The sequence below is a fragment of the Oncorhynchus kisutch genome, linkage group LG11 (genome assembly GCF_002021735.2).
Source record: "Oncorhynchus kisutch isolate 150728-3 linkage group LG11, Okis_V2, whole genome shotgun sequence".
Classification (NCBI taxonomy): domain Eukaryota; kingdom Metazoa; phylum Chordata; class Actinopteri; order Salmoniformes; family Salmonidae; genus Oncorhynchus; species Oncorhynchus kisutch.
In genome coordinates, this window is record NC_034184.2 from 47,803,863 (window position 1) to 47,930,799 (window position 126,937).

Here is a 126,937-nt window from a genome sequence, read left to right on the forward strand (position 1 = left end):
CTGTGCGTCATCAACAAACCTGCCAGCTTAGATCATAACACAATATCATAGCCTTTTACAACAGCCGTTGCTCAGCTTAGACCATAACACAAGAACATAGCCGTTTATAACAGCTATTGCTATTGTTAGTTAACCCGTTATAATGCATGTGGGAGAGAGCTGGAGCCTACAATAGACAGCATTCCATTGCGTTGGCGTATATTAAGTCTTAGCAGAGACAATTTGTAGCCCATGTTTTTAAAGTAAATAAAAATGTATAGAAGCATAGCCTACTATAAATAGAATATGCCCACTCTGTGTCCCCTATAATATAAGCCAGTGCGTATCAGAAGCGGTGACCATCATTATTAACCACTGAAGCGCTTGATCGAGGACCGTGCCGTAGAGAGATTATGTGTTGTGTCTGCCATGCTGTCAAGCAGACATGACATTTCACTCCAACTTTGAATATATATCACACGAGCCCTCCCACGGTACACATCATGTTACTACACATCCATGATCCTACCTTTTTGGAATCATGTCTTGGGTCATTCCAACTTGTTTTGCGATTAATGTGATCCACAAAAAAATGCCATCCTGTCTGTGGGTCAATTTTTATTTCCCATCCTGGCGGTAGAGGATCGTTATTATTGACCATATCTACCATTGGTGACTGTGTGTTCATGCTGCTCAAACTCCTTGATCCTTTATACCGTGCCATTTTATTCAGTCAATGGACCCTTTAAAGATTCCGCACGGTGACGTGTGGGAGATGGGGCTGGAAGTTTCTCGAAATAAATAGCACGGTCAATGTTGCGTAAAAGTTGCAAGTGTGTCTCGAGATTCAAGGGGTTCCAGCCTGACAGTAAGGCGACTGGCATTTCAGTCAGGAAACTCAAAGTTCTGTTTGTATGTATCCTTCACACGTGGTGGCTATAATGTATGCAGCTCAGATGGTGGCTACAGTTACAAATGTATCGTCGGTCAATGTTGATTAAAGTAACGTTATAATTGACATTATATATACACTACCTGTCAAACGTTTTAGAACACCTATTCATTCAAGGGTTTTTCTTTACTCTTACTATTTTCTACATTGTAGAATAATTAGTAAAGACATCAAAACTTTGAAATAACACATATGGAATCATCTAGTAACCAAAAAAACAAACATATTTTAGATTTGAGATTCTTCAAAGTAGCCACTGCCTTGATGACAGCTTTGCACACTTTTGGCATTCTCTCAACCAGTTCCAAGAGGTAGTCACCTTGAATATATTTCAATTAACAAGTGTGCCTTGTTAGAAGTTCACTTGCGGACCTCCCGTGTGGCGCAGTGGTCTAAGGAAAATAAATAAAAGGACATATCTCAGACTGGCCAATGAAAAGAAAAGACTAAGATGGGCAAAATAACACAGACACTGGACAGAGGAAGATTGAAAAAAAGTGTCATTGACAATTAATCTAAGTTTGAGGTGTTTGGATCACAAAGAATAGCATATTTGAGACACAGAAAAAATAAAAAGATGCTGGAGGAGTACTTGACGCCATCTGTGGAAGCAATGTGATGGTCTGGGGCTGCTTTGGTGGTGGTAAAGTGGGAGATTAGTGCAAGGTAAAAAGGATCTTGAAGAAGGAAGTCTATCACTCCATTTTGCAGCGCCATATCATACCCTGTGGACGGCGCTTAATTGGAGCCAATTTGTGGTCACTTACAAATGTCCTTGTTTTTGAAAGAAAGCACTTTTTTTTTGCCCATTAAAATAACCTAAAATTGATCAGAAATACAGTGTAGATATTGTTAGTGTTGTAAATGACTATTGTAGCTGGAAACGGCTGATTTCTGATGGAATATCTACATAGGCGTACAGAGGCCCGTTATCAGCGACCATCACTCCTGTGTTCCAATGGGACGTTGTGTTAGCTAATACAAGTTTATCATTTTAAAAGGCAAATAGATCATTAGAAAACCCTTTTGCAATTATGTTAGTACAGCTGAAAACTGTTGTTCTGATTAAAGAAGCAATTAAACTGGCCTTCTTTAGACTAGTTGAGTATCTGCAGCATCAGCATTTGTGGGTTTGAATACAGGCTCAACGTGGCCAGAAACAAAGAGCTTTCTCCTGAAACTCGCCCTGGTGCACAACTGTGCAAGAAGACAAGCACATTAGAGTGTCTAGTTTGAGAAACAGACGCCTCACAAGTCCTCAACTGCCAGCTTCATTAAATAGTACCTGCATAACACAAGTCTCAACGTCAACAATGAAGAGGTGACTCCGCGATGCTGGTCTTCGGTCTTCTAGGCAGAGTTGCAAAGAAAAAAACATATCTCAGACTGGCCAATAAAAAGAAAAGATTAATATGGGCAAAAGAACATAGACACTGGACAGAGGAAGATTGGAAAAAAAGTGTTATGAACAGACAAATCTAAGTTTGAGGTGGAAAACAAGGAAGTGACCCATACCTTTTGACTGGTATATATATATATACACACATACATACACACTACCGGTCAAACGTTTTAGAACACCTACTCATTCAAGGGTTTTCCTTAACTTGGACTATTTTTATAGAATAATAGTAAAGACATCAAAACTATGAAATAACACATATGGATCATGTAGTAACCAAAAAAGTGTTAAACATATCAAAATATGTTTTAGATTATTCCAAGTAGCCACCCTTTGAATTGATGACAGTTTTGCACACTATTGGCATTGTCTCAACCAGCTTCACCTAGAATGCTTTTCCAAACGTCTTTAAGGGGTTCTCACATATGCTGAGCACTTGTTGGCTGCTTTTCCTTCACTCTGTGGTCCAACAAATTTTTTATTTTATTCTTTATTTAACCAGGTAGGCTAGTTGAGAACATGTTCTCATTTACAACTGCGACCTGGCCAAGATAAAGCAAAGCAGTGCATCACAAACAACAACACAGAGTTACACATGGAATAAACATACATACAGTCAATAATAGAATAGAAAAAAGTCTATAAACAGTGTGTGCAAATGAGGTAGGACAATGGAGGTAAGGCAATAAATAGGCCATAGTGGCTAAATAATTACAATATAGCAATTAAACAATGGAGTGGTAGATGTGCAGAAGATGAATGTGCAAGTAGAGATACTGGGGTGCAAAGGAGCAAAATAAATAAGATAAATAACAGTATAGGGATGATGTAGTTGGATGGGCTATTTACAGATGGGCTAAGTACAGGTGCAGTGATCTTTGAGCTGCTCTGACAGCTGGTGCTTAAAGTTAGTGAGGGAGATATGAGTCTCCAGCTTCAGTGATTTTTGCAGTTCGTTCTAGTCATTGGCAGCAGAGAACTGGAAGGGAAGGCAGCCAAAGGAGTAATCGGCTTTGGGGGTGCCCAGTAAAACATACCTGCTGGAGCGCGTGCTACGGGTGGGTGCTGCTATAGTGACCAGTGAACTTGAGATAAGGCAGGGCTTTACCTAGCAAAGACTTATAGATAACCTGGAGCCAGTGGGTTTGGCGACGTATATGAAGTGAGGGCCAGCCAACGAGAGCATACAGGTCGCAGTGGTGGGTAGTATATGGGGCTTTGGTGACAAAACGGATGGCACTGTGATAGACTGCATCCAATTTGCTGAGTAGAGTGTTGCAGGCTATTTTGTAAATGACACCGCCGAAGTCAAGGATCGGTAGGATAGTCAGTTTTACGAGGGTATGTTTGGCAGCATGAGTGAAGGATGCGAAATAGGAAGCCGATTCTGGATTTAATTTTGGATTGGAGATGCTTAACATGAGTCTGGAATGAGAATTTACAGTCTAACCAGACATCTAGGTATTTGTAGTTGTCCAAATATTCTAAGTGAGAACCATCCAGAGTAGTGATGCTGGACGGGCGGGCAGGTGTGGGCAGCGATCGGTTGGAGAGCATTCATTTAGTTGTACTTGTATTTAAGAGCAGTTGGAGGCCACGAAAGAAGAGTTGTATGGCATTGAAGACCGTCTAGAGGTTAGTTAACAGTGTCCAAAGAAGGGCCAGAAATATACAGAATGGTGTCGTCTGCGTAGAGGACCATCACACCTCCTCCTCCATGCTTTACGGTGGGAACCACACATACAGAGATCATCTGTTCACCTACTCTGCGTCTCACAAAGACAGTGGTTGGAACCAAAAATCTCAAATTTGGACTCATCAGACGAAAAAACAGATTTCCACCGCAGCAAGTCTCTTCTTATTATTGGTGTCCTTTATTAGTGGTTTCTTTGCAGCAATTCGACCATGAATTCCTGATTCACACGGTCTCTTCTGAAAGGTTTTTTTTTGACTGCACTTGAAGGAACTTTCAAAGTTCTTGAAATTATCCATATTGACTGACCTTCATGTCTTAAAGTATTGATGGGCTGTCGTTTCTCTTTGCTTATTTGAGCTGTTCTTGCTTGGACTTGGTCTTTAACCAAAAAGGGCTATCTTCTGTATACCACCCCTACCTTGTCACAACACAACTGATTGGCTCAAAAGCATTAAGAAAGAAATTCCACAAATTAACTTTTAACAAGGCACACCTGTTAATTGAACTGCATTCCAGGTGACTACCTCATGGGGCTATCGAGTGGTGCAGTGGTCTAAGGCACTGCATCTCAGTGCTAGATGTGTCGCTACAGACACCCTTGCTCAAATCCAGGTTGTATCACAACTGGCTGTGATTGGGAGTCCCATAGGGTTGTGCACAATTGGCCCAGCGTCATCTGTGTTTGGCCAGTGTGGGCTGTCATTGTAAATAAGAATTTGTTCTTAACTGACTTGCCTAGATTTAATTTAAAAAACATTTTTAAAACGCTGATTGAGAAAATGCCAAAGATGTCATCAAGGCAAAAAATATATATATATTTATATTCATATATAAAATATATGTTTATTTCTTTAAGATTCCATGTGTTATTTAATAGTTTTGATGTCTTCACTATTATTCTACAATTTTGAAAATAGTTCAAATAAAGAATGAGTTGAATGAGTAGTCCAAACGTTTGACTGTCAGTGTATGTATATAGGACATCAAATACTGTAAAAGTCAGCAGGGAATGAACTCAAACTAGTTTTAATTTTTAGAAAATCTATTCCCAGGTTTTCCCATACATAGAGGTGTATGTGATCGTATCCCACTGTAAGGTATGAAACGGTTCTGTTTTTGTCAAATAGCCTAACGTACTATATCTGTTTGGGATTCTTGCTGTCAATTTGCAGTGTATGCTACTATTTTTAACTACGTTCCCGCTGCCTCATTCGGGCGCTGCATCATTTGCGAGTGTTTACTGTTGCCTTGTTTTATTCTAGTGCTGACTCAACTTTATTTTTCACTCCCAGTCCCTCTGTAGGCGACATGCGCATGTGCATCAATCAGCTTCCTGGCTCTCCGGTTTGCGCCATTTTCTTTCCCTTAGCTAGCTAGCTTAGATAACGTAGAAATAAATTGATTTAGGCCCTCTTCTTATTTAATTCAGCACACCCAGTTCGTTAGTCGACATTTATGCCAATCGATTTCTGAACATGGAAGACGAATGCCACCCCAAAACCCTGTAAGTAGTCAACACAACAGTCACGACGTTGCCAAGTTAGCTTGCTAATGTTAGTTAGCTATCGACCTCAACAGCTTCCTCATTTCAACCTCTCACTCATCAGCATACTGTTTCTCTCCAAGTGAAACAAAGGTTACAGAACTATCTAGTAGGCTGACCAAACTATATACATGAACTTATGCAATAATATATTGCATGACACATCAGCTAGTTAGAGCTACTTAGCTAGCAAGCTATTGGTATCTTCTTAACTAGCTATTTTCATGTTGAAATGTCCCAATCATGGCTGGTCTAAGCTGAGGTCGGCACGCTCAACTTCGTTCTTATATCGAGAACGGAGTTGAACGTTCCTCAGCTTGGCTGGCTTTGGATAACGTTAGCTGTCAGCGAGGTGCTTTTAAAATTTTCAAAATAAAAGTCCTGCACGTACGTCATATGTGGACAATAAGTGAATCATTTGTGGTGGACTTTTAGTTTGACATGAGGTAAACCGAGGAAGTGAGTCTCCAACAGACTCACGTTTCAATCTGTTTTAATAATACGATCCTTTAAATATTTCTCAAATTCCCCCGTTATAATGATCAACCTTCCTGCCCGCCAGCGCAGTATATTAATGGAATTGTATTTAACTTCTGGCTTCCAATGGACTGGTTTTGTCCAATCTAATACATTTGAAAGCAAAGCTAATGTATGTAAATCTCCCCGCACCAACGAATTGTTTTTTAGCAACGCAGGTGTATTTACTGTTGACTAACCCCATTCCGTACAAACTTGCTCAAATGAGGCAGCAATGAAAACAAATGGGACTGTGTTGCCGTCAAAATCTGGGGTGCGAACTATGTTTCTATTCATGCGTTGATTGACATGGTAAATGCCCGATTGTATTGGAGAAAAGTTGAAAAAACGGAATCCTCTGACGCTGTACATTAAATTGTGAAGTCTCATGACATAACATACAGCACGCATAATGCAAATCATTCTGTGTCGTACAGTCTCTCCACCTGGTGTAGCTCTTCTCTCTTCAATTACAAATAAGAAAGGGTACCAACACCTAGTCAATTGTACAACTGAATGTATTCATTTTTTGCGTCATCACTGTAAGTCAACATGACTCTCAAAAGCTGCAACAGCCACTGTTTTTACTTCTGAAGATAACTTTAGCGCCGCCCTAAAAATGATTCCTATTCGACACAAATCTTCAAATAGGTATGTAATGACATTTTATATAAACTCTTTATAGTGTTTTATTTAGGGCTTAGAGGTGATAAGTTGGACAGATAAGCCATGTGGGAAACTGCTTTTTTCACCCTATCTCCCCCTTTCACACAGTAGGTTTCGCTTCCCCTCCCGTCATTTAAAAAAAGACCATACGGAGCTCATTGTCTTCTTCAATCATGCAGAGATGTGCAGCATGAAGGTCTCGTCATTAATTTTGCTGAAAAGGGGAGAAATTGTGCTTTACAATGTATTCATATTACAGTTGACCTGGAAGTATAACTTTTTTTAGGCACTAAAATAAGGTAAATTGTACGTTACAGCACGATGTACAAAGTGCGTAAGCTAACTATGCGTACATTGGTGTTAAGTGATGCCTTCCCCTTGTCTCCATACTGAAGTGGTGAGGTGAAAGTGTGTTATTTGAAATTAATTATCTAATGTTAGGTAGTATAAACTCAAGTATATATGTTAGCTAGCTACAGCTCTAACTGTTACTTTGGTTAGTCTAGCTAGCTATAATAAATAATTAGGCTTTAATTAATTGCAAACAGAGTACCTTGGTCCTCCTTGTTTAACCAATTTAGGTCTTAAGTGTTAACAGCTGGTGCACAATCTCTAATTATGTAAGTCTCAAGGTTCTGCTTGCATGAGTTAGAATACCTCATGATAGACAGCTAAGAAAAAATTTGATGAAAACTCTTGGTAAATAGTATGGTCTATACTATTTACCAAGAGAGTTTTCATCAAAATGTTACCACCACAAACCAATGTTGGCACTAAGACCGCACTCAATGAGCTGTATAGAGTACCAGAGTATGAGTCATAATATGGGAAATGGTTCCAATAATTTTTCCACCATTAATTTTTCCCATAGGGGATTTTAGAAACATTTCAAATAAGGGCTGTGTTTCATGTAGGCTTACCCTGGCGTGATGTTTTGATAACCATGTAACTCTATCTAGGACAAGGTGACTATAATATAGTCAATATATTATTCTGTAGTTACCCCCCCACCCCCTCAAAAAAAGGAAACTCTAATGTGACTATCATAAAGAACTACAAATGCCATGATGATCTGAACGAGACTGCCAAATTGAGGCAATGGTAAGAATCTCTGGATGAACTATCTAATGTTAGCTAAATGTAGTAATTAATAAATTGGCTACATTAATTTAAATACAAAATTCTGTGAACTGTCTTAGGCAAGTTTTCAATTGACACAATACCTGTTAGCAAATGTGTCAGCTAGAGATGACGTGCAGGTTTTGCATGATGTCTACTTTGATGCATATTAGAATTTTCGAATCTGAGAGTAAATAGAGCTGAATATATTGATAAAACTCACCTTGTCAGAAAGAGATTTACATGGTTATCAACATGTCAACATGTAAGCCAACTTGAAACGCAGCCCTTATTTGAAGTGTTTCTAAAATTCCCTATGGGGAAAAATGTATGGTGGGAAAATGATTGGAACCATTTCCCTGTTTGACCACTAGGTTTAAAGGGTATTATGGCACCTCCACTCCATTGAGGGACTCTGTATGGCCATAACCATAAGAAAACAAGAAAATGTTCACTCAGAGGCGGCGCTCCTAGTGGTCGGTGGCTTTAAGGCAAGAAAACTGAAATCCATTTGACCTCATTTCTACCAGCATGTCACCTGTGCAGGTGGAAAAACTCTAGATCATCTTTATTCTACATACAAAGCTCACCCTCAGTCCCTCGCCCTGCATTTGGCAAATCTGACCATAACTTCATCCTCCTGATTCCTACTTACAAGCAAAAACTAAAACAGGAAGTACCAATGACGTGCTCAATACGGAAGTGGTCTGATGAAGTGGATGTTAAAGTAAATATCCACCCAAAACCACTAATTCCTATCATTTACAGTGTAACAACACTAATATGTAAGAACAATATTTTTTGTGAACAAATGTTTTATTTTGTCCTAAGTTTAAAAAACGTGTTAAAAATAATTGTGGAAATCTGCAGCTCAATTCGACTACAAAACCCACAATGCAATGCGTTCTCTATGGGTTAGCTAGCTAGCTAGCCAATGTACGACTGTGTGCTCACGGACGACTGTGTGAGCACGCTTTCCATAGCCGACGTGAGTAAGACCTTTTAAACAGGTTAACATTCATTCACAAGGCTTCAGGACCAGCTGATTACCAGGGCACCTACTCAGAACATGCGCTAACCAGCTGGAAATCTTCATCGCTGACATTTTTTACCTCTCCCTGACCCAGTCTGTAATATCTACATGTTTCAAGCAGACCAGCATAGTCCCTGTGCCCAAGAACGCCAAGGTAACCTGTCTAAATGACTATCACCTGTAGCCATGAAATGCTTGGAAAGGCTGGTCATGGCTCACATCAACACCATCATCCCAGACACCCTGGACCCACTCCAATTCACCTACTGCCTCAATAGATTCACCTGGACAACAGGATCACCTATGTGAGAATGCTGTTCATTGACTACAGCTCAGCATTCAATACCATAGTGCCCTCAAAGCTCATGACTAGGCTAAGGACCCTGGGATTGAACACCTCCCTCTGCAACTGGTTCCTGGACTTCTTGACGGGCCGCCACCAGGTGGTGAGGGTAAGCAACAACACCTCCGCCACGCTGACCCTGAACACGGGGGCCCCTCAGGGGTCTGTGCTTAGTCCCCTCCTGTACTCCTTGTTCACCCACGACTGAGTGACCGCCACTACTCCAACATCAGACGACACAACGGTGGTAGGCCTGATCACCGACAACAATGAGATAGCTTACAGGGATGAGGTCAGAAACCTGTCAGTGTGGTTCCAAAAACCTCAACGTCAGCAAGACAAAGGAACTGATTGAGCACTACAGAGGGCAGAGCACTCCCCCATCCACATCGACAGGGCTGTAGTGGAGCAGTTAGTTCCTCGGTGTCCACATCACTAAGGAATAATCATGGTCCACACACACCAACACAGTTCTGAAGAGGGCACGACAACGCTGTGTCCTCCTCCTCAGGAGGCTGAAAAGATTTGGCATGGGCCCTCAGATCCTCAAAGTTCTACAGCTGCACCATTGAGAGCATCTTGACTGGCTGCATCACCGCTTGGTATGACAACTGCTTTCCATCTGACCGCAAAGCTCTACAAACGGTAGTGCGTACGGCCCAGTACATCACTGAGGCCAAGCTCCCTGCCATCCAGGCCCTCTATACCAGGCGGTGTCAGAGAAAGATCCTAAAAATGTTCATAGTCCAGCCGCCCAAGTCATAGACTGTTCTCTCTGCTACTGCACTGCAAGCGGTACCGATGCACCAAGTCGGGACCTTACAGGACGCTATAAACTGCTTCTACCCCCCCAAGCCATAAGACTGCTAAGTAATTCATCTGAGTAGCTATTGGTTAACTATTTAACTACCTGCATTAACCCATCACATACACTGCTGTTACTGTTTATTATCTATTCAGTTGCCTAGTCACTTTATCACTACCTATATGTACAAATCTACCTCAACTACTTCGTACTTCTGCACGTCGACTTGGTAATGGTACCCTGTGTATATAGCCAAGTTATCGTTACTCATTGTGTATTTATTCCTCGTGTTATTATTTTTCTATTATTTCTCATTTTTGTCTCTCTACATTGTTGGGAAGGGTCCATAAGCATTTCACTTTTAGTCTACACCTGTTGTTTACATAGCATGTGACTGATAAAATTGGAAATAACTCTTTCAGTCTACATTTTGTCAGATCTAGAGGCTATACAGACCTATAGGCTAAACTTTAAAATGCATATTCAGACCTTTTGCCTTTGGGGGTGCTCTATTGCTAAAATGGGTCTCCTAGGCCTAGAGCCAAAAGTCCCCTAAATGGACAGAATTCTTTTCCAGATATGTCCTCATTGTACAGACAGGGCCACGCCTTTCCGCAAACATTAACAAAGGCAGATTTGTGTGCCTAAAACTAAAGATTCATGAGATATTATTCCATAAATAACATTCAAAGAAACATTTTAAGCAACTAAACTTCCATAGTGTAGCCTATCCTTAAATCATCAGCTTCCAACCTTCTAAGATCACTAATTTACCCCATCTTTTTCCTAGGTATGTTGGTAACCTGTCCAGAGATGTAACAGAAATTTTGATTCTTCAGCTGTTCACCCAAATTGGACCTTGCAAAAGTTGTAAAATGATAACTGAGGTAAGATGTATTCTGCTCTATTAACTTTGATTTATGGAGACAATTATTTTAATGGATTATGTACTAGGTCTAGGAATTCAAGTCAGTATACAGGGTACCTACTATGGTTAACCTTTGACTGTAACAACTGTCATTAGCTAGGTTTCCATCCAATTGGTGACAGATTTTCATGCAAATATGCAAAAATCTGCATAAAGAAAATATATGCATTTCCCACCAGTGGTGTGTTTCCACCAAATTCTTCTTTGGAAGAAGCCTGGCAACCAACTTTAAGGTGCATTACCACTGCCAACTGGACTGGGGTGTGGACCTCAGTTCATCTTTCAATCACCCATGTGGGTATATGCTTCTAAAAACCAATGAGGATATGGGAGAGGCGGGACTTGCAGCGCATCAAGCGTGGCTACGCAGACGCTTGTTTGCGTAAGCGAGCAGTGAGGGTGCAATGATTGAATAAAATGTATGTGTACATTTATTTTGCAACCCTTGCGCACGGTGTGGTCAGCATGTAAGAGTGAGAATAATTTTTATTTGTCAAATGGCAGTCAACCATCAATCATGATGTCACCAGAATAAGACCCTTGGAAAGGAGCATCAAGCTCATCAGCGTTTACGTCAATTTCAATGGTATGACTTTGCTCTCATAAATACAGTGGATGGAAACGTGGTTATGGCACATACCAGTTTTTCACATAATTGTGTCCCATTTTCCATAAAATTTTAATGTTGCCTTTGTTCTTATTTTTCACTTAAAACTGATTACATTTCCATCATGTTGATAAACACACCATAATCTAGAGGCAAAGAAACGCACACCTTTTTAGGCGAGGTGCTGGCTAGCGGAGTGGAACACTTTAAAAAAATGAAGGAGAGCCACACACTCTAGGAGCTCAGATGCAAAAATATTTATGTCCAATGTTTCGACAGACAAGCTGTCTTCATCAGGGTATAATGACAAACATTGCGGGATGACTCATTTATATAGTGTCAAAAGACACACACAGGTGTCTGTAATCATGGCCGGGTGTGGCCTGATATCATTGGTTAATTCTCATATATTAGAATAGCATACAAAAAACATAAATGGATAACGTACGATCATAGATACAATTTGGCTACATAAGCCTACAAAACATTTACAATAGCAAAATCACAATCACATGAATGGCTTCAGATCAAATTGTATCTATGATCATACTCTATCCATTTGTTTTTTTGTATGCTATTTTAATGTGGTCTACCATGGGATGCTGATGTAATGGCCTCTAGTGGACCTGTCCGAGTTTCTCAACTTCTCCAGCATAGCTGGGTGAGACGGTATAGGCTACCATCCATATGAACTAGACCATTCTTTGGTTTGATCTCTTTTTTGTTGTTGTCCTGAATGTCTTGTTTAGTCAGATATATCAGGGGATATTTACTAGTCTAAATGGGGTGTTTTCTGTTTCTGATACTTTTCTCTCCCCTTTAGTAAATGTATGATTAGGCCTTTTTCAAGGCCTCTACTATTATAGTGGGTTATATCTAGATATGTGCAATGAACGCAATCAGATCAAATTGTTTATTTTTTTTAAATGTACTGAACAGCCTTTAGGTTAGCCTTTGGCATATCTGTCCCAAAGAGGAAAGCTAGGGTTATTGAATCCCAGCCTTTTAAACAATGTTACATATTGCAAGACAATGTTGATGATCCATAGTAATCCCCCTAGTAGAGTAACATGGTTACTCAGTTCTTGTAGTTGTATTCCAAATAATGTTATATGTTTGGCAATAATATACTCTCCCAACTTTTTTTCCCTCAGCAACCCGATAGCAGGAGGATGAACTCTTCTGTCGGATTTTCTGTTTTGCAGCAATCAAGCAATGACCCGTATTGCTTTGTGGAGTTCTTTGAACATAGAGATGCTGCTGCTGCCCTAGCAGCCATGAACGGGAGGAAGATATTGGGAAAGGTAATTTTTCCATTCAAATGTAGTACTCTGTGTGGAGGCAGTTTTCTTGCTAAGAAGCGCTGGTTATAACTAGGGTTGAATGGCAGGAACCCAATTACTGAGATTTACCGGGATTTACCGCACAACACCACTCCCATTTCCCCGGGATAAATAACTGCAAGAAACCGGTAGATTATTTATAAAGGATGGCGTGAAATGGAACTGTTAAATTACGTGCCATGTCTAAATCGAGATTGCATGTAGACGTATCAGCTCATCATGGTAACTTTTGTTCTTGTGACAGGTAGGCCTACATTTTCTACAACATAGCCTATGCTACAGTAATATAAAGACAGTGTGTGTCTAATTTACCCATCTCTATCTGGCTTTTGTGGGTCACCTTGTTTTTTTAATTGTGAAGATAAAAAAACATTTTATTTCAGCTGCAGAGTTTTTAAACAGCCTGTCACTCGAATGTCATTGCCATAAATTAGTGCACGTGCAAGCACTCTTCTCAGTCTTTCTCTCCCTCTATCAACTCCATTCAAATTGCATCCAAATAGATCATCCTGTTCTAGATTGCTATATAGCCCTATATATAGATGTCCTAGCCTTTCAGGTAATACATTCAATGCAGTATCAGCCTTATATTTAGCTAGTTAATGATGGGTTGTGCATAATACGCTTTTAACTTATAACATCTGTGTGTGCATATTGCGCAAAAGACCTGTGCTCCGCTGGCCTCTCCTTAAAAACGCTCCTTGGCTCTTGTAGTCCCATGCAGGAAAAGCTAGACTAGAATTGCTTGCTGGACATACTTCTTTTGAGCATTTTTTTTTTATACCAATAGACTATTTGAAGAGGGACGCAAGCTCTTTTTTGCTGAATGTTAAATACAGCAGCCAATAGAACTCACGGGTAGTTTGAAAGAAGAGCGAATGCGCAATGGCGGTAGGCTATAGCAGTTATTTATTCATACCCATGACCATTCTTGAAGAGAAGTGAAAGCCTTCTGCATCTAATTCTAGACCTATATTATTCAAGGATGTCATTAGAATGATGAAATGAAGACAAGGACAACCAAACTGATTTCATTTAACTTTTGAAAGCGAGGAAGGAATGAAGCAACAATAGAGTTTAAGGAGGTAGGCTAATAACAGGGAAAATATTATGAAAGGTATATAGAGTGCATTCGGAAAGTATTCAGACTCCTTGACATTTTCCACATTTTGTTACGTTCCAGCCTTATTCTAAAATGAATTAAATAAAACAATTTCCTCAGCAATCTACACACAATACCCCATGATGACGAAGCCAAAGCAGATTTTTAGACATTTTTGCTAGAGTTTAAAATAAAAACTGAAATACCTTATTTACATAAGTATTCAGACCCTTTGCTATGAGACTCGAAGTTGAGCTCTGGTGCATCCTGTTTCCATTAATCATCCTTGAGATGTTTCTACTACTTGATTGGAGTCCACCTGTGGTAAATACAATTTATTGGACAAGATTTGGAAATGCAAACGCCTGTCTATGTAAGGTCCCACAGTTGACAGTGCATGTCAGAGCAAAAACCAAGCCACGAGGTTGAAGGAATTGTCCGTAGAGCTCCAAGACAGGTTTGTGTCGAGGCACAGATCTGGGGAAGGGTACCAAAACATTTTTGCAGCATTGAAGGTCTACCAAGAACACAGTGGCCTCCATCATTCTTAAATGGAAGAAGTATGTAACCACCAAGACTCTTCCTAGATCTGGCAGCCCGGGCAGACTGAGCAATCGGGGGAGAAGGGCCTTGGTCAAGGGGGTGACCAAGAACCCGATGGTCACTCTGACAGAGATCCAGAGTTCCTCTGTGGAGATGGGAGCACCTTCCAGAAGGACAACCATCTCTGCAGCAATCCACCAATCAGGCCATTATAGTAGAGTGAAGCCACTCCTCAGTAAAAAGGCACCTGACAGCCTACTTGGAGTTTGCCAAAAGGCACCTAAAGACTCAGACCATGAGAAACAAGATTCTCTGGTCTGATGAAACCAAGATTGAACTCTTTGGCCTGAATGCCAAGCGTCACGTTTGGAGGAAACCTGGCACCATCCCTACAGTGAAGCATGGTGTTGGCTGCATCATGCTGTGGGCATGTTTTTCAGCGGCAGGGACTAGTCAGGATCCAGGCAAAGATGAATGGAGAAAAGTACAGAGGGATCCTTGATGAAAACCTGCTCCAGTGTGCTCTCAGGCCCTCAGACTGTGGCGAAGGATCACCTTCCAACAGTACAATGACACTAAGCACACAGTTAAGACAACGCAGAAGTAGCTTTGGGACAAGTCTCTGAATGTCCTTGAGTGGCCCCGCTAGGACTTGTACCTGATCGAACATCTCTGGAGAGACTTGAAAATAGCTGTGCAGCAACTCTCCCCATCCAACTTGACAGAGCTTGAGAGGAACTGCAGAGAAGAATGGGAGAAACTCTCCAAATACAGGTGTGCCAAGCTTGTAGCATCATACTCATGAAGACTCAAGACCGTAATTGCCGCCAAAGGGTGCTTTAACAAAGTACTAAGTAAAGTCTAAATACTTATGTTAATGTGATATCAGTTTTTTCATATATATATATATACAGTGGGGTAAAAAAGTATTTAGTCAGCCACCAATTGTGCATGTTCTCCCACTTAAAAATATGAGAGAGGCCTGTAATTTTATAATTTTGCAAATTATGGTGGAAAATAAGTATTGGGTCACCTACAAACAAGCAAGATTTCTGGCTCTCACAGACCTGTAACTTCTTCTTTAAGAGGTTCCTCTGTCCTCCACTCGTTACCTGTATTAATGGCACCTGTTTGAACTTGTTATCAGTATAAAAGACACTTGTCCACAACCTCAAACAGTCACACTCCAAACTCCACTATGGCCAAGACCAAAGACCTGTCAAAGGACACCAGAAACAAAATTGTAGACCTGCACCAGGCTGGGAAGACTGACTCTGCAATAGGTAAGCAGCTTGGTTTGAAGAAATCAACTGTGGGAGCAATTATTAGGAAATGGAAGACATACAAGACCACTGATAATCTCCCTCGATCTGGGGCTCCACGCAAGATCTCACCCCGTGGGGTCAAAATGATCACAAGAACGGTGAGCAAAAATCCCAGAACCACACGGGGGGACCTAGTGAATGACCTGCAGAGAGCTGGGACCAAAGTAACAAAGCCTACCATCAGTAACACACTACGCCGCCAGGGACTCAAATCCTGCAGTGCCTGACGTGTCCCCCTGCTTAAGCCAGTACATGTCCAGGTCCGTCTGAAGTTTGCTAGAGAGCATTTGGATGATCCAGAAGAAGATTGGGAGAATGTCAGATGAAACCAAAACATAACTTTTTGGTAAAAACTCAACTCGCCGTGTTTGGAGGACAAAGAATGCTGAGTTGCATCCAAAGAACACCATACCTACTGTGAAGCATGGGGGTGGAAACATCATGCTTTGGGGCTGTTTTTCTGCAAAGGGACCAGGACGACTGATCCGTGTAAAAGAAATGCTTCGTAAGAAGCATTTCAAAGTCCTGGAGTTGCCTAGCCAGTCCCTAGATCTCAACCCCATAGAAAATCTTTGGAGGGAGTTGAAAGTCCGTGTTGCCCAGCAACAGCCCCAAAACATCACTGCTGTAGAGAAGATCTGCATGGAGGAATGGGCCAAAATACCAGCAAACAGTGTGTGAAAACCTTGTGAAGACTTACAGAAAACGTTTGATCTCTGTCATTGCCAACAAAGGGTATAGAACAAAGTATTGAGAAACCAAATACATATATTGACCAAATACTTATTTTCCACCATAATTTGCAAATAAATCAATTAAAAATCCTACAATGTGATTTTCTTATTTTTTTTTCTTATTTTGTTTGTCATAGTTGAAGTGTACCTATGATGGAAATTACAGGCCTCATCTTTTTAAGTGGTAGAACTTGCACAATTGGTGGCTGACTAAATACTTTTTTGCCCCACTGTATATACACATTTGCAAACATTTCTAAATACCTGTTTTTGCTTTGTCATTATGGGGTAATGTGTGTAGATTGAGGCAAAACAACAATTTAATAAATGTTATAAGGCTGTAACATAACAAAATGTGGAAAAAGTCTAGGGGTCGGAAAACTTTCCGAATGCACTGTATATGCGTCAGCCTAATAACTATGCAAATGGTCCCTAATATAAAAAATATAAAAATATGGAGGCCTATACCTATGCTGCACCAGAATTATATGTTTTCTTCTGCTTTATCATGGTTTGAACGAGGTGAGTAATTTCAGTCCATATAATACAATAAGTTCACACTCAAAAAGATTAGCCTACTGGAGCTAGTTTAATTTATTTACACGAGAGCATATAGCTAATGACGTCTATGGGCTTTTATGTTTTTCTGTCGTGCGTAATGTGTAGTAGCCTGTATCATGTATAGTTGAAGTCGGAAGTTTACATACACTTAGGTTGGAGTGATTAACTCGCTTCTCAACCACTCCACAAATTTCTTGTTAACAAACTATAGTTTTGGAAAGTTGGTTAGGACATCTACTTTGCGCATGACACAAGTAATTTTTCCAACAATTGTTTACAGACAGATTATTTCACTTATAATTCACTTTATCACAATTCCAGTGGGTCAGAAGTTTACATACACTAAGTTGACTGTGCCTTTTAAACAGCTTGAACATTTCCAGAAAATTGTCATGGCTTTAGATCGGCTAATTGACATCATTTGAATCAATTGGTGTACTTGTAGATGTATTTCAAGGCCAAACTCAGTGCCTCTTTGCTTGACATCATGGGAAAATCAAAATAAATCAGCCAAGACCTCAGAAAAAGATTGTAGACCTCCACACGTCTGGTTCATCCTTGGGAGCAATTTCCAAATGCCTGAAGGTACCACGTTCATCTGTACAAACAATAGTATGCAAGTGTCAATACCATGGGACCTCGCAGCCATCACATCGCTCAGGAAGGAGACGTGTTCTGTATCCTAGAGATGAACGTACTTTGGTGCGAAAAGTGCAAATCAATCCCAGAAGAACAACAAAGGACCTTGTGAAGATGCTGGAGGAAACGGGTACAAAAGTATCTAAATCCACAGTAAAATTAGTCTTATTCCGACATAACCCGAATGGCCGCTCAGCAAGGAAGAAGCCACTGCTCCAAAACCGCCATTAAAAAATCCAGTCTACGGTTTGCAACTGCACATGGGGACAAAGATTGTACTTTTTGGAGAAATGTCCCCTGGTCTGATGAAACAAAAATATAACTGTTTGGCCATAATGACCATTGTTATGTTTGGAGGAAAAGGGGGGAGGCTTGCAAGCCAAAGAACACCATCCCAACCATGAAGCACGGGGGTGGCAGCATCATGTTGTGGGGGTGCTTTGCTGCAGGAGGGACTGGTGCGCTTCATAAAATAGATAGAATCATGAAGGAAAATGATGTGGATATATTGAAGCAACATCCCAAGACATCAGTCAGGAAATTAAAGCTTGGTTGCAAATGGTTCTTCCAAATGGACAATGACAAAATGGCTTAAGGACAACAAAGTCCAGGTATTGAAGTGGCCATCACTAAGCCCGGACCTCAATCTGATAGAAAACTTGTGGGCAGAACTGAAAAGGCGTGTGTGAGCAAGGAGGCCTACAAACCTGACTCAGTTACACCAGCCCTGTCAGGAGGAATGGGCCAAAATTCACCCAACTTATTGTGGGAAGCTTGTGGAAGGCTACCCGACACATTTTGACCCAAGTTAAACAATTTAAAAGACAATGCTACCAAATACTAATTGAGTGTATGTAAACTTCTGACCCACTGGGAATGTGATGAAAGAAATAAAAGCTTAAATAAATTACTCTCTACTATTACTCTGTTTTCGCATTCTTAAAATAAAGTGGTGATCCTAACTGACCTAAGATAGGGAATTTTTACTAGGATTAAATGTCAGGAATTGTGAAAAACTGTGTGTAAATGTATTTGGCCAAGTTGTATGTAAACTTCCAACTTCAACTGTATATATTGGAAAACTGCACAATTATTTGGCCATTTTTGGGCTTGGGCTCATTCAATATCATTAATGTAGGGATCATCAGGCTCAGGTAGCATCAGATTAGAATGTTCTTGCTGATCAAAGCTCTAATCAAATCCAGACATATTTATATGCCTAATAATGTTTTGAATGACACTTCCGGTTTTGGCTGGAAACACGGTCACCTGGGAGAAAAGTGTTTTATTCTCAGGATGGAACATCTGGGAAATACCGGAATAATATTCAACCCTAGTTGTAAAACCTTTCACAGTTGCTTTAAGGGACATGGAATGAATGTCTTTGCTCCACTTACATTTCATTGTTCTGTGAACTGTTTTTTTTTCTTCAGGAGGTCAAAGTAAATTGGGCAACCACTCCAAGTAGCCAGAAGAAAGACACATCTAGTAAGTGTTTACATTTGAACCTTTTCATCTTTTACTACAAAGGCAGTAAAAAATAATAAAAACAATTCTAAATGCACTCGCACATCTGAGCTATCTTTGTTTATTTTTTCTAAGTAAAAAAATCTATATGATTTATTGTCACATACACCGGATAAGTGCAGTGAAGTTTAGTGGGTGTAGGGAAATGCTTGTGCTTCTAGCTCCGACAGTGCAGTAATATCTAACAAGTAATATCTAACAAATACATAACATATACCCAATACATTCATCTAAGTAAAGGAATGGAATTGAGAATATAAGGACAAGCAACGCTTTAAATGCCTTGTTCAAGGATACATTGACAGATTTACGACGTTGTCGGCTCGGGTATTCGAACCAGCGACCTTTCGGTTACTGGCCCACCGCTCTAACTGCTAGGCTACCTGCCACCCAGTAGCTACATTAGAGAATAATAGTTATTCTGTCTTGATAATTTCAGATCACTTCCATGTATTTGTTGGAGACCTGAGCCCTGAGATCACCACTGAGGATATCAAAGCTGCATTTGCACCTTTTGGGAAAATCTCGTAAGTTGCTTTGAGTTTTAAGCTTGTCAGATTTAGTATGTTGACATCTCCTGGAAATTGTTTTTCTCTATTATTTTTTCGAATCATTCGAGTAACTTTAGAGATCTTCTCATAATAAATGTGTTTGTAAGAGGTCCATGAACAGAATAGATGTGTAACCACATACAGTATATACGGTGCATTCGGAAAGTATTCAGACCCCTTGACCTTTTCTACGTTTTGTTACATTACAGCCTTATTTTAAAATGTATTAAATAGTTTCTCCCCCCCTTATCAATCTACACACAATTCCCCACAATGACAAAGCAAAAACAGTTATTTTATTTAATAAATTTGCTATTTTTTTTAAATAACTGATATATAACATTTACTTAAGTATTCCTTTACCTAGTACTCTGTTGAAGTACTTTTGGCAGCGATTACAGCCTCGAGTCTTCTTGGGTATGACGCTACAAGCTTGGCACAACTGTATTTGGAGTTTCTCCCATTCTTCTCTGCAGATCCTCTCAAGCTCTGGGAGGTTGGATGGGGAGAGTTGCTGCACAGCTATTTTCAGGTCTCTAGAGTTCAAGTCCTCTGGCTGGGCCAATCAAGGACATTCAGAGACTTTGTCCCTAAGCCACTGCTGCGTTGTCTTGGCTGTGTGCTTAGCATCGTTATCCTGTTGGAAGGTGAACCTTTGCCCCAGTCTGAGGTCCCGAATGCTCTGGAGCAGGTTTTCATCAAGGATCTCTCTGTACTCTCGATCCTGACTAGTCTCCCAGTCCCTGCTGCTGAAAAACATCCCCATATCATACTGCCATCACCATGCTTCACTGTAGGGATTGTGCCAGGTTTCCTCCAGACATGACACTTGGCATTCAGGGCAAAAAGTTCAATCTTGGTTTCATGAGACCAGAGAATCTTGTTTCTCATGGTCTGAGAGTCCTTTAGGTGCCTTTAGGCAAACTCCAAGTGGGCTATCATGTGCCTTTTACCGAGGAGTGGCGGCCAGCTCTAGGAAGAGTCTTGGTGGTTTCAAACTTCTTCCATTTAAGAATGATGTAGGCCACAGGGTTCTTGGGGACTTTCAATGTTGCAGAAATTATTTGGTACCCTTCCCCAGATCTGTGCCACAACACAATCCTGTCTCGGAGCTATATGGACAATTCCATCGACCCCTTGGGGTGAATTTTTTGCTCTGACATGCACTGTCAGCTGTTGGACCTTATTATAGACAGGTGTGTGCCATTCAAAGTCATATCCAATCAATATAATTTACCACAGGTGGACTCCAAGTTGAAGAAACATCTTAAGGATGATCAATTGAAACAGGATGTACCTGAGCTCAATTTAGAGTCTTAACAGCAAAGGGTCTGAATACTTATGTAAATAAGATATTTCTGTGTTTTATTTGTAATACATTTGCAAAAGTTTCTAATCTTGTTTTTGCTTTGTCATTATGGGGTATTGTGTATAGGTTGAGGACATTTGTTTTCTTTAGTCCATTATAGAATAAGGCTGTAACATAACAACATTTGGAAAAAGTCAAGGGGTCTGAATACTTTCCGAATGTGTTGTATACTGTAGATGTAATTTCTTTGATTATTGGTTGAAATAACATTTTAAAGCACATCACACCCAGTCTTGATACATACATCTCTATCCCTGTTTTGATCATTTGTGAAAGCAGGATGACAGAACAAGTGACAAATTATTTTCAATTGTAATTCGTTGACTAAAACCCCACTAATTTCACAACTCAACTATTTTCACTGACAACATTGAATGTCAGCTTTCTGTTTTCCCCTCGTGTTTTTTTGATAAATGTAGGAAATGGTAAGTAGTTTGGTATGTCAAATATAAGATTGCAGTTCAAGCTTTGTATGTGTAACCCTGAAAAGCATTCAGCCTTTCAGTAGTTGTGAGTCTCAGTTAAGTAATAGCGTTCTGGTTATTTTTACAGAAATGCTCATAGGATTGGACAGGAGCTTGAAGTCTAACAGCAAGGAACTGTGCACACTGGAAACTCAGATGTAGACTTTTTCTCTATCTATTTATTCTATTCCTCTCTTTGTGTTTTTGTATTAACATGACCTAGTTTACTATAACAAACTCCAATATTCAATACATATACTTAAAGATTTGTGTAAAACTGATTCTGGTTTGTTAATGTTGATAGTTTTTATGCTCCTTTCCTAAAAATCTGAAAATGTTTTCAAATTTGCAGCTCACCAAACTCCATAATGGTGGTAAAGAATTTACCAGGAAAAATAAAGAAATCTGTTAACAGGCCATGTATGCCATTTTAATTCCTTTTTTCTCTTTGATATTTATATATATTTATATTGGTAGGATGAGCACCATCAGCAGATATTAGGAATGCATGGTAGTCCATAAGAAGTGTTGTGGATTATAATGGGTGCACTGTTTGACAGGGAACCCTTAACTGAAAATGAATCTGGAGAAAGAAGCAGTTAAACTATCAGTGTAGGTTGCATTTGTTTGTACTTGTTTTTGTTTTCAAATGCTGCCTTTTTATCAGTAATCAGTTGAGGGTTTTTAAGGTAGTTAAAGGTGCTTGAATAGTGTTTTACAGTATTACTTACTGTACCTGCCAGTGTTGTGATTGGTTGTGATATCATTCTGTTGATTTCTCCCACCGGAACAGCATCTGCCATCAAAATGGGAAAGCTGTTCTGACTATGTGGCATTGTTATCTAGTGGAAATCGCTCTGTCCTTTCCTGGTTGCAAAAATTCTACACTGTTCGCCAAATTACAGTTTAAGTGAGAAAACTAGCACTGAATAGTGTAGGGCATCATTGTACCATCTAAATTGCTGTGTATTTATCTTTTCAATAACAAAATGTTATTTTTTTATTCTGCTGTTTGAAGCTGGTGGACCAAAACTGAAACGGTTACAGCTTCAAACAGCTGTAAAAACGGTATTTATTGTTTTTGAAAAACACAGCGATTTAGATTGTAAAATGATTCCCTACACTATTCAGTGCTTGTTTTCTCACATAACTTCAGTTTAAGTGAACAGTGTAGAATTTTTGCAGCCAGGAAAGGACAGAGCGATTTCCACTAGACAACAATGCCACAATAGTCAGAACAGCTTTCCCATTTTGACGACAGATGCTGTTCCAGCGGGAGAAATCAATAGACTATCACAGCCAATCACAACACTGGCAGGTACAGTAAGTAAAACACTATCATTACACTGTTAATGCAGATATATTATGGACCTTTTCTGAAATTACAAAGCAAAGATTTAAACAAATCCTATGTGTAGCACCTTTAAGATATTTATTGGGATTTTAGGGGACAATGTAGTCGATTCGAAGTTCAGTGTGTGTGGTTCCTTTTAATTTATGCATGTTATACAGTGGTGCAATGGTCTGATGCTATTGTCTTGTGTCCTTCCAGGGATGCTCGTGTTGTGAAGGACATGACTACAGCGAAATCTAAGGGGTATGGATTTGTGTCCTTCTATAACAAACTGGTAAGGCTCCGGTGCAGGAACACAAGATGAAGGTTATTTCTATTTCTGTTCACTATTTTCTATTTTCAGTAGATTTGATCTTAAGATAATTTTTAAGTTTTATAAATAAGTACACTGTAAATGCACATTTTGTGTGCTCTGTTGGTTGTTTTGTAACTTAAGTACAAGTTGTAGTTTATTTGATAATTATTCCTGTTGAATATATATTCTTCTCCATCGTTTAGTATGCAAAACATGTTTTAAATGACATAATAATAATAATAATAATAATAATAGCATATAGTTTATAGAATATGTATAGAACAATGTAGAATCTAGAGAGGAAACGTTGTCTTTTGTTTTAAACAACAGGATGCAGAGAATGCCATTGTGCACATGGGGGGACAGTGGTTAGGGGGACGCCAGATAAGGACCAACTGGGCAACTCGCAAGCCACCCGCCCCAAAGAATGTTCAAGACAGTAAGTATGAGTGAGATAAGACTGTGTTGATTTAATAAGGTTGAAAAGGGAGTTATGAGGCTGAGTGTTCATATTTATATCCTTTGTATATTTATACCAGATGGCTCGAAGCAGCTGAGGTTTGAAGATGTAGTGAACCAATCCAGTCCCCAGAACTGCACCGTGTACTGTGGAGGAATCCAGTCCGGACTATCAGGCAAGTTAATTTAAACATGAAAAGTTACACTCAGACTGTTTAGAATCAATCGTTAAATGTTCCCAACAAATAGAGTTTGGGGAAACAAAGACTGGGTTGGCAGACAAAGGTGGATGATTGTTTCACTGAAATCTTTTTCCTTGCAGAGCATCTCATGCGACAGACATTTTCACCCTTTGGACAAATTATGGAAATAAGAGTTTTCCCAGAGAAAGGTTACTCTTTCATCAGGTACTGTTTTATTCTGAGCAAAGATTCCCTATTTTATTTATGTACAACACTATGTATTGCCTCATTCTGCCTGTAGATGGCAGTACCGGTATATGACTCAATAATAAATCTTCTAATACTACACCAAAAGCCCCCAATAATAATGTCTACTGTATAATCCAATCAGATTTATTTGTGGAAGTAGTTAAATGGTTTTATTACATCGTTTTTTGGTTATGCTTTATAATAACTTGGATATTATTATTATATATCCTTATAAATTATTTTAAGCAGGTTTTAAATGGTATAAATGCTCATGAATGAAATATTAATTTATGAATAGTATGTACACTCTTTATAAATAGTTTGTTTATTCACAAGTTATTAGTGTGTTTTCCTATGATTGGTATTCTTGAAACGGTACTTATTCCTTAACACTGTCAACCATAAAATAAACAAATTCCTCTCATGTTGCACATTTTTTATTTTACACTGTGATTGCAGTGCTGAATTACTTTTCTTGACCACCATTTCTTGTCGACATTTGTGTTCTTCTGACAGGTTTTCCTCCCATGAAAGTGCTGCCCATGCAATTGTTTCTGTAAATGGAACATCCATCGAATGCCACATAGTGAAGTGCTACTGGGGCAAAGAATCCCCCGATATTGCCAAAAGCGTACCACAGGTAGGACACAAGTATCTTTAATTGAGACACTGCTCAATTAAAATATTGACATTTCCAAGTGCACATTTTTTTTTTTTTTTACTCACCCATAAAAGTATTGGATTATGATCAATTGTGTCTTTAAACAGATGGAGTATGGTCAGGGTCAGTGGGGACAATGGAGCCAAATGTATGGGAGCCCCCAGGCCCAGCAGTATGGACAACAGTACATGGCAAATGGTTGGCAGGTGCCCTCTTATGGAGTGTCTTATGGACAGTCTTGGAATCAGCAAGGATTTGGTGTAGAGTAAGTATAAACTAATTACTCAGATCATGCACATTGTGAAATGCTCTTGAAAGGAGAATTATTTCCTTAGTATCCAAACTCGTTCAGTTGTTTGCAGCACTTGTTCATTAGGGAGCTCTGTTCTTTTTTCAGACTATACTGTAGGCTTCCTGGTGTGATTGCACAAAAGAGGCTCACATTGCTGGTTACATTCAGAACATTTTTATCAAGACTGTTTGCTTTCCTCAACAGTATCTATTTAACATTTCAACACCATTACTACTTTTCTGTCAACAATATTCTCCTTTACCACAGTTTCTTGTTGACATTTGCAAGCATAGGCCTATATCCAGTGTCATTGGCGAACCTGGTGAAATTGTTTGACTCCAGAGCTACACTAAACTATGAGATCTTGTTCACAGGGACTCCATTCTGGCTGCAGCAGCACAGAACCTTTCAAGGTGACAAATGCAATCAGTGTTTTATATCCCAAAGCTTTCACTTACCAGCCTCTGTGTCATTCCTTGACCCATATTGTGGTTGTCTTCTCTCTTGCAGACAGTCCCAGTCCCCAGCCTGGGTTGGAGGGTTTGGATCCCCGGCACCATCCCAGCCCCAGACCGGTCCTGTGATGCCCAACCAGGGAAACTTCAACATGGCAGGCTACCAGACACAGTGAGCAGGCTCTCACTCATATCAATAACACAGGCATGTCACCAATTCAGAATTAGTGGACTTTCAATTAGGAGAAGATAAAGAAATTAGCATTGTAATCTAATCATCTGGAGAGATTGTGTTAAAGCAGAGAAGATCAGGAACAATAGCTTAACTCAGATATATGAGGAAGCAAATGTTATTTATAAAGACAAGTAGTGAGGGGGGGGGGTGTTTTTATTGGCTGAAGTTATGTACAAATGAAATGTCAACAGGTGGTTGAAACAAAACTTGGACTGAATTTTCATGCTTTTATATATAGGGGATATCTTAAAAAATAAAAAATAAATAAAAAAATGAGTTTTTGTTTACTACTTAATGTAGCCTAAAATGGACTTAAAAGGTCATTTGAATACCCTAGTTTGTCACAGGACATTGCATAGGAACATAAAGCTCTTTAAATGGTTAGTTTCTCCCCATCAACTCTGATTGTGCGTTTGCTGATTTTAAATCACTTTCTGAACTTTTGACAGATGTGAGTAAACACATTTTCAGTCTCCTGTTTTAAGAAGCACTTTTAGGGTTCACATGTTAGCTGTAAATCTTTGAATGAGTATGGATTTGCGTGCCATTATGTATATTTACATTTTATTTGCTTCACTCTCTATCTCTTGACATTGTACTAGCCGAATTTCTTGAAAATGCGTGTAAATCTATGTTATTATTTGATTATACCTGTAAATGTCACTTATAAAGGAAAAGGGTCAGGAAGGCCAAACATTTATATAACCCTCAACCTGATTTTAAAATAAGGATTTCCAAGCATGTACTCTTTAGTAACACAGGACCTCCACAAACCTAATTCTGTATATACTGTAGATGGGTGTGCAATGCAGGGCTGACATATTGAATATATTCAATATAATTTACAAAGAAGCCTTAATTTAAATGTCAGTTACGTCACCATTCATTATTTTACTCCCTGAAGCCCTGTTAGAAACCTGAACTCTAGATTTTAGAACTGATGTTGTGTGCCATTTTCAGCTAATAGCAGGCGACGAGGAGTTAACATTTCCTGGAAACATTGAGGGTGTATTGCACGTTTTTGAAAATGTATTATCTTGGTTGCTCAAAGTATTGAATGTAAATGGCAGAATTGTTTTAATGATGAATAAAGCTCAGCGATTGACAAAATTCCTTTTTCAATGTAAAAGGGTCTCAATAAAAATGATTATTGGAAGAAAATAAGCTGATCCCTGCCCCCCCCGTCTTGTTTGTGTTTGGTGCATTTACTGTAACTACTACAAGTCTTGAGCTGTTTGCCTAAATGGGGATTAAATATTGTAAAGCTAATGTTTTATAACAATTTATGAATTACACTACTCAAAATACTACATATTACTTGATGCTAAAAACTGTACAATTAATATATGAATAATTAAAATGACCTGTGATCCTTAAAATAGCCAAATGCTCCTTTTCTAGTGAAAAGAAAGGGTTGGACACCTTTTAAAATAAAACCTAATTATTAGTCACTAGTCCTATGGTTTTGAAGACAAGGCAGTTTACCAAACTCGCGTTCCCCACTCTGGTCCTTGAGTAACCCCAAGGCCCCAACAACACATTTGTTGTAGCCCCAGACAAAAATCACCTGATTCAACTTGTCAAGAGCTTGATGATTAGTTGACAAGTAGAATCAGTTGCACTTGTCTGGTGCCACAACAAAAATATAACGTTGGGTGTACTTGAGTACCGAAGTTGGGAAACAGACGTTGAATCCCAAACCACCCCCTCTCCCCTACCAACTCTCTTGGGAGGGCCCTCTGTTGTCACGTGTTGCTGAAGAAACTGAGGGTGACTTTCAGAGCGTGACAATGGGATTGATAAACTCATCAACATCGGGACACACTCCTGACTTGAATGATGCAATTCATGTTCATTTTTCAATAATAAAATGAGCTTCAAATTCAAATGAACAAATCCCCCTTGTCGTTTTACAGACACAAACCTCAGTTTCATTTCATTTGGGAGGTGTTTGATCTGTTACATGTGCCAAGTCTCGAAATTAGACATAAACAGATGCATATTGCATATAATTAGGAACGTCTCCCAATTCTTTTATATGGAATTATGCAAACTCCAAACATATTGCAGTGCGTCTTGGTATAGCACTTTGCTCTGCTCTGAAGCCTGCAGCCTTGCTGGCTTGGTCAAAGTGGCTATCTGAGGGTCTAATTAGCCCTTCACTCTCGATAATTTTCACTCCCTCAGCTTTGGGACATTTGTGCAAATGGGAGGAAAGAGGGGTGATTTGGGATTCAGACACTGACATAGGTGACTGAGCGAGCTATGCACATCTCATTGTACAAAGTACTTCATTCAATAGACACGACCAATACTGACCACCAGCACTGCCAGGATGACCATGATGATTCTGAATTCCCTCATCTTTGATTGGTCCCTCCTCTCCCTGTCCCGCCCCCAACCCTGGACGAATCAGAGCTGTCAGAACAGTCACGCTGCAGAAGCACATGATCATAATAGCCAGTAGGAACAGACCAAAAAAAAGTTTTGTTTGGAAAGGATAAAAAGTACAATCCCATCACCCCCACCCAGACCTGATTAACCAGACGACACTTGTACCAGGGAACTCTGAGCGACAGCGTGGACTATGGCCAGGTAGCGCTCCAGATAGGTACAACAGTCTACCAGACATGATAAGGCTGTTAGCTAACAAGGTGATGACCATCAGTACAACCACATTCAGGTAGTAGCTAGGTCCTCCATGGGTGTCTGGACGAGAGGAGGTGGAAGAGAACATGTCTGCCTGCATGCCAACTACTGATGCAATCAATATTACGAGTAACTAAAATCATAACCATAAAATTGGTTTGTTAAACATTAGAAATAATAATACCAATAGTTTGAATTTAATACATTTGAATAAACCTTACTGTGTATCCCTCAAGTGTGAGTGACATATTGTTCTCTTTATGTGAGTGGAGAGAGTAACCTACCCAAACAGATATACTGATATCATAGCTAACAACGCATGATCTGTGAAATTACATGTTTGGGTACACCTAAAAAAATAAAAACTGACTATACCAAACATTAGGAACCCCTTCCTAATATTAAGTTGCCCCCCCCCCCCCCCCCCCCTTTGACTTCAGAACAGACTCAATTCGAGGCATGAACTCTACAAGGGGTTGGAAGTGTTTCACAGGGATGCCCATGTTGACTGCAATCCTTCCCACAGTTGTTAAGTTGGCTAGATGTCCTTTGGGGGTTGGCCCATTCTTGATACACACAGGAAACTGTTGAGTGCGAAAAACCCAGCAGCGTTACAGTTCTTGACACAAACTGGTGCGCATGGCACCTACTACCATACCCTGTTCAAAGGCACTTGAACAGGGTATGGTAGTAGGTGTCAGGCGCACCAGATTGTGTATGTGTGCCTCTGAATGGCACACATACACAATCCATGTCTCAAGGCTTAAAAATCATTCTTTGACTTGTCTCCTCCCCTTCATCTACACTGATTGAAGTGGATTTAATAAGGAATCATAGCTTTCACCTGGTCAGTCTATGTCATGGAAAGAGCAGGTTTTCTTAATGTTTTGTATACTCAGTGTATATTAACTCCCAGGCCATGTCCATAAACCATGACTACCAATGATCAATGACTATACATGTTTTATACAGCTTCTGTTTGGCGTGTCTTTTCTGTTGCACTTGAAACTACCCTCCCCAATTTGGTTCCATGCTGGCTGAAGACCTAGCTAGCCAGTAACTAACTAGCTAACACCAAAGACAGTAGCTTCAATGCTCCCTCCACTCAAGATACTACCTTTTCGAACTGCATATCATCTGAAGATGACCATCTCCCAAGAACTGCCAGATCACAAAATGTGTTTTTGTTTTGTTTTTAAAGTGACAAATTATTCTCCTAATGAAAAGTGCTATATAAAATAAATCCATTATTAATAATTCAGATGAAAGGGGTATAAGTATCTTTGCCTTAAATGAATAGGTGAAACTTGTATTTCGAAATTGACAAAGAAATAAACATATTTATATATTTTTTAAAGACTTTGTTGGGACACAGTGATACATTGAGTTGAAAAAATGAAAAGGAAGTTATAAAGTAAAGTTTCATGAATGAATTTAAAGCTTTTTTAAGCATTTATAATAGCTTACACTATACATTATTATAATAGTGCAACCTAAAAAGGGGTCAATTTACAGTGATTGTAAAGTGTTATGATTAGCCCTCATGGGGTTAGAGCTCAAGAAGGAAAAGTAATCTTAGGGCTCTATAATTCAATCTGTAGTGCTGAAGAGCTGCGGTACAGTGTGATATACACTACAGGTCTAAAGTTTTAGAACACCTACTCAATCAGGGGTTTTTCTTTATTTTTACTATTCTACATTGTAGAATAATAGTGAAGACATTAAAACTGAAATAACACATATGGAATCATGTAGTAACCCCCAAAAAAGTGTTATATTTTATATTTTAGTTTTTTCAAATAACCACCCTTTGCCTTGATGACAGCTTTGCACACTCTAGGCATTATTATTATTTTCATGAGGCAGGGAGAAAACTGCTGTTTTAAAGCTTAAATTACAGTGAATATGTAAATAAATAACAGTTCTGTATGCACACAAAAAAAGCTTATTTCTCTCAAATGTTGTGCACAAATTTGCATTTCTCCTTTGCCAAGATAATCCATATACCTGACAGGTGTGGAATATCAAGAAGCTGATTATATAGCATGGTCATTACACAGGTGCACCTTGTGCTGGGCACAATAAAATGCCACTCTAAAATGTGCAGTTTTGTCACACAACACAATGTCATAGATGTCTCAAGTTTTGAGGGAGCATGCAATTGGCATGCCAGAGAATTTATGTTAATTTCTCAACCATAAACTGCCCCAACGCCATTTTAGAGAACCAGCTTCACAACCATAGACCACGTGTAAGCACGCCAGCCCAGGATCTCCACATCCGGCTTCTTCACCTGCGGGATCGTCCGAGACCAGCCACCTGGATAGCTGGTGAAACTGTGGGTTTGCACAAATGAAGAATGAATAAGAAAAACACAAACGGTTAGAAACCTCAGTGAAGCTCATCTGCATGATGACTGCAGTTCGGTGTCGTAACTGACTTCACTAGGCAAATGCTCACCTTCAATGGCCACTGGCACGCTGGAGAAGTGTGGTCTTTATGGATGAATCCCGGTTTCAACTACTTATGGCGTTGAGTGTGCAAGCGGTTTTCTGATGTCAATGTTGTGAAAAGACTGCCCCATGGTGGCTGTGAGGTTATGGTATGGGCATGCATAAGCTACGGACAACAAACACAATTGCATTTTATCTGTGACAATTTGAATGCACAGAGATACCGTGACAAGATCCTGAGGCCCATTGTCATGCCATTCATCTGCCAACATCACCTCATGTTTCAGCATGATAATGCACGGCCCCATATCGCAAGGATCTGTACACAATTTCTGGAAGCTGAAAATGTTCCAGTTAATCCATGGCCTGCATACTCACCAGACATGTCACCCAATGAGTATGTTTGGGATGCTCTGGATTGACGTGTACGACAGCCTGTTCCAATTCCAGCCAATATCGAGCAACTTCGCACAGCCATTGAAGCGGAGTGGGACAACATTCCACATGCCACAACCAACAGCCGGATCAACTCTATGCGAAAGAAATCTGTCGCACTGCATGAGGCAAATGGTGGTCACAGCAGATACTGACTGGTTTTCTGATCTATGCCCCTACTTTAAAAAAAAGGTTTCTGTGACCAACAGATGCATATCTGTATTTCCAGTCATGTGAAATCCATAGATTAGGGCCTAATGAATTTATTTCAATTGACTGATTTCCCTATATGAACTGTAACTCAGTAAAATCTTTGAAATTGTTGCATGTTGCGTTTATATTTTTGTTCAGTGTATATTGACAAATGTCAACAACAAAAAAGGTCCATCAAAGTTAAAACCTGATAAAAATGAATTTATAGGAATGCTGTAAGTACAGAACTTACACTCTGACAGAGCTCCAGAGTTCCTCTGTGAATATTGGAGAAACTTCCAGAAGGACAACCATCTCTGCAGCACTCCACCAATCATGCCTTTATGGTAGAGCGGCCAGATGGAGGCCACTCCTCAGAAAAAGGCATATGACAGCCCGCTTGTAGTTTGCCAAAAGGCACCTAAAGACTCTCAGACCATGATGTTTACATTCCTCTTTACCCATCTCATATGTATATACTGTAATATAAACTGGGTGGTACGAGCCCTGAATGCTGATTGGCTGACAGCCGTGGTATATCAGACCGTATATACCACGGGTATGACAAAACATGTATTTTTACTGCTACATTGGTAATCAGTTTATAATAGGAATAAGGCACCTTGGGGGTTTGTGATATATGGCCAATATACCACAGCTAAGGGCTGTGTCCAGGCATTCCGCATTGTGTCATGCTCAAGAACAGGCCTTAGTCATGGTATATTGGCCACATACCACATCCCCTCGAGCATTATTGCTTAATACTATTCTACTGTATTTTAGTCAATTCTACTCCTACATTGCTCATCCTAATATTTCTATATTCCTTAATTTTATTATTTTACTTTTAGATTTGTGAATTTTTAGATAGGAGGTAAGAACACAAGCATTTCACTACACCCACAATAACATCTGCTAAATATGTGTATGTGACCAATCAAATTTGATTTGACTTGATTTGAGTAACAAGATTCTCTAGTCTGATGAAACCAAGATGTATCTCTTTGGCCTGAATGCCAAGCTTCACATCTGGAGGAAACCTAGCACCATCCCTACGGTGAAGCATTGTGGTGTCAGCATCATGCTGTGGGGATGTTTTTCAGCAGCAGGGACTGGGAGACTAGTCAGAATTGAGGTAAAGATGAACAGAGAAATGTACAGGGATCCTTGATGAAAACCTGCTCCAGAGTGCTCAGGCCCTCAGACTGGGGCGAAGGTTCACCTTCCAACAGGACAATGACACTAAGCACTCAGTTAAGACAACGCAGGAGTAGCTTTGGGACAAGTCTCTGAATGTCCTTGAGTGTCCAGGCCAGAGTCCGGACTTGTACCCGATCGAACATCTCTGGAGAGACCTGAAATAGCTGTGCAGCGACACTCCCCATCCAACCTTATAGAGCTTGAGAGGATCTGCAGAGAAGAATGAGAGAAACTCCCCAAATACAGGTGTGCCAAGCTTGTAGCGTCATACCCAAGAAGACGAGGCTGTAAATCTCTTCCAAAGCTGCTTCAACAAAGTGCTGAGTAAAGGGTCTCAATACTGATGTAAATATATTTCATAAAAAATTTAAAAAATATACATTTGCTAGAATAAATAAAAAGGTTTTTGCTTCGCCAATAAGGGGTATTGTGTCTAGATTGATGAGGGGGAAAAAATGATTTAATCCATTTTAGAATAAGGCTGTAAAGTAACAAAATTTGGAAAAAGTCGAGCGGTCTGTATACTTCCCGAATGCATTGTATATATATATATTTAATCTACATTACAAAATAATAGACTTATCTGAGAATCATTTTGTTAGTGACAACATTTTTAGATGAGACAGAATTGTTTTTTTTTGGACAAGAGTAGTGGCAGCCAGAGAAAGTATTGGAAAATCATTGGTGACATAAAGAGGTTTCTGTGAGAATACCCCACATTACCCTATTTTCAGACACTGTTGAATAATTGGTTCATTCCTCGAAATGAGTGCCTTTTGCATCCCTTTGATATTTTAGTTAGAAATTGTGCGAGAATATAGAATTTTTAAATCCTGTTACATAAAAAGAAAGTGCCCTTCAATATAGACCATGTGGAAAATTCTCAAATCTGACTTCTAGGAAAATTTTACCCCACTTAACCCCAACATTTCTCAATGTTTTCACCATTATTGTAAAGCCCTAGTTATTTTGTTGCTTTGACAAAGTCATTTCTGAATACTATTATTATTTATTTAATGCGATACATTTTAAGGTAACCCAGTTACATGAACTAAATTATTGTTTTAATATGGTGAAACTATTCCCCCCAAAAATTATTTGAAAGAAACATTGAACATCTAATAGTCAAACAGAAGGTGAGCTGGTTCTACTCTTTTTGGCCATTTTCTGGTGTTTGAGTGGGGCAAGCATAACGCGTCAACCCTGTTACTGATAAGTAGATGTGTGAAGCTTGCATTCAGTCGCCCTTCCCTGTTGCACCCAGTGGCGGTCGGTGCCGTTTAAGATGGCTTTTTAAAAAATTTTATGAACATGCCTTATTTCTATTACAGCATATTGGATGACTGTCATTCATATTCCATTCATGCAGCTCAATGTAACATCGATAGGTTAACTACTACATGACACTCAAATTTTCCGTATACCCCCATGAGGTTGCTACAACATAACCTATGAATGTAAGTTTACAACGTAGGTGCACATGTTGAGAGACATTTGAGTAATCAAGGTGACAGATGGTAATACATTCGATACCATCTTCGTTCCGTTTGCTTCCGTTTAAGAATGTTTTTCAACAGAATCGGCAGAATGAATACACCCCTGATCACACTAAAACACAGTTCACTTTCACCACAGCTACATACAAACAGCATGATGACTTTGATCATTGTAGCTATAATTCCTTCTCGACATGCTCTCCTCCTGTCACCTTTTCCCTTCGCTTGTGGAATTCAGTGCACAAAACATCAGCTGTCTGTGACCAGGAGAAAAACCTTTCCAAGCCATAACCTTCATATCATAACCACTATACACAGCCTACAATCGCTGTCACCATTATTAGCTGGTGTCATAGACAACATAGCTACTAGAACTAAAGTGTTAGTAAACCCCCTACAATCATGCAATACAGTGTACAGTCAGCAAGCAGTTTAGCAGTTACACCGGTGTGCCCCAGTGGAAAAAATGAATAAAACCAAAAGCTTACCTTGACTTGGAAGATTTCCAGTGTTGGATAGCCACAGCCAGCTAGCTAACATAGCATCCCTCTCTGTTTGAGCCAGGTGTTTGAGTAGGCTAAACTAGCTGAAAGTGGGAAAAGAATATAACAAAATATAGCTAGCTCTCTCCCTTGCTTCTCCTTCATTTTTGAAGAAATTAATTTGTTCAAAATGGTTGTCTTTCTCTCTCTTTGAGTCAACTACTCACCACATTTTATGCACTTTGGTAGCTAGCTGTAACTTATACATTATCTGATCCTTTGATTGGGTGGACAGCATGTCAGTTCATGCTGCAAGAGCTCTGATGAGGACATCCTCTGGAAATTGACATAATTACTGTGTATGTATATGGAAGGGGGTGAGAACCATGAGCCTCCTAGGTTTTGTATTGAAATCAATGTACCCAGAGGAGGACAGAAACTAGCTGTCCTCCAGCTACATCATGGTGCTACCCTACAACAGTTTTAAAAAGTGTGTTTTAATCTAATTATTTGGTGATGTGAATGTATTTAGTATAGTTTTATCTGAAAATAATAACTTATTTAATATTTCACCATTTTTATGAAATTTATGGAGGATGGTCCTCCCCTTCCTCCTCTGAGGATCCTCCACCGGTTGCACACAACAAGCTTCCATTCCCCCTGTCACAAGGGAAATTATAGCTGATTTGAGATGAAATCATCAACCCAGTTACAGTCAACCATGTTACTTTAGTTGACACTTTATAGGCACTTGCTATTCATAGGTTGCACCTCCATCACTGGGTTGCGTCATGCCATTGTTATGAACGTTCTCATGCCGCCCTTTATCGGCGGTGCCATAGTGGGGCCGTGAAGTGGTGATAAGCCCAGTCATTCTGGAAGGAGGCTAACTACTGTGTTATGGGTGTAAGATGGCACAGTGATGCCATCTGTTGGTAAATGTTCATTACTGCAACTCTTGTGTTTTACCGGGGTGCTTGAGATACTCGGATGTGTTGTGATGTACTGAACAAGACTGGTTACTCGCATCAATGCCTCTGTCTCGTCATTTAACATTCAAACATACTGTTTTGTCAAATTTCACTATAGTGCATGGAAATACAATGACATTGCTAAAGTACTCAGATATTTAGTAGGATTACACTTTGCCAGCATTAGCATGTTGTCAAATTTACTTTGGATAGATGGCAATGTTGACATTAGCTAGCAAATTGAGTGAAAAATAGCTAGCAATGCTAACGTTAGCTAGCTAAAATCCGGTGGCCTCCCCTCAATCTTAGCTAGCCAAAGTTATAGTTGGCTATTAATCTGGGGACATCAACATAATGACAAAAGGCTTTCCTATTAGTTATTTGCCTGGTATTTCCAAGCCACTGTAATGCACTTTTGATGAAAATCATCAGCGCTCATTGACGATGCATTGAGTAGAATGCTCGGTATGGCATCAGTCCAAAACGAATGTTAAAAACCATATTGTGAAGAAACATGCAACCCATTTATATTTTTTAAATTTAATCTCATGAGACGTGAAAACATGTTTTTTATTAAGTTGAACATGTGCTCTTCATGACAAAATGTAAAAATTATGTGAAGAAAATCTCACCAAGTTACACTACCAAAGGGGACTCACTTCGTGGAACGACCCAATTAACTCGCTGTAAATACACTATCAGCCAGAACAACTTTTTCAGTTGCGCTCCTTTGCAAGACAAACAAAATATGAAGAACATATTGGCTGTCTGTGTCAGTGGACTCGTCCATTATTATGCATATGCTTTTTCATTGTTTGATTCCAGAGTGGTCTATTGCGCATTTTTGTTTGTAGTAAATAGTGGCGACCCGTCATTCAAGGCAGAGCCACACCTGTTTTGAGCCCCACATTTTTAGCACAAAAAAAGTAACAATTATTATATATGTATTTTTGGAGGCTTTGCCTGTTTTGAATGTTATTTTGGCATTAATACCAGTCACATATCAGTTTGCAAACAATGTAAAAAAAAAAATATATCATTGAGTTAATAAAGTAGCATACAAACATGGTCTCTTTTTTTGTTTTCTTAGGTAAGGTAGCTCCAAAATGCAGGTGTTTCAGCCTAGCTCAGTGCGTTCTGTGGTGGTGGGACAAGCCAGCAGAAAATACGCTCATTGTCTTAGTCTTAATTATGGATTGCCTCTTATGCGCTTGTCATCCACTTACGCCATAGTTTGTACATATCAATTGTCAGTAGAAACCACATTTGTTTAATTAAGCAAGACAGCCATATCAGCTACAGTGCCTTGCGAAAGTATTCGGCCCCCTTGAACTTTGCGACCTTTTGCCACATTTCAGGCTTCAAACATAAAGATATAAAACTGTATTTTTTTGTGAAGAATCAACAACAAGTGGGACACAATCATGAAGTGGAATCATCATTAGTCATTTAGGTCAACATTGGATCATTCAGAGATCCTCACTGAACTTCTGGAGAGAGTTTGCTGCACTGAAAGTAAAGGGGCTGAATAATTTTGCACGCCCAATAATTCAGTTTTTGATTTGTTAAAAAAGTTTGAAATATCCAATAAATGTCGTTCCGCTTCATGATTGTGTCCCACTTGTTGTTGATTCTTCACAAAAAATACATTTTTATATCTTTATGTTTGAAGCCTGAAATGTGGCAAAAGGTCGCAAAGTTCAAGGGGGCCGAATACTTTCGCAAGGCACTGTATGTTTTTATAAATGTCAGTAAATGAGGCTGAATGAACTGTTTCATCGTCAGACAAGGCTCCGCTGATAGCCAGGTGTAGCAGTGGTATAGTGCAATTAATGTATTGTTTAGTGTTGTGTAGTGGCTTTGCTGGCAAGCATCCCATTTTATATTTATTATTTCCAGAGATGTAAACCAGAGACTTGTTTCCATCAGATTGACTTGCTGCAGATATGTGATTATGTGTCATGATAAAGTGCACATAAAAATAGATTTTGCAGTAAATTTCCATGTACCAAATAAAAAATACATGTTAAATGAGTTCCATAGCATTTTCAACTCAATTGATTTTCTCACAAAAAAAATTATTGAGCAAGTGAGCCCGCTCTGGTATTGGCATGTGTGCTCTAGCTCTAGCCAACAGCGCTATTGGCTAGAGGTAGAGCACACCTACACAGAGTACAAAACATTAGAAACACCATCCTAAAATGTAGTTGCACCCAATTTTGACCTCAGAACAGCCTCAATTAGTCAGGGCATGGACTTTAGAAGGCGTTGAAAGCTTTCCACTGGGATCCTGACCCTTGTTGACTCCAATGCTTCCCACATTTGTGTCAGGTTGACTTGATGTCCTTTGAGTGGTGGACCATTCTTGATACACAGGGGAATCTGTTTAGCATGAAAAACCCAGAAGCGTTGCCGTTCTTGACACACTGACGCGCCTGGCACCTACTACCACACCCTTTTCAGAGGCACTTAAACCTTTTGTCTTGCCCATTCACCCTCTGAATGGCACACATACACAGGCCATAGCGGTGTTCAAATACCCATACTAGCATACTGTATACTTAATGAGTATATACTATTAGTACATTTTAGTATACTGTAAATTAAACGTATTGTTTCAGTTGAGCTTACTAAAGCTTCGCCTGTCTACCGGAAGTTGATGCTGTTGCTATGCAACCTCTTGCTAGCTTGTTAGCATAACAAATGACTAGCTAAACATTTTACGATTTCAGTTGTGTTCATAAATTCAATCTTGAGTGCCAGAGTGCGCTCTGGACGTTCGTAAATCCAGAGCATTGTCAGCAGTGGTGGAAAAAGTACCCAATTGTCATACTTGTGTTAAAGTAAAGATACCTTAATAGAAAATTACTCAAGTAAAAGTGAAAGTCACCCAGTAAAATACTACTTGAGTAAAAGTCTAAAAGTTGGTTTTACATTTTAAGTATCAAAAGTAAAAGTATAAATAATTTAATATTCCTTATATTGTTTTTTAATTTACTCATAGCCAGGGGCACTCTCCAACACTCAGACATAATTTACAAGTAAAGTGTTTGTGTTTAGTTAGTCCGCCAGATCAGAGGCAATAGGAATGTTCTCTTTAATAAGTGCGTGAATGTGACAATTTTCCATTCCTGCTAAGCATTCAAAATGTAAGAGTACTTTTAGGTGTCAGAGAAAATGTTTGTAGTAAAAAGTACATTATTTCATTGAGGAATGTAGTGAAGTTAAAGTGAAAAATATAAATATTAAAAATATTACTTAAGTATTTTTACTGAAGTACTTTACACCACTGTACTTTACACCACTGATTGTCAGATTGTCCGTTCATAAATTCTGAGCGTTTCAGAGCGCAGAGCAGGGTTGATCCGAGCCTTCAACGCAGTCAAGCACCCAAGCTAACTGGCTAACGTTGGCTAGCTACTTCCAGGCAGAAATGAGACTGAGAGAACACCTCACTCTGACCATTTTACACACCCTAGCAGAGCTGGTTAGGCTGTTTTCATGTTATCTAGAGCATTGGTGACTGTAACTGTGCTGCTGGCAACAACATAATAACTTTTTTTTTTGCTGACATTTATTGACACCGGTCATATTCAACCGGTGTTGAGCATTCCTAAATTCATCATTCTCAGGGATGCAAACTGGTGAGGGCCCAAAAATGTGACATTTTTTTACACTGAACATGCAAAAAAAATCCCTGCTAGGGGGAAATGCAGGTTAACTAACTAATTAAACAAAGAATATGATCTACATGATCAGTCTCTGTGTGTAAAATAAAAAAGTGGTTAAGTAGCCCTATTTTGAGATGTGAGATATTACAATCTCTTTCAATAATGACAGGAATGGAGGAGGTCTTTTCTCCAGTGAGATTGCTAAGCGAACACCGCCATGTTTAGGCTGGCTAACAGACTGCTGCCTGGCCTGCACCCTCTCTCATTTAGTTTCCAGTTGTCCAATCTATTCTAAGTCAGTGTAGTGACCCGTAGTCCTACATAATTGAAGATCATCCCGTAATTTCAGATAATTCTTAAATGATATACTAATTTAAGACATTACACATGTCCTTAAATGAGATAACAAGGAAGGGATTTCCAACACAGTATTAGTCTGTACATCACTTCAACTTGATATCCTTACAAGGTAATATAGTAAAAATTAAGCAAACGCAAATGCAACAACAAACTGTGTTGAACCAAATCATACCTTTGAAAAACGAGCAGCATCCACCACGTTTTGTTTCTGAACCTGTCTCCAGCCGCTTGATCTCGGTTGGGAAAAGGCTCATAGGGGTTGGGTTAAATGCAGAAGACACATTGAATGCATTCAGTTGTACAACTGACTAGGTATCCCCCTTTCCCTTCCTTCATTTGTGGTAAGTTTACAGATGCTGTCGAAAGAGCCTTGGTGGAAGAGGGACTGGGGGTTGTAGACGGTGCGGATGGCCCGAGTAATGTATGGAGGAGAGCCACAGAACCCCTGGTTCACCCAGGAACGTTTCCCCAGGCTGTGCAACTCACCTGTCCACTGAAATGGTTCTTCGACTGGTTGTTGAAGTGCTGCATTGGTGCCTGGTTGGGATCACCTTGCTCTCTATACTCCGGACATTATTACTGTAGGTTCTCAAGCAACATGATAGTGAGGCAAGACCAGTCTAGCAAGGTTGTTAACCATCACCTGTTGGTGGGATCATTTTTAAAAAGGGCCGATGACATAGGCATGGAAGAGAGAGGAGCTGGTGCCTTCTTGTGTGCCATAAACTGCTCAGTTTAACATTAAATATATGAGACACACTGCACATCATATTACACAGAGTTATTAGAATTGGGCACTTCACTCATATTCATTTTCTTCAGCCATGGGGGTGCTGAGAAAATGTTTTTGATCATTTGTTTGGCCGTGCCTGATGTTGCTACAAACCTACAGGAAAAATAAGTAAAATAAAAAAGTACATGTGAAAACCTTGTGAAGACTTACAAAAAACGTTTGACCTCTGTTAAAACCTTGTGAAGACTTACAGAAAACGTTTGACCTCTGTTATTGCCAACAAAGGGTATATAAAAAAGTATTGAGATAAACTTTTGTTATTGACCAAATACTTATTTTCCACCATAATTTGCAAATAAATTCATTAAAAATCCTACAATGTGATTTTCTGGATTTCTTTTTCTCATTTTGTCTGTCATAGTTGAAGTGTACCTATGATGAAAATGACAGGCCTCTCTCATCTTTTTAAGTGGGAGAACTTGCACAATTGGTGGCTGACTAAATACTTTTTTGCCCCACCGTATGTGCATACTGCACCATCAAAGAATGGGCCACCAACAAAAATGTTAACAATGGAGCACGTGCATCCTATGACATTTTCACATGCACATCTATTGATTTATATGATATATATGTAGGAGTCAATGAATGCCATTCCATGAGAATGCAACATTACTTTTCTAAACATAATGGTAAGCTATATGGGGCGGCAGCGTAGCCTAGTGGTTAGATCTGACAAGGTACAAATCTGTCGTTCTGCCCCTGAACAGGCAGTTAACCCACTGTTCCCAGGCCGTCATTGAAAATAAGAATGTGTTCTTAACTGACTTGCCTGGTTAAATAAAGGTAAAATATTTTTTTTTAAATACAAGTCTCATAACAACAGAAACATAAACAGTAGAGTCATAGGTCCCATGTTTTGGTGTATGGTAAGAATTGTTTTTGTATTTATCTCAATCTCTAAGGTTAGGCTATATATCATTAGTTGAAATTACTGGAAGTCTTACAGACTGTGGCTTTTAAAGGGGCAATCTGCAAATCAAACAAAGGGCTATATTCAATCCGGACCGAGGAAGATCCGCGTTATAGGGTGATTTAAATGTAGTGGTAATGTCCGATTGAGCCGACATATGCAACGTTTACCGTGAATGCAATCTCTGCGAACATGGGAACATTGCCTTCAAATTTCAAACGCGATATAGCGTGGATCTTCCATGGTCCGGACTGAATCTACACCAAAGTGGTCACCCCCCGGCTGCTGTTGTCAGATTTCCCAGTTAAGAGTTTCCAGATGTTTTGAGTGTGGCAGAAATCATGCTGGATTGACAGCATGGCCAATGTTGAATGTTTATCCTTTTAAGGGATAAAAAGAGACACTTAAGCAGGCTAGTTATTGCTTTGCAATGGTTGCAGTTAGCCACTGACTCCTTCCAAACCACTCATTGTTAAATTTGCGATTTCCAACTTGTGAAATGTTTATGTCCAATGAGCACCAATACGTTTTATCTACAATTTCTCTTCAGATGACTAGGATTGAAAAGGATTTGCCAGCAGATTGTTGACGTGATTCATGATGATGACTGCTACAGTAGCTTGCGAGCTAAGATCTTGAAAGTATGATGTTGACATGTCAGTCCAATCAAAGCAACTGTAGATATAACGTGATTTGATGTTATTTTATCTGTGGCCAATGACCTTAAGTAACTCTATGGCAGTACCTAAGGGGCTTGAATTTTTTAGCTCAACCTTAGATTTTGCAGTGACGTAGTGTAACCATGAGTGACAGAAGACTGAGCCAATCACGGCGCAACTAGAGAACAGGGCCATCTGTTAATTAAAAGGCATTCCAGGTGACTATCTCATGAAGCTGGTTGAGAGAATGCCAAGAGTGTGCAAAGATGTCATCAAGGCAAAGGGTGGCTATTTTGAAGAATTTGTTTAACTCTTTTTTTGGTGACTACATGATTCCATGTGTTATTTCATAGTTTGGATGCCTTCACTATTATTCTAGAAAATAGTAAAAATAAAGAAAAACCCTTGAATGAGTAGGTGTCCAGAGTTTTAACTGGTACTATATATATATATACACACACAGTTGAAGTCGGAAGTTTACATACACTTAGGTTGTGCATTAAAACTCGTTTTTCAACCACTCCACAAATTTCTTGTTAACAAACTATAGTTTTGGCAAGTCAGTTAGGACATCTAGTTTGTGCATGACAAGTAATTTTTCCAACAATTGTTTACAGACAGATTATTTTAATTATAATGCACTGTATCACAATTCCAGTGGGTCAGAAGTTATATTATATTTATCCTATTTAACACATGTACAAGTGTGTACTAATACGCATGTGTGAATTGGAAATGTTTTTTGTACATCCCAACTCTCCCTGAGACACCCTCAGAGGGTCTGCCATTATCACCTTGTTGCTGGAGCAATTAGGGTTAAGTGCCTTGCTCAAGGGCACATTGCAGATATCTCACCTTGTTGGCTTGAGGATTCGAACTAGCAACATTTTAGCTACTGGCTCAACGCTCTAACCGTTAGTCTATCCGCCGCCATATCAATCTAACTAATAAAAAATAAAAAAATCTGATCTATTGGAAGATTATAGTTGACTTGGTGGCACGTGAACTAAGACTTGGCGAGTGTGTCTGTTTTTTGTGAATCAGATGCTTCAAATGATACATTTCAATAGGAATGGCGGACAAGCAAACACAACAGCATTAGGTTGACAGTTTAAAATCAAACCGTTTTTGTCATTCTAACTTTAATGTATCACTTCAAATGTATCACATAAACCAGATGAAACAAACTGCTCAGATTATAGTCCTGCTCTACCATCTCTTAATCCTACTAGCCACCACAGATTAGATTGACTAGTAGATTAGACCATTTCAATGGAGAGTCTCTATTTGGGCATGCTTTTTAGTTCAGTACTTGGCTGAATCTGTGTCTGGGAAACCGGCCCTACGAGACTCCAGAGAAGAGTAGTTTGTAGGTTCAAAGGGCCAGTGGTGATTAGGTTGCTGGTGAAGTAGGTTGGCAAAATTCCATACATTTTCCAAAACTTTCAACTAGAATTTCTGAAAAACCTGTGCATTATGGGGAAGTTTACATACTTTTACAACCCTGTGGCAGAGTGTCTGCTTCTTACACAGCTAGCTCCTCACAGCTCATCGCTCTCCAACTGTGCCTCCGTAGATGAGCTGGAGAACAGGATGGGGCTGTTGTCCGTCGTGGGAAAGGCAGACTTGATGTCTAGGCCTTGGCCAGTCAGTGTTGCATAGCGACTGCCTTACCACGGAGCCTTCTTCATAGGCAGAGGAACATGTTGATGCCACTGGGCTGCAAAGAACAGAGATGGCTCTGGGCATTGTAGTCCATGCATTTGATATCTTGATACACTTAAAACACAATCATTAGCAACTATTGAGTCATTCAAAACTATCCCAATAAACACTGTGACAGGTAAGAGAAAGCTGTTAAAAGTTGTATTGAATTTAATTTACCATAGATGTCTAGTCTCGCTGTGCATGAAACAATTCCAGCCTCATTCTTTGCTGATACGGTGTACCAGCCAGCATCCTCTTTCCTGGTTGGCTGAATCAGGAGGAAAACATATCCAGTGGCATCCTGGTGTAAGCTAGAATCAAAAAAACATATCTTCAATTAAATGATCACAAAAAACTAAATGTATTTATCAACTGTGTTCTAATGAAATGTTTTTGGTGAATAACAAGCATGAATTTTCTAATCTAATCTGGCTGAATTGGAATGTACTCTATGCATGGGTTTTGTGTGTTACCTCTTGTCTACATGAGTTTGAATATAAGTGGGCAGTCAACTTTCTGGTTGGAGGGTGAGAGGTTAGTTTGGGAATATTAACCTGACTCTGGCCTTGGTGTGAGGAATGGTGTCATTGTCTTTCTTCCAGTAGATGACAGGTGGAGGCATGCCCAGCACCCTGCACTCCAGTCGGACGGGGGTGCCCTCTGCGATGCCTGTGTTCTGGAGCTTCTCCACAAACTGGGGGACCTGCTTCATCTCTTTTTCTGAATGGGAAAATAAGTTATTCTCTGTCATGTACAATTACTATAATACTTATTAATTGTCATGGCATACGTCAATATATAAACAAATGTATGTTTTTGTCATCAATTATTCAAAACCTATCATTGATTACCTACATTATATAATTGTTACATTTATATAATATATATATTATATAATTGTTACATTGTTACACTTTCAATAATAAGTCATCATAAATGCTTCTAAATATTTATTAATAATGTAATACTAATTTGTTACCAAGATGTACACTATTTGGGTTTCATGAAAATACTTGTTTTGAGAACTCTTACCCACAACTCTTAACTCTAGACCGAAGGAGCTCTGTCCTGCTTTGTTGCTGGCAATGCAAGTGTATGTCCCAGCGTCGTCCTGTTTTAGAGGGTCTATGACAAGGGAATGGATTCCATTCTCCCTCACCAGCATCCGGTGGTAGAAGTTTGGGTAGATGGGCCTCCCGTTGATCAGCCACATCAGCTCTGGGTTTGGAAGGCCACTAACCTGGAAAACAGAGAAACACAATAGCACTTCTTGTGAGATGTATACAGTACTATCTATCTTCAAAGGCTATCCTGACTGATATTTAGCACAATGTTTTTTTATAGTAAATCTAAAATGTATTAAATGACCATTGCTTAAATCACTCTATTCAGTTATTTTACAGTCCATGGTTATGTCACATACCTTGCAGTCTAATCTACAGACTCTGCCCTCATGAGCCACCATGTCCCCTGGAGCCTGGAGGAAGTGAGGTTGGAAGAAGCGTTCCTGGGTTGGTTCACCCTCTTCCACTTCCTGTATGCGGGCCCGCACCCTGTAGGCATGTAGGGATGTGCAGAACATGTTACAGTACATGTATATTGGCCCGGGTATTGCTGAGATATCTTGTCATCTGCAATCGTTAAGACAATGATGTATGAGATTAGTGTTGCTATCATAGGGATAAAACTCTGATTGGTTTATCTCTATATGGGTTTATGGTTGCTATGAGGGTTTGTGTCTGTTCAACAGTAGTCTGGGCAATATGAAAAATGACATTTTCGTCTTTTGAGCTTCTAGTCATGAAATCTATGCAGCCTACTCAATCACTTTTTATAGCTACTGTTTACAGGCCTCCTGGGCCATATACAGCGTTTCTCACTGAGTTCCCTGAATTCCTATCGGACCTTGTAGTCATAGCAGATAATATTCTAATCTTTGGTGACTTTAATATTCACATGGAAAAGTCCACAGACCCACTCCAAAAGGCTTTCGGAGCCATCATCGACTCAGTGGGTTTTGTCCAACATGTCTCTGGACCCACTCACTGTCACAGTCATACGCTGGACCTAGTTTTGTCCCATGGAATAAATGTGGTGGATCTTAATGTTTTTCCTCATAATCCTGGTCTATCGGACCACCTTTTTATTACGTTTGCAATTGCAACAAATAATCTGCTTAGACCCCAACCAAGGAACATCAAAAGTCGTGCTATAAATTCACAGACAACACAAAGATTCCTTGATGCCCTTCCAGACTCCCTCTGCCTACCCAAGGACGCCAGAGGACAAAAATCAGTTAACCACCTAACTGAGGATCTCAATCTAACCTTGCGCAATACCCTAGATGCAGTTGCACCCCTAAAAACAAAAAAAATGTCTCATAAGAAACTAGCTCCCTGGTACACAGAAAATACCCGAGCTCTGAAGCAAGCTTCCAGAAAATTGGAACGGAAATGGCGCCACACCAAACTGGAAGTCTTCCGACTAGCTTGGAAGGACGGTACCGTGCAGTACCGTAGAGCCCTTACTGCTGCTCGATCATCCTATTTTTCTAACTTAATTGAGGAAAATAAGAACAATCCGAAATTCCTTTTTAATACTGTCGCAAAGCTAACTAAAAAGCAGCATTCCCCAAGAGAGGATGACTTTCACTTTAGCAGTGATAAATTCATGAACTTCTTTGAGGAAAAGATTATGATTATTAGAAAGCAAATTACGGACTCCTCTTTAAACCTGCGTATTCCTCCAAACCTCAGTTGTCCTGAGTCTGCACAACTCTGCCAGGACCTAGGATCAAGAGAGACGCTCAAGTGTTTTAGTACTATATCTCTTGACACAATGATGAAAATAATCATGGCCTCTAAACCTTCAAGCTGCATACTGGACCCTATTCCAACTAAACTACTGAAAGAGCTGCTTCCTGTGCTTGGCCCTCCTATGTTGAACATAATAAACGGCTCTCTATCCACTGGATGTGTACCAAACTCACTAAAAGTGGCAGTAATAAAGCCTCTCTTGAAAAAGCCAAACCTTGACCCAGAAAATATAAAAAACTATCGGCCTATATCGAATCTTCCATTCCTCTCAAAAATTTTAGAGAAGGCTGTTGCGCAGCAACTCACTGCCTTCCTGAAGACAAACAATGTATACGAAATGCTTCAGTCTGGTTTTAGACCCCATCATAGCACTGAGACGGGACTTGTGAAGGTGGTAAATGACATTTTAATGGCATCGGACCGAGGCTCTGCATCTGTCCTCGTGCTCCTAGACCTTAGTGCTGCTTTTGATACCATCGATCACCACATTCTTTTGGAGAGATTGGAAACCCAAATTGGTCTACACGGACATGTTCTGGCCTGGTTTAGATCTTATCTGTCGGAAAGATATCAGTTTGTCTCTGTGAATGGTTTGTCCTCTGACAAATCAACTGTAAATTTCGGTGTTCCTCAAGGTTCCGTTTTAGGACCACTATTGTTTTCACTATATATTTTACCTCTTGGGGATGTTATTCGAAAACATAATGTAAACTTTCACTGCTATGCGGATGACACAGCTGTACATTTCAATGAAACATGGTGAAGCCCCAAAATTGCCCTCGCTAGAAGCATGTGTTTCAGACATAAGGAAGTGGATGGCTGCAAACTTTGTACTATTAAACTCGGACAAAACAGAGATGCTTGTTCTAGGTCCCAAGAAACAAAGAGATCTTCTGTTGAATCTGACAATTAATCTTAATGGTTGTACAGTCGTCTCAAATAAAACTGTGAAGGACCTCGGCGTTACTCTGGACCCTGATCTCTCTTTTGAAGAACATATCAAGACCATTTCGAGGACAGCTTTTTTCCATCTACGTAACATTGCAAAAATCTTAAACTTTCTGTCCAAAAATGATGCAGAAAAATTTATCCATGCTTTTGTCACTTCTAGGTTAGACTACTGCAATGCTCTATTTTCCGGCTACCCGGATAAAGCACGAAATAAACTTCAGTTAGTGCTAAATACGGCTGCTAGAATCCTGACTAGAACCAAAAAATTTGATCATATTACTCCAGTGCTAGCCTCTCTACACTGGCTTCCTGTCAAAGCAAGGGCTGATTTCAAGGTTTTACTGCTAACCTACAAAGCATTACATGGGCTTGCTCCTACCTATCTCTCTGATTTGGTCCTGCCGTACATACCTACACGTACGCTACGGTCACAAGACGCAGGCCTCCTAATTGTCCCTAGAATTTCTAAGCAAACAGCTGGAGGCAGGGCTTTCTCCTATAGAGCTCCATTTTTATGGAACGGTCTGCCTACCCATGTCAGAGACGCAAACTCGGTCTCAACCTTTAAGTCTTTACTGAAGACTCATCTCTTCAGTGGGTCATATGATTGAGTGTAGTCTGGCCCAGGAGTGGGAAGGTGAACGGAAAGGCTCTGGAGCAACGAACCGCCCTTGCTGTCTCTGGCTGGCCGGTTCCCCTCTTTCCACTGGGATTCTCTGCCTCTAACCCTATTATAGGGGCTGAGTCACTGGCTTGCTGGGGCTCTCTCATGCCGTCCCTGGAGGGGGTGCGTCACCTGAGTGGGTTGATTCACTGTTGTGGTCATCCTGTCTGGGTTGGCGCCCCCCCCCTTGGGTTGTGCCGTGGCGGAGATCTTTGTGGGCTATACTCAGCCTTGTCTCAGGATGGTAAGTTGGTGGTTGAAGATATCCCTCTAGTGGTGTGGGGGCTGTGCTTTGGCAAAGTGGGTGGGGTTATATCCTTCCTGTTTGGCCCTGTCCGGGGGTGTCCTCGGATGGGGCCACAGTGTCTCCTGACCCCTCCTGTCTCAGCCTCCAGTATTTATGCTGCAGTAGTTTATGTGTCGGGGGGCTGGGGTCAGTTTGTTATATCTGGAGTACTTCTCCTGTCCTATTCGGTGTCCTGTGTGAATCTAAGTGTGCATTCTCTAATTCTCTCCTTCTCTCTTTCTTTCTCTCTCTCGGAGGACCTGAGCCCTAGGACCATGCCCCAGGACTACCTGACATGATGACTCCTTGCTGTCCCCAGTCCACCTGGCCATGCTGCTGCTCCAGTTTCAACTTCCACCTGACTGTGCTGCTGCTCTAGTTTCAACTGTTCTGCCTTATTATTATTCGACCATGCTGGTCATTTATGAACATTTGAACATCTTGGCCATGTTCTGTTATAATCTCCACCCGGCACAGCCAGAAGAGGACTGGCCACCCCACATAGCCTGGTTCCTCTCTAGGTTTCTTCCTAGGTATTGGCCTTTCTAGGGAGTTTTTCCTAGCCACCGTGCTTCTACACCTGCATTGCTTGCTGTTTGGGGTTTTAGGCTGGGTTTCTGTACAGCACTTTGAGATATCAGCTGATGTACGAAGGGCTATATAAATAAATTTGATTTGATTTGAATATCTACATCTGCGATCTTACTGTTCATAACCTCTACAAACAACGGTAGGAGCTGAAATCATGCTGGCTCTCCATGCTGAGGGTTCTTCTTGCCTCTGCACATCACAATGCACACTCAGTCAGTCCTTCTCACCTCTGAGAGTGAATCATAGGTGTCATTCGGTTTCGGAGAGGACCTGTTTGGATGATCAAATGACCGGAGCAGCTGATTCGTCCCTGGTGATCATCAATTAATTCATTAGCAAATCAGATTTGGCAAAGGGGTAAGAAAGTTGTATAAGAGTGAAACAATTACAGGAGGTTATGCTACCTGGGGGTTAGCTGCCAGGACAGTGTAGTTGCCATCATCGTCGTTATTGGTGACCTCTATGTGTAGTGCACAGGTTCCGTCCCCCTCTCGTATCTTCTTATAATGATAATTTTTTCTCAAGATCTGCTTGCCATCCTTGAACCAGTAAACCTGAAATGGGTTGAAGACCGAGGAAGATTTCTAACAAATGTTGAGTACATGTCCACTCACTGTATGGTGAACATACAGATGAACTGCCATACCGAAGTCCAGATCCTTGACGACCCCCCGAATATAATACAACAGAGAGACCCAATCAAGCAGAGCACTCGGTCCTTCCTCCCTGGCATTGGCAGATAAAATCCTGACAGGATCACATACACATACTAAAAATCTTTGTCATCACTTATACTACAAGGTCATTTAGATGAAAACCTCTGCTAAAAACACATTCTGGGTGACATAACATATTTTTAAAAAACATAAATGTACTGTCTCACCTTAGGTACAGGGATCCCCACCACTTTACAGGAGAACGTTATAGGCACACCCTCCATGGCCCTGAAGTTCTTCAGTTTTTTGCCAAACATGGGAGCGATGCACTTCCCTGTTGGGATCTCATCGTGTTGTACCTCGTCATCTGACTCCTCGACTGGCGTGCGCTCCAGACGGAACTCTATCTCACTCATCAGCCTCTGCTCAAAGTTGGACACTTTGTACTCCTAAAATAAAGAAAGGCCGCTCTATAAAAATAATTGCAGTAGTCATGCCAATAGTGTAAGTCATTAAAGTGCTTTCCTTGCATAGGTTAAATTTAAGCAAAACTAAAAAGAGCATCACTGTTATAATAAATATCTAGGTATCATATCAATATATAATATAAATAATTATAATAAACAGATTAAGATCAAGATGCTGCAAATAATAATACTATGACAGAAATAAAAATAGTATGACACCTGATATAATGGCAGAGACTCCTGCATGTAATGAAGGAAACATATTTACCACTTGAAATATCGTATCAAATACTTCACCAAGATGGAATGGGGATACATTTCAGAAACAGTTTTGGAGAGTGTTTACAGTACTTGAGTAGATTTACAGAGGAGTCAGACCCAGGGCACCATTTCACCATTTAGCAATGGTGATATTGTTTTAAAGGCATGATGGGAGTCAATCCAATTCCAATTTTCCTAATTGAGATGCAATGAAGAACATTGGAATCAAATCAAAGTTTATTGGTCACATACACAGATTTGCAGACGTTATCGCAAATGCTTGTGTTTCTAGCTCCAACAGTGCAGTAATAACACCTAGCAATACACAACAATATGCACTAAACAAGTTTAAATAAATAAATTAAGAAATATCAGAACGAGCAATGTCAGTCCGGAATATAAATATACAGTGCAGTCGGAAAGAATTCAGACCCCTTCCCCAAAATGTTTTTGTTTAGTTACAGCCTTATTCTAAAATTGACGCAATATGTTTTTCCTCATCCATCTACACACAATATCAAATCAAATTAATTTATATAGCCCTTCGTACATCAGCTGATATCTCAAAGTGCTGTACAGAAACCCAGCCTAAAACCCCAAACAGCAAGCAATGCAGGTGTAGAAGCACGGTGGCTAGGAAAAACTCCCTAGAAAGGCCAAAACCTAGGAAGAAACCTAAAGAGGAACCAGGCTATGTGAGGTGGCCAGTCCTCTTCTGGCTGTGCCAGGTGGAGATTATAACAGAACATGGCCAAGATGTTCAAATGTTCATAAATGACCAGCATGTTCGAATAATAATGGTCCTAGGGCTCAGGTCCTCCGAGAGAGAGAAAGAAAGTGAGAAGGAGAGATTTAGAGAACGCACACTTAGATTCACACAGGACACCGAATAGGACAGGAGAAGTACTCCAGATATAACAAACTGACCCTAGCCCCCTGACACATAAACTACTGCTGCATAAATACTGGAGGCTGAGACAGGAGGGGTCAGGAGACACTGTGGCCCCATCAGAGGACACCCCCGGACAGGGCCAAACAGGAAGGATATAACCCCACCCACTTTGCCAAAGCACAGCCCCCACACCACTAGAGGGATATCTTCAACCACCAACTTACCATCCTGAGACAAGGCTGAGTATAGCCCACAAAGATCTCCGCCATGGCACAACCCAAGGGGGGGCGCCAACCCAGACAGGATGACCACATCAGTGAATCAACCCACTCAGGTGACGCACCCCTTCCAGGGACGGCATGAGAGAGCCCCAGTAAGCCAGTGACTCAGCCCCTGTAATAGGGTTAGAGGCAGAGAATCCCAGTGGAAAGAGGGGAACCGGGGTTGAGTCACTGGCTTACTGGGGCTCTTTCATACCGTCCCTAGGAGGGGTGCGTCACTTGAGTGGGTTGAGTCACTGATGTGATCTCCCTGTCTGGGTTGGCGCCCCGTGCCGGGTTGTGCCGTGGCGGAGATCTTTGTGGGCTATACTCAGCCTTGTCTCAGGATGGTAAGTTGGTGGTTGAAGATATCCCTCTAGTGGATTAGGCGTCACTCTAAAGCGGGAAGGTGGAATAAACGAGTCAGGAGTGGGTTTTCTTGGTTGAACACAGTTCTCTATTGAGGGCATTTGGTCAACACAAATAGTCCAACATAATCAATGAAAATCTTCCAAGGAAAAACATACATCTTCTCCTCCGGATGAAACCGGAACACAATAGGCTTATCTTTAAACTACAACAAAAAGTCACGGGATTGTCACCGTCTTAGTGGTTCTTCCTGGATAGCTCCTCTCTCTCTGTGGCCATCTTCCAGAGATAGTTTTCCCCCCCTCTCTGCTGGTTCCATTCTCTCTCTTATAGGGGAAGGAGAGTATGTCATTAGTACCGTCAGCTGTGCTTAATTGCCTCTGGTTACCTTGTCTCCCATGCCTTGTTGGGCTACTATCCATGAGCCCAGCCTGCCCTCTGGTGGTCCTTCCACATACCTTCCCCCCCAGGACCGAACCGGAGGGTCGGGCGCCAGACGCACCGTCTTGGTCGCGTCGGGACAGCGCGTCTGCATTCCCGTTCCTCGATCCGGCCCTGTGGATGACATGGAAAGAGAACGGTTGTAAAGACAAAAACCATCTGGCTATTCTGTTGTTATTGTTTCTCTTACCAGCCATCCACGTGAGGGGCGCATGGTCAGTAACTAATGCGAACCTCCGGGGGGGGCTTGGACGTTTCGGTGGCGAGCTCGCTGGGGTGAGTCGTGGTATGGGATTGGAAGACTCCTTCCGTTCCTCCTTGTCACTTTTTAACAACTCCCCTGTAGACCGATATGTTTCCACCGCCTGGGCTATGTCGTCGGCTGACAACGGGTTGGCTTGCCCCACAACCCTTTTTAAGTCACTGGGTAATTCTCTCAATATCTTGTCCACTACGAGAGTCTCTATCACATGTCCTACTCCCTTTCCAGGTTCTAGCCACTGTTTCGTCAGTCGTATTAAGGCGAAGATCTGGGCACGGACGGGTTGATCAGCTGTATAGGTCCATTGATGGAACTTTACAGCCCTATCTCTGGCAGTCAGCTGGTACCGGGACAGGATCTCGGTTTTTAGTCGCCCATAGTCCGCAGCTTCGCAGGAATCCAGGTCAAAATAGGCTTCCTGAGCCACCCCGGTCAAAAGAGGGGCTAATGCGCTCGCCCATTCTGTGGGCGGCCACTCTTCCAAGGTGGCCGTCCTTTCGAATGTCATGAGGAAGGCCTCAATATCATCCTCCTTGGAGAGACGAGGTAAGATGGCGTGAGCAGCCGCTCTTGGCTTAACTCTAGGTTCTTCTAGTCGGCTCAGCTGTTGTTGCAGGAGCTCTATGGTTGTCTGCTGTGCTGTGACCAATTGTTGTAGTAGGGCGTTATCCATCGTTCTTGAATGGTTCCTCCGGGTCTACTGGAAGAATCTTGATTTACTCACTTATCCTTGTGTCACTCGTCCACCTAATGCCCGCATTCTCCACCAATGTGAGCGGACCAAGTAATTGGGCGTCACTCTAAAGCGGGAAGGTGGAATAAACGAGTCAGGAGTGGGTTTTCTTGGTTGAACACAGTTCTCTATTGAGGGCATTTGGTCAACACAAATAGTCCAACATAATCAATGAAAATCTTCCAAGGAAAAACATACATCTTCTCCTCCGGATGAAACCGGAACACAATAGGCTTATCTTTAAACTACAACAAAAAGTCACGGGATTGTCACCGTCTTAGTGGTTCTTCCTGGATAGCTCCTCTCTCTCTGTGGCCATCTTCCAGAGATAGTTTTCCCCCCCTCTCTGCTGGTTCCATTCTCTCTCTTATAGGGGAAGGAGAGTATGTCATTAGTACCGTCAGCTGTGCTTAATTGCCTCTGGTTACCTTGTCTCCCATGCCTTGTTGGGCTACTATCCATGAGCCCAGCCTGCCCTCTGGTGGTCCTTCCACATACCTTCCCCCCCAGGACCGAACCGGAGGGTCGGGCGCCAGACGCACCGTCTTGGTCGCGTCGGGACAGCGCGTCTGCATTCCCGTTCCTCGATCCGGCCCTGTGGATGACATGGAAAGAGAACGGTTGTAAAGACAAAAACCATCTGGCTATTCTGTTGTTATTGTTTCTCTTACCAGCCATCCACGTGAGGGGCGCATGGTCAGTAACTAATGCGAACCTCCGGGGGGGGCTTGGACGTTTCGGTGGCGAGCTCGCTGGGGTGAGTCGTGGTATGGGATTGGAAGACTCCTTCCGTTCCTCCTTGTCACTTTTTAACAACTCCCCTGTAGACCGATATGTTTCCACCGCCTGGGCTATGTCGTCGGCTGACAACGGGTTGGCTTGCCCCACAACCCTTTTTAAGTCACTGGGTAATTCTCTCAATATCTTGTCCACTACGAGAGTCTCTATCACATGTCCTACTCCCTTTCCAGGTTCTAGCCACTGTTTCGTCAGTCGTATTAAGGCGAAGATCTGGGCACGGACGGGTTGATCAGCTGTATAGGTCCATTGATGGAACTTTACAGCCCTATCTCTGGCAGTCAGCTGGTACCGGGACAGGATCTCGGTTTTTAGTCGCCCATAGTCCGCAGCTTCGCAGGAATCCAGGTCAAAATAGGCTTCCTGAGCCACCCCGGTCAAAAGAGGGGCTAATGCGCTCGCCCATTCTGTGGGCGGCCACTCTTCCAAGGTGGCCGTCCTTTCGAATGTCATGAGGAAGGCCTCAATATCATCCTCCTTGGAGAGACGAGGTAAGATGGCGTGAGCAGCCGCTCTTGGCTTAACTCTAGGTTCTTCTAGTCGGCTCAGCTGTTGTTGCAGGAGCTCTATGGTTGTCTGCTGTGCTGTGACCAATTGTTGTAGTAGGGCGTTATCCATCGTTCTTGAATGGTTCCTCCGGGTCTACTGGAAGAATCTTGATTTACTCACTTATCCTTGTGTCACTCGTCCACCTAATGCCCGCATTCTCCACCAATGTGAGCGGACCAAGTAATTGGGCGTCACTCTAAAGCGGGAAGGTGGAATAAACTATTCAGGAGTGGGTTTTCTTGGTTGAACACAGTTCTCTATTGAGGGCATTTGGTCAACACAAATAGTCCAACATAATCAATGAAAATCTTCCAAGGAAAAACATACATCTTCTCCTCCGGATGAAACCGGAACACAATAGGCTTATCTTTAAACTACAACAAAAAGTCACGGGATTGTCACCGTCTTAGTGGTTCTTCCTGGATAGCTCCTCTCTCTCTGTGGCCATCTTCCAGAGATAGTTTTCCCCCCCTCTCTGCTGGTTCCATTCTCTCTCTTATAGGGGAAGGAGAGTATGTCATTAGTACCGTCAGCTGTGCTTAATTGCCTCTGGTTACCTTGTCTCCCATGCCTTGTTGGGCTACTATCCATGAGCCCAGCCTGCCCTCTGGTGGTCCTTCCACATACAGCAGTAGTTTATGTGTCGGGGGGCTAGGGTCAGTTTGTTATATCTGGAGTACTTCCTACTGTCCTATTCGGTGTCCTGTGTGAATTTAAGTGTGCTCTCTCTAATTCTCTCTTTCTTTCTCTCTCTCGGAGGACCTGAGCCCTAGGACCATGCCTCAGGACTACCTGACATGATGACTCCTTGCTGTCCCCAGTCCACCTGGCCATGCTGCTGCTCCAGTTTCAACTGTTCTGCCTTATTATTATTGGACCATGCTGGTCATTTATGAACATTTGAACATCTTGGCCATGTTCTGTTATAATCTCCACCCGGCACAGCCAGAAGAGGACTGGCCACCCCACATAGCCTGGTTCCTCTCTAGGTTTCTTCCTAGGTTTTGGCCTTTCTAGGGAGTTTTTCCTAGCCACTGTGCTTCTACACCTGCATTGCATGCTGTTTGGGGTTTTAGGCTGGGTTTCTGTACAGCACTTTGAGATATCAGCTGATGTACTAGGGCTATATAAATACATTTGATTTGATGATCTACTTGGCCTTCCTGTGACACCGGTGCTGTAGATGTCCTGGAGGTCAGGCAGTATGCCCCTGCTGTTGGGCTGCCCGCACCAGCCTCTGGAGAGGCCTGCAGTTGTAGGCAGTGCAATTGCTATACCAGACAGTGATACAGCCCGACAGGATGCTCTTAATGGTGTAGAAGTTTGTGAGGGTCTTAGGGGCCAAACTGAATTTCTTCAGCCACCTTCACCACAGTGTATTTATTTCAGGTCATCAGGGATGTGCACGCAGTCATGGGTGAACAGAGAGTACAGGAGGGGGCTGAGCACACACTCCTGCGGGGCCCCCGAGTTGAGGATCAGCGTGGCGGAGGTGTTGTTGCCTACCTTCACCACTTGGGGTCTGCCCGTCCAGGAACCAGTTGCACAGAGAGGGGTTCAGACCCAGGGCACTGAGTTCAGTGATGAGCTTGGAGGGCATTATGGTGTTGAAGGCTGAGCTGTAGTCGATGAATAGCATTCTTACTTAGGTACAGTATTTATCTTGTCCAGATGGGATAGGGCTGTGTGCAGTGAAGTGGAGATTCCGTTGTCTGTTGATCTGTTGGGGCAGTATGCGATTTGTAGTGGGTTTAGGTTGTCGGGTAAGGTGGAGGTGATATAATCCTTAACTAGCCTCTCAAAGTACTTCATGATGACAGAAGTGAGTGATAGTCATTTAGTTCAGTTACCTTCGCTTTATTGGGTACAGGAACAATGTTGGATATAAGCAAGTGGGGACAACAGACTGGGATATGGAGAGATTGAATATGCCAATGAATACTCCAGCCAGCTCGTCTGCACATGCTCTGACGACGCGGCTTGGGATGCCGTCTGGGCCGACAGTTTTGCGAGGGTTAACGAGCTTAAATTACTTACTCACATCAGCCACGAACAACGAGAGCACACAGTCCTCGTGAGCAGAGGGGGCCCACGTCGTGTCTCAATGTTGTTTTCCTCGAAGCGGGTGAAGAAGGTGTTGCTGCCATCTATCCACGTGTTTTTTTGGTTTGGATCAATTCTAATCGCCAGAGTGGGAACAACATCATCTATGCACTTCCTGATGAACCCATTCACTGAGTCAGTGTATAGTGTGGAATTTCAGTGTATACGTACACTACCATTCAAAAGTTTGGGGTCACCTTGTTTTTGAAAGAAAAGCTATTTTTTGTCCACTAAAATAATATCAAATTGATCAGAAATACAGTTCTGACATTGTTAATGTTGTAAATGACTATTTTAGCTGGAAATGGCAGATTTTCTATGGAATAACCAGAATAGAAAGAGGAGTGGGAGGCCCCGGTGCACAACTGAGCAGGAGGACAAGTACATTAGAGTGTCTAGTTTGAGAAACAGACGCCTCACAAGTCCTCAACTGGCAGCTTCATTAAATAGTACCTGCAAAACACCAGGTTCAACATCAACAATCTTCTAGGCAGATCTTCCGTTGATACTTAGATATATATATTTTTAAATAATTGCAAACAAAAAAATTTTGGTAATGGAACTGAACAGGTAATGTTAGTGGTAATGGTAGTGCTGTCTGAGATGTATAGAAATTATGACAACATTACAACATAATGACTTTCAGAGGGATAACAGATGGGATCCATGGCTTCAGTTGAAATCTTGTATTTTAAATAAATGTTTTTTTATACATAAGAAAGGTAGAAGGTTGCTCACATCTTAGAATGTCATATACAGTACCTCAGCCTATTTAGGACATAACATGAGTTTGGTCGATATTTCAGTTTAGAAATCGTTTAAAATCAGTGGTCACCAACCTTTGCTGAGTCAAGATCACTCAGTCAAAATGCAAGCCAAGATCTACCGCTCAGATAATTTTTAAACAAGCTTATGCAACATTAACCAGGCTATAGGGCGCCCCAATACATTATCGCTGCACATTGGCTACGCTTGAATAGCCCTGCTAATGTTGTTCTTCTCAGACCATTTAGAAATTATATTTCAAAATTGTTGGTCTATGATCTCACTGGTAAGAGATAATTTGTTCTATTACTTGTGAGGCACAGCTCAGTGAGCATAATAATGAGTTTTTTTTTTACTGGACTGATGACCTGCATCTGATGGTCAGTCTGTGGGGAGGGAGCAGTGGTGAGACTGCCTCTCACCCGACTCAACGTCCCTCCTCTCTCCCTCCCTCCGCTGAGAAAAGGGGACACAGTCTTCCAACTGACGCGAAACATACACTATATATACAAAAGTATGTGGACACCCCTTCAAATTAGTGGATTCGGCTACTTCAGCCACACCCGGTGTATAGAATCGAGCACACAGCCATGCAATCTCCATAGACAAACATTGGCAGTAGAATGGCCTTACTGAACAGCTTTCAACCTGGCACCTTCATGGAATGCCACCTTTCTAACAAGTCAGTTCCTCAAATGTCTTCCCTGCTAGAGCTGCCCTGGTCAAATGTAAGTGCTGTTATTGTGAAGTGGAAACATCTAGGAGCAACAACGGCTCAGCCAAGAAGTGGTAAGCTACAAAAGCTCACAGAAAGGGATTGGCGAGTGCTGAAGCACATAAAAATCGCCTGTCCTTGGTTGCATAACGCTTCACCATCTGGCATTCCTAAATCGCCCAACATCAGTGCCCGACCTCAGTAATGCTCGTGGCTGAATGGAAGAAAGTCACCGCAGCAATGTTCTAACTTATATTGGAAAGCCTTCCAGAAGAGTGGAGGCTGTTATAGCGGCAGAGGGTGGACCAACTCCATTTTAATACCGATGATTTTGGAATGAGATGTTTGACGAGCCGTCCACATACTTTTGGTCATGTAGTGTATGTCGCACTGCATCATGCACCAATTCATGTTGTTACTCCTATGACTAAAGAAAGTGAAACGTTCCTCGATATAAAATAAGACACAAGCCGCAAATAATAGCAATGCAAGCTTATCGAAACACTTCGCTATACTCATTAATTGTAGCTGCAGTGGTGGTTGTAGTGTGAGTGGAAGTAGGAAGAAGGCACATTTGATGGCTTTTAAAGTTTTGAACAAAGTATTAACAGTGCTGAATAACAACTTAAACATGAACTTACTCATTAAAAACAGCAGCTGTTTGCTGTATTCATTGAGTCTTTCTCATCATGGTTGTAAAAGTCTCACATTATCAACTTTCTGTGCATTCCAGGCATCCTTTTACATTATATGGCACAAGGAAACTGCAGACTCTTGATCTGAGCTATCTGCTTGGCCAGCGTTAGAGTCCTATAGGTGCACTTGATTTGCTCTCTGGAACTGCCGGATAGGCGTCGGACTACCTTCAGAAACATGAAATGGTTCCAAATGGGAACACCTTGCCAACCTGGTGCTCGGGCTGCTGAATGAAGTGCACCTACTGCCAACAGTGTGAAACAGATAAAATAAATAGGAATGCAAGGCTTTATCATCGTTTTTTTCATGTTTGGTGATCAACTAGGAATGGTTTGGAGATTGACCAGTCTATCACAACGGGTTGTGGCCCACTGCTTTAGATTATTCATGAAATGGATATTAGTTTACAAATACTTTAAAAGTGCATGACTTATGATTAATTGGCGACAGATTCCGCATAAAAACAATATGCATATTTCCCCACCAGATATGTTTATGTCAAATTGACTTGTTGCCGATAAAATTGTGCGTAATGACGTAGCGAGATTATTTTTATTTGTTAAACGGCAGTCAAGCATCAATGATCATGTCACCAGAATAAGACGCTCAATATTTATTGAAAGCTCATCACCTTGCACTTTCACCACCCTGTGAAGTTCATCATAATTTATTTAATCTGTAGCCTAATAAACTGCATGCTTTCTTGACAAATCGTAGTGGCAGGACCACAAAACATGTCATTACGTAACTCCAAGTTTACTTTGATATGACGGTTAATATATCAATATTTGCTCATAAAGGCGTTTCTACCGACATTTCTCGCTTAATTCATTTTACCAATACAAAAAGATTCCACTTTGTCTAGCGTATTTTGTTTTGTCTACATTTAGACCGTTTACAGAAACATTTTCTGTTTCCATCAGGCCTGTCAGGACATTTTTTATCCGACGTACTTTACTTGCATAAAAAGTTTGGACGGAAACATGGTTACTGTTTGGATATAGGAGTATGCATCCATACTATTTAAAACCTGTTTTCAACATACTGTAACGCTTTACATTAAGTTGCCCTTATACCAGTGTAGAAATGCTGTAATTACTACACTCACAATATGTAATATTTTTAATAATGATGTACTGTAGTTATTGAGCGGCTTCACTGCAAGTATATTGTTTGTTTTAAATATTCAGTAATTTGACAAATTTGAAAAAGAAACAATTATGGGGGGGGGGGGGGGGTGGAATTATTGTATTTTTTATTTTTTCTGTGCGGGGGTCTTGGGGAACTGTGGGGGGAATCTTGGAGGGCTGGTGGGAGATCTGTCGACGTGTGCTTGAGCACTGGTTGCTTCTGTGTGTCGCTCTGAATGGGAGGCTGTTAGATCACTAATGTGATGTACTGTAGTTGTTGAGCGGCTTCACTGCAAGTATATTGTTTGTTTTAAATATTCAGTAATTTGAAAAATAAACAATTATGATGGGCTTGAATGGTTTTAGTTATTATGCAAATAGAATAAGGAACTATTCCTCTCTAACGAAAAATGATTGCAGTCAGAGTGCAGTATAACTGCAGTTAGAGTGAAATATAACTGCAGTATGCTGCAATTACTGTGCCCAAAATAACAGTTTTTTTTACTACAGTAATATTGCAGTGTAACTGCAGTTAGTGTGCAGTTATTCTGGAATTATTGCATCCAAAATACCAGTCAATTGCAGTTAAGGCAGTTTCAAAACTGCAATCTTTTTTTGTAAGGGTTACAAACATGTTTATCCAATGTCGTTACTGGCGTAAATACAGTGTTTCTGCATAGGTATAAGAGCAACTTAATGTAAAGTGTTACCAAATGTTCTGAGCAAAGCATTGCTTGGGAGAGAGATGTTCGCTGTACCTCGTCATAGTTAAAGACAGTGGCGGGAATGTTTGGTCCGAGGTGTCTGCTCGCTGTTTTCCCCTCATAAGTAGTCGGCTTCTATGAGAGGATAGGGATGAATGATGAACACCAACACAAATGCACACACACTAATGAACAAACACACACACCCATGGACACACACAAAGACACACAGGCATCACTACCGCTAATGTGTGAGTAATGTGTGATTAATATGATATGCATGGTGTTATATGGGACACATATAGTACATGATGAATGAATATGGAAAATGAATGATTGGAAAAGGATTGCTCGCTGATGCTCTGCTGATCGCTCAGTTTAGATGAATGCGTGTTCTCACTGCTTCCAGATTGTTTCACATTGTCACTTTACCCCAGTTCCAATGTTAAAGGAAAACAAAATGAATTTGTAATAAGAATTCCAGAATAGCAAATTGGAAGCAAGTGAGAATGCACCATGCAGTCTCCACTTTGTATTCTTTTCAAATGTTTGAAGAACGTGGTATTCAAACAGGTGTTGGGTTGAAAAGAATTTGTAGAAGAAGAATGCTTTATTTATTTGAGATCCCTCTGTCCATTTGTTGGTTCCACTCCAAGCCATATTATTACTGCATAACTCATTCATTTAGTTACATATTCAGTCATTCACCCAATCTGTAATGGAAGGTACAGTATGTGCCTCACGGCATAACAGTACAATTGAAGGGATATATCCTATACCTGTTGTACATGACCACGCATTAAATCTTCATTGAACCTAAGCTTTTTCTCAATATCGTGGAGGAGAGTTTGTTGGCTGCTACGAATATCATCATCTAAAATAGGACGAGTGCTTGTAGGCAACTTCTTCAGTATGCCTTGAGGTGGCCTGGGGATCAAAACAAATTAATTAGCAAAAATGTATTTTTACAATATATAAAACTGAAACACAATGAATTGAATAGTGAAGTAAGAGGATTCCGCCCCTGCTTATTCCTTTCCCTCTAGTAATCTTCCAATCAGGATGTTTTTTAAACTGGGAACTTTCTGGAATTCAGGAATCATAGGGTCTTACCTATGAGCACTCCTGGGCAGACCCATAGAGTTGGTGGCTTGTGTGGTGTGTAGAGAGGGCAGGACAGAGCTGAGGAAGGCCACATGGTTCTGGATGGGGCTGGAGGTACTGGAGGTCGGGGACGCTGCCTGCGGGGGCGACTGCTGTGGCAGGGCGAACACAGCGTTTAGGTAGGCAGCAGGCAACATGGTCAGGGAGGTGGGGGAGGACATGAAGGAAGGGGGGCTGGTGGGTGACTTGAGGACTCTGGTGGGTAAGACTCTGGGTTGCGGAGAGAACTGGTTGGGGTTGGAGGAGTTGAGCTCGGCAGCCAGCTTGTGGAGCAACGGAACGGGGGACTCTGTAGGAGAGGGACTCGTAAATGGAGAGAGGGGAGTCTGGGCAGTGATGAACTCCTTTGGCCTAGAGTAGTTGAAGCTCTGTGACGTAGGAGCCAGGTTGAGGAGGGAGGCGTGGGTTGTTCTGAGCAGGGGAGTGGGGGAGGTGTTCTGCATGGTTGTGGGTGCCTTGTTGAAAGCTACAGGGATGGAGCTGAGAGACGCTGTGGGGGCTGTATTCAGATGAGGTGTGGGAGGTGTGCTAAACTTGGGTACGTGAATGGCTTTAGGCAGGGATGAGTGGGTTAAATTCAGCTGGGAAGAATGGGTGGTGTTTTGCTGGGTCATATAGGGTGGGGATGCAGGGCTGGTGTACAGGTGTGGTGCAGGAACAGTTCTCAGCAGAGAGGCAGATGGAGGGGAGCTCTTACAAGAAGGAGCTGTCTTCAATTGAGGAAGGGACGGCAGGGTACCCATAACTGGTGCAGGAGGGGCTGTGTTCAGTAGCGTTGCAGAGGTAGTGTTCTTTGGTGGTACAGGGCTTGTGTTTAGCAGGGGTGAAGAAGTAGAATAGGAATGGGTGGTGTATGGGTTCAGTAGTGGTGCAGATGCAATGTTTAGCAGGTGGGCAGGGGGACTAGTGTTTAGCTGGGGTGTAGGGGTAGTGTTCAAGCTGGTCACAGGGGCGGAGTTGAGAAAGGGTGTTGGGGCTGTGGTCAGTATGGGTGCGGCGTGGGTGGTCTGCAGGAGCATGGGGGTAGATGAACGGGGCAGGTTTGACTGAGGCTGGGCTTGGGTCTGTGCCTGGGACTCGTGGTGTGTCTGGGCTGGCCAGGCAGATGCCTCCGGTTGGCTCTTGGTGGCTCCGTTTGGCTCAGTCTCAGTCTGCTGCTGCTCCATAAGCACCTGGTTGTGCAGAAGCTGCAGCTGGACAGGGTCTCTGAGAAAACAGAATATGTTGAAAACTTTATATAATAAAACTAGCCTGGTCCCAGATCTGTTTATGTGGTCTTACCAATTCATAAATCCTTGTCAAGCCAAACCATAGGAGTTGGCAAGACAGTATAAACAGATCTGAGACCAGGCTATAATTAAACCATATGTTTGTCTTAATGTGTTCCTCACCCGAATAACTACAAATACTCGAGACACAGTTCCGTAAAAAGTAATGAGCACAATATGTCTTTCAGGGGCAGGTTTGAGAAATAGTCTGCCCTTTTAACGTATAGGAGAATCCAGGGAGCATCCAGACTCTAAACACACTCAGATCTGCAATTGGAAATGTCAATAATGTTCTGTATCAAGCTTGGTATAAGACCATTCATTGCATTATTCTAGCATTTTTAAAATGAGTTTTAATGCCCTTACTGAGATGCATGTTCTGTAGCTTCTTATTCAATATCAGTCACTTTGATAATGTAGAGTGAAAACAAGACAATAACTTATTGTTCCTCAATCAATTATTATTATTAACACTATGCAGAACACATACCATCTTAGTGCCTTGTTCGAACAGAAATATGAAAAACACAATAGCAGAGTGCAACAATTCATAGCATGTGCATGCAAAAAGCATAGCATTGCACTTAAGTATGTTAAGAAATCACCAACCTCGGTTTTTTGTAGTTTTAAACTCCACATAGTTAAGCACAGATATGTATTCAGTAGACAAATGACAACTGGAATGCAGCAGATCTGATAGGGAGCTCAAGAGGAGACATTCCCACCTTCAATGTTTACTGTTTTAAATACAGCCCAAACAACTCAAGCTGCTTTCTTCATTTCAAAACAAGGACCACAATTGAAAAAATACATCACAAGACTGAGACCAAACTATTATAGAATTACTTTTATAATTAAGCATATTTTCTCATAACAAAATCAACTGCAGGTGCAAAATTTGGGAAACACAATGGTGATAAAACAAATAGTTTGTGGTCTGATTGGTTGTTCATTTGGCCCTAAATCATGTTAGGATTTGTCTTAAGTTAAGTGATACTAGATAAGTTGAAAAATACTTGAGAATTAGAATACTTACAGTTTGGGCTTGGCCAGTACTGGAGGTGGTTCCTTATTGGCCAACTGCGACACATCTTCATATGAATGGCTATTGGATGCTTCACTCTGGTTTTCCGTTTCATCCTCAGGCAGTTTAAAGTGCACACGGAGGCCTGCCCTGGAGCTGGACCTGGGCCCGTTGTGGTTAACCAGAACCCCAGGTTTAAGGCAGGAGGAGTTGGGGGGATCAGGGAGGTTTACATGGGGAGGGGGCTCAGGTTTATGGATAGGAGTCCCTTCCACCTTAGGCCGAAGACCAACGGGAGGGTCAGGTAACACTGAAAAGGCTCTGGAGTCTCCCTGGTCAGTCTTGGGCATCTCACCACTGCTCTGGGGCTCCTGGCATAGCCCACTGGAGCTAGTAGGCAGGTCTGGGTGAGGGGTGCTCAGGTAGAGTGGGTCCAGATGATATGTGTTGGAGCTACGGGTGCCTATACGGAGGCTGCTGCCCAGGCTTAGTGGATCCAGGCTGGGCATGCTGGGGCTGATAGGCACCTGGCGCAGCATGCTGGAGTTCAGAGGGTCTAGACGGAGGGTACTGGTGCTCAGAGGTTCCAGTCGTAAATTGCTGGAGCTGAAGGGATCCAGGCGGATGGTGCTGGAGTGAGGCTTGATGCTGTTGGTGACAAGAGCCTCAGCTTGAGGCTTTAGTCTGGGCAGAGTGAGATCTGTTGAAGAAGGCTCTGGAACTTGTGTGGACTCCATTGTTAAAGTGCCTACGAGAGTTTTCACGTGGTTGTTGTTGGTGTTTTCATTTCCTAATGAGGTACAGGGAGAAGGATAGGTACAAAGCCAAGTGAAAGTCTAAACATCCCTCTCACAGTTTTCACATTTTGCTGCATGGAATTTTCCCCTTCTAATCTACACAACCTACTCCACATTTTCAAAGTGAAAGAACAATTATAGAAAATGTTCTAAATTTATACAAAAATGTAAAACAAACATGGCATGATTGCGTACGTCTTTACACCCCTGAGTTAATACTTGGTGGAAGCACCTTTGGCAGCAATTACAGCGTGAATGATTTTGAATAAGATTCTACCAACTTTGCACAACTAATAGGGCAACATTTATCCATTGTCTTTTTTTATTGTATTTTATTGCTCAAGTTCAGAAAAATTGATTGACAGCAATATTCAAACCTGCTTTTAAAATCATATTTAAGTCAGGGCTGAGGCTGGACCACTCAGAAGCACTTAACACCTCTTGGAAAGCCCTTATGTTGTGTCTTTGGCATTACAATTTGTAAAATTGACCCGCTGAAAAATAAAACTAATTTCCAGGGTTAGGTATTTAGAAGACTGAAGTAGATTTTCCTCTTACTTTTTTACCTGGGCTTTGAACCTATCATATTTATTTTGTTCCTGACAAACTCCTCAGTCCCTGCCGGTGACAAGGATACCCATAACATGATGCTTCCACCACAATACTTGAAAATGCCGAGAGTTCCACTCTGATGGGTTGTAATTTGACTCAAACATTTTTGTTTTTAATTTAGGCCAAAAAGTACATTTATTTGCAATGTTGTCTTGCAGTATTACTTAACGTAAATAATTGATGATTTGGAGTGGATTTTTTAAGACAGGCTTCTTTTTTAAAAACGTTTTCATAAAAGCCAGTAATGTGGAGTGAATGCAATGTTGTTAATCAATGCACAGTTTTCTCTCAGCTCAGCCAATGAATCCTAAGATTCAAAGTGATGTTGTTGAGGAGTTTCCAATTGCCATACTTGACCATACTCAAAGGGATATTCTGTGTCTTGGAATTATTTCTTAGAGACCCCTGATCTATGCCTGTGGGGGGAAAAAAAAACAGACATGCTTTTAAAGCTCATTGGTGGCTCTGAGGTTGAATCATTGTTTGACATTCACTATCAATTTGAGGGACCTTCCAGAGACAGGTAAAGTTGTTCTTAAATCATGATAACCACAACTTTGACAAACAGATTGTTGTGTGATTTTGTATGAAAATATTTACTTACTTATTTAGATGTGCCACAGAAAAGAGTTTGAAGACCATTGCAATCAGGACTGTTTTATATTTTTATTAATTTCAGAAAAATTATAATTTTTCTTTCACTGTGGATAAAAAAAAAAAGTGAAAACTATGCAAGTGTGTGTAGACTTTCACGAGGTACTGTAAACAGTCTTCAAATATTATCTTACGAATAGAACTTCCAAGTCTAAACTTTGTAAGCCAGTGACGTTACCTTTCACCCGTAGTGCAGCGATACTGGATACAGTTCCATATTTGTTGCTTGCAGTGCAAGTGAATTTTCCAGAATCTTCAGGAAAGACTTCAGCAATGACCAAAGTGCATATTTCCTCTAAAGGGAATACAAAATTAAGGAGATGAGCACCAGCTGAATGTCATTGTTGAAGTTCAGGCAACATGACTGATAGGTTAAAGTGCAGAAAAATGACTATACTGTACTAAAATATAAAATGCAACATGTAAAGTGTTGGTCCCATTTCTCATGAGCTGAAATTAAAGATCCCAGAAAAAGCAGAAAAAGCTTATTTTTCTCAAATGTTGTGCACAAATGTGTTTACATCCCTGTTGGTAAGCAGTTATCCTTTGCCAAGATAATCCATCTACCTAACAGGTGTGGCATATCAAGAAGCTGATTAAACAGCATGATCATTACACAGGTGCACCTTGAGTTGGGGACAATAAAAGGCCAATATAAAACGTGCAGTTTTGTTATGCAATGCCACATATGTCTCAAGTTAAGGGAGCATGCAATTTGCATTCTGACTGCAGGAATATCCACCAGAGCTGTTACCAGAGAATTGAATGTAAATATTTCTCCCATAAGCCGCCCCCAACGTTATTTTAGAGTATTTGGCTATACGTCCACATGGCCTCACAACCACAGAACACGTGTAACCACCCCAGCCCAGGACCTCCACATCCAGCTTCTTCACCTGCGGGATGGTCTGAGGCAAGTCACCCGGACAGCTGATGAAACTGTGAGTTTGCACAACTGAAGAATTTCAGCAAAAACTGTCAGAAACCATCTCAGGGAAAATCCTCTGTGTGCTCGTCGTCTTCACCAGGGTTTTGACTTGACTGCAGTTTGGTGTTGTAACCAACTTTATTGGGCAAATGTTCACCTTCGATGTCCAGTGGCAAGCAGGAGAAGTGTGCTCTTCACGGATGAATCCCGGTGTCAACTGCACCGGACAGATGGCAGACATCGTGTATGGCGTTGTGTGTGCGAGCGGTTTGCTGATGTTGTGAACAGAGTGCCCAAGGTAGCGGTGGGGTTATGTATGGGCAGGCATAAGTCACAGACAACAAACATAATTGCATTTTATCGATAGCAGTTTGAATGCACAGAGATACAGTAACAAGATCCTGAGGCCCATTGTCGTGCCATTCATCCAGCACCATCACATCGTATTTCAGCACGGTCCCATGTTGCAAGGATCTGTACACAATTCATGGAAGTATTCAATGGCCTGCATACTCACCAGACATGTCACCCATTGAGTATGTTTGGGATGCTCTGGATCAACGTGTACGATAGAGTGTTCCAATTCCCGCCAATATCCAGCAACTTCGCACAGCCATTGAAGAGGAGTGGGACAACATTCCACAGGCCACAATCAACAGCATGATTAACTCTATGCTAAGGAAGTATGTCGCGCTGCATGAGGCAAATGGTGGTCACACCAGATACTGACTGGTTTTCTGATCCATGCCCATACTTTTTTTTTAAAGGTATCTGTGATCAACATATGCACTGTTGACATCGGAAGTGTACATACACCTGAGGCAAATACATTTAAACTCAGTTTTTCACAATTCATGACATTTAATCCTAGTTAAAATTCCCTGTTTTAGGTCAGAATAATATAGTAGAGAGAATTTATTTATTTCAGCTTTTATTTCTTTCATCACATTCCCAGTGGGTCAGAAGTTTACATACACTCAATTTGTATTTGGTAGCATTGCCTTGAAATTGTTTAACTGAAACGTTGTGGGTAGCCTTCCACAAGCTTCCCACAATAAGTTGGGTGAATTTTGTCCCATTCCTCCTGACAGAGCTGGTGTAACTGAGTCAGGTTTGTAGGCCGCCTTGCTCGCACGCGCTTTTTCAGTTCTGCCCACATATTTTCTATAAGATTGAGGTCAGGGCTTTGTGATGGCCACTCCAATACCTTGACTTTGTTGTCCTTAAGCCATTTGCCACAACATTGGAAGTTTGCTTGGGGTCCATGTCCATTTGGAAGATCCATTTGTGACCAAGCTTTAACTTCCTGACTGATGTCTTGAGATGTTGCTTCAACATATCCACATAATTGTCCTCCTCATGATGCCATCTATTTTGTGAAGTGCACCAGTCCCTTCTGCAGTTAAAACACCCCCACAACATGTTACTGTCAACCCCATGCTTCACGGTTGGGAGGTTGTTTTCCCGCTTGCAACCCTCCCCCCTACAAACATAACGATGGTCATTACGGGCAAACAGTTTTATTTCTTTTTCATCAGACCAGAGGACATTTCTCCAAAAAGTAAGATCTTTGTCCCCATCTGCAGTTGCAAACTGTAGTCTGACTTTTTTATGGCGGTTCTGGAGCAGTGGCTTCTTCCTTTCTGAGCAGCCTTTCAGGTTATATCAATATTGGACTCGTTTAACTGTGGATATAGATACTTTTGTACCTCCAGCACCTTCACAAGGTACTTTGCTGTTGTTCTGGGATTGATTTGCACTTTTCGCACCGAAGTATGTTAATCTCTAGGAGACATAACGAGACTCATTCCTGAGCGGTATGACGGCTCTCGTTTGGAAATTGCTCCCAAGGATGAACCAGACTTGTGGAGTTCTACAAATTTTTGTCTGGGGTCTTGGCTGATTTCTTTTGATTTTCCCATGATGTCAAGTAAAGAGGCACTGAGTTTGAAGGTAGGCCTTGAAATACATCCACATGTACACCTCCAATTGACTCAAATGATGTCAATTAATCTATCAGAAGCTTCTAAAGCCATGACATAATTTTCTGGAATTTTCCAAGCTGTTTAAAGGCACAGTCAACTTAGTGTATGTAAACTTCTGACCAACTGGAATTGTGATACAGTGAATTATAAGTGAAATAATCTGTTTCTATCCTGTTAGGTAGATGGATTATCTTGGCAAAGAATAATTGTTGGAAAAATGACTCGTGTCATGCACAAAGTAGATGTCCTAACCGACTTGCCAAAACTATAGTTTGTAAACAAGAAATTTGTGGAGTGGTTGAAAAATGAGTTTTAATGACTCCAACCTAAGTGTATGTAAACGTCCGACTTCAACTGTATGTATGCGGATGACTCAACACTATACACATCAGCTACTACAGCGACTGAAATGACTGTAATACTCAACAAAGAGCTGCAGTTAAGTTTCAGAGTGGGTGGCAAGGAATAAGTTAGCCGTAAATATTTAGAAAACTAAAAGCATTGTATTTGGAACAAAACACTCACTAAACCCTAAACCTCAACTAAATCTTGTAATAAATCATGTGTAAATTGAGCAAGTTGAGATGACTAAACTGCTTGGAGTAACACTAGATTGTAAACTGTCATGGTCAAAACATATTGATGCAGTAGTAGCTAAGATGGGGAGAAGTCTGTCTCCAATAAAGCGATGCTCTGCCTTCTTAACAACACTATCAACAAGGCAGGTCCTACAGGCCCTAGTTTTGTCGCACCTTGACTAATGTTCAGTCGTATGGTCAGGGGCCACAAAAAAGGACATAGGAAAATTGCAATTGGCTCAGAACAGGTTAGCACGGCTGGCCCTTGGATGTACACAGAGAACTAATATTAATCTCTCCTGGCTGAAAGTGGAGGTATTGACATGTTGAAGGAACCGAGCTGTCTGTCAAAACTACTGGCACACAGCTCGGACACCCATGTATACCCCACAAAACATGCCACAAGAGGTCTCTTCACAGTCCCCAAGCCCAGAACATACTATGGGAGGCACACAGTACTACATAGAGCCATGACTACATGGAACGCTTTTCCACATCAAGTAACTGACACAAGCAGTACAATTAAATTTAAAAAACAGATGAACACTTTATAGAACAGCGGGGACTGTGAAGCAACACAAACATTGGCACAGACACATGCATACACACACGATAACATACGTACTATACATACACATGGATTTAGTACTGTAGATATGTGGTAGTGGTGGAGTAGGGGCCTGAGGGCACACAGTGTGTTGTGGAATCTGTGAATGTATCGTAATGTTTTATATTTGTATAAACTGCTTTAATTTTGCTGGACCCCAGGAAGAGGAGTTGCTGCTTTGGCAGCAGCTAATGGGGTTCCATAATAAATACATATACAAAACTCAGTAAAATCTTTGAAATTGTTGCCTGTTACTTTTTGTTCACTGTATAGCAGCATGGTAGCTGTACTATGTAGCTAACCTACTGTATGTACGGTATATGTATAGTGAAAAATAAATACAGTAAGCCTCTGCATTGTAAAATATGTCTGCATTTCTATATACTGTATAATTATTGCTCAATAGATTGTATTTTCTAAGATACAGAGAACTAATACGCATTCATAAAATGCATATGCTGTAAGTGAGCTGTTTTCCCCAATGGCACAGCAGCTACATTTGCTTCCATTCACGAGTGCTTCCCTGCGTTTCAGGCACTCTGAAAGGCTTTGTAACCATGATAGTTCAACAGACACAGGTTGTTGAGGTTCCTTATAAGGTTGAGTTTTAGGAGGAGAAGTAAACTGGTTTTTATGCAGAGGAGTTACAGAAGCTTCAGCCCCAGCCAGATACTGTAAACATCTGGAAAGAGGAATAGTGTACACTGGTTCATAGAAAACATCACCTAAGCTACAGTAGGACTTTGACTTTCTGAGGCCATTGTATCTAATGCTTGTATATTGTGAATAAAATGCACATATCAGTAACACAAACTAAAACACATAACACAAACTATTTTGATACATGCAGAAATATGCTGCATCTTAAGATTTTACAATTGTATTAATTGTACCATGACAGTCTCTCCTTTGCATAATACGTACCTGATTCATCCATGGATCGAGGCTCTAAAAATGAAGAAAATGCTAATATATTTGTAATCGTATGAAATCAGAGCTTTCTGTTCTTCATGCAGCCTTCTAAAAAACTTCCTCTCAGTTTTTTACATTTTTATACTCTTTAACAGTTTTCAAAATGCTTCCATTTATTAACTTCAAGTGAAAATGTACTAATAAACTAATACAAGAGAATTGAGGTAAAACACAGAACGTACCATAAGATGAATGTACATTATTCCGACACACAGTAAAGGAGGGAAGGTCTTGGTCTTACTCTTCTGCAGGATCCTGAAGTCAGGGGAGTCCTCTATGACAGTTCCTTCTCTGTACCAGTCCACCTTGGGGGAGGGGACTCCTTTAACACGGCACTCTAGCACCACCAGCTCGCTCTCCGATGCCAACAGGTCCTGCAGACTCTGAGGGGCCAAGTAGAGTGCACAGCCATCATAAGTTTATCATCACACACAAAACATGCAGTTTCTTAATGAAGTACATGAGCTTTAAAAATGTACAATATAAGACAATGTCATATTTTGTTCGAAGTTTGATGATGAAGTTGACATTGTACAGGCCTTCTAATTATTCATTGTGTGGATATAATATTAGTGGGGTACCTTTGTGAAAACGGGGGCAGCAATGATAGGCCTCCCGTCTAGACCTTGAGGATAGATGTCTGGACTTAGAGTATAGCTGTCTCCATTTAGGTTCTGAAAACAAAAGGATTTCATCAATTCAAGTAGAACTGACACCGTTTTAACTACTTTGCAGAAATGACATTAAACAAACACATAATCATACAAACACAATCATAATATCGGTCTAAAATATCAAATTCACATTTTATGCTTCAAAACCAACTTTATAAGATTTGACAATTTTTTTAAATTGTAGCTAGCTAGCTATCTAGCAGCTGGACGGATGTCATGTTATCACTAGGGGCCTCATAAGCATTCCGTACGCACAAAATATGTCCTAAAACACGCATGCGCCGGTTGGCATTTATAAAAACTGAATTTGACTTGAGAATGTTCTTATCCTTCCGCAAACTTTAGACCACGCATATGCAGTTTCCATTGCCTCTATTAGATGGCTATTTTAATTTCATTGTTTTGATCTGAAAGTGAGTGCGGTTTATAACATACAGTAGAATTAAACAGGTGAACAGAAAGTTGATCTTTTGCATTGAAGTGTGTAGGCTACCACTGTAGTTAAAAAATAAATCTAAGTAGACAATGTTTCAGAATTTGGGTGCAGTGCAGCATATGGGTTTGGAAAAAGTCGGCTAAATGCCAAACATTATTGAATTCAAACGATCTGTTACAGGTTGATAACATTTTGCAATTGTTTTAGTCTATCAGAAACAGTCAAATACAGCAAATGTCACTGCAAAAGGAAACGTTCTGCCTGAACCTCCAAAGACATTTGATCTCAAATTCGCAATTGCTATTTCATTTAGATACCGTCTTGGTCTAATTCCATTACTTCTAAAGTATACACAGTTTTACAACTGGCTTGATTTATAATGGGAAACGTATGGCGAGTGCCAAGTTTATAAATCTCCATATTTTTGTGCATGTGCCGTGTTTTCAGGGGGCTCATTTATAACAGTTACGTATTTCACACTTAATATTTGAGTGCGTCATATCTGAAAATACTGCTGTCTTTGGAGGTGATGGCAGAATGTTAAACTTTTGCAGGGACATTTGCTGTAGTCCTAGGCCATTTGACAGACAAATATCTGTGGGATCCATTTCTGAAATGTCTGCGCATGTGCACAAATAGAGATAAATAAACTTGCCGCACGCCATACACACTTATGTTCTCCTTATAAATCAGACCTGCCATAAAACTATGAGCACGTGAACGAGCATTAAAACTCTGCATGGAAAACGCCCTCCATTCACCTTTTTAGAGAGTTGGGCCAATAACCGGAAGGTTGCTGGATCGAATCCCCGAGCTGACAAGGTAAATATCTGTCGTTCTGTCCCTGAGCAAGGCAGTTAACCCACTGTTCCCCGGGCGCCGAAGACGTGGATGTCGATTAAGGCAGCCCTCCACACCTCTCTGATTCAGAGAGGTTGGGTTAAATGCGGAAGACACATTTCAGTTGAATACATTCAGTTGGACAACTGACTAGGTGTCCCCCTGTCCTTATTCCTTTCATGTAAGAAATAACCTTTCAACCTGCAAACATTTCTCTCTGCCAACAAGAGGGGTGTGATCAGTTTGTGTCATGAACAGTGCTTGTGCCGATAAAAATCGACCTGCATGGGATGATCCGAATGCTGTAAGGGAGGCCTGAGTGAAAAGGTTTGGGAATCCCTGCTGTAGAGGTGTGCACAGAATGAAAATGTCACTGCAAAATATCAAAACAAGAGGCCTCCCGGGTGGCGCAGTGGTTAAGGGCGCTGTACTGCAGTGCCAGCTGTGCCATCAGAGTCCCTGGGTTCACGCCCAGGCTCTGTCGTAACCGGCCGCGACCGTGTGGTGATGCACAATTGGCCTAGCTTCGTCCGAGTTAGGGAGGGCTTGGTTGGTAGGGATGTCCTTGTCTCATCGCGCACCAGCGACTCCTGTGACGGGCCGGGTGCAGTGAGCGCTAACCAAGGTTGCCAGGTGCACGGTGTACCCTCCGACACATTGGTGCGGCTGGCTTCCGGGTTGGATGCGCGCTGTGTTAAGAAGCAGTACGGCTGGTTGGGTTGTGTATCGGAGGACGCATGACTTTCAACCTTCGTCTCTCCCGAGCCCGTATGGGAGTTGTAGCGATGAGACTTGATAGTAGCTACTACAACAATTGGATACCACGAAATTGGGGAGAAAAAAGGGGTAAAAATAAAAAAAATATCAAAACAAACTAAATGCACACTGCCTCTAGAGTGAATGCCTGTGCATTCTGCAAGTAATTGTATATTCCAAAACAATTTAGGCTAGTAGACTAAAGTAGGCTAAATGCTACAGCCCACACTTCTATGCGAAAGACTAATTGTTGTTCAATATTTAGTTTATCAACATTGGGTTTCTATGTCCTGCCTTGGTATAGGCTCTGATATTAAATAGGTAATGATGTCGCACAGCAATACTGTAGCCTACCCGTATTGTCAACAATTTTACATAAGCTAGCTTTACTGTGTTGGCAATTTAAAAAATATATTCTGCAGTAATTTATGCTGTGCTGGCAAGGATTGTGTCTATTTCTATAGGAGAAAACAATAGCCAATTGTTGTCGACCTGTCAGCAGAACATTTGATTTCAACAATGTTTTGCATCAACCTTTCCTCCAACCTAAATATGGACTGTCCGTGAATTGTGAAACAATTGCAGTATTTACAGTAGCATACATATCGGCCTATTTCAATGTAGAAACGTCAACTGTTCACCTGTTAAATACGACTGTACATTATAGCATAAACCGCGCTACCTATGGGATTGCAAAACTTGAACTATACAGTAGCCTATCTATTCTAGGCCAATTAAATGAGAGATGTGCATGGTAATTTGTTGTATGGCTACTTCAGGAATATGAACCCATCACGGCCACAAAATATGAGGAATTTACTCTGCAATGTTTGTGAAAATAAAATAAATAGATACAAACGCACGGTTTACAAATGAGCCCTTTGGACTGGACAAGACTGACAAGTTTTTATTTGTTTCATTTGTTTACTGCACTGTCTCTTGTTTGTCCAAACTTACAGCCACTTTCCCATTCATATTACTGTAGAATTTTCACAAATACCGGACTCTTGTCATTTCCAAACATTTTATGAATGTATGAAAACATGAAGATTAGCATATCTACGTGTGCTAGCTTGTCACACACACAAAAAATGCATCATATTCTTCCTGAGGGTGTATATGAGCAGATCTTAATACCATTTAATGTTACTAAATTGGTGTCAGTTCCACTTTAAGTGGAACCAAACACAAATATACATTATTGTCAAGTACTGTGTGGGTCTTGAATACTGATTACTGAGCAGAAAGGATGTTTTTGACACATGCAGTATTTCAGATATCATTCATTTACATTTAAATGTTTGCAGTATATTCAGGAGCCAGAGATTGAGAAGATTATTACCTCGGCTAGAGTCGTCTGTACCGCAGCAACCTGGGCAGGCAGTGTAGAGGAGACCACCTGGGTCAGCGGTAGTGCCGTGGTAGAGACTGTCTGTGTCGGTAATGGTGTGGACGTCACTGGGACACGTGACGGTGTTGGCAGTGACAGAACTGACACCGTGTCCACGGGCGGTAGATCTAGAGTAGAAACTTCCTGGACAGGTAACTGTGCTGACATCTCCTGGGCAGGGACCAATGTAAACGCCACCTTGGTAGATGGTGCTGTTGTCACCTCCGTAACAGGAAGGACATTAGTAGCTACCTGGACAGGTACAGATGCAGTGACTACCTGGCTAGAAGGCAGTGAGGTGGCCTCCTGTGGCTGTTCTTCAGTGCAGATGGTTGCGTCATCCACACACAGAGACACAACACTGACCACTGGAGGTAAAGATTGGGCACCCGGCTGAGCTCGGGTCCTCTGTAGTCTTTAGGTTTACAAGAGAAACAGGATACATTGTTACTAACCAGGTCCCACTGGGCTAAAATGATTTTTAAAGTGTTGAAGTTACATACAGTTCCTTCAGGAAGAATTCATATACCCCTGGACTTATTCCACATTTTGTTGTGTTACAGCCTGAATTCAAAATGGATACAATTGTTGTTTATTTCTTCATCCATCTACATACAATACCCCATAATGACTAAATTAAAACAATTTATGGAAATGTATTGAAAATTAAATAGAGAGATATCTCATTTACATAAGTATTCACATCCCTGAGTCAATACTTTTGGCAGCAATTACAGCTGTGAGTCTTTCTGGGTAAGTCTCTAAGATCTGTCCACATCTGGATTGTTGTTGATCATTGCTAGAGAACCATTTTCAGGTCTTGCCATAGATTTTCAAGTAGATTTAAGTCAAAACTGTAACTTGTCCACTCAGGAACAATCACTGTATCCTTGGTAAGAAACTTCAGTGTGGATTTGGCCTTGTGTTTTTTGTAATTGTCCTGCTGAAAGGTTATTTAATCTCCCAGTGTCTGCTGTAAAGCAGAATGAACCAGGTTTCCCTCTAGGATTTTGCCTGTGCTTAGCTCCATTTCTTTTTTATCCTGAAAAACTCCCCAGTCCTTAACAATTACAAGCATACCCATAACGTGATTCAGTCACCACTATGCTTGACAATATGGAGAGTGGTCCTCTATAATGTGTTGTATTGGATTTGCCCCAAACACAGCACTTTGTTTTCAGGCCAAAAAGTGAATGGGGTACTGTGTGTAGGCCAGTGACAAAAAATATCAATTGAATCCATTTTAAATGCAGGCTGTAACACAAAATTATTTGGAAAAAGTCAAGGGGCGTGAATACTTTCTAAAGGCACTGTATGAGCTACACTGAGAGGCCTGTTACATTGCAGAATGTAAACCTTTGAGCTTGCTTTTACTACCCAATTAAATGTTTTCCAATTATATTTTGAGTAGAGGAAGAGTAGAGTACTCACTGTGCAAGTTCAGAATGTTGTTCCCCCTCCGAATCTGTAGAGGAGGCACCTGTATAAAATATAAAAGAGGGTGATATGCAGCACACTAGTAGGGATGATCTTAGTATGATTGTCTATATTAATGTTTTAACTTAAAATTAAACATTTGTACCAGAGGAGATACTAATTAAATAGCAGTAATACTTTTTAGGTTGAATAGTAAGTATTTATGTGACGATGCGCTCTAGATCGGTCACTTGACTTGAAGGTCGAAACTCAATGGTCACCTTCGACGTAGATTTCGGCCGACGTAGAGCCTGTGCCGTAGAAGTTGGATGCAAAGCAAGAGTACCGCCCTGTGTCATCCTCGAATGCCTCGGCAATGGTCAGAGAGTGCAACTCGCCGTTGTTGATGATCTGAATGTCAGGGCAGTTCTCCAGCTCCTTCCCCTCACAAAACCACCTGGAAAGCCACACATTACATATGCTCCTTTTAGTGTCATTACATTAGCTATTCAGCCCATTGTGCGTAATCGCTGTATAACATCTTACTGCTTCCAACTTCAAAATATACACAGAGTGTACAAAACAGTAGGAACACAGAGCCGCACCCCCTTTCGACTTCAATGCTTCCCAGAGTTGTGTCAAGTTGGCTGGATGTCCTAGGGTGGTGGATCATTCCCAATACACACGGGAAACTGTTGAGCGTGAAAAACCCAGCAGCGTTGCAGTTCTTGACACACTCAAACTGGTGCGCCTGGCACCTAATACCATACCCAATTCAAAGGCTCTTGAAACTTTGGTCTTGCCCGTTCACCCTCTGAATGGCACAAGTACAAAATCCATGTCTCAAGGCTTAAAAAATCCTTCTTTAACCTGTCTCCTAAAAAATATCTACAGTGATTCAAGTGGATTTAACAGGTGACATCAATAAGGGATCATAGCTGGATTCACCTGGTCAGTCTGTCAGGGAAAAAGAGCAGGTGTTCCTTATGTTTTGTACACTCAGTGTACGTTAAATGAAGATCAAGTTGAGTTGACAAATATATATATATTTTCTGTATTGGCAACTCTCTTCCAGGCATAACTCATTAGTGTATGTGGTGAGTGTCTTGACCCAGCTCCCTCCCATTACGTATGTTTGGTCAACGACAAGTAAGTGTAGCTACAATCAGGTCAGGGGAAGAAGTTCTGGTGAGCACTCTTACACTGTAAAACAAGCCGCAACCACCACACCACCTTACCATGCCAAATGAGCCCTTAGTTACCACTTGCTATATGCCAATAGTGATCGATGTCAAATCTAAATGAATAATGTTCTGAAGATGAAAAATATACACTACTGTTATATACCTGACTGTGACTAGTTTAAAACCACCTCAACTAACTTAACGATTTTCTATAAATACCCCCAAAAGTTTAAAGATTTGATAGAGCAAAAGTATTTATAGTTTTGTATTCTCTACTACAATATTCAGTTAAAGATGTTCAAGTATGAATTTACATGAAGTTGTCTTTCAGGCTTTGTGTAAAAAAATGGCTAGTATTTCCAGTATGACATCAATGGAGTCCTTGATCTGCTAGAATGGCAACTCCATAAAGACACTTGTTAAATCAGAGATGATTTAACGGCCAAATACTAAACCTATATTATTGTACTAACTGGTGTCCTCTCATACCCTGTGTACTAAAAAGCCGACCAGCCACCATGTCTCTGTACTGTAGATCTATTTTTGGAGGATGAGGCAATGATGCAGTGTAAAATATATCAGATAGACATGTAGACAAGAGTGTCTATGCGATCTCTTAGCAGAGTTCACCAGACATATGTATAAGTCAGCTACAAAGCCTTCAGACAGCTATGGGCCTAAAAGATCCAGCATGAATGAATGTTCTGCATACACAGAAAAATAAAACATTAAGTTGAGACGATGCAGTCAAATATAAATACTCAGTGTTACAGAGTCCCCCTGCCGAGAGCGCTGTGGGACTAATTTCTAGCGTGTGTGTTATTGTTTATGTCTGACTGGAGCTGTGCGGTCTGACTCTCACCCATCCTTACCCTTTCTCCCCCTCCGGTGAGAGATCGACATCTCCTCCAGCTCATGCCTTCAGCCAAATCAGACAATAGCCATGTGTCTCAACACTGTGCACGCTCTAGCTATGCAGTCTCGCCAGGCCCTGATTGGCTAGCCAGCCTGACCCACACTCTCCAAGGGAGTAAATATGACCTGAACGGTGTTATTCCAGTCTGAGTGTGGGAAGACATAAACTCAGCAAAAAAAAGAAATGTCATCTCACTGTCAACTGCTTTTATTTTCAGCAAACTTAACCTGTGTAAATATTTGTATGAACATAACAAGATTCAACAACTGAGACATAAACTGAACAAGTACCACAGACATGTGGTAACAGTAAGAGTAAGTCAGAATCTGGTGTGGCCACCAGCTGCATTAAGTACTGCAGTGCGTCTCCTCCTCATGGACTGCACCAGATTTGCCAGTTCTTGCTGTGAGAGGTTACCCCACTCTTCCACCAAGGCACCTGCAAGTTCCCAGACATTTCTGGGGGGGAATGGCACCTGCCCTCACCCTCTGATCCAACAGGTCCCAGACGTGCTCAATGGGATTGAGATCCGGGCTGTTCGCCTGCCATGGCTGACATTCCTGTCTTGCAGGAAATCACGCACAGAACGAGCAGTATTGCTGATGGCATTGTTATGCTGGGGGGTCATGTCAGGATGAGCCTGCAGGAAGGGTACCACATGAGGGAGGGGGATGTCTTCCCTGTAAGGCACAGCATGGAGATTGCCTGCAATGACAACAAGCTCAGTCCGATGATGCTGTGACACACTGCCCGAGACCATGACAGACCCTCCACCTCCAAATCAATCCCGCTTCAGAGTACAGGCCTCGGTGTAATGCTCATTCCTTCGACGATAAACGTGAATCCGTCCATCACCCCTGGTGAGACAAAACCGCAACTCGTCAGTGACGAGCACTTTTTGCCAGTCCTGTCTGGTCCAGCGACGGTGGGGTTGTGCCCCCATTGTTACCGGTGATGTCTGGTGAGGACCTGCCTTACTGCGAGGACGATCAGCTGTCCGTCCTGTTTCCCTGTAGCGATGTCTTAGGCGTCTCAGAGTACGGACATTGCAATTTATTGCCCTGGCCACATCTGCAGTCCTCATGCCTCCTTGCAGCATGCCTAAAGCACATTCACACAAATGAGGGCATCTTTCGTTTGGTGTTTTTCAGAGTCAGTAGAAAGGCCTCTTTAGTGACCTAAGTTTTCATAACTGTGACCTTAATTGCCTACCGTCTGTAAGCTGTTTGTGTCTTAACGACCGTTCCACAGGTGCATGTTCATTAATTGTTTATGGTTCATTGAACAAGCATGGTAAACAGTGTTTACATTTTTTACAATGAAGATATAAGTTATTTGGATTTTTACTAATTATATTTGAACGACAGGGTCCTGAAAAAGGGACTTTTATTTTCTTGCTGAGTTTATGTGCATGGGATGCGTGACTACAAAAACCATCCCCATGTACATGTCCATGTTTATCTTCTCCTGTGTGTGTTAACTCTTGGGCTGCTTTATTCCCCTCTAACCAGGGCCGGAGTCAGTGAGTCACAAACTTAGAGACGGGTTGCTCTCTCTCACTCACTATTGGACAAAGTTTAAAATCAAACAAATCAGAATGCAATACACAGTATAAGCGGAGGATGTTCTGAATCCTTTTCTAGGATTGCAAGTCTGCCACCCAATCTCTAACAAACCAGCAAGCCTATCAAAAGGATTTGCTGGATAGTTCAGCAAAGGTTTGAGTTTATTCCAAGGGGAGGTGGTCCTCTTTGGTGTGCCCCCTAGAGAAGATGGAAAATCCCAATTGAGATTCTTATCAAGAAAGAGGATCCAGTGTCCAAAATATCCCTGATGCAATCACCCACTTTACTCCTGATGTGTGGCTGATACTTGGTCGCAATGTACATATAGGAGACATCACTGCAATGTACTGCCTAAGGTCCATCTGGCAAAGCATGTCAGTTCTAATGAGTAAGGGTCTAATTTGAAAGTATGAGTAGTAGAGTATCTGGCTAATCTCTACGTAGACTGCCTGGCTGCTGCACCTGTCAAGGCTATTTTCCCTCCAGACTCCCGCCCTAGAGAGGAAAGCCCCCCCCCCCCCCCAACAGAACGCCCCAAAGCCTAGGAAGGCTATGACTGGGTGTCCCAATTACATACACACAATATTAAACAGACTGAGAATACACACAATACCATTCCCTGACACACCAGAGCTACTAAATCCTAGGAGGTGATACAGAGCACACTTCAAGCTTCATTGAAACAATAACAAAGCAACCACCCTGCCTGTGTTTTGGTCAAAAAGTGGAGGCAGGGGCCTGGAGAAATGTAACCACTTTCAAATGAATAGACATATATGGATGCAAGGACTGACCATCCATGATATCAAAATGATAGTTGTAACTTGTAACCATGTTTTGAGGCAATAAAGTGTTTGTTGACATTTACATTGTTCAAAAACATTGTAATAGAAAAAGCTTGTATTTTGGGTTCTGATGGGGTACGACAGTTGAACTGAGCTCATGAGGCATTTATAAGATATATCAGTGGGTATATATATAATTCATTTATAAGTCAAAAATGGATATAGCAACTAAGGATTCTAGTTTTAATACTGAGAGAACATAACCACGACATCAAGAACAAACCCAAGTTAACACACCAACTGACAGATAGCAACTGTGTACAGTGCCAAGCTCTAACAAAATTACATGACACATCGTATGAATTACTAAGCGAAGAGGCAAAAGCTCCTTAATATATTGATAATGATAAAACATCTAGCGTGGAGAGTGAGCAAAACATGAACTCATACACAAGCACAATACACTGACAATCTATAGAGCCTTAATACATTGACACAATACAAATAAATCAGACAACATAACAGCACTAAAGAACTGACATAAAACACAATATAACATTTCAAATACACACCTATCATATCAACTGTTTTACCAAATCCTACTTTAACGTTTCTAACAACTCAGCCAATTCCATTCCACCACAAGACACTAATGTGCCCAGTGCCACTGCCAGTCCCAAAATGGTGGAGAGAAACATCAGTGACCGGAGCGTGTCAGTAGGTTAGCATCGTCTAGTGAGACCTTCAGCTGGCGCCTGCTTATTCTGACCTCTCAAGTGACCTCTCTCTCTCTATCAATTCAAGCAGGAATATTTGAACAACGGTTCAAACTAGTACACCACATTCTGTTACTGTTATTTCTTGGCAAATAGGCCACACTCTGTGTTCAGATATTTAAGAACATTATTATGAGCTGATAAAAACCCACTGGCATTTAGAGTGCTGCACACAAACACTGCAAAGATCTAATGTTACAGACATAAAACAGAACACACAGCACTTTGTCAGCTGTTTGCTAAAATCACCCGTCAAACATGCAGATCTCCCTTGACGTCTTAGAAAACGGAAAACTTTGTCTTGACTATCCCACACAGAGCATTGTCACAATCGACATATCTTATGACAAACACAGTGACAGTTGTATTGTCTAACTAATAGCTGATCTATACTTGGGAATTGTGACACTTCTGAGTTTACTGTACCCTCTCACTAAAAGTACTGGAGTCCATGGGTATCAGTATGTAAATACCAGCTCAGTATCATGAATACCCCAAGACATATTTGAATATTTGCAAATTCAAGCCCAAACAAGCAAATATTACCCTGAGATCATTTACAAAATACCTGTAAAAACAGATTTTCTTACTGGCCTTCTTTTCTTTGAAACAAAAGAAAGCTATACATTTCTAAATGTGTTTAACTGGTGTTCATATTCGACAATGTCAACAACATTCTGAATATCTTAATTGTCTCACTTTGCATCTTATTGCTCACTCACCCTTGATTCCTGCACTTCTTTCATATGTCCATTTAGATTGGGCTCCCGAGTGGCGCAGTGGTCCAAGACACTGCATCCCAAGACACTGCATCCCAGTACAAGAGGCGTCACTGCAGTACCTGGTTCGCATCCAGGCTGCATCACATCCGGCCGTGATTGGGAGTCCCATAGGGCGGCACACAATTGGCGCAGCGTCGTCCGGGTTTGGCCGTCATTGTAAATAAGAATTTGTTCTTAACCTGACTTGCCGAGTTAAATTATTATTATTATTATTATTTAAATAATGTCTTCAACAGTAAAATAATCTAATTGTACTCAGATCATGCTATGTGATAGGTAATCTCCTGTTTTCAGGCTCATACATTGCCTTCGGAAAGTATTCAGACCCCTTACAGTCTTAAAAAAACTCTGCAATTTACTCACAGTACCCCATAATGACAAAGTGAAAACAGGTTTTTAGAATTTTTGCAAAGAAAAAAAAAAAGAAATGCCTTATTTACGTAAGTATTCAGCCCCTTTGCTATGAGACTTGAAATTGAGCTTAGGTGCATCCTGTTTCCATTGATCATCCCTGAGATGTTTCTACAACTTGATTGGAGTCCACCTGTGGTTAATTCAATTGATTGGACATGATTTGGAAAGGCACACACCTGTCTATATTAGGTCCCACAGTTGACAGTGCATGTCAGAGCAAAAAAACATGCCATGAGGTTGAAGGAATTGTCTGTAGAGCTCGTAGACAGGATTGTGTCGAGGCACAGATCTGGGGAAGGGTACCAAAACATGTCTGCAGCATTGAAGGTTCCCAAGAACACAGTGGCCTCCATCATTCTTAAATGGAAGAAGTATGGAACCACCAAGACTCTTCCTAGATCTGGCAGCCCAGGCAAACTAAGCAATCGGGGGAGAAGGGCCTTGGTCAAGGAGGTGACCAAGAAACCAATGGTCACTCTGAAAAAGCTCCAGGGTTCCTCTGTGGAGTTGGGAGAACCTTCCAGAAGGATAACCATCTCTGTAGCACTCTACCAATCTGGCCTTTATGGTAGAGTGGCCAGATGGAAGCCACTCTTCAGTAAAAGGCACATGACCGCCTGCTTGGAGTTTGCCAAAAGGCACCTAAAGGACTCTCTTGATGAAACCAAGTTTGAACTCCTTGGCCTGAATGCCAAGCGTCACATCTGGAGGAAACCTGGCACCATCCCTACGGTGAAGCATGGTGGTGTCAGCATCATGCTGTGGGGATGTTTTTTAGCGGCAGGGACTGGGAGACTAGTCAGAATCGAGGGAAGGATGAACGGAGCAAAGTTCACAGAGATCCTTGATGAAAACCTGCTCCAGAACACTCAGGACCTCAGACTGGGGCCGAAAGTTCACCTTCCAACAGGACAATGACACTAAGCACACAGCCAAGACAATGCAGGAGGGGCTTCGGGACAAGTCTCTGAATGTCCTTGAGTGGCCCAGCCACAGCCCAGACTTGAACCCGATCGAACATCTCTGGAGAGACCTGAAAATAGCTGTGCAGCAACACTCCTTATCCAACCTGGCAGAGCTTGAGAGGATCTGCAGAGAAGAATGGGAGAAACTCCCCAAATAAAGGTGTGCCAAGCTTGAAGCATCATACCCAAGACTGTAATTGCTTCCAAAAGGTGTTTCAACAAAGTACTGCCTAAAGGGTCTGAATTCTTATGTAAATGGGATATTTCCATTCATTTTAAAACCTGTTTTTGCCTAGTCATTGATGAGGGGAAAAAACGTTTTTATCAATTTCAGAATAAGGCTGTAACGTAACAAAATGTGGAAAAAGTAAAGGGGTCTGAATACTTTCCGAATGCACTGTATACTCCACTGCTTTGATTGGTGTAACGTTAACTAGAAACCACAAGTGTCTATCCAGATACTAAAAAGGCACCCGTGAACGAAAATACAAGGAACTTATAGTTGCATGTAATTTGCACCTGCATGAGCAAAGTCATTGTAGCCAATCATTTCACTTCCCCTGTGAGAACCATGAGTATGGGCTGATTTGGCTTTGCTGTACCACAACCAAAACCTGCCAGCAAGCCTACCTACCAAAAAAAAAAGTAAAGATACTAGAATAGAACATCTCATTAGTAAAAGTTAGTCACCCAGTAAAATACTACTTGAGTAAAAGTAAAAAGTATTTGGGTTTAAATATACTTAAGTATCAATAGTAAATGTAATTGCTAAAATATACTTAAGTATAAAAAGTAAAAGTATGAATAATTTAAAATGTCTAATACTAAGCAAACGAGAAGGCACCATGTTTTCGTGTCAACAGGAAGTATTATTAAAGAGATGCTTTACATTGAAATACAGACAGAGATGTAATAGTCCCAGAGTTAATGATCCAAGGTCAGTTTTGCTAAATCAAGCTCTCTCTCCATCCATCTTTCTCATCTGCAGGTATGTTTTGATGTGAGAGAGGAAGCCAGTCCCATCAGCGACACCTCACCCACACTTAAGATAGCCTTGAGCCCCCAGTTGGCCCCAAGGTTGGTTAGGAGACACCGCAATTGTGATGAACTGAGAGAATATTAGGGTAGCACTGTAATTCATTAATCACATGCTGTCTGCCTCTGTTCTTACCTCTTTCCCTTTCTGTCTTCTACACCTATCTCCCCACCTTGTCTTTCTTCCTCATTTTATAATGCACACCATATTTTCATTGAAGTACAGATTGAATGTGTATTTATAATATAATATTACAATTATCATAATTATAATGCATGTATTATGTATTTATAACACCTGGATAATGAACTTCTTTCAATAAAGCGTTTCAGATTCTCCACTGGTTGAAATTAAGCATCTCATTGAAATACTACACCTATCCAGTGTCCTCAGATTAATGCAGATGACGGGAGTTAGATATGCATAGGTTTTCTTTTCTGTATATATGAATTACAAATCAGCCTTTACTTAAATCTTGTTTCTAGTCTATTGCATAGTTACAATGTGTAATCATTGATGTCCCAGGAGCAGGAGTGGTAAACACTGTTGAAGTGTATAATTGTAATATATACATGCAGACACAGCATCATTCAAATAATGATAATAACTACAGTACATGTATATAGGACTTGCATCCTAGGCACAATAAAGTTATTATTTCTACTCTATCCATAGGCTTCATTAATGCCATTCAGACTTGAAGTTGATACAACAACTATGATAGCTGAGGTTCATAGATCGGCTACATACTGTAGCTAGCTACACATCCATAGTCATACAGTTATTTTATCCTCCACTACACAATAAGCAAGTAAATAGTTAGCTAGCTATGTTACTTCAGCTGCATTGCAAGGCAAGCTTACACAATTGTACATTCAATTTTCAGTAAATGCTTTAGCTTGCTAGATTCTATTCATCCACTGTTTCACAATACGACAGCCTGGTTTGCTGGTTTTCTCAGGAGTCCCTAAAACATTAAACAACACGAATGATGAATTCATTCTCCTGTCATAACACTAGCTAGCTAGCTGGTTAAAGTTAGCTAGTCAGCTAACTTGCTAAATAGCGATTTTCGTAAATGAACTTTATGACAAAAAAATATGCACAAACGTTTGTCTCTATATTAACGAACATACTCCTCTCAAATGTAAATGTTTTGCTTGACTCGTTATAACTACTTACATTTGATTCCACCGTAATGTTTTGTCAGCCATCTTCACCCAGGTACGGTCGTCAAATTCGTCATTGGAACCACTCAATATGATTGGTCATATAAAAACCTTTGGACCCAAATGCATAATGAGTGCTCTATCTCCCCCTGTGGTGGTCTGGAGCAATGAAGCCATAACACTGGGTACCTCTAAGTCCAGCGGTGTAAGCTTGCAACTTTTAAAGGAGGAACCACTGTGTGTGTGTGTGTGTGTGTGTGTGTGTGTGTGTGTGTGTGTGTGTGTGTGTGTGTGTGTGTGTGTGTGTGTGTGTGTGTGTGTGTGTGTGTATATATATATATCCTCCTTTAAAAGTTGCAAGCTTACACCGCGGGACTTAGTACCTTAGGTACCCAGTGTCAAACTAAGCACACACATGCTTAGTTTGTAAATTATGTCTGGGTGTTGGAGCGTGCCCCTTGTTATTCGTGTATATTTTATCTGTGTATATTTTCCTATCCTGCTAAGCATTCAAAATGTAACGAGTACTTTTGGGTGTCAGGGAAAATGTATGGAGTAAAAAGTACATAATTTTCTTTAGGAATGAAGTGAAAGTTGTCAAAAATATAAATCATAAAATTAAAGTACATATACCTCCAAAAACTACTAAGTAGTATTTTCAAATATTTTTACTTAAGTATTTACACCACTGGTAGCTAGTAGTGACGGGGTAAAAAAAAAAAGATAGTTACATATCAGGATATTATTTTTTACGATATATCGTATCGTCTTGACAATATCTCAATATTATTTTTGCGCTAGTTCGCTGTACCTGCACCAAAGCTCCAGTATATTTCCTTCATAGCTTGTCCTCCAACTTCTTTTTAAATAGGGAGTCAATTTGTTTTCAGCACTTTTATTTCCATGACTGATCGAAACTCGTTTTCTCATGGCTCCCTCTTGTCCCTCTGCAGCAGACATATGGGGTGAGCAATAAGTTTGGAACATTGAATCGCAATAAAATCACAGTATCGAATCGCAATACATATAGAAATCGGGAGAATCGCAATACAGTGCCTTGAGAAAGTACTCACACCTCTTGATTTTTTCCACATTTTGTTGCGTTACAAAGTGCGATTTAATTGCCATTTTTTCTCAACGATCTACACCAAGCACTCTGTAATGTCAAAGTGGAAGAAAAATTATACTTTTTTATATATTTTATGAATGGAAAATAAAACAAATACATTTCATTAAAAGTACTCAACTCTCTGAGTCAACACATGTTTGGCAGTAATTACAGATGTGAGTCTTTCTGGTTAGGTTTCTAAGAGCTTTGCAAACCTGGATTGTAAAATATTTGCCCATTATTATTTTTAAACTTCTTCCAGCTCTGTCAAGTTGGCTGTTGATCATTGCCAATGGTTTAAAGTATTAAAATAAAAAATACTTTAAAGTACCATTTAAGTCATTTTTGGGGGGGTATCTGTACTTTACTATTCATATGTTTGACTACTTTTACTTTGCTACATTCCTAAAGAAAAACTGTACTTTTTACTCATTACATTTTCCATGACGTCCAAAAGTACTCGTTACATTTTGAACACTTAGCAGGAGAGGAAAATGGTCCAATTCACTCACGTATCAAGATAACATCCCTGGTCATCCCTATTGCCTCTGATCTGGTGGACTCACTAAACACAAATGTTTTGTTGTAAATTATGTCTGAGTATTGGAGTGTGCCCCTGGCTATGTTAACCTTTCGATTAAGGTATCTTTACTTTTACTCAAGTATGACAATGGTACTTTTTTCCACCAGAGATCTTTGCTTGACAGCCATTTTCAAGTCTTGACATAGATTTTCAAGCCAAATTAAATTAAAACTGTAACTAGCCCACTCAGGAACATTTAATGTCATCTTGGTAAGTAACTCCAGTGTATATTTGGCCTTGAGTTTTAGGTTATGGCGCTGCTGAAATGTGGATTTGTATCCCAGTGTCTGTTGGAAAGCAGACTGAACCAGGTTTTCCTCTACGACTTTGCCTGTGCTTAGCTCTGTTCCTTTTCTTTTTATCCCAAAAAACTCCCTAGTCCTTGCCGATGACAAGCATACCCATAACATGATGCAGCCACCACCATGCTTGAAAATAGAAGACTGGTACTCAATGATGCGTTGTGTTGGAATTACCCCAAACATGATGCTTTGTATTCATTTCTTTGCCACATTTGTTGCAGTATTACTTTAGTGCTTTATTTAAAACAGGATGTATGTTTTGGAATATTTGTATTATGTACAGGCTTCCTTCTTTTCACTGTGTCATTTATGTTACCATTGTAGAGTAACTACAATGTTTTTGATCCATCCTCAGGTTTCTCCCATCACAGCCATTCAACTCTAACTGGTTTAAAATCACCATTGGCCTAATGTTGAAATCGCTGAGCGGTTTACTTCCTCTCTGTCAACTGAGTTATGAAGGACGCCTGTATCTTTGTAGTGACTGTGTGTATACTTCACCATGCTCAAAAGGATATTACAATGTTCACTCATCTACCAATAGGTACCCTACTTTGCGAGGCAATTAATAACCTCCCTGTTCTTTGTCGTTGAATCTGTGCTTGAAATTCACTGCTTGACTGAGGGACCTTACAGATAAATGTGTGGAGTACAGAGATGGGGTAGTCATTCAAAAAGCATGTTAAACACCATTATTGCACACAGAGTTAGTCCATGCAACTTATTATCTGACTTGTTAAGCACATTTTTACTCCTGAAGTTATTTAGGTGTGCCATAACAAAGGGGTTGAATACTTAGTGACTCAAGACATTTCTCCTTTTCATTTTTTATTCATTAGTAAACATTTCTAAAAACATAATTTCACTTTGACATTATGGGGAATTGTGTGTAGATCTGTGACACAAAAACAACATTTTATAAATTTTTAATGCAGGCTATAGCACAACAAAATCTGCACCTAAGTATCGTGATAATATCGTATTGTGAAGTCCCTGGCGATTCCCAGCCCTACTACTAGCTACAGTAGCTACACTCACAGCTTACAGTCCCTATTTAAAAAAATATTTATCAACTCCAAGTGGAAATTCCCATAACCAATTCGTGAGTATGTACAAGTAACCTTCGTCATTCTTCGTAGGTGAAACCTAAACGTGTTTCCACTATAGGACAGGAAATTACATCAAAATAGTGGCGGCAACTTCCTCTGTGGGGGCCCTTTAAAAGCCCAATGCAGCCATTGTTATATCAATATAATTTCTGGGTTATTAAGTACCTTACTGTAATAGACTTCCATTAAAATGGGCAAAAGTAACTTTTTAGCAAAAACATTTTTTGCTGGGACTGTCCGAGTGGTCTGAGTGGGGAGGTGAAAACTGAAAACTGGCTGTTATTGGCAGACAGGTTTGGAACTCTCTTTGTTATTGGTCTATTAACCAATTGACTGCATGGTGATGTCACTATGGAAAGCCGAAACCCTTGCCTATGCACACCTGCTGATTATAAGGTCCTGTGTAGATTGAATTTTCAACAAGCAACTATCAGGAATTAACACTGATCAAATGTTGTCACACTTTTACAGTGTTAGTTTCATCAGCTGTTGTATAATATGATACAAAACTTTGAAATTTGACTGCACTGGGCCTTTAAGCTGACTTTAGCCACTGTAACTCACATAGTTTTTTTTTTAGATAGGATTAGCTAAAGTTAGCAGTGGCTATTTAAATACATTTTAACTACGGATGACAGTTTCTCTTTGCCCCATAAACTTCTTTCAGACGAAGTGTAAAAGTCGAGGTATGTGTTTAAAAAAAAAAAAAAAAAAAGGGAAGATATCCTTTCAATTAATTAAGAAGATATGAAACTTTGGCTACCTAAACATTAACATTCAGTGAGATTGAACGATTGGTTAAGCCTTACCGGACTTCAGGCATGGGGAGTCCTCGAACAATGCAGTCCAGCTGTACCTTGCTGCCCTCCAGCACCTCCCTGCTTTTCAGTTTTTGGATGAAGTGAGGGGGCTCACAGATGGGGTCGGCTGTGTACACCCCGGGGGTGATCTCCACCAGGGCAGGGCTTTCAGCCTCATCATACTGCTCCTCAGTAGTCCTCCAGTCCTGCATGGGGAAGTAAGCATGCCCAAACCCTGGATCCATGCCCAAACCCTGGACTTCTGATGGCTGAATGCTGAAAGGATTAGTAGGCCTCTCCATCTCCATTTCCGTTTCGAAGTCTTGGAGAAGAATGGTTCGTTCCCTGTTGTCTGCATTCAGGGAGTAAACGCTCCCATCCACTTGACCCTTGTTGGCTCTGCTCCTATGAGTTTTGCATGATCTGGGCCGTATCCTTTTGGAGCTGTTAGCCTTGAACAGAGAGGAGAGCTCCTCGATGAAGTCTGCTGCCTTGTTGAGGAACTCCTTCTTGGACTGGGTCCCCAGGCCGTACTCTGGAGTGTTTATCCCCCTAGCCCCTGACCTCTTAAAGTCCTCCCTGGCCACCCAGTTGTTCATTGTAATGTCCTGGATGATGGACGGTGGGAACGTCTGTCTGTCTGTCCTCATTCCATTGTCCTGGATGGACGGTGGGTACAACTCTCTGTCTGTCCTCGTGTCGTTGTCCTGGATGGACGGTGGGTACAACTCTCTGTCTGTCCTCGTGTTGTTGTCCTGGATGGATGGTTGGGACAGTGGATATTTCTGTCTGTCGGTCCTTATTGCGTTGTCCTGAATGGACAGTTGGGATGGCTGATATATCTGTTTGTCTATCCTTATCACATTGTCTGGTATGGACAGAGGTGAGAATGACCGTCTCTCTGGGAAGAATGTCACATGTGTTGGTAGGGGTTCTTTTAATTCCAGGTCAGGCTGGGTGTCGGGAGTGTTGGATGCAGTGGAGGTGACAGAAGGGGTGACCGGGGCCTTGAACTCTGTCCTCTCCTCGCAGGCCTCGTGTCCGATAGCCTGACAGGCCAGGTTGACACTCTTATCCAGTTCTTCCTGGCTCAGGAAGGCTGAGAGGTCTGGGAACTGGGGTTGGGGCTTGTCCTGCCCCGCGGAGTCCTCCGCCTTGCCTTTGAGGGGCGCGTAGACCAGGTGCCGCGAGGAGTCGGAACGGCTCATGCCGCTGTGTCTCGCCCTCGCTTCGGCCAAGTAGTTCTCTCTCAAGAGCTGAGACAATGATGTAGGCTGGTTCACATTGTCCTCTTGCATGCTGTTGGGAAATAAGAGGGTTTCAAACTTTAACTTGATTGTGACTCATTTTAGTGTGTCAGTGCATAGTGTATTCCCCCCTGTGAAAATTCATGATTACACTTCCATTTAAATTTGTTCAGACATGAATCATTTAGAAACTTATAATAAATCAATGTTTCTACATTCATTGAATATTTGACAGAAATAATGCAATCTGTGTTCCACTTGTGGCTCACAATAAATTCCTATTTTAGCATTCATTATTACCTTGCTTTTCTCAATCTTCTGTCTTTCAATTGCAATGAAAATGCACAGTATACCATGCACAAATACCACTCCCCCAAAAACTGTCTTTCTTTGGAATCGGTTTGTTGGGCTCAACATTCGTTGGATCATAATTCTCCCACAAAATCAGCAAGCAGCCACATGGCTTGGAATAAGGGCACAGTAACAAACCTGACTAGTGAGTGCAACTGCTCAATATGACTAATTGTTTCAATGACATACAAAATATCTTGTTTCCATATTCATTGCCCCCCCGAAAAAAAGACAAAAAAAGACTAGAGCATCATTGCCATTTGAATAATAATAAAAGCCTGCCAATGCATAAAAATGTGTTAACCCAGTTCAAAACCACAATGCATTCAATACGACTTAAAAATAGTACTCCATTTTAATTTCAAAACATCTTAAACTCTGTGGCCCCAGACAGAGATTAGTTTCATGCATGAACATTGGATCGTGCCCAACTTTTCAGTGCATTTAAGATATGTTTCTTTCATCATATCCAGCCTTTAAAACAGCGTTTTGCATCTGAGTAGTTATTGATTCCAGAAATGGAATATGGTACACAGATGCTACTGACACTCAAATCTGTGCAATTAAGACAGGCAGCAATGCCCTTCTAATAGACCTGCAGCTGCTGTATACACGAATCCTTTGCAAACAGCATCCAAGCCCCCCAAGTCATATCTAATTATAGTAAGGGCTCAGTTTACAAGAATAAAAAAAAGTCCTCCTGGTCTTCTGTGCACTCAACAAGGATTTGATCACCTACCAAAACTCAAATGACACATACAAATCATTTTGTGCGAATTTATGAGGGTGATACTGAACACTTAGAAAAACACTACGTCACCCCCCTCACAGACTGGAAATACAGACCCTGGCTTAAATCAGCAGCACTACCTGCCCAGGTTCATGGTAGAATTAATAAGACACATAAGTCACTTCAAATTCAATGATATAAGCCCATGCTTGACCAATGAAGTAGGTTTATGTCAGACTTGCTGAGTTTACTGTACACACCTATTAATATGTGGGGCAGCATGTAGCCCCGTGGTTAGAGAATTGGGCCAGTAACCGAAAGGCTGCTGGATCAAATCGCTGAGCTGACAAGATAATAATTCTGCCCCTGAACAAGGCAGTAAACCCACTGTCCCCTGCTAGGCTGTCATTGTAAATAAGAATTTGTTTTTAACTGACTTTCCTAGTTAAATAAAGGTTTAAAAATATATATATAAATATGCAGTTGATGTATGAACCCAAATGAGGGTCAATGAACAAGAGGTAATTGGGGTTGGGTGTTTTACCTTCAAATAAACCCCAGCGGGCCCCGGCTGGAGCTGGCGGTAATCCTTGGAGCGCACCTGTGCTCAAAGAGAGGGGATTCCAGTCTTCCAGTGGTGGCCACCTGGGAAAATGTGGACACGGTGCAACTGGCCCAGATGGATTCCCAATTTATTGCACAGAGTTAGCCTTGGAGTTTACTGGAAAATATGGAGGCAAGTAGCTAGGGCAACCTGCCACCAGTAAAAGTAGCGACATTTGTCAGCACACTAGTCGCAAGTTATTTTGGGGTGACCAGGACCATGTGCCTGAGTGGCATCCCAGTTCATTGGCCAGTGGGGGCGTTCTGGAAAGGGATTCCTCCTCCGGAAGAGAAGCACCGGTCAAAGCACGACCACTCCACTGAATTAGAAGCCCCACTCCACTGAATTAGAAGCCCCTTGTTGAGCCTCTGACACACTAGGGTTAACACAGCAGATTACTGGTGTTGATTAAGTGCTCTCTGTGAACTAGCTGAAGGGGAATTATCATAGAGCCCTGTCAAATATATTGACTAATGATTATATACACATACTGCGTCATTCAACTAAGACATGCAAGCACAAATTTATCAGCATTAATAAACAAAACAAAGATCAAGTATTGTTCAAGGGAGCACTGAAATAAAGGCATGCTGCTGGACCTCTTCTTTGATACTAACACAGTAAATACTACTTAATGAATGCAACAATTACCTGCACCTGAGTGTCTTGTGTTGTAGGTGTTGATTTTCTCCTTTTCAATGCATTGTTTAAGCTTGTCAGTGAAAAGCCTTTATTCACAGTACTAATTAACATTCGAAGAGAAACTCTACTCTGCCCACAAGATCCTACTGCTGCCATCAACCCCCAGTGATTCCACAGGTGATAATATACATCCTTTTCAAGATTTGTTTATTGAAAGTAAAACTGTACATAAGACAATGAGTGTGTGCCATCTCCAACATCTTCAAAGACGAGCATCACATTACACTTAAAACAGTGCAAAGAGCTGTATCAAATACTTCCATTTTAAGATAAACCACATGTAACAAAGGTAAATCTGTGACAGTAACTACCATACATTGATCATTACCACAATGAGACTGGATCGGTTTACATCATCAGAAACTGGAGAGAACACAGGGATGATTTTAATTAACTCCACCTACATCATTTGACATAATTATTGTAACCAAATTCACAACAGTTTCAAAAATGTATCCTAATCAATTGGCTCAGTGACTTGGTACAATGGGTAAGCTAATGCAGATACAGCAGCAACATGGGGAGACTGACACCATCATTTCTGGAGTCACAATGCAATTATTATTTTTATTTTTTTAGAACAGAGAATAAGAACATTGTGAATCATCTTTGGCATGCTTGGTAAATACGATCTGGTTCAAAAACAAAGGCAATAAAATATAAATGTTGTAGAAAATAGACCTTTAAACAATTACCGACATAACCTATTCAGTTATAACCAAAACGTTAGGCCGTCATTGTAAATAAGAATGTGTTAACTGACTTGCCTAGTTCAATTAAATAAAAAATACTCCTATTTTGTATGCTAACAAGCTTGGTTGCCGTTTCATTCCCATTGAGAAAGAAATTGTTATACAGGACATATTTTATCCTGTAAGTTCCAGATAAACCATTGCTTAAAGTTGCCTAAACATCAAAAATAGAATGAAATGCATACCTAATTGGGCATGTGCCACTGTAGAACTTTCTTAAATTCAAGAGGAAATGTTCCCACTTCCCAGACCCTAGTCTTTCATTACAGACGTTAACATATCTGACTGATACAAAGTGACACAATTTGTTCCTATCCAAACAACTGTCAATATTAATTACACAGACCAGACAGACAAAAATCAAGTGTTCTACACAACAACATATGAGGAATAGCAGCAGACTGTCATAGTTACTGAATCAGATCAATCAGACCAATAACAGATCAGGGAGGTCCAGGTTAGAGTTATGTTCATTAGGCACAAAGTGGAAGAAAACGGACAAACAGAGGAACCACCTGTATTTGTCCAATCAGAAACACTCCTTTTGTTTTCCATTGTAATTCATGTTTTCCGCGGCATATCCTAATGAACATGACCCATAATTGACACAGTATGTGGTCAAACTAGGAATCATGCCCCATCCACCTGGTTAATGGCAACTTGAATATCCCAACAAAGCAGAGCAGAAGGCACACTTTAATGGAGAAAATGAGAACAAATACATTAAACTACATAATACCTTAACAATAAAGAAGATGGATTCATCACCAAAAGCGGACAGAATCATTATGCACCATTATGAATTCACTGTGCTTTTCAAAAAAGAGGCAAAGAAAGCAGTGTCCACTACGACTCTTGTGGGTCAAAAACGAGCCCATGCTTATGCTCACCCACTGCACTCGGCATCAGAGAATCTTAATCGTTCAGTGTTTTGTGAATTTGGGTTGAGCCAGGTCGATGACTGTCTGAGCACCTGCAAAAAACAACAAAACAGGTATTCATATTTTTTTACATATTTTTCAATAGGCCAATTATAAGTCATATGCAAATGAAGTGACATTTTTCCTATTCAAAAGCAAGCAATGTATGTATGAATCATCCTTACTCTATGCAGACTCCTCGCTGGCTCTCTTGCGAGACTGGTCACCTCTGCAAAATAAAACGAAGCATCGTCAAAAACCAGGGTTGTGTTCATTAGGCACAAAACACAAGAAAACGGTCCAAAACGGGGATGTACAATCTGAACTTGTCGAATAAGAAACGCTCACTAACGTTTTCCTAAAGGACACTACCCTGGGAGAAGTATTATTATTATTTTTGCTAAACTCTGCCTTATAACACTAACCTGGGAAAGCCATTCAGAGAGAGCTCCATTTGTAGTTTCTGGTCATGAGCAGCATAGTCAGAGAGCTGGGATTCCACTGTCGGCGGGTTGATTTGAGGAATGAATCCAGAGAAGAGAGCTGGGGCTAAATGTGCCCAATCTGAAACAGGTAGCCAATAGTCATTATAATGGATGTCATAACACTTACAGGGCAGGTGTTTTATAGTGAATGTTTACCTCTCCAACTTCAAGTCGAAGTAGTGCAAATCAGAGTAATCTATATTTCTCACAGTTTTGATTAGTGCTACACTCGTGTTTGACAGTTACATTAGTTAAACATTTCACTAGTGGATGTAACTATTTAGGTAGCAGCATGCCTTGTGGAATTTTTAAAAAAGACAGAAAGGAAAGGGCACCTGGCCGAAGAGTATACAGGCCTTTCACGACACTGGCCATTGTTGAAGGTCTGACTTGAAAAGGCATGGAATGGGCTTCGAGGAGAAGAGCTAAAGGAAAACAGAAGAAAATAAAATAATAATTAAGCATCAACACAATTTTACAAGATGAGTAATAAGCTAGATATTTTGGGTTTGGCCTGCAGTTGACCAGTCCACTGTACTCACGTATCAGCGTGTTCACATGTTTTTCTGCAACATGATCAGTAAAAAGCTTCATGAGATCTTCTCGCAGGTGTCGGTTTAGCTTCGTTTCAATGTAGAACTTATTCTTAGAAATGAAGAAGAAAAAATGCTCATATGTAGGGTTGCACATTTTGGGGAAATGGAGGTAGAAACTTTCCGTGGGAATTAACTGAAATAAATGGGAATTAACGGGAAAATATGGGAATGAAAATGAATGCCGTTTAAATGTAGATGTTTTTTGCATTGGATATATTTACCATATCATATGAGAGACAAACATAAACCTTTTACCTTTATCATAAGTAGACAATGGCAAATGATTCAATCCTTCCAATAGAAATAAAAAAAACAATTTAGTTACGAATTGAACTTTAATTAAATGAGTTGACTCTTCACATGGGATGATTTCACTGAACAACAAAAGAAAGAGAATACTGAATTATCCACTGCATCTCCCAAAAACATTCTCAGACCCACTGGCTCCAGGTCATCTACAAGTCCATGCTAGGTAAAGCTCCGCCTTATCTCAGTTCACTGGTCACGATGGCAACACCCACCCGTAGCACGCGCTCCAGCAGGTGTATCTCACTGATCATCCCTAAAGCCAACACCTCATTTGGCTGCCTTTCGTTCCAGTTCTCTGCTGCCTGTGACTGGAACGAATTGCAAAAATCGCTGAAGTTGGAGACTTTTATCTCCCTCACCAATTTCAAACATCTGCTATCTGAGCAGCTAACCGATCGCTGCAGCTGTACATAGTCTATTGGTAAATAGCCTACCCTTTTTCACCTACCTCATCCCCATACTGTTTTTATTTATTTACTTTTCTGCTCTTTTGCACACCAATATCTCTACCTGTACATGACCATCTGATCATTTATCACTCCAGTGTTAATTTGCAAAATTGTAATTAATCGCCTACCTCCTCATGCCTTTTGCACACAATGTATTTAGACTCTCTTTTTTTTCTACTGTGTAATTGACTTGTTAATTGTTTACTCCATGTGTAACTCTGTGTTGTCTGTTCACACTGCTATGCTTTATCTGCAAATGAGAACTTGTTCTCAACTAGCCTACCTGGTTAAATAAAGGTGAAATTAAAAAAATAAAAACATACATCTGTAAAATGATAGTCCAGAAACTAAAGCATTGGTTGTCTTCCTCTCAGGCTTCCATGTCTTCTCCCTGGACCTCCTCAATGTCCACCTCTTGAAAATCAGACTGAGGGCTCATCTACTCTGTCACGTTCAAAAAGCCTCATATTTGCCCAGATGGCCACCAATGTTTCAACCCTTTTATTGGTCAGCCTGTTGCATGCTTTGGTGTGTGTGTTCCCTAACAGGGACCAATTGCGCTCTGATGCGGCTGATGTTGGTAGAATTTGGAGGTTGATTTCGGCAACAGGGGAAAGAGCCTCAGATCCACAAAGTCCCTTCCACCAGGTGGCTGATGAGATATGTTGGCATGACTGCCATATTGCATCTCCATCCCAATGCCCTTGCTTGGAAGTGTACTGTACTTCACCAGACTGCCAAGAACCATGCCCTTATCCAGGCCAAGGTGGCGAGACACAGTAGTGAGGACACCATAGGCCTGGTTGATCTCAGCACCAGACAGGATGTTCTTGCAAGCATACTTGGGGTCCAACATGTACTCTGCGGCGTGTATGGGCTTCAGGTAGAATTCTTCACACATTTTTAAATGTATTTCAGAATTGCAGTTTCCTCTGCTTGGAGCAACAGTGAAGTGGGCAGGGCAGTACGGATTTCTTCTCTTACATCTGCAAGCAGAGTCTGAACATCAGACAGGATGGCATTGTCTCCCTCAATCCGTGCAATGGCTAGTGCTATAGGTTTCAAGCTACTTACCACTCCCTCCCAAAATACATAATCCAGGAGGATCCTCGGCAGACTGATATGGCCATTTCTTGGAGAGACTCCTTCTCCTCCAGGGGACTTTCAAACATGATGACAACACCACCCCAATGGGTGATGCTGGGCAGCTTCAATGTGGTGCTCTTATTCATCTCACTTTGCTTGGTGAGGTAGATTGCTGCTATAACTTGATGACCCTTCATATACCTAACCCTTTCCTTGGCTCTCTCGTAGAGTGTATCCATTGTTTTCAGTGCCATGGTATCCTGGAGGAGCAGATTCAATGCATGAGCAGCACAGCCAATGGGTGTGATGTGAGGGTAGGACTCCTCCATTTTAGACCAAGCAGCCTTCATGTTCGCAGCATTGTCTGTCACTAGTGCAAATACCTTCTGTAGTCCAAGGTCATTGATGACTGCCTTCAGCTCATCTGCAATGTAGGGGCCGGTGTGTCTGTTGTCCCTTGTGTCTGTGCTCTACTGGTTGAGGGGACGAGATGATGTAGTTAATTATTCCTTGCCCACAAACAATCGACCACCCTTCAGAGATGATTGCAATAGTCTGCTTTCTCTATGATTTGCTTGACCTTCACTTGAACTCTGTTGAACTCTGCATCCAGCAAATGCGTAGATAAAGCATGTCTGGTTGGAGGGGTGTATGCTGGGCAAAGAACATTCATAAATCTTTTCCAATAGACATTGCCTGTGAGCATCATAGGTGAACCAGTTGCATACACAGCTCTCTTTCTCTGACTACGTTCCTCCATTGAGGAAAACTTCTGATTCCAGGAGGACATAAGCTGTTGCTATCGATAAGGTGTCCGATTCATCATTTTCACCTTGAATAGAAGTAGAGGGACTTTTGTCAGAGGTTGCTTGTTGTGAGCCATGAGGGAACTTTATGCACTTGGCCAGATGATTCTGCACCTTTGTTGCATTCATCACATATGATTTGGCACAGTATTCGCAAATGTACATAGCTTTCCTTCTACATTAGCTGCAGTGAAATGTCTCTACACATCAGATAGTGCCCGTGGCCTTTTCCTGTAAAGATTAGAAAAAATTAAGTAAAAATACATTTAAATTCCATGTACAGGTAAATAGTTAAGCAGTTAGACTAAACAACTCCTTTGTAAGATACCCGTTTTAAAATGAAACATATGGAAACAGGTGAATTAACACTCCCCAGTTAGCAGGCTGAAGCAAGCTAAAACCCACATGGTAGCAAAACTAACTAGCAGAAATTGGTAAGTTAGAAATGATTTATACACACTTTGCAGTAGGCTACTATTTACAAGTTAACAAAGAAATCATATCATATAAAATATAATCACCCCACCCAGTATTGTAATCAAAACTTACCAGAAAGCATGCAGTCCTTGGCTCAGACAGTGTAGTAGTGTGGGCTCAATAGCATTTAATTAGTGTGCAAGTTCTTGAGAATCAAGATCCATGTGATGTGATGGAAGAATGCAATGTGCATGCAGAGGGTTGCAATTCAATTGAATTGGGGATAGTTTAACCAAAATATGCCACAAGACCTAGAATTGCCTTGTGTATCCCACAAAAATGTTTCACTGTTATAAGCTAACTTTTTTGATGACTTTAAGCTAAATTCCCAGGCTTAACTTCATGGAAAATGTCCAGAAAAATTCAGCAAATTTACCTGGAAAGATTCTGACCCTTTGCAACCCTACTTGTATGAAAGGAGTATATGATTAAGGTCTGCCCTGCGTATTGACGGAGTAGGCTTTATCTGTATCTGGGAAACAGGCCCAAAAATATTTAATGGAAGGAATATTCAAAGGATGAGCACTTCATCAGGATACATACCATGTAGATGAATACAGGAACTATGCATTGAAGAGCATCTGTGTACTGAGTCAGAGCAATGTTAAAATGCTCAATGAAATTCCCTGGTGGAACAATCTTGAAAAAATAGAATAAATGATCAGTGTTAATTTACTTTTCAGGTATTTACACAACAACAACAAAAATGCAGTGAAAGGGGCATACTATCTGTACAATAAGAAACACTCGTTTTTGTTTTCCATTGTAAATCTTTGAACAAGAACCAGGTTCTGTTTTCACTTACTTGTAAATCAGATGAGACTTGTTGAAGATGGGTAGTAATCTTCAGCATCAAGTCTTTGTACAGTAGCTCTGAGTGCTGTTGACAAACACACTTGTACACATAACTGAAAAAGGGAAAGGAAAATTACCATTAAAACTTTAACAAATGTGACCGGCCGGCTCGATCTTATGAGCAAAATTTGAAATGCTGTTTTTTACATTGGATAAAAGTAGCAACTCAGAGCTAGAAATTGGTATATCATACAATACAGTTGAGGAACAATGGGAAAGTCATTCTGCTTTCAAAGTTGATAAACCTTTGAGAAAATTGTCTTGAATGTTTTGGTACACCTACTGGAGAGCTCTTTTTTGTCTACACCCATTCAGCATCGTTTACACCCTCTATAGCCTTAGCTCCACCCATCTCTTTAAGGATTCACATATGAGGCCATGTGCTAAACAAACAAATATTTCAAGACACTCGTAAACGCAGAGCGTTGTCAGATTGTCAGTTCGTAAATGCAGAATGTTCAGAGAGCACACTGGATGTTCTGGCCGAGGAGTAGGGTTGATCTGAGCGTTCTGACCTAACAGCAGCATTCAAGCACCAAACATAATTGGCTAACGTTGGCTAGCTACTTCCAAACCCAAATGAGAGAACAGCTACTCTGACCATTTTACTCACCCTAGCAGAGCTGGTTAGCCTGTTTTTATGTTATCCAGAGCATTGATAACTGCAACTGTACTGCTAACAATTTAAAATCAGGCTTTTTTTTGCCAATGTTTACTGACACCAGACATATTCAAGGGGTGTTGAGTGTACGTAAATCTGTCAGTTATTCTGCGCTCTGGCATACTCAGACGAGAGTGCTCTGAAATCAGAGTAGATAGCCAGAGCGAATTTACCAGCTGTGTCTATCGACAGTTGACTCAGTGACATCATTAACATTCTATTGAAATGGTTACTTGCACATTGGAGTCTTTTGTTTAGACATTTAGCTTGCTAGCTAAACAATGAACCATAATCCCACCTCCTAATGTCACTACCCTGTATGAATCTGCATGTAGCTAACCAACCAGGTTCAATGTTAGCTAGCTAACATTAGGCTATAACTAGCAATGTAAATGGCTCTGCAATACAAATAATAACAATAACTACACAGAACATACACAATGTTAGGTAGTGAGCCAGCCAGCTAACATTAGTTAGCTAGCTAACAGTACACTAACTTGAAATTAAAAGACTTTGACAAAATTAGAAATGTGTCATATCTGAAAATGTAGCTAGCAAGACTATTTTACCGGCATACGTGGATGGACGCTTCTCCCATTTTATACATCTGCATATTTGAAATCAAATGCCAGAATTTTATCCATCTCCTTAGCTATCACTCCAATTCCAAAACATGGTCCTCCAGAAAGTAGAAAGCAACACTTATGCAGTTCTTCTACGTGATATTTTATTTTATTTTAAAGCTGCGTTAGAAAGAATTACCTACATATACTGACCAGCTCATGTTATTGACAGAAGCATGCTACATGGCAGAACAGTCCAAAACTCATCTCTCGGCATGTCCAGCCCACTCATTATCTCAGCCAGTCATGGCTAGTGGGAAGGTTTCCGACTTTTTCTGTGGCTAATCTAACTAGGCCTGTAATTTAACAATTGTATTTGTATTTACAGATGGTATCCATGTTTGTTATTAAGGCACATGAAAGGTCACAAGTTCTACAAGGCATTTCTGGCCAAAAATATATTTAGATTTTTTTTTTAAACTACATTTACGTTCAAATGGCTTTCCTGTGAAGTAGTGATGCGCGACATATGCTTAGTTTCCTGAAACGAGTCACAAATGGCAATATCTCCCCTCAGAATTCTCACACATAAGTAGTACAGCAGTTCCATGTCTTAATTTCTTTCAAAGCTACATAAGATATCAATACAGTCAGACAGTTTGTGTCTCACCTGTATATCTGCTCATATGAAATGGAGATGTGGTCCATGGGGTTTTGTATCAGCAGGTGGTCAATGGCTTTCTCCAGGTTCGGCCAGTATGTGGTTCTATAGTCCTCTTCGGTCATTGCATTCATTACTGAACCACAAAATGATAAAGATTAGGTTATTTTCATAACAACACGAGCCCTAGCTCTGCCCTGACATGACAATAAAATGAATTCCAAACAAGGACTGTCCGACTGAACAGTACAAGGGTCATTAGCTAAGGAATGCTCAACTCTGTTCTCCATATATCGAGGCGGAGTTGAGCTTTAATAACTGGTTGTGGGATTTGATAGCAACAACATTTAGTCAAATTCAGCCAATTCCTCTAAAAATGTCAAATCTGAAAACGCTTCAGCAGGGTGCTGAAATTCATACTTCTAATAAAAACATATTTAATACAACCACCAAATATTTCCTCATTTGTGTTGCTCAGCGCATGTGCCAATTTAGCTGAGGAACCCTTAACTCCTTTGTCTTATATTTAGGCGGAGATTAGTTTTAATTACTGGTCACAGGATTTTGCTAGCAACAACTTTGAGTCATCAGTTGATTCTTGTAAAAATGTCAATTCTAAACACACTTCGCTATCTATCGTTGTCCTGTACAACTGCAGTGCATCCACAGTGTGGTGAAATTCAAACTTCGAATAAAACTTTTATCGAATACAACCACCGAATGTTTCCTCGTTGCTCGTACTACGTAAGCCGAGATTCAATTGGGTCCGTGCAATCCGGTATCCTTGGGACGTCTCTACCCTAAACCTAACCCGTACCTTAACATTAACCATAACCCTTACCGTAACCACTTAAACATTTAAACTTCAATGGGGTAGGGACATCAAGGATCCCGGATAGCACGGACCCAATTGAATCTCAACAAGGAAAAAGTTGGTGGTTGTATTCGCTAAAAGTTTATATTAAAACTTGGGATTTCTGCACCATGAGGAAGGACCACAGTTGTACAGGTCAAATATAGGTAAAGGTAAGAATTTACTGATGGTGACTCAATGTTGTTGCTAGCAAATCCTACGACCAGTTATTGAAACTCAACTAAGCCTCTATATAAGAGAACGGAGTTAAAGGTTCCTATTTTTTTAAGTAAATACCACAAACTCATGTCGGGAAAAGAAAAAGGCGAAACTAATCTTTGCCCGTTCTGATAAAAACCTTAGGGCATCTAGCCTCGGGGGATGCCTTGCTTGACTACACCCTCCTTCCTTGCTCCTGGCCTGCCCCTTCCACCAATCCAATTGTTTCTTATGGACAGAAAAGAGCAGAAGCTCTGAGTTGTCCGATCATGTCCATTGTCCACTGAGCGGTTCCTCAGCTAGTGCCAATTGAATCTCATCGTACGTAGTACGAGCAACACAAATTAGGAAAAAGTCAGTGGTTGTATTCAACAAAACTTTATTAAAGTATGAATTTCAGCTCCCAGTACAGACCACAGTTCTTCAGGTCAATCATAGGTAAGGCATTATCAGAATTTACAAGTACTGACTGAAGGTTTCTATTGCCCCAGGTTTATTCGACAAAAGCAATGTGGCAATTTTTTTTTTTGCAACATGGGTAATTGAAACGGCAGATATAGGAGCCATTTTCTACAGACAAACAACATTTTATCCATGGGACAGGGGTGTTTTTTCTTTTGTCTAACTTACTTTATTGTGAAAAATGATGGAAACTGTTTTTCTAATAAATGATGATTGCCGAATACTTTTCAAGGTACACGGGGCACATGACGTAACTATAAGCTCTACTCCACATTTAAAGATGCACTATGAAGAGGTGCCAAGATGGAGGCTTGAACAGACGCTTTTTTACCGAGCTCCATACCAAACTTCAGAAAGATTGTGAAAAAAAACAAGTTTACAGTCATTACTATTACTGTTTTTATTTGTTCAAGATATAAGACCTTTCCTGTGACTGCAAAAATTATTTGATCATTTATTTCGGCATGTCCAAGCAAAGTTGTGACAAAAAAAGAAAGGAAGAAGTTAGCCGTTCTATTGCTAATCAACAAGAGAGAAACGTGCTTATAGACAACTGCCATAACTACGCTTGGCCTATGGATAATATCATGCTTTCGAATGCTGTTGAAGATTACGAATTCCCCTCTTTACCGGTTACTCCGTGCAAACCTCCACCCTCCAAAAAACCCAACATGCACTCTGACATCGTGGCTACCCTCTCCTTACTCATCAACTCCAGGTCTGACGCCATTGAGAAAAATGTTAGGCGAGAACAGCATGGTTATCGAAGGCTTGAAAAAGACTTGAGTTCGCATGTGGTGAAATCAAGGATGTGAAAATGAAAGTGGCAAAAGTTGAAAAAAGTGTGGAAAAGGTGGAAAATAATTACAATGTCTACCATAGACGTCTCAATGATCTGGAACAATACACAAGAAGATGGAACCTGAGACTCTACGGCTTGCAAGAGGTGGAGAACGAAGATGTGCATGGAGAGGCTATCCGCCTCTGCCAAGAAGTTATGCCTGCAGAGAATAACAAAGTTGGTGATACCATCGACGTCGTGCATCGCCTCAGCAAGAAGCAACAGCAAAATGATTCAAGACCAAGGGGTATCATCATCCTCTTCACAGACAGATTATACAGGGATGCTGTCTGGAAAGCATCTAGGAAGAACTCCTTCCTTCAGAGCCATGGTATGCGTTTCACCGAGCATCTCAGCCCGGAGGACATAGAAAGAAGGAACAGGTTGTGGCCAACGATCAACATAGCACAAAGTGAGGGAAAGGCTGCTCACTTCGTCAGATAACGAGGCTTCCTCAATGGTTCAGAAATCCATATTCCTCTCTAAAATCTCACCAGATGGTACAGATTGATGGTTTCAGCCATGGTATTCTCATTTTCTTTATATTGCTTACCTAACAAGCATCAGGTGACTATTTTTCGGAATACTCAGGTACTTCAATTTATTAGTTTGTTCTTGTATGACCACAAGACCTATTTTGTTTACAAACTTTACAAAGAAGACTGAAAGCTGTATTTATTTTTTAACTAAGATACTGTTTTAAAGGGCATACAGGTCTACTCTGACTTTACACGGTTATTGTTCTATTGAGTTATTAATACTTAATTCCAAGTGAAAAAGGTCTTAGGAACATGTATATGTAAAACATTTTTTATTCAAATGTTTTATGATCCGTTTTTATATGCACCCTTTTATTTAAATTATTATTTTGTATTTTATTTCTCAGAATAGTTCCTGATTACACTAAAGAGGGTTTTTAGTATCTCTTACTACAAGAACCCTTGGTTTGGTCTTGAACATAATTTTCAGTTGAGTTGAATTTCAAAGCCGGACAACATCTAGCTCAAAGTTTATGGTTTAAGCTATTTTCACTTTAAGTTGACTTAAATGGTGCAGATCTCGGTTCCTTATCGTTTACTGCTCCTATGTCTTTGACTCATCCTACTACAGTTTATACTTTTATATAATATTTGTTGTTTTGTCTTGGTCTATAGTTTCTCTTAATGCTAGGGGTTACGAAACAAGGTGAAGCGCAAGGCCTTATTTTTATTTGCGAAACAATTTCGAACACATTTTTGCTTTTTTCAAGATTCTCACTCAATTTCGGCTGATGCCAACTTCTGGAGGTCGCAGTGGGGCAACAATATTTGGCTTTCCCATGGATCTGAACATTCCACTGGTGTTACTACAATGAAAATTACCTTTGGTGGTAATATTATACACTCGGAATGTGACCCCTTTGGTCACTTTGTCTTGTGATCTGTTACAATGACATTACGCTCATTACTGTACACTTCTACGGGTACAACACCAAACATGAGAATGATGAATTGCTTGAATCTATAGATATACTTCATTGGGTATCTACATTTCCCAATTCGTTATTATTGATAGGAGGGGACTTTAACATTACTATAGATAATTCAACTGATAGATGGTCCCCAGGTAGGCCAACCAATCAGAATATGGGTTTAATACTTTTTATGGAAAAGTTTGATCTTACTGATATATGGAGAGAGAGGTTTCCGGCCGACAGATAATTCACTTGGAGTAACAAAACAGGTTCCAGAAAATCCAGAATATATTTTTGGCTTATATCCAAATGTATTGATAGTGAGTGTGTTACTACAAATATTTGTACTACTCCCCTCACAGACCATAGGGCCATTTACATTGATAAAATATTTACCCCTGATTACTAACCTTGGTAGAGCATCCTACTGGAAGCTAAATAGCTCATCATTAAATAATGATATGGTTCAATTTGAGGTTAAAGATCTGCTCTCACAATTTTGGGAAAGGGCTTGTGAAGAAAAATCTTATTGCAAGAACTGGGAGCTCTTTAAATTTGAGGTGTCCAAATACCTTAGAAAATATAGTAGTAATCTTGCTAAGACCAGAAGAGCTGAGGAGGAAAAGGTGATCATTAAGATAACCCCTTTCTCAGAGGTCCCCAGCCGGCCTCTCGGGGGAGGAGAAGATGGAACTAATTGAGTTACAAAATAAACTGGATAATATATATAGATTAAAAGCAGAATGAGCCTTTATTAGAACTAGGAAAAAATGGATTGAGGGACAAAATAATTAATCCTATTTCTTTAGACGTGAGAAATTTCACTCTAAAAATAACACTATCCATAAGTTAAACATTGATGGTGTTATTACAGATGACCAAAAATGAATCGCTAAATACTGTAGCAATTTTTACAGAAAATTGTATAGCTCTACATACTGTCAGGAATCCACAGATGTGTTTTTTAACTCACTGAATAATGTTCACTCTATCAGTGATATAGAATCTAAACAGTGTGATGAACCCATCAAAGTTGAAGAGATTATAGAGTCTATCAAACATCTAAACAATTAATCACCAGGTGTTGATGGAATTACATCAGAATTTTACTAATTATTTTCTGAACAAGTAGCTCCCTTCCTATTTGAAGTGTTTTTAGAGAGTATTAAAAACAATGTTCTCCCTCCTACAATGAGTCAGGGGTTAATAACACTGATACCTACCTAAAAAAAGAAGTGCTGCTCATCGATAACTGGCGTCCAATTTGTCTTCTTAATAATGACTATAAGATATTAGCCTTATTACTTGCAAAAATAATTAAAGAAGTCTTGGATGCAATCATTCATGAAACACAGTCTGGCTTCATTAGGAACAGACCTATTTCTAACAATGTCAGACTAGTATTAGACATACTTGACTACTCAGACCTAATAACCGAGGATAGCTTCATTATTTTTAGATTTTTATATAAAGCATTTGACACAGTAGAGCATCAGTTCCTCTTCCACTCCCTTGAGAGACTTGGCTTTGGGGATTTCTTTTCTGTAACACTATTTAGACTCTTTATGCAAATATTAACAGCTCTATCAAATTGAAATATGGCACCTCGCCTAGATTTGAGTTAAAGAGAGGAATTAGGCAAGGTTGTCCTCTCTCTCCGTACCTATTTTTATTAATCATTTTTATTCTTACAAATTCTTTAAATAACAGTCCTGTAGAAGGTATTTCCATAGCTGGTAAATAAATTATTATAAGCCAGCTGGCTGACAATACTACACTTTTTCTGAAAGACGCTAACCCCCAAAAAAGTAAGACGCTAATCGATCAATGTGATACAATCCTTTTCCAAAGCGTCTGGTCTATATCTTAACATTAATAAATGTGAACTCATGGCTGTCAAAGATTATGTGACACCTTCATATTATGGTATTCCAGTAAAAGAAGAACTTACATATTTAGGAATAACCATTACAAAGGATCAGAAGTCTAGAGGCTTACTAAATTTTAACCCTCTTATTTAAAAAAATAAGCTATCTATAAAATTAAGCTATCTATCTTATTCTAAAAAATAAACTTATCTATAAAAGGTAGAGTCCTAATAACCAAGGCTGAAGGTATCTTTATATCTTGACAGTAAAATAAGCAAGGAGATAGACCAGATGCTTTTCAACCTTCTGTGGAGAAACCGTACCCATTACATTAGGAAAACTGTTGTAATGAACACTTATGAGAATGGTGGGCTGAAGTTTCTGGACTTTACTACCTTAAATAATACTTTTAAGGTCAATTGGATAAAACCATTTCTAAGAAGACCCACTTCTATCTGGAATTTTATTCCTCATCATATCTTCTCTACTTTTGGTGGCCTGAACTTGTTTTGTTGTTTTGCAATTATAATATTGGCAGAGTTCCAGTGGAAATTTCTACTTTTCATCGGCAGGTTTTCTTGTCATGGTCATTAATTTATAAACACAATTATTTCTCCACACAGATATTATATATGGAATAATCAGGATATATTGTATACAAATACTTCTTTATTTTAAGAATATTGGTTCCCGAAATAATATCCTATTGGTGAGCCAACTGGTAAATGCAGAGGGTCTTTTACTCAGTTTTAAGGAATTCTTATCACTTTACAAGGTCCCTGTAACACCTAAAGATTTTGCAATTGTTTTAGATGCCATTCCCTCAGGTGTTGCTCTATTATTCAGAAACGTGTCAAGACCTGACTCTCAGAGCCTACCTTCTATTGACTCTGCTGACTCATCAGTAGGAAAGATTTGTTTCTCTTTTGGTCCATTCAACAACAGAGCGATACGAACCTTGGTTCAGCAGGATGTTGTATCTATACCTTATGTCATGCCTTATTGGAATGGATTTATTGACATCTGTTGGAAAAAAGTTTCAATGTTGCCACACACATACCTATTTGTTAACAAAATTAAGGAAGTTTCCTTTAAAATTATTCATAAATGTTATCCTGCCAACCATTATATGAAGAAGTTTAAGGGAAAACAACTCAAATGGCTTCTTTTGTAATGACCACCCAGAAACAGTGTTGCATATTTTTTGGCATTGTATTCTTGTAAGAAAACCGTGGCAAGACATCTGTAGATTAATAAATGAACACTTTTATGAAGGTCTTACACTATTGTGGAGAGATGTACTGCTTGGATTCTTTACCTACGATAGGAATAAGCTGAAACATTATGTACTTAATGTCATTATTCTTTTGGCCAAATTTCATATTCACAAATGTCAATTTACAAACAAAAAAACATTTTCTTACCCTACAAAAAGAAATGTAACTGTATTTTAAAAGACAATTAAATACACTCCTAACAAAAAAGCTGTTACACTTATAATTCTATGTATGTCCCTTAAGGTCCTTGTGATATTGTACCCTCTAGCTCAATTGTCCATTGTTTATAATCTATATATACTTGTGTTCCCTCATGTACTCTCTGTATTGATTTGTTGTTAATAAAAAATGTAAAAAATTAAAAAGATTCACTATGAAGAAATCGCTCCGCCATTTCCTGGTTGCTAAAAGTTCCCCTATTTTCAGTTTGTGACAAAACAAGCAAGCACAGTGTAGATAATCATTGCACCATCTAAACCACTGAAATATTTTCCCTTAATTAACCAATAATATTGTACTTTCAGCTGGTGTACAAAGCTGAAAGTAAAAGAACAAAAACTAAACTTAAGGGGAAGCATATTAATATCCAACATAGAATATATCTACTGCTTCTTAGACATGCTTTCAATGAGAATGACAGATCGATAACACATTTCTGAGAATTTTGGTCAAATCCCCAAAACATTACATATTGCAAGTTGAATTCTAAATGCCTACTACATGCAAAATCTACTTTTTCAACTATACAAATAATGTGTCTGTTGTACAACGATTATCCTGACGCCTAAATTGCTTTTATGGTTGGTTGGCAAGTTTCAACATCCAAATATTTCAAATCTACAGGAGTGCAAGTTTCACCATGGCACGAACCGTGCCGATATGTTAGCGTATGAGAATTTAGAACATGGGAAATATTAGTCAATTAATGCATTCTATCCATGCTCGCTTTCGCTGGATACCCGAGACGTGAAACAGATAGGACATACAGGCGATCGCCAATTTATTATTGCACAATTTACCTAAACGGATAATGGAAACACTTCAAACACTACATTTTTATTTGATACCTGATTTTTTCGGGGGGGGTTTTGTTGTTGGTGTGACGTCATTACGTCTAGCTGTTTTTATCGACAATGTAGTTCAATAGAAACGCACCGTGGCAAGCAATTGGCGCATCTGTTTTCAAAATGTCGCCAAATAAATAAATAATAATCACTCCATAAGTTAATGGAAACATACCTAGTGTTGTTGCTAACAAATCTCTTCACCTAATATCAAAACTTCGCCTCGATATAAGAGAACGTAGTTGAGCGTTCCTCAGCTAAAAGGTCATATAGTAAGTAGCCAACTTACTCCACTGACGTTTAGGCCAAAGGCAATGCCATGGAATATTTGCATGACCAACTACATTCCCATCCCATATCAGTAAGTCAAAAACATGATAAACATTAAACACGATGCGTCCAACTTACGAAACTTTGAGGCGCAGTTCAGGGTCAGTTTCCCTGCGATGGAAGCTGGCGATGCACTGTCAGTCTCGCTGGTGTCACTGTTCACGCTGTTAGAGTCTGAATCCACGAACTTTGAACCACTGCTGGAACTGGAACAAATCTTTGCGTGGTTCTCCTGCGCCGCTACATCTCGCGTGCCCAGAACCGGAAAAATTGGTAGTGTCTGGGGTTCATTTGACAGTTCGGTCCTGAGATAGTGAACTTGTCCACTGGTACGGTTTTCACAGTAGTTATGGTTGTGGTCGTCATTTAGACCAGAACTTTCTTCTTCCATGTCCTCCATGCTTTAGCCTTTCAAGTTGTCTAATGAAAATCTTCATGAATTTGAAGTTTGGTTATGAAGAACAATTATGTTTTTAGAGCACCATCGCTTTTGCACCTTGTATATGCTAGCTGCTGTATGGGGAAGTAAATTAAATGTTTTACGACACTTTGCAGCATTTGCTTTTAGGCAGAGCCTTAACTGGCGATCGTCACTAGTTACCACAGCCACAAAGTCAGAAGGCTCACCTACATAAACCAATCAGATGAGCGAGTGTGGTGACGCGTATGCCGGTTTCCGGTTCCTTGGAAAAGACCAAATGACACAGTTTTATAATTGTTAATATTCTTGATGACTTTTGTTTTTTTATGGGAGAATGTGCTGCTCGGATTCCTTAACCATAATAAGGATAAAGAACAAATATTTTACCTCATAAATCTAACTGTACTAATGGAAACTTTCATATTCATAAATGTAAATTCACTAAGAAAAAAACACTCTTACGTGTTTTCTATAAGGAATTCGAGACCATTAAGACCATCCACCATTCTTCTAATAAGAAAGCTGTGAAAACAATCAATATGTGTGTTTCTTTTAAAGGTCTTTGTATAATATATAATTTGTTGCACCCCCTAGCATATGTTATCATTGTCTATCTGTATACTTATTGTATGTATACTGGTTTTTCTAAATAAAAAAGAAAGAAAATAGAAGAAAAAAAAGAAAAGAGAAAAAAAGAAACAAACAATAATGTGTATGAATGCACAACTCCTATGCCGACTGGCTTGCAAGGGCCTTGTCACAGAGTTTAGAAACTGTACTGTCTTTGGGTGGATGAGAAACATGCTTTTATTTTATTTATTGATCCATCAATTACTTGGTTATTTATTAGATAAGGTTAAACCAACCGTTATAAATGCAAAGTGTTAATCAGATGTCTTATTCAAACAGCTGGCCATGATGTTGGGCTCCAAAGTGACGCAGCGGTCTAAGGTACTGCATCTCAGTGCTAGAGGTGTCACTACAGACCCTGGTCTCTTGGCTGTATCACAACCGACCGTGATTGGGAGTCCCATAAGGCAGCGCACAATTGGTCCAGCGTCATTAGGGTTTGGTCGGGGTAGGCCGTCATTGTAAATAAGAATTTGTTCTTAACTGAGTTGTCTAGTTAAATAAAGGTTCAATTAAAAATATATATATATATATTTGCCCTTAGTCAAAGTTACCCAAAATAGGTTTACTCCAATATCTGTGAAGAGAGGCCATCAATGGGTGCCTGGCATCACTGCCTAGATTGGAGAGCTAAGTATGAGAGAGTGGAAGTATTGATGTGTTTGTATTTATCCTTTGATATACTGGCCAGTATCATAATCCATATTTCATCAACTTACATGATCGTTATTCTTAAGTAGTTGTGTGAATGACAGTATGTGATGTAATTTTATTGTATTATCATTTAGTTCTCTTTTTGTGCCTGAGTTGCACCTGTGCCAGAGGGGAAGTGTATTTATTTGGGTGCTATGGGGTGGGCCTTGAAGTCTCCTGGGTTCTGGGCCTGGGAAAATATGTGTGAGGTTGTCTCCGTGAGGAGCACTTCTGTATTGCCATCAGTACCATAGTTTGTTTATTATTTTCAGCCTGAGGGCCACGTAAGAAGCTTAAATCTCCCTTTACTTTTTGCATGATACCACGTGGTCCTGAGTTTCATTCAATACAGTCCAGGCAACGGCCTGTCTGTGACATTTGGTGGCAGTGGTGGGATGAGTTTTCTTACAGTGATAGTGAGTGAGACGGGTGAGTGAGACGGGGAAGGGACCCAAGTGAGGGCTCACAAGTCAAAGTGACAGTGCAGAGAGGCTAAGCAGCAGGTCGGTTTGCAGAAGCTAGATGGGAAGCTACCGTCTCCGTGGCTGGTGCCGAGGGATATTGTGAACCACAGAAAGCACTGAGCTAGGGTGAAACATCTGCATTTTGGAGCTGCCTTACTCAAGAAATCAAAAAAGAGACCAAGTTTGTATGTGGCTTTATTAACTCAATGATTTGTATTCTTTATTTTACATTGTTTGCAAACTAATATGTGACACGTAATAATGCCAAAATAACATGCAAGTGGGGCTCACCTTCCCTGAATGACGGGTCACCACTGCTCCTATCACACTGTAGGCCTACAAAGTTTGGTTCCAAATCACCATTCAAAGTTAGTGGTACTACATATCACCATATGATTGGTTTATATTTATTTATTTGTATGTTTTGCTTCCAGACAAGTCTCCACTGAGCCAGGTGTAGCAGTGGTAAGGTGTTGGGACTCTGCTGTTGGGATAGCTTTATGTAGGCCCGAACAGTTTGCGGGCACTGTTTGTGTAACGGATGTGAAACGGCTAGCTTAGTTAGCGGCGCGCGCTAAATAGCGTTTCAATCGGTGACGTCACTTGCTCTGGGACCTTGAAGTAGTAGTTCCCCTTGCTCTGCAAGGGCCGTGGCTTTTGTGGAGCGATGGGTAACGATGCTTCGTGGGTGACTGTTGTTGATGTGTGCAGAGGGTCCCTGGTTCGCGCCCGGGTATGGGCGAGGGGACGGTCTAAAGTTATACTGTTACATTTGTCACCATTATAGTGCAATGAATGTATTGTTTAGTGTTGTGTTTTATAGTGGCTTTGCTGGCATGCATCTAAAAAAAATATGTTTCAGTTTTCACCACCAAGATTTACATGCTAATGTCACCACTGTAACAGAGGGATGTATTTTCTGAAGGTGAAAGCCAAATCATGGCACATCTGCTCTATTTGGATAGGTGGTGAGAATTCATTGCCTAATTGTCTTTCTTGTCAGGAATATGCTGTGCCGAAGACCATGGCAATAGAGGGGCGGTTATGGCCATTATGGCCATAATGGGTACAGGAGTGGAATGGACATATAAAGGGTGTAGAATGTTTAAATAGTATATTTTCGAGGTTCCCAAGGCTCCAATATTGATACAACACTGTTTGTATAAGCGTTAGGGACTGCTGTACATACGTCACAATTTACAAGCATTTACATACAAACAAACACTCAACCACCGCTATTCCCCCTTCCAGGATGCCTACAAGGCCCTCACTCGCCCTCCCTTCAGAAAATCAGATCATAACTCCATTTTTCTCCTCCCTTCCTATAGGCAGAAACTCAAACAGGAAGTACCCGTGCTAAGGTCTATTCAACGCTGGTCTGACCAATCGGAATCCATGCTTCAAGATTGTTTTGATCACGTGGACTGGGATATGTTCCACGTAGCCTCTGAGAATAACATTGATTTAAACACAGACACAGTGACTGAGTTCATCAGAAAGTGTATAGGGGATGTTGTTCCCACTGTGACTATTAAAACCGTGAATAGATGGCAGCATTCGCACAAAACTGAAAGGGCGAACCATGGCATTTCACCATTGGAAGTTGACTGGGAATATGATCGAATACAAACAGTGTAGATATTCCCACCGTAAGGCAATCAAACAGGCATAACAGAGACAAAGTGGAATCGCAATTCAACGGCTCAGACACGAGACGTATGTGGCAGGGTCAACAGACAATCACAGATCACAAAGAGAAAACCAATCACGTTGCGGACACCAATGTCTTATTCCCGGACAAGCTAAACACCTTCTTCCTCAGCTTTGAGGATAATACAGTTCCACTTACACGGCCCGCTCCCAAGAACCGTGGGCTCTCGTTCTCCGTGGCCAACGTAAGACGTTTAAGCATGTTAACCCTCTTAAGGCTGCCGGCCCAGACAGCATCCCTAGCTGCATTTTCAGAGCATGTGCAGACTAGCCGCCTGGAGTGTTTACGGACATAATCAATCTCTACTCATCCCAGTCTGCTGTCCCCAATTGCTTCAAGATGTCCACGATTGGTTCTGTACCCAAGAAAGCAAAGGTAACTGAACTAAATGACTATCTCCCCATAGCACTCTCTTCTGTCATCATGTGCTTTGAGAGGCTAGTTTAAAAATATATATATTTTACCTTTCTTTAACTAGGCAAGTCAGTTAAGAACAAATTCTTATTTTCAGCCTAGGCACAAAATTCTTATTTTCAGCCTATGGCACAAACCCATAGCTCGGGGGTTTGAACTTGCAACCTTCCGGTTACTAGTCCAATGCTCTAACCACTAGGCTATCCTGCCGTTAAGGAGCACATCACCTCTCCCTTACCAAACACCCTAGACCCACTTCAATTTGCTTGCCACCCCAATAGAGGCACAAACGATGCAATCGTCATCACACTGCACACTGCCCTATCCCATCTGGACAAGAGGAATACCTATGTAAGAATGCTGTTCATTGACTATAGTTCAGCTTTCAACACTATAGTCACTCCAAGCTCATCATTAAGTTCGGGGCACTTGGTCTGAACCCCTTCCTCTGCAACTGGGTCCTGGACTTCCTGACAGGCTTACAGTAGTAGGCCTGATTACCAACAATGATGAGACAGCCTCCAGGGAGGAGGTGAGGGCGCTGGCGGAGTGGTACCAGGAAAATAACCTCTCCCTCAAGTCAACAAAACAAAGGAGCTGATCATGGACTTCAGGACACAGGAGTGGGAGCATGCCCCTGTCCACATCGACGGGACTGCAGTGGAGAAGGTGAAACGCTTCAAGTTCCTCTGCATACACATCACTGACAATCTGAAAAGATCCACCCACACTGGCAGTGTGGTGAAGAAGGCGCAACAGCGCCTCTTCAACCTCAGGAGGATGAATAAATTTGGCTTGGCCCCTAAGATCCTCACAAACGTTTACAGATGCACAATTGAGAGCATCCTGTCTGGCTGTATCATCGCCTGGTACGTCAACTGCACCGCCCCCAAAACCGCAGGGTTCTTCTGTCCAACGCATCACCGGGGTCACACTACCTGCTCTCCAGGACAACTACATCACCCGAGCCACGGCCTGTTCGCCCGTCATCATCCAGAAGGCGAGGTCAGTACAGGTGCATCAAATCTGGGACTGGGAGACTGAAAATCTAATCTACTGTATTTTACTCAATGCCACTCTGACATTGCTCGTCCTAATATTTATAGATTTCTTAATTCCATTCTTTTATTTTTAGATGTGTGTATTGTTGTGAAATTGTTAGGTACTACTGCACTGTTGGAACTAGGAACACAAGCAAGTTGCTACACCCGCAATAACATCTGCTATATATGTGTATGTGACCAATACAATGTGTTCTGCCATGAAACTCTATACACCCCTAGGAAACCATATATTTTAACAAGCCATGTCTGGTCATTGAATCCAAATAAATTATATTTAGTTTTTTTTAAAGCTCAGATTTGTGGATTGGCACAAAATAGATCTTGGATGAATCAGACATATTTGTTCAACCCTATACTCTTGCTAGCCATGGGGTGCTCAATAGCGCCCCCCAAAGGTACAATTTCTCCAAACTTGAATGATTTGTAAAGTCAAGAACATACGTAGGCGAACATTATTTAACATGAAGATTTACTAAGGGACCTTAATTAAATAATGATGCTCCCACATTTCAAGCTTACATATTAAAGACTAAATAAACATTAAGTTAACTTCGTGCTGCATCAGCACATGCCATGTCGGTTTTAATGGAGTGTGGTAAACCGCGTGGTGTGCTGAGATTGACACAAGGACATGGAGGCTTTAGTCGGAAAAAACAACTTTACTAAGACAGAAAATAAATATAACAAAGAAAATCACTTAGGTTTGGCTCGGTCCTTCTCTACTTTTGCTTGGTGTCGGTCTCTCCCCGTTCTCTCTCGCGGTGTGCCACCGTGCTCCTTTTATTTGGCCTCCACGGCTGTTTGGCACTTTCCTCTAATTACCTCCACTTAGAGCTGTCCGTGTCGGGGTGCCCAGCTCCCGTATTCCCAGCAGAGGGAGCCAACGTCGCCTCACGTACATACCCTCTATTACCATCACCCGGGGTAGACCTCCTGGGATACCACAGGAGGTACATTTGAATTTACATGCATATTAGAATGATATTGGTGATAAGAATCTGATTAGGGTTAGAAAAATGAACTACAAAATATAATATACCATTGTGTCCTCCTGGCTCTGCCGACTGCCGTATCTGCTGCTTTCCTGATTCATTGTACAAATTGTAGATCTATCCTACTGCATGTAGATGTGTATGTTAATGTCATTAACAATAATATAAGATTATATTATATAAGATTATATTAGATCCTAATAATTCTTCACAATGTCTTCATAAAGCACAAACCATACATTTGAAAATTAAGAGGATTTATTATATGGAGATAAGTGGGGGGGGGGGGGGGGGTAAAGGGAGAGAGAGAGAATGAGAGAGCTCCTTCACAGGTGTAGGGAGAGCAGTGGGTTTTAAGTGATGGTGGGTTGGTGCTCCGCCATTTTCTGCCACTGCAATGAAACCAACAACAAAATGAACAAACCACATCAGCATAGGTCAAATGGAAGAATTCAAGAAATTATGTTAGAATGTTTTCCTGACATACATAATGTATGTAACATGCATGCGTGAATGCACAAATGGTGGGGTGAGGGAAGAGACTAATTTGGTCTTGGACATACAAACACACAGCATACACACTATACATATGTATACCTGGATTGTGCTGTAGTATAGTGGCCAGAGGGCACACACTTATGTCTCAGCCTCCAGTATTTATGCTGCAGTAGTTTATGTGTCGGGGGGCTGGGGTCAGTTTGTTATATCTGGAGTACTTCTCCTGTCCTATTCGGTGTCCTGTGTGAATCTAAGTGTGCGTTCTCTAATTCTCTAGTTCTCTCTTTCTTTCTCTCTCTCGGAGGACCTGAGCCCTAGGACCATGCCCCAGGACTACCTGACATGATGACTCCTTGCTGTCCCCAGTCCACCTGGCCATGCTGCTGTTCCAGTTTCAACTGACCTGAGCCCTAGGACCATGCCCCAGGACTACCTGACATGATGACTCCTTGCTGTCCCCAGTCCACCTGGCCATGCTGCTGCTCCAGTTTCAACTTCCACCTGACTGTGCTGCTGCTCCAGTTTCAACTGTTCTGCCTTATTATTATTCGACCATGCTGGTCATTTATGAACATTTGAACATCTTGGCCATGTTCTGTTATAATCTCCACCCGGCACAGCCAGAAGAGGACTGGCCACCCCACATAGCCTGGTTCCTCTCTAGGTTTCTTCCTAGGTATTGGCCTTTCTAGGGAGTTTTTCCTAGCCACCGTGCTTCTACACCTGCATTGCTTGCTGTTTGGGGTTTTAGGCTGGGTTTCTGTACAGCACTTTGAGATATCAGCTGATGTACGAAGGGCTATATAAATACATTTGATTTGATTTGATTTAATGTATTGTGAAATCTGTTGTAAAATGTATTTTAATGATAAAAATGTTTATTAAAATGTATATTACTGCCTTAATTTTTGCTGGACCCCCGAAGAGTAGCTGCTGCCTTGGTAGGAACTAATGGGGATCCATAACAAATACTGTAACTCCTGCTCACCCTCTCTGGTGCTCGAGGTCACCAGGCTGCTCATCATTACGCACACCTGTCACCATCGTTACGAGCACCAGCGCTTCATCGGACTAACCTGGACTCCATCACGTCACTTCCTCAGTTTCATTCCCGTGTCTGCATTGATGTTGTTTTGTTTCTTTTGTCCAGATGCTGTTTAGTTTCATGTCTATTAATTATTAAATCCTTACCCAGTACTTGCTTCCTGTCTCCCAGCGTCTGTGGTTATGGAACCGTTACAGAATGCAGACACCACAATTGAAAACATCAGGGAGTGTTTTTTTGTTCTTGTTGGTGACGTCGGCCGCTGCCGACGCAACCGGGGATGCCTCAGCTAGCTCGTCAGTCTCCCATGCCTCAGCTGGCTCACAAGCCTCGGTTGGCTCGGAGGCTCCCACGCCATGTCTCAGCTGGCCCGTCGAGTTCCCGCGCCTCGGCCGGGCACGTCGGCCTCCCTTGGCCGGCTTGTCAGGCTCCCGCACCTCAACCGCCTCAGCTGGCTCACAAGCCTCGGTTGGCTCCCACACCATGCCTCCGCCGGCTTGTCGGGCTCCCGCACCTCGTCAGACTTGCCCAGGTAGGCCGCCAGGTGGCGCCCCTAGAGCGGGGGGTATTGTCACGTCTGCTCCCGCTCCCCCTTCTGAGGTTGCCAGGCTGCTCATTATTACACGCACCTGTCACCATCGTTATGCACTTCATCGGACTTACCTGGAATTCATCACGTCATTGATTGCCTCTCCTATATCTATCACTTCCTCAGTTTCATTCCTGTCTCTACATTCATGTTTTGTTTCTCTTGTCCAGACGCTGTTCTTGTCCAGTTACATCTCTATTTATTATTAAATCCTCACCAGGTACTTGCTTCCCGTCTCCCTGGGGTCTGCAGTTACGGAACCGTTGCAAATACATCAATAAGGGATCATAGCATTCACCTGATCAGTCTATGTCATGGAAAGAGCAGGTGTTTATAATGTTTTGTACACTCAAGTGTATATCAATCAAGTATACTTAAAAGTAGTGTAACTTCTCAAACACAAATAAAAGGGCAGTGTGAGCCCCCGTCTCCTCCTCTGACAGGTTCCTAGGGGTAGTGAGGACCTGGGCTTTAAATCCACCCCTCCTTTTTCCCAAGAAGCAGGATGGGGACCCTGCTGCCTTTTAGACTAAGAAGCTGAAACCACTAAATATTATTGTCATATTTCTGTACAATTTCCAAGGAAAGTCACTCAAGTCTCCTTGCTCATGGATATAAAAGTGTTTTCCAGACTGCCTCAACAAACAAAATATCAACAGATATGCTTGTGACTATGATATTTTCACTCAGATAGAGGTATGCATTATTTTTACATTTATTTATTTAACTAGGAAAGTCAGTTAAGATCAATTTCTTGTTTTCAATGACAGCCTAGGAACAGTAGGTAAACTGCCTTGTTCAGATGCAGAACGTCAGATTTTTTTGTCAGCTCAGGGATTTGATCTTGAAACCTTTTGGTTACTAGTCAAACACTCTAACCACTAGGCTACCTACTGCTCCGTAACATTATCCAGTCTGACTAATTCAGCATCAGTCCTGAAACCCCTTGTTTGATTTTTTTCAAGCCTCCATTTTTTTTCATTCTTTGTAAGGCTGTGGGGCCCCTCTCAAGGGTTTGGGTACAGCTTGGACACTTTTTTGTTGTTGATCCCAGGTTGATCCCAGTATTTCTGAAATGTGCATCTATATAATCTGTCAATATGAATACAAACCTAGGTTAATTGTTTAATATCATACTCATACCATTATGAGTATTATATTATGTGAATGATAATTCCAGAATGAAGTAGTGGGTTACTTTGGATATTAAATTGTCCACATCAGGAACAAGATCATTAAACTGATTAAGAAAGCAGATTCAATTATTGGAGTTAGTTTATGGCCTGACTCCAGACTCTCTAGTGGTCATGACAGAGCAGAGAACCAGACAGAAACGGGATATCTGTATAGTACTTCCAATGACCCTAGGAGTACTTTTAGCAACTGGCTTGTAATGCTAAAGTACTCAACTGATGCAATAGTTTAAAAAATAATTTAAAAAATTAAATGTATGACCATGCTTGAGGGGTAGCTTACTGGGTACCTCCATGATTGTAAAATGTTGTAGACCTATATTTTATTGTATAGTTGCTATATATTGACAGTAAGATTATTATTAGGCTCACTTCTGCGCTACAATGGCAAAATGCAGGAACTATGCCTTTTTTTACTGCAAAATCTGACTTCATGTTATTTTTCTGTCTAGACAGACAGCAATTTCTGATAATCCATGATATATTCTGATCAACTGGCTTGGTCTTGTGTCAGGAAACCATTACAACAGATCAAATATGTTTTACCAAATTCATAGTTAATGATTTTGCTTTTATAGGGCAGTCTTGCCAAAGTCATATAGTGTTATTGGTTGCACTATTGCCGGGTCACATCCCTGTTGCCTTGGACACGAAGCCTTCCCAGTCTAGTACCCTGATGCTGTCCCAGCGCACATCAATAAAGACAGTGAGCTGTGGTACAATGAATAATCTACATTCTCAGAAAGGAAGAGTTTTATCTGATTTAAAATGGTTCGATGTAGAACCTTTTTTTAAGAGGATTCCCCTACAGGCACAAATGGTGCCCCAAAGCACTTTTTTTCCTGAGTGCACTGTGAATATCATCTCAATATACTGTCAACAATGTTTCACTGAGCAACTACTACTAATTTTTTCTCTCTGATAATTTGAAAATGTTTTGCAGACAGTAATTTTTCTATTGGACACACACAGGCCAATAAATAAACTAGCTACACTATTACAGATCTAATTAAAATGCAAAATACAATTGTTTCTTACATTATTATACATTATATGCAGAGTGGTAGTAATTGTTTTTCTTAAGGTTGGTGCAGAATTCAACATACAGTGCCTTGCGAAAGTATTCGGCCCCCTTGAACTTTGCGACCTTTTGCCACATTTCAGGCTTCAAACAAAGATATAAAACTGTATTTTTTTGTGAAGAATCAACAACAAGTGGGACACAATCATGAAGTGGAACGACATTTATTGGATATTTCAAACTTTTTTAACAAATCAAAAACTGAAAAATTGGGCGTGCAAAATGATTCAGCCCCCTTAAGTTATCTGATGCCCCAGATACTCAACTAGTCTAAAGAAGGCCAGTCGTATTGCTTCTTTAAATCAGAACAACAGTATTTAGCTGTGCTAACATAATTGCAAAAGGGTGTTCTAATGATCAATTAGCCCTTTAAAATGGTAAACTTGGATTAGCTAACACAACGTGCCATTGGAACACAGGAGTGATGGTTGCTGATAATGGGCCTCTGTATGCCTATGTAGATATTCCATAAAAAATCTGCCGTTTCCAACTACAATAGTCATTTACAACATCAACAATGTCTACACTGTATTTTTGATCAATTTGATGTTATTGTAATAGACAATGATTTTTTGCTTTACTTTCAGAAACAACATTTCTAAGTGATCCCAAACTTTGGAACAATAGTGTATATGTACAGTATATATATTCTTAATCCATTCCTTACTTAGATGTACATGTATTTGGGGTATATGTTGTGAAACTGTTAGATATTACTGCATTGTCAGAGCTAGAAGCACAAGCATTATGTCACCGAAGGTGGCGCTCGGTGGTCGTCGTCACCATTCTACTAGCTGCCACAGATCCCTTTTTCCCTTTTTGTTTGGTTTCGTCTAATTGCTTTCACCTGTTCCTTGTTGGGGTTATTTAAGTTCGATTAGCCCGCTTGTGTTTGTGCGGGCTTGTTGCTGTTTATGTAAGAGGTGCATTTGATTATTGTTGGGTTTTCGCTGTCCGGTATATTCCAGTGGTACTCGGGGTGTGTTTTACACCTATGTTCGGCGTCACCCATTGTACGTGTTCCTGGTTTTGGACATTAAAGCGTTTTTCCCTCAAATCTTCTGCTCTCTGCGCCTGACTCCACACCCATCACTCTTCGAGCGTTATAGAAGCCCGCAGCCCAAAAATATGGAGTCAGCAGGAGCAGCGACCACCCCTCTCCCAACGATGGAGGAGCGTGTCCTTCATCGCACGTCCATCCTCCATCGCAATTGGATTAGCAATGGATTCGATGGAGAGGATGAACCGCTGGGAGAGGAGTGGTCTCCCTACTTCCCCTCCAACCTGCAACGCTACCATCTCCTCCAGCGGTATCCGGTACCAGCGCCCTGCGTATTGCACCTCCGAGGGAGTACGATGGAGCGGCGGCGGGGTGCCAGGGATTCCTGCTCCAACTCGAGCTTTACCTGGCCACCGTTCAGCCGGCTCCCTTGGACGAGGAGAGCGTGAGTGTCCTGAATGACCATTGATAGACCATTACAGGTGTAGTCTGAGAAAGGACGTCCGCAGAGAGCTGGCTTGTCGGGACACCACGCTCACCCTGGACAAACTCATAGACCTGACAATCAGGCTCGACAATCTGCTGGCTGCTCGCGGACGTTCTGAAAGGGTCCTGTCTGTTCCACCCGCTCCCATACCTATGGAGCAGGGGGGGCTGCATCTAGGGAGACCGGAGGAGGAGGCTCCTCCTGCACCAGCTGTGGCCGGAGAGGGCACACTTCTGGTCGGTGCAGGAGTCCATCCGGGAGTCGAGAGGGCAGGCAGAACACTTCTCGGTCAACTCAGGTAAGTCAGCACCACACTCACCCAGAGCTTCCTGTTGGTCACATGTTTTTATTAATTTGTTTCCTTAAGTTCTCCTTCTCTCCAGCATAAGGCGCTAGTCGATTCAGGCGCAGCTGGGAACTTTATAGATCGCGGACTTGCACAGAGGTTGAGGATTCCGTTAGGTCAGCTAGACCCCCCCTTCCCCGTGCACTCCTTAGATAGTCGACCGTTAGGGTCAGGGCTGGTCAGGGAGGCCACGGTTCCTCTGGAGATGATTAGGCGGGGGGAATCATAAGGAGCGGATTAGTATGTTTCTTATCGATTCACCTGCGTTTCCAGTGGTGCTGGGGATCCCCTGGCTGGCTATTCAACATCCTAGGATTTCGTGGAGACAGGGAGCTCTCCACAGGTGGTCTGATGAGTGTTCAGGTAGGTGTGTAGGAGTTTCCATCGGTGCGACGACGGTGGAGAGTCTAGAAACAGGTTTCCACCGTGCGTATTCCCGCTGAGTATGCCGATTTGGCTATCGCCTTCAGTAAAAAGAAGGCAACCCAATTACCACCCCATCGAAAGGGGGATTGCGTGATAAACCTCCAGGTAAACGCTGCACTGCCCAGGAGTCACGTGTATCCTTTGTCCCAGGAGGAGACGTTGGCTATGGAGACATACAGTGGGGCAAAAAAGTATTTAGTCAGCCACCAATTGTGCAAGTTCTCCCACTTAAAAAGATGAGGCCTGAAATTTTCCTCATAGGTAAGCTTCAACTATGATAGACAAAATTAGACAAAAATTCCAGAAAATCACATTGTAGGATTTTTTATGAATTTATTTGCAAATTATGGTGGAAAATAAGTATTCAATAACAAAAGTTTATCTCAATACTTGTAGTAGTGGTCGGCAGAGGCGGACGGAGCTTTCCGTCGTTTGAAGGCGCTGTTCACCGACGCGCCAGTGTTGGCGCATCCGTACCCTTCTTTGGCAGTCATAGTGGAGGTGGACGCATCCGAGGCTGGGGCCATTCAAAATCCTGAAGAGAATAAACGAGGTGTGTTATCGATTATTACTTCCTTCGTATTATCCCCTCATTTCATGTGTCTCTCAGGCCGGTGGTAGCTGGTCCCCTGCAAGAAGGTGAGGTTCCGGAGGTCCCTCCGCCCCCTCTGGACATCGAGGGGTCCCCGGCGTACACGATAGGGGCCATTCTGGACTCGAGACGCCGGGTGAGGGGCCTGCAGTACCTCGTGGACTGGGAGGGGTACGGGCCGGAGGAGAGGTGCTGGGTCCCGGTGGGGGACATATTGGATCCATCTATGCTGAGGGAGTTCCATCGTCATCCCCGAGGCCGGTCGTCGTCGCCGGTCTACTAGCTGCCACCGATCCCTTTTTCCCTTTTCATTTGGTTTTGTCTAATTGTTTTCACCTGTTCATTGTTGGGGTTTTGGGGTTGGGGTTATTTAAGTTCGATTAGCCCGCTTGAGTTTGTGCGGGCTTGTTGCTGTTTATGTAATAAGTGTATTTGATTATTGTTGGGTTTTCGCTGTCCGGTATATACCAGTGGTACTCGGGTTGTGTTTTATGCCTGTGTTCGGCGTCACCCATTGTACGTGTTCCTGTTTTTGGACATTAAAGTGTTTTTCCCTCGAATCTTCTGCTCTCTGCGCCTGACTCCACACTCATCACTCTTCGAGCGTTATACATTACACCCGTAATAACATCTGCTAAACACGTATATGTGACCAACAAAATGTTATTTGAAACATCGTGGATTTCCGATTAGATCGTAATATCGCACAACCCTATATCACACTGCAATGATCAAACTGGGGAATACAGTTGCCATTTTAGAATGGTGGGGGTCCCCGTCCAGTGAAAATTGTGCCCATGGGTATATTCATCTATCCATTTTAGAGGCTTAATGAACTTTGTCTGACTTCTACATAACCACATTGTTGTCAGTACAAAACTGAGCTACTCACTCCCACTGCGGTATGCGCATGTGCATCGCCTGCCTCTTTGTGCAATTAATTTCTAAGGCACAAATAGTCTCTAAGGTGCAGGTCTGTGCAGGGAGACAACTAGGTTTAGCTTATAAGCGGTCTGAATGATGGCCTGGTGGTAGAATCTCTCTCGGATCCTGTTGGTACGAGACCCGATACTCCGATACCGCTTGCCAGATGGTAACGGAGTTAAGTCTGTGGCTCGGGTGACTGGAGTCCTTGACAATCTCTCGCTCACATCGAAGCAAACAGTGCAGCAGAAGTGAACTCCCTCCTCCGCTACCCTTTCATCCACATGAGGGTACAATATGTTGAGTTTCCTGGGGAAGCTGTGAAGCAAGCTGTAGCCTATTGCGTGATTGTGTTTATGAGTCTGATATTAAAGAATGTGAAATGTTGCATGTTTACTATTGCATGATTGTGTTCATGAGTCTGCTTTTCATTAAAAAATATTTAGCTACAAATATTCTATTGTTCATATGGGCAGAATATTGTATATAGAGCCTACAAGAATTGGTTCAGTTATGGCCTAAAATAAATGTGTTCATATGTGCAAAATATTGTAGCCTAGGTCTACATAAATTTGTTAATATGGGCAGAATATTGTATATAATTTTGTTCATATGGTCATAAAGGATGAAGGCTAAAAACAGCCTAGGCCTGTCATTTCTACTATCTATTTGTTTTAACGAATGTATTTGCCTTGTATTTGTATCCTTGCACTTGTATTTTTACACTAACCAATCACTATAAAACATTTGTCAACAAAAAAAGCTTAACTAAATAGAAAACAAGAGGGCAAAAATAAGTATACGCCCAAAACATTTTCAAATAACCCCAAAAATACAAGAGTAGGCTACACAAAAACAAGTTTAGGAACAAATCGTCCAGAATGTGCTTAGTGTTCTAGCTTCTTAAGGATGTTGGAGTCATTGAAAGGGTTGAAATTGTCACGAAGGGACCAAGTAGGCTATAAAAATGATTTGTTGTTTCAACTTATTATTTTCAGTGATCTGGTTGCATTGCCTTTTTCAAGCTCAGAGTACTTCAATATTTCACGTTATCCTAGCTTTTATTACATTTATTTTGACTAATAATAGATGGTTAATTTGACATTTGTTAATTGTTCATTTAACATTATTT

The 126,937-nt window shown here is 41.0% G+C and overlaps 4 protein-coding genes across 14 annotated transcripts in view; 1 reads left to right on the plus strand and 3 right to left on the minus strand.

The window, feature by feature from the left end:
• The window catches only part of LOC109899581 (BAG family molecular chaperone regulator 3), a 6,724-nt gene extending 5,925 nt beyond the window's left edge, over positions 1-799 (minus strand). The window contains exon 1 of one of the 2 annotated variants that reach the window (XM_020494936.2): positions 509-799. In XM_020494936.2, the coding sequence (XP_020350525.2) occupies positions 509-703 (195 nt within the window). In that variant the 5' untranslated portion in view covers positions 704-799. The remainder of the gene's footprint in view (positions 1-508) is intronic. The other variant, XM_031835883.1, reaches the window with a different exon arrangement.
• A 4,519-nt stretch (positions 800-5,318) lies between these two features.
• LOC109899580 (nucleolysin TIAR-like) lies at positions 5,319-27,098 on the plus strand. 7 transcript variants are annotated; one of them, XM_031835887.1, is made up of 15 exons: positions 5,337-5,533; positions 10,845-10,941; positions 12,744-12,893; positions 19,270-19,324; positions 19,803-19,890; positions 21,836-21,905; positions 22,100-22,167; positions 23,300-23,375; positions 23,727-23,835; positions 23,936-24,031; positions 24,178-24,262; positions 24,803-24,926; positions 25,055-25,212; positions 25,614-25,652; positions 25,750-27,098. In XM_031835887.1, coding segments are annotated over exons 7-15 (810 nt in total). In that variant the 5' UTR covers positions 5,337-5,533; positions 10,845-10,941; positions 12,744-12,893; positions 19,270-19,324; positions 19,803-19,890; positions 21,836-21,905; positions 22,100-22,165; the 3' UTR covers positions 25,871-27,098. The 7 variants fall into 7 exon arrangements, with proteins under 7 accessions (XP_020350521.1, XP_031691747.1, XP_031691746.1 ...); XM_031835886.1 differs by lacking the exon at positions 21,836-21,905 and adding an exon at positions 22,308-22,359; XM_031835885.1 differs by having other exon boundaries at positions 21,836-22,359.
• A 16,203-nt stretch (positions 27,099-43,301) lies between these two features.
• LOC109899579 (myopalladin-like) lies at positions 43,302-93,745 on the minus strand. 2 transcript variants are annotated; one of them, XM_020494930.2, is made up of 21 exons: positions 93,487-93,745; positions 90,624-91,913; positions 77,402-77,577; positions 77,136-77,184; positions 75,657-76,119; positions 72,190-72,282; positions 71,850-71,991; positions 71,561-71,584; positions 66,717-66,833; positions 64,488-65,265; positions 62,133-63,389; positions 61,799-61,946; positions 61,074-61,154; positions 50,102-50,323; positions 49,623-49,772; positions 49,446-49,528; positions 45,334-45,463; positions 44,943-45,150; positions 44,465-44,630; positions 44,088-44,221; positions 43,302-43,923 (listed from the first exon to the last, which is right to left on the minus strand). In XM_020494930.2, the coding sequence occupies exons 2-21, from the start codon at positions 91,910-91,912 to the stop codon at positions 43,874-43,876; spliced, it is 5,760 nt and encodes a 1,919-aa protein (XP_020350519.2). In that variant the 5' UTR covers position 91,913; positions 93,487-93,745; the 3' UTR covers positions 43,302-43,873. The 2 variants fall into 2 exon arrangements, with proteins under 2 accessions (XP_020350519.2, XP_031691750.1); XM_031835890.1 differs by lacking the exon at positions 61,074-61,154.
• Positions 93,746-94,376: 631 nt separating this feature from the next.
• Positions 94,377-111,776, minus strand: LOC109899578 (CDK2-associated and cullin domain-containing protein 1). 3 transcript variants are annotated; one of them, XR_004211650.1, is made up of 10 exons: positions 111,314-111,776; positions 102,878-103,004; positions 100,934-101,036; positions 100,672-100,767; positions 96,948-97,050; positions 96,741-96,830; positions 96,346-96,484; positions 96,106-96,149; positions 95,891-95,973; positions 94,377-95,694 (listed from the first exon to the last, which is right to left on the minus strand). XR_004211650.1 is itself a non-coding variant. In XM_020494929.2 (9 exons), the coding sequence occupies exons 1-8, from the start codon at positions 111,633-111,635 to the stop codon at positions 96,107-96,109; spliced, it is 1,023 nt and encodes a 340-aa protein (XP_020350518.1). In that variant the 5' UTR covers positions 111,636-111,776; the 3' UTR covers positions 94,377-95,973; position 96,106. The 3 variants fall into 3 exon arrangements, 1 of the variants encoding a protein (XP_020350518.1); XR_004211651.1 differs by adding an exon at positions 97,257-97,292 and having other exon boundaries at positions 94,377-95,973; positions 111,314-111,775; XM_020494929.2 differs by having other exon boundaries at positions 94,377-95,973.
• Between the last annotated feature and the right edge of the window lie 15,161 nt (positions 111,777-126,937).

Excerpts from the sequence above, each read along its gene's own strand:
- LOC109899580 (XM_031835884.1), top strand. The coding sequence starts at position 6,708 with ATGATTCCTATTCGACACAAATCTTCAAATAG. Across the intron at positions 19,325-19,802 it reads CCAGAAGAAAGACACATCTA|ATCACTTCCATGTATTTGTT; the intron begins GTAAGTGTTTAC and ends TGATAATTTCAG. Across the intron at positions 25,653-25,749 it reads GCAGCACAGAACCTTTCAAG|ACAGTCCCAGTCCCCAGCCT; the intron begins GTGACAAATGCA and ends TCTCTCTTGCAG.
- LOC109899579 (XM_020494930.2), bottom strand. The coding sequence starts at position 91,912 with ATGCAAGAGGACAATGTGAACCAGCCTACATCATTGTCTCAGCTCTTG. Across the intron at positions 71,992-72,189 it reads CTGCCCCCGTTTTCACAAAG|AGTCTGCAGGACCTGTTGGC; the intron begins GTACCCCACTAA and ends TTGGCCCCTCAG. Across the intron at positions 44,222-44,464 it reads CACACCAAGGCCAGAGTCAG|CTTACACCAGGATGCCACTG; the intron begins GTTAATATTCCC and ends TTTTGATTCTAG.
- LOC109899578 (XM_020494929.2), bottom strand. The coding sequence starts at position 111,635 with ATGGAGGACATGGAAGAAGAAAGTTCTGGTCTAAATGACGACCACAAC. Across the intron at positions 97,051-100,671 it reads TTCCTGTATTCATCTACATG|AATAAGTTCTACATTGAAAC; the intron begins GTATGTATCCTG and ends TTCATTTCTAAG. Across the intron at positions 96,831-96,947 it reads ACATGTGAACACGCTGATAC|CTCTTCTCCTCGAAGCCCAT; the intron begins GTGAGTACAGTG and ends GTTTTCCTTTAG.